A 116,345-nucleotide genomic window follows, 5' to 3' on the forward strand; every position below is an offset into this window, starting at 1 on the left:
ACAAAACCCTAAGGCTACAGCCTTTCCGTTTTTTCGAATTTTGGGGGTCAAAAAATCGATGAAAAATCCGGTTTTCGGTGGGTTTTCGTGGGAATATTCCAGTTTCAATCCGGTTTTGACCGGTTTCTGCCCCCTACCGAACCTCCAAACCCGTTCAAACCGGTTTTTAAAATCGAAAATTTTGACCCGATTTTTGAAAAAACCCTAAGGCTACAGCCTTTCCGTTTTTTCGAATTTTGGGGGTCAAAAAATCGATAAAAAAATCGGTTTTCAGTGGGTTTTCGTGGGAATATTCCAGTTTCAATCCGGTTTTGACCGGTTTCTGCCCCCTACCGAATCTCCAGACCCGTTCAAACCGGTTTTTAAAATCGAAAATTTTGACCCGATTTTTGACAAAACCCTAAGGCTACAGCCTTTCCGTTTTTTCGAATTTTGGGGGTCAAAAAATCGATGAAAAATCCGGTTTTCGGTAGGTTTTCGCCGGAATATTCCAGTTTCAATCCGGTTTTGACCGGTTTCTGCCTCCTACCGAACCTCCAAACCGGATCAAACCGATATTTAAAATCGAAAATTTTGACCCGATTTTTGACAAAACCCTAAGGCTATAGCCTTTACGTTTTTTCGAATTTTGGGGGTCAAAAAATCGATGAAAAAAACCGGTTTTCAGTGGGTTTTCGTGGGAATATTCCAGTTTCAATCCGGTTTTGACCGGTTTCTGCCCCCCTACCGAACCTCCAAACCCGTTCAAACCGGTTTTTAAAATCGAAAATTTTGACCCGATTTTTGACAAAACCCTAAGGCTACAGCCTTTCCGTTTTTTCGAATTTTGGGGGTCAAAAAATCGATAAAAAAATCGGTTTTCAGTGGGTTTTCGTGGGAATATTCCAGTTTCAATCCGGTTTTGACCGGTTTCTGCCCCCTACCGAATCTCCAGACCCGTTCAAACCGGTTTTTAAAATCGAAAATTTTGACCCGATTTTTGAAAAAACCCTAAGGCTACAGCCTTTCCGTTTTTTCGAATTTTGGGGGTCAAAAAATCGATGAAAAATCCGGTTTTCGGTAGGTTTTCGCCGGAATATTCCAGTTTCAATCCGGTTTTGACCGGTTTCTGCCTCCTACCGAACCTCCAAACCGGATCAAACCGATATTTAAAATCGAAAATTTTGACCCGATTTTTGACAAAACCCTAAGGCTATAGCCTTTACGTTTTTTCGAATTTTGGGGGTCAAAAAATCGATGAAAAAAACCGGTTTTCAGTGGGTTTTCGTGGGAATATTCCAGTTTCAATCCGGTTTTGACCGGTTTCTGCCCCCTACCGAACCTCCAAACCCGTTCAAACCGGTTTTTAAAATCGAAAATTTTGACCCGATTTTTGAAAAAACCCTAAGGCTACAGCCTTTCCGTTTTTTCGAATTTTGGGGGTCAAAAAATCGATAAAAAAATCGGTTTTCAGTGGGTTTTCGTGGGAATATTCCAGTTTCAATCCGGTTTTGACCGGTTTCTGCCCCCTACCGAATCTCCAGACCCGTTCAAACCGGTTTTTAAAATCGAAAATTTTGACCCGATTTTTGACAAAACCCTAAGGCTACAGCCTTTCCGTTTTTTCGAATTTTGGGGGTCAAAAAATCGATGAAAAATCCGGTTTTAGGTAGGTTTTCGTGGGAATATTCCAGTTTCAATCCGGTTTTGACCGGTTTCTGCCTCCTACCGAACATCCAAACCGGATCAAACCGATATTTAAAATCGAAAATTTTGACCCGATTTTTGACAAAACCCTAAGGCTATAGCCTTTCCGTTTTTTCGAATTTTGGGGGTCAAAAAATCGATGAAAAATTCGGTTTTCGGTGGGTTTTCGTGGGAATATTCCAGTTTCAATCCGGTTTTGACCGGTTTCTGCCTCCTACCGAACATCCAAACCCGTTCAAACCGATATTTAAAATCGAAAATTTTGACCCGATTTTTGACAAAACCCTAAGGCTATTGCCTTTCCGTTTTTTCGAATTTTGGGGGTCAAAAAATCGATGAAAAATCCGGTTTTCGGTGGGTTTTCGTGGGAATATTCCAGTTTCAATCCGGTTTTGACCGGTTTCTGCCTCCTACCGAACATCCAAACCGGTTCAAACCGATATTTAAAATCGAAAATTTTTACCCGATTTTTGACAAAACCCTAAGGCTATAGCCTTTCCGTTTTTCCGAATTTTGGGGGTCAAAAAATCGATAAAAAAACCGGTTTTCAGTGGGTTTTCGTGGGAATATTCCAGTTTCAATCCGGTTTTGACCGGTTTCTGCCCCCTACCGAATCTCCAAACCCGTTCAAACCGGTTTTTAAAATCGAAAATTTTGACCCGATTTTTGACAAAACCCTAAGGCTATAGCCTTTCCGTTTTTTCGAATTTTGGGGGTCAAAAAATCGATGAAAAATTCGGTTTTCGGTGGGTTTTCGTGGGAATATTCCAGTTTCAATCCGGTTTTGACCGGTTTCTGCCTCCTACCGAACATCCAAACCGGTTCAAACCGATATTTAAAATCGAAAATTTTTACCCGATTTTTGACAAAACCCTAAGGCTAAAGCCTTTCCGTTTTTTTGAATTTTGGGGGTCAAAAAATCGATGAAAAATCCGGTTTTCGGTGGGTTTTCGTGGGAATATTCCAGTTTCAATCCGGTTTTGACCGGTTTCTGCCTCCTACCGAACATCCAAACCGGATCAAACCGATATTTAAAATCGAAAATTTTGACCCGATTTTTGACAAAACCCTAAGGCTATAGCCTTTCCGTTTTTTCGAATTTTGGGGGTCAAAAAATCGATGAAAAATCCGGTTTTCGGTGGGTTTTCGTGGGAATATTCCAGTTTCAATCCGGTTTTGACCGGTTTCTGCCCCCTACCGAACCTCCAAACCCGTTCAAACCGGTTTTTAAAATCGAAAATTTTGACCCGATTTTTGAAAAAACCCTAAGGCTACAGCCTTTCCGTTTTTTCGAATTTTGGGGGTCAAAAAATCGATAAAAAAATCGGTTTTCAGTGGGTTTTCGTGGGAATATTCCAGTTTCAATCCGGTTTTGACCGGTTTCTGCCCCCTACCGAATCTCCAGACCCGTTCAAACCGGTTTTTAAAATCGAAAATTTTGACCCGATTTTTGAAAAAACCCTAAGGCTATAGCCTTTCCGTTTTTTCGAATTTTGGGGGTCAAAAAATCGATGAAAAATCCGGTTTTCGGTGGGTTTTCGTGGGAATATTCCAGTTTCAATCCGGTTTTGACCGGTTTCTGCTTCCTACCGAACCTCCAAACCCGTTCAAACCAGTTTTTAAGATCGAAAATTTTGACCCGATTTTTGACAAAACCCTAAGGCTACAGCCTTTCCGTTTTTTCGAATTTTGGGGGTCAAAAAATCGATGAAAAATCCGGTTTTGGTGTGTTTTCGTGGGAATATTCCAGTTTCAATCCGGTTTTGACCGGTTTCTGCCTCCTACCGAACATCCAAACCGGATCAAACCGATATTCAAAATCGAAAATTTTGACCCGATTTTTGACAAAACACTAAGGCTAAAGCCTTTCCGTTTTTTCGAATTTTGGGGGTCAAAAAATCGATGAAAAATCCGGTTTTCGGTGGGTTTTCGTGGGAATATTCCAGTTTCAATCCGGTTTTGACCGGTTTCTGCCTCCTACCGAACATCCAAACCGGTTCAAACCGATATTTAAAATCGAAAATTTTGACCCGATTTTTGAAAAAACCCTAAGGCTACAGCCTTTCCGTTTTTTCGAATTTTGGGGGTCAAAAAATCGATAAAAAAACCGGTTTTCGGTGGGTTTTCGTGGGAATATTCCAGTTTCAATCCGGTTTTGACCGGTTTCTGCCCCCTACCGAATCTCCAAACCCGTTCAAACCGGTTTTTAAAATCGAAAATTTTGACCCGATTTTTGACAAAACCCTAAGGCTATAGCCTTTCCGTTTTTTCGAATTTTGGGGGTCAAAAAATCGATGAAAAATCCGGTTTTGGTGGGTTTTCGTGGGAATATTCCAGTTTCAATCCGGTTTTGACCGGTTTCTGCCTCCTACCGAACATCCAAACCGGATCAAACCGATATTCAAAATCGAAAATTTTGACCCGATTTTTGAAAAAACCCTATGGCTACAGCCTTTCCGTTTTTTCGAATTTTGGGGGTCAAAAATCGATAAAAAAACCGGTTTTCAGTGGGTTTTCGTGGGAATATTCCAGTTTCAATCCGGTTTTGACCGGTTTCTGCCTCCTACCGAACCTCCAAACCCGTTCAAACCGGTTTTCAAAATCGAAAATTTTGACCCGATTTTTGAAAAAACCCTAAGGCTACAGCCTTTCCGTTTTTTCGAATTTTGGGGGTCAAAAAATCGATGAAAAATCCGGTTTTCGGTAGGTTTTCGCCGGAATATTCCAGTTTCAATCCGGTTTTGACCGGTTTCTGCCTCCTACCGAACATCCAAACCGGATCAAACCGATATTTAAAATCGAAAATTTTGACCCGATTTTTGACAAAACCCTAAGGCTATAGCCTTTACGTTTTTTCGAATTTTGGGGGTCAAAAAATCGATGAAAAAACCGGTTTTCAGTGGGTTTTCGTGGGAATATTCCAGTTTCAATCCGGTTTTGACCGGTTTCTGACCCCTACCGAATCTCCAAACCGGTTCAAACCGGTTTTTAAAATCGAAAATTTTGACCCGATTTTTGACAAAACCCTATGGCTACAGCCTTTCCGTTTTTTCGAATTTTGGGGGTCAAAAAATCGATAAAAAAACCGGTTTTCAGTGGGTTTTCGTGGGAATATTCCAGTTTCAATCCGGTTTTGACCGGTTTCTGCCTCCTACCGAACCTCCAAACCCGTTCAAACCGGTTTTCAAAATCGAAAATTTTGACCCGATTTTTGAAAAAACCCTAAGGCTACAGCCTTTCCGTTTTTTCGAATTTTGGGGGTCAAAAAATCGATGAAAATCCGGTTTTCGGTAGGTTTTCGCCGGAATATTCCAGTTTCAATCCGGTTTTGACCGGTTTCTGCCTCCTACCGAACATCCAAACCGGATCAAACCGATATTTAAAATCGAAAATTTTGACCCGATTTTTGACAAAACCCTAAGGCTATAGCCTTTACGTTTTTTCGAATTTTGGGGGTCAAAAAATCGATGAAAAAACCGGTTTTCAGTGGGTTTTCGTGGGAATATTCCAGTTTCAATCCGGTTTTGACCGGTTTCTGACCCCTACCGAATCTCCAAACCGGTTCAAACCGGTTTTTAAAATCGAAAATTTTTACCCGATTTTTGACAAAACCCTAAGGCTATAGCCTTTCCGTTTTTTCGAATTTTGGGGGTCAAAAAATCGATGAAAAATTCGGTTTTCGGTGGGTTTTCGTGGGAATATTCCAGTTTCAATCCGGTTTTGACCGGTTTCTGCCTCCTACCGAACATCCAAACCGGTTCAAACCGATATTTAAAATCGAAAATTTTGACCCGATTTTTGACAAAACCCTAAGGCTATAGCCTTTCCGTTTTTTCGAATTTTGGGGGTCAAAAAATCGATGAAAAATCCGGTTTTGGTGGGTTTTCGTGGGAATATTCCAGTTTCAATCCGGTTTTGACCGGTTTCTGCCTCCTACCGAACCTCCAAACCGGATCAAACCGATATTCAAAATCGAAAATTTTGACCCGATTTTTGAAAAAACCCTGTGGCTACAGCCTTTCCGTTTTTTCGAATTTTGGGGGTCAAAAAATCGATAAAAAAACCGGTTTTCAGTGGGTTTTCGTGGGAATATTCCAGTTTCAATCCGGTTTTGACCGGTTTCTGCCTCCTACCGAACCTCCAAACCCGTTCAAACCGGTTTTCAAAATCGAAAATTTTGACCCGATTTTTGAAAAAACCCTAAGGCTACAGCCTTTCCGTTTTTTCGAATTTTGGAGGTCAAAAAATCGATGAAAAATCCGGTTTTCGGTAGGTTTTCGCCGGAATATTCCAGTTTCAATCCGGTTTTGACCGGTTTCTGCCTCCTACCGAACATCCAAACCGGATCAAACCGATATTTAAAATCGAAAATTTTGACCCGATTTTTGACAAAACCCTAAGGCTATAGCCTTTACGTTTTTTCGAATTTTGGGGGTCAAAAAATCGATGAAAAAACCGGTTTTCAGTGGGTTTTCGTGGGAATATTCCAGTTTCAATCCGGTTTTGACCGGTTTCTGACCCCTACCGAATCTCCAAACCGGATCAAACCGGTTTTTAAAATCGAAAATTTTGACCCGATTTTTGACAAAACCCTATGGCTACAGCCTTTCCGTTTTTTCGAATTTTGGGGGTCAAAAAATCGATAAAAAAACCGGTTTTCAGTGGGTTTTCGTGGGAATATTCCAGTTTCAATCCGGTTTTGACCGGTTTCTGCCTCCTACCGAACCTCCAAACCCGTTCAAACCGGTTTTCAAAATCGAAAATTTTGACCCGATTTTTGAAAAAACCCTAAGGCTACAGCCTTTCCGTTTTTTCGAATTTTGGGGGTCAAAAAATCGATGAAAAATCCGGTTTTCGGTAGGTTTTCGCCGGAATATTCCAGTTTCAATCCGGTTTTGACCGGTTTCTGCCTCCTACCGAACATCCAAACCGGATCAAACCGATATTTAAAATCGAAAATTTTGACCCGATTTTTGACAAAACCCTAAGGCTATAGCCTTTACGTTTTTTCGAATTTTGGGGGTCAAAAAATCGATGAAAAAACCGGTTTTCAGTGGGTTTTCGTGGGAATATTCCAGTTTCAATCCGGTTTTGACCGGTTTCTGACCCCTACCGAATCTCCAAACCGGTTCAAACCGGTTTTTAAAATCGAAAATTTTTACCCGATTTTTGACAAAACCCTAAGGCTATAGCCTTTCCGTTTTTTCGAATTTTGGGGGTCAAAAAATCGATGAAAAATTCGGTTTTCGGTGGGTTTTCGTGGGAATATTCCAGTTTCAATCCGGTTTTGACCGGTTTCTGCCTCCTACCGAACCTCCAAACCCGTTCAAACCGGTTTTCAAAATCGAAAATTTTGACCCGATTTTTGAAAAAACCCTAAGGCTACAGCCTTTCCGTTTTTTCGAATTTTGGAGGTCAAAAAATCGATGAAAAATCCGGTTTTCGGTAGGTTTTCGCCGGAATATTCCAGTTTCAATCCGGTTTTGACCGGTTTCTGCCTCCTACCGAACATCCAAACCGGATCAAACCGATATTTAAAATCGAAAATTTTGACCCGATTTTTGACAAAACCCTAAGGCTATAGCCTTTACGTTTTTTCGAATTTTGGGGGTCAAAAAATCGATGAAAAAACCGGTTTTCAGTGGGTTTTCGTGGGAATATTCCAGTTTCAATCCGGTTTTGACCGGTTTCTGACCCCTACCGAACCTCCAAACCCGTTCAAACCGGTTTTCAAAATCGAAAATTTTGACCCGATTTTTGAAAAAACCCTAAGGCTACAGCCTTTCCGTTTTTTCGAATTTTGGAGGTCAAAAAATCGATGAAAAATCCGGTTTTCGGTAGGTTTTCGCCGGAATATTCCAGTTTCAATCCGGTTTTGACCGGTTTCTGCCTCCTACCGAACATCCAAACCGGATCAAACCGATATTTAAAATCGAAAATTTTGACCCGATTTTTGACAAAACCCTAAGGCTATAGCCTTTCCGTTTTTTCGATTTTTGGGGGTCAAAAAATCGATGAAAAATTCGGTTTTCGGTGGGTTTTCGTGGGAATATTCCAGTTTCAATCCGGTTTTGACCGGTTTCTGCCTCCTACCGAACCTCCAAACCCGTTCAAACCGGTTTTCAAAATCGAAAATTTTGACCCGATTTTTGAAAAAACCCTAAGGCTACAGCCTTTCCGTTTTTTCGAATTTTGGAGGTCAAAAAATCGATGAAAAATCCGGTTTTCGGTAGGTTTTCGCCGGAATATTCCAGTTTCAATCCGGTTTTGACCGGTTTCTGCCTCCTACCGAACATCCAAACCGGATCAAACCGATATTTAAAATCGAAAATTTTGACCCGATTTTTGACAAAACCCTAAGGCTATAGCCTTTACGTTTTTTCGAATTTTGGGGGTCAAAAAATCGATGAAAAAACCGGTTTTCAGTGGGTTTTCGTGGGAATATTCCAGTTTCAATCCGGTTTTGACCGGTTTCTGACCCCTACCGAATCTCCAAACCGGATCAAACCGGTTTTTAAAATCGAAAATTTTGACCCGATTTTTGACAAAACCCTATGGCTACAGCCTTTCCGTTTTTTCGAATTTTGGGGGTCAAAAAATCGATAAAAAAACCGGTTTTCAGTGGGTTTTCGTGGGAATATTCCAGTTTCAATCCGGTTTTGACCGGTTTCTGCCTCCTACCGAACCTCCAAACCCGTTCAAACCGGTTTTCAAAATCGAAAATTTTGACCCGATTTTTGAAAAAACCCTAAGGCTACAGCCTTTCCGTTTTTTCGAATTTTGGGGGTCAAAAAATCGATGAAAAATCCGGTTTTCGGTAGGTTTTCGCCGGAATATTCCAGTTTCAATCCGGTTTTGACCGGTTTCTGCCTCCTACCGAACATCCAAACCGGATCAAACCGATATTTAAAATCGAAAATTTTGACCCGATTTTTGACAAAACCCTAAGGCTATAGCCTTTACGTTTTTTCGAATTTTGGGGGTCAAAAAATCGATGAAAAAACCGGTTTTCAGTGGGTTTTCGTGGGAATATTCCAGTTTCAATCCGGTTTTGACCGGTTTCTGACCCCTACCGAATCTCCAAACCGGTTCAAACCGGTTTTTAAAATCGAAAATTTTTACCCGATTTTTGACAAAACCCTAAGGCTATAGCCTTTCCGTTTTTTCGAATTTTGGGGGTCAAAAAATCGATGAAAAATTCGGTTTTCGGTGGGTTTTCGTGGGAATATTCCAGTTTCAATCCGGTTTTGACCGGTTTCTGCCTCCTACCGAACCTCCAAACCCGTTCAAACCGGTTTTCAAAATCGAAAATTTTGACCCGATTTTTGAAAAAACCCTAAGGCTACAGCCTTTCCGTTTTTTCGAATTTTGGAGGTCAAAAAATCGATGAAAAATCCGGTTTTCGGTAGGTTTTCGCCGGAATATTCCAGTTTCAATCCGGTTTTGACCGGTTTCTGCCTCCTACCGAACATCCAAACCGGATCAAACCGATATTTAAAATCGAAAATTTTGACCCGATTTTTGAAAAAACCCTAAGGCTACAGCCTTTCCGTTTTTTCGAATTTTGGGGGTCAAAAAATCGATGAAAAATCCGGTTTTCGGTAGGTTTTCGCCGGAATATTCCAGTTTCAATCCGGTTTTGACCGGTTTCTGCCTCCTACCGAACATCCAAACCGGATCAAACCGATATTTAAAATCGAAAATTTTGACCCGATTTTTGACAAAACCCTAAGGCTATAGCCTTTACGTTTTTTCGAATTTTGGGGGTCAAAAAATCGATGAAAAAACCGGTTTTCAGTGGGTTTTCGTGGGAATATTCCAGTTTCAATCCGGTTTTGACCGGTTTCTGACCCCTACCGAATCTCCAAACCGGTTCAAACCGGTTTTTAAAATCGAAAATTTTTACCCGATTTTTGACAAAACCCTAAGGCTATAGCCTTTCCGTTTTTTCGAATTTTGGGGGTCAAAAAATCGATGAAAAATCCGGTTTTCGGTGGGTTTTCGTGGGAATATTCCAGTTTCAATCCGGTTTTGACCGGTTTCTGCCCCCTACCGAACATCCAAACCGGATCAAACCGACATTTAAAATCGAAAATTTTGACCCGATTTTTGACAAAACCCTAAGGCTATAGCCTTTACGTTTTTTTGAATTTTGGGGGTCAAAAAATCGATGAAAAATCCGGTTTTCGGTGGGTTTTCGTGGGAATATTCCAGTTTCAATCCGGTTTTGACCGGTTTCTGCCCCCTACCGAATCTCCAAACCCGTTCAAACCGATATTTAAAATCGAAAATTTTGACCCGATTTTTGACAAAACCCTCAGGCTATAACCTTATATATGGTCGGAAACGAATTTTTATATTCTTGACCATAACCTCGTTACGAATTTCGAAACAAATTTTGGACATATCTTTTGACTACTAGATGTCAGTAGAGGATTGCAAATAAAAAATGTTTCGAAATTTGTTTCGAAATTTTAAATGTCGTAAATTATACACTTGGGGTTTCTAAGTACAAATTCACACTGCATCAATTTTATGTGAATAAATGCATAGCGAAATTCCCACAATATTAAGCGTAGTTTCACCAATCAATTTCCAGTAACAAATTTGTTTCCAGTAACAAATTCGTTTCAAGTAACAAATTTGTTTCAAGTTTTTGAACGCTGCAGTAATATGCCACAAGGTGCAACAATATTTCAAGTTTTCAACGCCCGAGTGAAGGCATAACTTCTTGTAACAAATTCGTTTCAAGTAATAAATTTGTTTCCGGTAACAAATTCGTTTCAAGTAACAAATTTGTTTCGAGTTTTTGTATGCTGAAGTAATAATCCACAAGGTGCAACAATATTTCAAGTTTTCAACGTTTGGATGAAGGCATAACTTCTTGTAACAAATTCGTTTCCAGTAACAAATTCGTTTCAAGTAACAAATTTGTTTCGAGTTTTGTACGCTGCAGTAAAAATCCACAAGGTGCAACAATATTTCAAGTTTATAACGTTTGGGTGAAGGCATAACTACTTGTAACAAATTCGTTTCAAGTAACAAATTTGTTTCCGGTAACAAATTCGTTTCAAGTAACAAATTTGTTTCCAGTTTTTGTATGCTGAAGTAATAATCCACAAGGGGCAACAATATTTCAAGTTTTCAACGTTTGGATGAAGGCATAACTTCTTGTAACAAATTCGTTTCCAGTAACAAATTTGTTTCCGGTAACAAATTCGTTTCAAGTAACAAATTTGTTTCGAGTTTTTGTATGCTGAAGTAATAATCCACAAGGTGCAACAATATTTCAAGTTTTCAACGTTTGGATGAAGGCATAACTTCTTGTAACAAATTCGTTTCCAGTAACAAATTCGTTTCAAGTAACAAATTTGTTTCGAGTTTTTGTACGCTGCAGTAAAAATCCACAAGGTGCAACAATATTTCAAGTTTATAACGTTTGGGTGAAGGCATAACTTCTTGTAACAAATTCGTTTCCAGTAACAAATTCGTTTCAAGTAACAAATTCGTTTCAAGTAACAAATTTGTTTCCGGTAACAAATTCGTTTCAAGTAACAAATTTGTTTCCAGTTTTTGTATGCTGCAGTAATAATCCACAAGGTGCAACAATATTTCAAGGTTTCAACGCCCGAGTGAAGGCATAACTTCTTGTAACAAATTCGTTTCAAGTAACAAATTCGTTTCAAGTAACAAATTTGTTTCCGGTAACAAATTCGTTTCAAGTAACAAATTTGTTTCCAGTTTTTGTATGCTGCAGTAATAATCCACAAGGTGCAACAATATTTCAAGTTTTCAACGCCCGAGTGAAGGCATAACTTCTTGCAACAAATTCGTTTCCAGTAACAAATTCGTTTCCGGTAACAAATTCGTTTCAAGTAACAAATTCGTTTCAAGTAACAAATTCGTTTCAAGTAACAAATTTGTTTCCGGTAACAAATTCGTTTCAAGTAACAAATTTGTTTCCAGTTTTTGTATGCTGCAGTAATAATCCACAAGGTGCAACAATATTTCAAGTTTTCAACGCCCGAGTGAAGGCATAACTTCTTGTAACAAATTCGTTTCAAGTAACAAATTCGTTTCCAGTAACAAATTTGTTTCCGGTAACAAATTCGTTTCAAGTAACAAATTTGTTTCAAGTTTTTGTATGCTGCAGTAATAATCCACAAGGTGCAACAATATTTCAAGTTTTCAACGCCCGAGTGAAGGCATAACTTCTTGTAACAAATTCGTTTCCAGTAACAAATTCGTTTCAAGTAACAAATTTGTTTCCAGTTTTTGTACGCTGCAGTAAAAATCCACAAGGTGCAACAATATTTCAAGTTTTTAACGTTTGGGTGAAGGCATAACTTCTTGTAACAAATTCGTTTCCAGTAACAAATTCGTTTCAAGTAACAAATTCGTTTCCAGTAACAAATTTGTTTCCGGTAACAAATTCGTTTCAAGTAACAAATTTGTTTCCAGTTTTTGTATGCTGCAATAATAATCCACAAGGTGCAACAATATTTCAAGTTTTCAACGCCCGAGTGAAGGCATAACTTCTTGTAACAAATTCGTTTCCAGTAACAAATTCGTTTCCGGTAACAAATTCGTTTCAACTAACAAATTTGTTTCCGGTAACAAATTCGTTTCAAGTAACAAATTTGTTTCCAGTTTTTGTATGCTGCAGTAAAAATCCACAAGGTGCAACAATATTTCAAGTTTTTAACGTTTGGGTGAAGGCATAACTTCTTGTAACAAATTCGTTTCCAATAACAAATTCGTTTCAAGTAACAAATTCGTTTCAAGTAACAAATTTGTTTCCGGTAACAAATTCGTTTCAAGTAACAAATTTGTTTCCAGTTTTTGTATGCTGCAGTAATAATCCACAAGGTGCAACAATATTTCAAGTTTTCAACGCCCGAGTGAAGGCATAACTTCTTGTAACAAATTCGTTTCCAGTAACAAATTCGTTTCAAGTAACAAATTCGTTTCAAGTAACAAATTTGTTTCCGGTAACAAATTCGTTTCAAGTAACAAATTTGTTTCCGGTAACAAATTCGTTTCAAGTAACAAATTTGTTTCCAGTTTTTGTATGCTGCAGTAATAATCCACAAGGTGCAACAATATTTCAAGTTTTCAACGCCCGAGTGAAGGCATAACTTCTTGTAACAAATTCGTTTCAAGTAACAAATTCGTTTCCAGTAACAAATTTGTTTCCGGTAACAAATTCGTTTCAAGTAACAAATTTGTTTCCAGTTTTTGTATGCTGCAGTAATAATCCACAAGGTGCAACAATATTTCATGTTTTCAACGCCCGAGTGAAGGCATAACTTCTTGTAACAAATTCGTTTCCAGTAACAAATTCGTTTCCGGTAACAAATTCGTTTCAAGTAACAAATTCGTTTCAAGTAACAAATTCGTTTCAAGTAACAAATTTGTTTCCGGTAACAAATTTCTTTCAAGTAACAAATTTGTTTCCAGTTTTTATATGCTGCAGTAATAATCCACAAGATGCAACAATATTTCAAGTTTTCAACGCCCGAGTGAAGGCATAACTTCTTGTAACAAATTCGTTTCAAGTAACAAATTCGTTTCCAGTAACAAATTTGTTTCCGGTAACAAATTCGTTTCAAGTAACAAATTTGTTTCCAGTTTTTGTACGCTGCAGTAAAAATCCACAAGGTGCAACAATATTTCAAGTTTTTAACGTTTGGGTGAAGGCATAACTTCTTGTAACAAATTCGTTTCCAGTAACAAATTCGTTTCAAGTAACAAATTCGTTTCCAGTAACAAATTTGTTTCCGGTAACAAATTCGTTTCAAGTAACAAATTTGTTTCCAGTTTTTGTATGCTGCAATAATAATCCACAAGGTGCAACAATATTTCAAGTTTTCAACGCCCGAGTGAAGGCATAACTTCTTGTAACAAATTCGTTTCCAGTAACAAATTCGTTTCCGGTAACAAATTCGTTTCAACTAACAAATTTGTTTCCGGTAACAAATTCGTTTCAAGTAACAAATTTGTTTCCAGTTTTTGTATGCTGCAGTAAAAATCAACAAGGTGCAACAATATTTCAAGTTTTTAACGTTTGGGTGAAGGCATAACTTCTTGTAACAAATTCGTTTCCAATAACAAATTCGTTTCAAGTAACAAATTCGTTTCAAGTAACAAATTTGTTTCCGGTAACAAATTCGTTTCAAGTAACAAATTTGTTTCCAGTTTTTGTATGCTGCAGTAATAATCCACAAGGTGCAACAATATTTCAAGTTTTCAACGCCCGAGTGAAGGCATAACTTCTTGTAACAAATTCGTTTCAAGTAACAAATTCGTTTCCAGTAACAAATTTGTTTCCGGTAACAAATTCGTTTCAAGTAACAAATTTGTTTCCAGTTTTTGTATGCTGCAGTAATAATCCACAAGGTGCAACAATATTTCAAGTTTTCAACGCCCGATTGAAGGCATAACTTCTTGTAACAAATTCGTTTCCAGTAACAAATTCGTTTCCGGTAACAAATTCGTTTCAACTAACAAATTTGTTTCCGGTAACAAATTCGTTTCAAGTAACAAATTTGTTTCCAGTTTTTGTATGCTGCAGTAATAATCCACAAGGTGCAACAATATTTCAAGTTTTCAACGCCCGAGTGAAGGCATAACTTCTTGTAACAAATTCGTTTCCAGTAACAAATTCGTTTCCGGTAACAAATTCGTTTCAAGTACCAAATTTGTTTCGAGTTTTTGTACGGTGCAGTAACAAACCACAAGGTGCAACAATATTTCAAGTTTTCAACGCCCGAGTGAAGGCATAACTTCTTGTAACAAATTCGTTTCAAGTAACAAATTCGTTTCCGGTAACAAATTCGTTTCAAGTACCAAATTTGTTTCGAGTTTTTGTATGCTGCAGTAATAATCCACAAGGTGCAACAATATTTCAAGCTTTCAACGCCCGAGTGAAGGCATAACTACTTGTAACAAATTCGTTTCCAGTAACAAATTCGTTTCAAGTAACAAATTCGTTTCAAGTTTTTGTATGCTGCAGTAATAATCCACAAGGTGCAATAATATTTCAAGTTTTCAACGCTCGAGTGAAGGCATAACTTCTTGTAACAAATTCGTTTCAAGTAACAAATTTGTTTCCAGTAACAAATTTGTTTCGAGTTTTTGTACGCTGCAGTAATAATCCACAAGGTGCAACAATATTTCAAGATTTCAGCCCCGAGTGAAGGCATAACTACTTGTAACAAATTCGTTTCAAGTAACAAATTCGTTTCAAGTAACAAGTTCGTTTCAAGTAACAAATTCGTTTCAAGTAACAAGTTCGTTTCAAGTAACAAATTTGTTTCGAGTTTTTGTACGGTGCAGTAACAAACCACAAGGTGCAACAATATTTCAAGTTTTCAACGCCCGAGTGAAGGCATATCTTCTTGTAACAAATTCGTTTCAAGTAACAAATTCGTTTCCGGTAACAAATTCGTTTCAAGTACCAAATTTGTTTCGAGTTTTTGTATGCTGCAGTAATAATCCACAAGGTGCAACAATATTTCAAGCTTTCAACGCCCGAGTGAAGGCATAACTACTTGTAACAAATTCGTTTCCAGTAACAAATTCGTTTCCAGTAACAAATTCGTTTCAAGTAACAAATTCGTTTCAAGTTTTTGTACGCTGCAGTAATAATCCACAAGGTGCAACAATATTTCAAGTTTTCAACACCCGAGTGAAGGCATAACTTCTTGTAACACTTTCGTTTCCAGTAACAAATTTGTTTCGAGTTTTTGTACGCTGCAGTAATAATCCACAAGGTGCAACAATATTTCAAGTTTTCAACACCCGAGTGAAGGCATAACTTCTTGTAACACTTTCGTTTCCAGTTACAAATTTGTTTCCAGTTTTTGTACGCTGCAGTAATAATCCACAAGGTGCAACAATATTTCAAGATTTCAGCCCCGAGTGAAGGCATAACTACTTGTAACAAATTCGTTTCAAGTAACAAGTTCGTTTCAAGTAACAAATTTGTTTCGAGTTTTTGTACGCTGCAGTAATAATCCACAAGGTACAATAATATTTCAAGTTTTCAACGCTCGAGTGAAGGCATAACTTCTTGTAACAAATTCGTTAGTTTCATGTTGTGTTAACGGTGCGTTTTTAATTGGTAAATTGGAATGTCACGACAGTTTGCACTAGTTGGCATAGTCTGAGGAAGGACAGAATTCAACACAGAAGAAGTGCTTTAAAAGTTGTGTGCCGATCCTTGGGCCATAAACATGATTTGATACAATATGTAGCAGTTTTGGTATTTGATAACTGACTCTGGCCCTATCGGAACAAAAAATATAAAATCCGCCAAATTTCCAACGCCTGTGTGACATAAAAGGCTTTGTGACGTCACGATACCTTGTTGCATCAATAACAACACAATGACCATTTTGAATTTTAATAATATCACGCAGTGCTGCGATCAAAACACTTTGTGTCAGATATGAAATTAACAACGCAAAAAGATGGAACAGCAAATTGTAATACTACTGCAATCAGTTCAAACTCAGTTTTACTATTTCAAAGCAAAATCATCATTCAAACTGGAAAACTTAAAATAAAACACGTAAAAGACTGTAGTCCTAATTTGGTCCGTGAAAACTATTTAACTTTATCTTATTTCATTTGTGTTTGGGAGACAGTAAAGTATAAAATAAGCGACCAAATTTTATTGCGCGAGCGGTCAAACTTTAAAAATACTTACGATGTACGCTTGTTATTTCTGTTTTACTGATCAGAACAAGCTGAAACTTTGCAAGTTCTATCTGACTGCAGTACCAAGTGGGCTCGTGAAAACCGTTTCATTTTATCTTAATTCGTTTGTGTTTGGGAGACAGTAAAGTATAAAATAAGCGACCAAATTCTAATGCGCGAGCGGTCATGACTCGAAAATACTTACGATGTGCGCTTGTTAATTCTGTTTTACTGATCAGAACAAGCTGAAACTTTGCAAGTTCTATCTGACTGCAGTACCAAGTGGGCTCGTGAAAACCGTTTCATTTTATCTTAATTCGTTTGTGTTTGGGAGACAGTAAAGTATAAAATAAGCGACCAAATTCTAATGCGCTAGCGGTCATGACTCGAAAATACTTACGATGTGCGCTTGTTAATTCTGGTTTACTGATCAGAACAAGCTGAAACTTTGCAAGTTCTATCTGACTGCAGTACCAAGTGGGCTCGTGAAAACCGTTTCATTTTATCTTAATTCGTTTGTGTTTGGGAGACAGTAAAGTATAAAATAAGCGACCAAATTATAATGCGCTAGCGGTCATGACTCGAAAATACTTACGATGTGCGCTTGTTAATTCTGTTTTACTGATCAGAACAAGCTGAAACTTTGCAAGTTCTATCTGACTGCAGTACCAAGTGGGCTCGTAAAAACCGTTTCATTTTATCTCAATTCGTTTGTGTTTGGGAGACAGTAAAGTATAAAATAAGCGACCAAATTCTAATGCGCTAGCGGTCATGACTCGAAAATACTTACGATGTGCGCTTGTTAATTCTGTTTTACTGATCAGAACAAGCTGAAACTTTGCAAGTTCTATCTGACTGCAGTACCAAGTGGGCTCGTAAAAACCGTTTCATTTTATCTCAATTCGTTTGTGTTTGGGAGACAGTAAAGTATAAAATAAGCGACCAAATTCTAATGCGCTAGCGGTCATGACTCGAAAATACTTACGATGTGCGCTTGTTAATTCTGTTTTACTGATCAGAACAAGCTGAAACTTTGCAAGTTCTATCTGACTGCAGTACCAAGTGGGCTCGTGAAAACCGTTTAATTTTATCTTGATTCGTTTGTGTTTGGGAGACAATAAGGTATAAAATAAGCGACCGAATTCCATTGCGCGAGCGGTCATGACTCGAAAATACTTACGATGTGCGCTTGTTAATTCTGTTTTACTGATCAGAACAAGCTGAAACTTTGCAAGTTCTATCTGACTGCAGTACCAAGTGGGATCGTGAAAACCGTTTCATTTTATCTTAATTCGTTTGTGTTTGGGAGACAGTAAAGTATAAAATAAGCGACCGAATTCCATTGCGCGAGCGGTCAAACTTTAAAAATACTTACGATGTGCGCTTGTTAATTCTGTTTTACTGATCAGAACAAGCTGAAACTTTGCAAGTTCTATCTGACTGCAGTACCAAGTGGGCTCGTGAAAACCGTTTCATTTTATCTTAATTCGTTTGTGTTTGGGAGACAGTAAAGTATAAAATAAGCGACCAAATTCTAATGCGCTAGCGGTCATGACTCGAAAATACTTACGATGTGCGCTTGTTAATTCTGTTTTACTGATCAGAACAAGCTGAAACTTTGCAAGTTCTATCTGACTGCAGTACCAAGTGGGCTCGTGAAAACCGTTTAATTTCATCTTGATTCGTTTGTGTTTGGAAGACAATAAGGTATAAAATAAGCGACCGAATTCCATTGCGCGAGCGGTCATGACTCGAAAATACTTACGATGTGCGCTTGTTAATTCTGTTTTACTGATCAGAACAAGCTGAAACTTTGCAAGTTCTATCTGACTGCAGTACCAAGTGGGATCGTGAAAGCCGTTTCATTTTATCTTAATTCGTTTGTGTTTGGGAGACAGTAAAGTATAAAATAAGCGACCGAATTCTATTGCGCGAGCGGTCAAACTTTAAAAATACTTACGATGTGCGCTTGTTAATTCTGTTTTACTGATCAGAACAAGCTGAAACTTTGCAAGTTCTATCTGACTGCAGTACCAAGTGGGCTCGTGAAAACCGTTTCATTTTATCTTAATTCGTTTGTGTTTGGGAGACAGTAAAGTATAAAATAAGCGACCAAATTCTAATGCGCTAGCGGTCATGACTCGAAAATACTTACGATGTGCGCTTGTTAATTCTGTTTTACTGATCAGAACAAGCTGAAACTTTGCAAGTTCTATCTGACTGCAGTACCAAGTGGGCTCGTGAAAACCGTTTCATTTTATCTTGATTCGTTTGTGTTTGGAAGACAATAAGGTATAAAATAAGCGACCGAATTCCATTGCGCTAGCGGTCATGACTCGAAAATACTTACGATGTGCACTTGTTAATTCTGTTTTACTGATCAGAACAAGCTGAAACTTTGCAAGTTCTATCTGACTGCAGTACCAAGTGGGCTCGTGAAAACCGTTTAATTTTATCTTGATTCGTTTGTGTTTGGAAGACAATAAGGTATAAAATAAGCGACCGAATTCCATTGCGCGAGCGGTCATGACTCGAAAATACTTACGATGTGCGCTTGTTAATTCTGTTTTACTGATCAGAACAAGCTGAAACTTTGCAAGTTCTATCTGACTGCAGTACCAAGTGGGCTCGTGAAAACCGTTTCATTTTATCTTGATTCGTTTGTGTTTGGGAGACAGTAAAGTATAAAATAAGCGACCGAATTCTATTGCGCGAGCGGTCAAACTTTAAAAATACTTACGATGTGCGCTTGTTAATTCTGTTTTACTGATCAGAACAAGCTGAAACTTTGCAAGTTCTATCTGACTGCAGTACCAAGTGGGCTCGTGAAAACCGTTTAATTTTATCTTGATTCGTTTGTGTTTGGAAGACAATAAGGTATAAAATAAGCGACCGAATTCCATTGCGCGAGCGGTCATGACTCGAAAATACTTACGATGTGCGCTTGTTAATTCTGTTTTACTGATCAGAACAAGCTGAAACTTTGCAAGTTCTATCTGACTGCAGTACCAAGTGGGCTCGTGAAAACCGTTTCATTTTATCTTAATTCGTTTGTGTTTGGGAGACAGTAAAGTATAAAATAAGCGACCGAATTCTATTGCGCGAGCGGTCAAACTTTAAAAATACTTACGATGTGCGCTTGTTAATTCTGTTTTACTGATCAGAACAAGCTGAAACTTTGCAAGTTCTATCTGACTGCAGTACCAAGTGGGCTCGTGAAAACCGTTTCATTTTATCTTAATTCGTTTGTGTTTGGGAGACAGTAAAGTATAAAATAAGCGACCAAATTCTAATGCGCTAGCGGTCATGACTCGAAAATACTTACGATGTGCGCTTGTTAATTCTGTTTTACTGATCAGAACAAGCTGAAACTTTGCAAGTTCTATCTGACTGCAGTACCAAGTGGGCTCGTGAAAACCGTTTAATTTTATCTTGATTCGTTTGTGTTTGGAAGACAATAAGGTATAAAATAAGCGACCGAATTCCATTGCGCGAGCGGTCATGACTCGAAAATACTTACGATGTGCGCTTGTTAATTCTGTTTTACTGATCAGAACAAGCTGAAACTTTGCAAGTTCTATCTGACTGCAGTACCAAGTGGGCTCGTGAAAACCGTTTCATTTTATCTTAATTCGTTTGTGTTTGGGAGACAGTAAAGTATAAAATAAGCGACCGAATTCTATTGCGCGAGCGGTCAAACTTTAAAAATACTTACGATGTGCGCTTGTTAATTCTGTTTTACTGATCAGAACAAGCTGAAACTTTGCAAGTTCTATCTGACTGCAGTACCAAGTGGGCTCGTGAAAACCGTTTCATTTTATCTTGATTCGTTTGTGTTTGGAAGACAATAAGGTATAAAATAAGCGACCGAATTCCATTGCGCTAGCGGTCATGACTCGAAAATACTTACGATGTGCGCTTGTTAATTCTGTTTTACTGATCAGAACAAGCTGAAACTTTGCAAGTTCTATCTGACTGCAGTACCAAGTGGGCTCGTGAAAACCGTTTAATTTTATCTTGATTCGTTTGTGTTTGGAAGACAATAAGGTATAAAATAAGCGACCGAATTCCATTGCGCGAGCGGTCATGACTCGAAAATACTTACGATGTGCGCTTGTTAATTCTGTTTTACTGATCAGAACAAGCTGAAACTTTGCAAGTTCAATCTGACTGCAGTACCAAGTGGGCTCGTGAAAACCGTTTCATTTTATCTTAATTCGTTTGTGTTTGGGAGACAGTAAAGTATAAAATAAGCGACCGAATTCTATTGCGCGAGCGGTCAAACTTTAAAAATACTTACGATGTGCGCTTGTTAATTCTGTTTTACTGATCAGAACAAGCTGAAACTTTGCAAGTTCTATCTGACTGCAGTACCAAGTGGGCTCGTGAAAACCGTTTCATTTTATCTTGATTCGTTTGTGTTTGGAAGACAATAAGGTATAAAATAAGCGACCGAATTCCATTGCGCGAGCGGTCATGACTCGAAAATACTTACGATGTGCGCTTGTTAATTCTGTTTTACTGATCAGAACAAGCTGAAACTTTGCAAGTTCTATCTGACTGCAGTACCAAGTGGGCTCGTGAAAACCGTTTAATTTTATCTTGATTCGTTTGTGTTTGGAAGACAATAAGGTATAAAATAAGCGACCGAATTCCATTGCGCGAGCGGTCATGACTCGAAAATACTTACGATGTGCGCTTGTTAATTCTGTTTTACTGATCAGAACAAGCTGAAACTTTGCAAGTTCTATCTGACTGCAGTACCAAGTGGGCTCGTGAAAACCGTTTAATTTTATCTTAATTCGTTTGTGTTTGGGAGACAGTAAAGTATAAAATAAGCGACCGAATTATATTGCGCGAGCGGTCAAACTTTAAAAATACTTACGATGTGCGCTTGTTAATTCTGTTTTACTGATCAGAACAAGCTGAAACTTTGCAAGTTCTATCTGACTGCAGTACCAAGTGGGCTCGTGAAAACCGTTTCATTTTATCTTAATTCGTTTGTGTTTGGGAGACAGTAAGGTATAAAATAAGCGACCAAATTCTAATGCGCGAGCGGTCATGACTCGAAAATACTTACGATGTGCGCTTGTTAATTCTGTTTTACTGATCAGAACAAGCTGAAACTTTGCAAGTTCTATCTGACTGCAGTACCAAGTGGGCTCGTGAAAACCGTTTCATTTTATCTTAATTCGTTTGTGTTTGGGAGACAGTAAAGTATAAAATAAGCGACCAAATTCTAATGCGCTAGCGGTCATGACTCGAAAATACTTACGATGTGCGCTTGTTAATTCTGTTTTACTGATCAGAACAAGCTGAAACTTTGCAAGTTCTATCTGACTGCAGTACCAAGTGGGCTCGTGAAAACCGTTTCATTTTATCTTAATTCGTTTGTGTTTGGGAGACAGTAAAGTATAAAATAAGCGACCAAATTCTAATGCGCTAGCGGTCATGACTCGAAAATACTTACGATGTGCGCTTGTTAATTCTGTTTTACTGATCAGAACAAGCTGAAACTTTGCAAGTTCAATCTGACTGCAGTACCAAGTGGGCTCGTGAAAACCGTTTCATTTTATCTTAATTCGTTTGTGTTTGGGAGACAATAAGGTATAAAATAAGCGACCGAATTCCATTGCGCGAGCGGTCATGACTCGAAAATACTTACGATGTGCGCTTGTTAATTCTGTTTTACTGATCAGAACAAGCTGAAACTTTGCAAGTTCAATCTGACTGCAGTACCAAGTGGGCTCGTGAAAACCGTTTCATTTTATCTTAATTCGTTTGTGTTTGGGAGACAGTAAAGTATAAAATAAGCGACCGAATTCTATTGCGCGAGCGGTCAAACTTTAAAAATACTTACGATGTGCGCTTGTTAATTCTATTTTACTGACCAGAACAAGCTAAAACTTTGCAAGTTCTATCTGACTGCAGTACCAAGTGGGCTCGTGAAAACCGTTTCATTTTATCTTAATTCGTTTGTGTTTGGGAGACAGTAAAGTATAAAATAAGCGACCGAATTCTATTGCGCGAGCGGTCAAACTTTAAAAATACTTACGATGTGCGCTTGTTAATTCTGTTTTACTGATCAGAACAAGCTGAAACTTTGCATGTTCAATCTGACTGCAGTACCAAGTGGGCTCGTGAAAACCGTTTATTTTTATCTTGATTCGTTTGTGTTTGGGAGACAATAAGGTATAAAATAAGCGACCAAATTCTATTGCGCGAGCGGTCATGACTCTGTTATTTCTGAACTCGGTATAATATGGTGTGACTCTTTTTGACGGTGATATGTTTAAAATTTTGCCATGTGCTTGTGATAAATGTAATGTGCTTTCTGTTTCTGGTTCGGCCTGTCGTTTTGCGCGGTCAGACACATAAAACAAATTGAGAGATTGAGAAAAAAGTCAATTGTAATAAATTGTAACTGAAAGTTAGTCGTGATATCAGTTAATTTTGCTTTTTTAGCCTCCTCTTGTATTGGTAGCTTTTTGGCATTTTGGATTCTGCATCTACACGTGCGTTACGTAAAAGAAAAAAAACAACGATTGATGTATATTTTATATCCGACTCCATCTCTAATTATTCCTACGCAAGATATAAACTTTTTTGATACATTTTTAAATTTGTGGATGCAATTGGTTAATATTATAATGTCTCATGGTCGAATTTGAATGCGGTTTTGTAAGATTTTGGATTACCTGAATTATCAGTACGAGTGAAAGCGTATGTGCTAAACGTCGGTGAGGTGAGATTGCTATCTGAGAAGAAAGGTCGAGTAAGTAACCATTAGTGTCTAACATTATGAATGAATATGAAAGAGCTAGAGTCGAAGAAGACAGGTGAATGCTACATTTTAATAGCTGTTTTTGTTCACTTTCCTGTAACACATATCTGATTTAGTTCTGACTCAACGTTGACATCAGACTCCGAATTGAGAGGAAAAAGAGGAAGGTGACTTGTGCTTTTACTGCTTTGTATTCATTCTATGGCATACAGCAGGGGTGGGCAACCTTTGTTACTGTAGGGCCAATTATAAATGTCAAAATTGGATCGAGGGCCGCACATGTGCATCACACAAAGTGATTTTGCTTTGTTTCTTACCAAATATGCTTAACTACAAGTATAATTCGCATTTGATTCTAGCCAAATTTTGCCAGATTGCAGAAAACTAGCATCAGGCGCATTAATCAGCTCAAAAAAAGACATTGTTGTAAACTGTGGTTTTTTTACATGACAGGAAAAGGCCAAAAATCACCAGTGACAGTAGCGTTTCTGAGAGGTATGTAAGCAATATACAAATGCACAAAGCGTTAATGTGTGAACATGTTGAAATATTTGTTCATTAGTGCTGGTTCAAGTTCTTGTAGTTCCACTGAAGAGAGTAGTAAAGAATCTGATAGTGAAGGGTATGTTGATGACATAGTAAATTTGTTTCTCCTCTTAAACTTAACATGCATTTAGGAAAAGTAGTTTGCTGGAAACTATTGCACAACAAAGAAAACTTCGTCAAAAGTAAGTAGTCATATCAGAATGGAATTATGTGCGAAATAATTTAATTGTTAGAATCATTTGCCTAGCTAAATGAATCATGTATTAATTTATTTGATTGTTTAACTAATGGGTGTTATGTGTTGCAGAAAACATTCCTTCTCAACAAGTGCATCCTCAAGTTCTTCAAGTGGATTGTAAGTGACAGGCTGAAATAATACAAGTGTATACAAAACAAAAACCCCTAATGGTAAAAAGTAACTTTGCCATACATTTTTATGAATGATTAATCTTTTTCTTTCTTAATTTTCGTAAGTTATACTAGGTATAGTACAACTTATCACTGGTGGGGTTAAATAGATCTTTCCAGAGTGATTCCTGAACTTTTTAAGCATGTGTCTGATTTACAAACTACTTTATCATTCCGCAGGTTATGTTGCAGGATAACATGACAAAAGTTGTCCAAAACGCTAGTTTGCAACAAAAAATAGATTTTTAATGTTGTCATGCCTGCTTGCAATCTGTTATTAACCCAGAGAATGTTTGTAGTTTTTAAATTGGAAATCTCTTGCGGAGCACTAGTGTGCCAGGGGACACAGTTTAAGAATCACTGCTTTGCAGGTTGACTTGCATAAGTGATTGTTAGCAAAACAAATATATTCATAAATATATGCTAGACTTGTCTCTGTATCTAACTGGAAACAAATGTGCAATATGTGATTTTTTGTCATGCAGGTCCTGCTCACCAATAGGCTATAAAAGGTATGTGGATTTTTTCCCCATAAACTTTGTACATTATGATATGACTTTGCAACAAACTGATTTCAGGAGAAAAAGGCATTGTCCATTTTGCTTCAAGCAGTATGTAAATGTTACACACCATCGAAAAAAACATCCCGAAGTAAATCAAGAACTATTTTTTTATGACAGCTTTTCGAAAAAAAGTAGAACTGGAAGTTACCAAAATTTTAGGGGATTCATTTGCTACTTGTGTGGTAGAGGTATATATGGCTTGAAAAGTCATATGGCTAGAATTCACCCTGAGGTCACACTTCCGCTAAGTGTTGCAGAACAACGTTCAATACCAAAAATATTAGAACTTAACGACATATTAGAATGCTACAAAGAGGAAATTGTCCATGTGGGATTTGGTAAAAGAAATGAATGCTGCAAAGAATCAGCTACTACATATTGCAGACAGATCAGAGCCTTGTTGGACAACGATTTGGAGAACTTAAGATTTCCAGATAAAATTTACAAAAAATTAACAATCAAGGCAAACTGCAGTGGAAGAGACAGCACAAGATACACTTACCTTGCTACTTTTCAAAATTTTTTGCAGTATGTCCAGATATACTATAGCAAGATTTATAAAAGGGATGTCAGAAAATTGATTATTCTTGTGAGTCAATGGATGGCAAGGCAAAGAAGCAAAAAAGAAAAACGAGAATGCATAGTGAAGGCGAATGCAACCAAAAATTTAAAAGATTGCCAGTTTCCAGGTAGTGCAGTTGTTGAATATGAGAAACAAGAAACTGCACAAAAGGCAAATTTACTAAGGAAATCTGAGCCTGGTAGTTTGACAAAAGAAGATACATCATTGATAGTATCTGATTTATTTCTAAAAATAATTTGCAAGCAAGGATGCAGATCATGTGTGCTAACAGGCATGACTCACTCAGAACTTCGCGATGCTGGAGAAACAGAGAACAAAAACTTTTCAATCATGGTTTCAGATCAAAAGGAAAAGAAACGGCAGGGGTGCATTGTACTATCTCACAGTGAACTACAAGAGTTAAAGTGCACCTCTGTTCATTTGTGGAAATATCTAGGCCTAACACCTTCAGCAGAGGATAAAGTATTTCCATCATTAAAAGTGCAAAATCAGGCAATTAAAATGCAAGCTTCGGAATTTAATAAGCTTTACAAACAAATAAGTTTGTTTTGTTTTAACAAAGAAGTAACAGTTACTGACACTAGGAAATTAATTACAAAAAAGGTCAGTAAAGCCCCCAAAACAGTTCAAGCAGCTGTGGCAAGAGCTGAAGGACATTCAGTTGAAGTGGCAGAAAGGTTTTACAACATCACTGACCCGGGAGAGCTAGTGGAAGATGCAAGACAAGCATTAAAATTGTTGTCAGAAAGTAAGTAGTAAGGATTCAACTTTTCTATTAAAGCATATGTTTTATACCAAGCTGACAACTAAATTTTACAATTATCAGTAAGTGTGTAAAAAGTTTGTTGATAAACATACAGAAACGTTTTATAACAAAACATACTAATAACAGTTTTATTTGGCAAAAAAACTTCTTTTGTGAAGCGATATTGTGCCCTTTTAACAGTTGTAATTTTGGTAATTAGTAACTACAAGTAAAGGGGTATTTTTATGATGTCATTTTGGTCAGATGTAAGCTCTGGAGGTTCTGCTGATGCTGATACTATGAAGACTGGAGGACCTGCTGATGTTGATACTATGAAGGCTGGAGGACCTGCTGATGCTGACACTATGAAGGCTGGAGGACCTGCTGATGCTGACACTATGAAGGCTGGAGGACTTGCTGATGCTGACACTATGAAGGCTGGAGGACCTGCTGATGCTGACACTATGAAGGCTGGAGGACCTGCTGATGCTGACACTATGAAGGCTGGAGGACCTTCTGATGCTGAAAAAATGATGAGCAGGGGGGCGACTCATGCTGACCATGCAAAGGCTACAGGTAAGAACATCAAATTAAGAAAAAAGCCAACATCATAAAACATTTAACCACAAATTAAAAATATTTGCAGATTCAATTCGTGTCAAATTCCTTGATGACCAGGAGATTGTGGATATTAACAACATAAAGGACATTCGTTCAAAGCACAAAAAGAGACTGAAGAATTTGCATCAAATTGTGCTGGGCGATGAAATAAAAGCCAGATGGGCTGATGGATTGTTTTATCCAGCAGTTCGAATCCAAAAATGTAATGTTTACACTTGTATTTTATTAAATCAATGCTAAGAATATGGTTTGTATACCAGCCAAATATTTACAATACTGTACATGCATTTTTAGGGTCAAGGTGTGTTGAAGTAGGTCATCGTTTATGGTAAAGGGTAATTAAACTATCATAATTTCATTTGTTTGGGTGAAACTTTGCTGATGCAACATCTTATGGGGTGTTAAGGTATTTCAAGGATTGGTCATTATACTATTGGCTGCTATCAACACTTTTTTCCTGCCCGCTACCATCTTAACTGACTTCGGTACTCATCACATCAAACACACACATACAAAAAAAGATTTTGCATTAAAGCTTGCATGTTTTATTACTTGTCTGTGGAACTATGCATTTACATAGAAACATAAAATATATAGTAGGCCGGCCAAATACAACTGGTTTGATTGAATGTATTTAAACCACTTGTCAAACTGTAACATACCTTTATTTTTAGATTCACCAACCAAAGCATATGAATCTGATTCAGAAATCAAGAAAAAGAAATCAAGAAAAAGTCTGTTTTAGTTACTATACAGCAGTATAGTACTGCATGGTATTGTTCTTTTGTTTTTATATTCGTTAATAAATAATACAAAAAATGCAAATGACACAGACCTGATTTTAAATTGCCAAGACACTTGTGTTGAAATGAGATGAGTTTATTTTGGTAAAAGGTGACCAGCAGCAAAAACATTTCTTAAAAAACACAATACAAGGCTATTTGCTATTGTAAACGTCGTGCAGAAAGTACTTAAATGTAAGTAACAAATGTAAGCTATTGCCAGGCATAATATCAAGTTTGTAGAGCAATTTGCCAGAAGAGCTCTACAACTTGGTAAGTAACAAATTTTCTACGAAGTGGAAACAAATTTGTTTCGAAAATTATTTTCACGAAATTTCCCATTTTTGAGCTCTTTATCGACATCGAGCGAAAGCAAAATTTTCTGAGCAAAAATTCGTTTCGAGTTTACGGAAACAAATTTTTGTTTGGCAGATTTTTTTGGCAAATTTGTTTCGAAAATTTGCTTCGAAAACGAATTTCGAAACAAATTTGGCCAAAAAAATTGTTTCCGAAACAAAATTCGTGATTTCGAAACGAATTTGGCCATTTCGAAACGAAAACGGAAACGAAAATTCGTTTCAAATGCAAAAATGTATGTAATGGTCAACCTGACCATACCCTTTCCGTTTTTTCGAATTTTGGGGGTCAAAAAATCGATGAAAAATCCGGTTTTCGGTGGGTTTTCGTGGGAATATTCCAGTTTCAATCCGGTTTTGACCGGTTTCTGCCTCCTATCGATGAAAAATCCGGTTTTCGGTGGGTTTTCGTGGGAATATTCCAGTTTCAATCCGGTTTTGACCGGTTTCTGCCCCCTACCGAATCTCCAAACCCGTTCAAACCGGTTTTTAAAATCGAAAATTTTGACCCGATTTTTGAAAAAACCCTAAGGCTATAACCTTTCCGTTTTTTCGAATTTTTGGGGTCAAAAAATCGATGAAAAATCCGGTTTTGGTGGGTTTTCGTGGGAATATTCCAGTTTCAATCCGGTTTTGACCGGTTTCTGCCTCCTACCGAACATCCAAACCGGATCAAACCGATATTTAAAATCGAAAATTTTGACCCGATTTTTGACAAAACCCTAAGGCTTTTCGGTAGGTTTTCGTGGGAATATTCCAGTTTCAATCCGGTTTTGACCGGTTTCTGCCTCCTACCGAACATCCAAACCCGTTCAAACCGGTTTTTAAAATCGAAAATTTTTACCCGATTTTTGAAAAAACCCTAAGGCTATAGCCTTTCCGTTTTTTCGAATTTTGGGGGTCAAAAAATCGATGAAAAATCCGGTTTTGGTGGGTTTTCGTGGGAATATTCCAGTTTCAATCCGGTTTTGACCGGTTTCTGCCTCCTACCGAACATCCAAACCGGATCAAACCGATATTCAAAATCGAAAATTTTGACCCGATTTTTGAAAAAACCCTATGGCTACAGCCTTTCCGTTTTTTCGAATTTTGGGGGTCAAAAAATCGATAAAAAAACCGGTTTTCAGTGGGTTTTCGTGGGAATATTCCAGTTTCAATCCGGTTTTGACCGGTTTCTGCCTCCTACCGAACCTCCAAACCCGTTCAAACCGGTTTTCAAAATCGAAAATTTTGACCCGATTTTTGAAAAAACCCTAAGGCTACAACCTTTCCGTTTTTTCGAATTTTGGGGGTCAAAAAATCGATGAAAAATTCGGTTTTCGGTAGGTTTTCGCCGGAATATTCCAGTTTCAATCCGGTTTTGACCGGTTTCTGCCTCCTACCGAACATCCAAACCGGATCAAACCGATATTTAAAATCGAAAATTTTGACCCGATTTTTGACAAAACCCTAAGGCTATAGCCTTTACGTTTTTTCGAATTTTGGGGGTCAAAAAATCGATAAAAAAACCGGTTTTCAGTGGGTTTTCGTGGGAATATTCCAGTTTCAATCCGGTTTTGACCGGTTTCTGCCTCCTACCGAACCTCCAAACCCGTTCAAACCGGTTTTCAAAATCGAAAATTTTTACCCGATTTTTGAAAAAACCCTAAGGCTACAGCCTTTCCGTTTTTTCGAATTTTGGGGGTCAAAAAATCGATGAAAAATCCGGTTTTCGGTAGGTTTTTGCCGGAATATTCCAGTTTCAATCCGGTTTTGACCGGTTTCTGCCTCCTACCGAACATCCAAACCGGATCAAACCGATATTTAAAATCGAAAATTTTGACCCGATTTTTGACAAAACCCTAAGGCTATAGCCTTTACGTTTTTTCGAATTTTGGGGGTCAAAAAATCGATGAAAAAACCGGTTTTCAGTGGGTTTTCGTGGGAATATTCCAGTTTCAATCCGGTTTTGACCGGTTTCTGCCTCCTACCGAACCTCCAAACCCGTTCAAACCGGTTTTCAAAATCGAAAATTTTGACCCGATTTTTGAAAAAACCCTAAGGCTACAGCCTTTCCGTTTTTTCGAATTTTGGGGGTCAAAAAATCGATGAAAAATCCGGTTTTCGGTAGGTTTTCGCCGGAATATTCCAGTTTCAATCCGGTTTTGACCGGTTTCTGCCTCCTACCGAACATCCAAACCGGATCAAACCGATATTTAAAATCGAAAATTTTGACCCGATTTTTGACAAAACCCTAAGGCTATAGCCTTTACGTTTTTTCGAATTTTGGGGGTCAAAAAATCGATGAAAAAACCGGTTTTCAGTGGGTTTTCGTGGGAATATTCCAGTTTCAATCCGGTTTTGACCGGTTTCTGACCCCTACCGAATCTCCAACCCGGTTCAAACCGGTTTTTAAAATCGAAAATTTTGACCCGATTTTTGACAAAACCCTAAGGCTATAGCCTTTCCGTTTTTTCGAATTTTGGGGGTCAAAAAATCGATAAAAAATCCGGTTTTCGGTGGGTTTTCGTGGGAATATTCCAGTTTCAATCCGGTTTTGACCGGTTTCTGCCCCCTACCGAACATCCAAACCGGATCAAACCGCCATTTAAAATCGAAAATTTTGACCCGATTTTTGACAAAACCCTAAGGCTATAGCCTTTACGTTTTTTCGAATTTTGGGGGTCAAAAAATCGATGAAAAATCCGGTTTTCGGTGGGTTTTCGTGGGAATATTCCAGTTTCAATCCGGTTTTGACCGGTTTCTGCCCCCTACCGAATCTCCAAACCCGTTCAAACCGATATTTAAAATCGAAAATTTTGACCCGATTTTTGACAAAACCCTCAGGCTATAACCTTTCCGTTTTTTCGAATTTTGGGGGTCAAAAAATCGATGAAAAATCGGGATTTCGGTGGGTTTTCGTGGGAATATTCCAGTTTCAATCCGGTTTTGACCGGTTTCTGCCTCCTATCGATGAAAAATCCGGTTTTCGGTGGGTTTTCGTGGGAATATTCCAGTTTCAATCCGGTTTTGACCGGTTTCTGCCCCCTACCGAATCTCCAAACCCGTTCAAACCGGTTTTTAAAATCGAAAATTTTGACCCGATTTTTGAAAAAACCCTAAGGCTATAACCTTTCCGTTTTTTCGAATTTTGGGGGTCAAAAAATCGATGAAAAATCCGGTTTTGGTGGGTTTTCGTGGGAATATTCCAGTTTCAATCCGGTTTTGACCGGTTTCTGCCTCCTACCGAACATCCAAACCGGATCAAACCGATATTTAAAATCGAAAATTTTGACCCGATTTTTGACAAAACCCTAAGGCTTTTCGGTAGGTTTTCGTGGGAATATTCCAGTTTCAATCCGGTTTTGACCGGTTTCTGCCTCCTACCGAACCTCCAAACCCGTTCAAACCGGTTTTTAAAATCGAAAATTTTTACCCGATTTTTGAAAAAACCCTAAGGCTACAGCCTTTCCGTTTTTTCGAATTTTGGGGGTCAAAAAATCGATGAAAAATCCGGTTTTCGGTAGGTTTTCGTGGGAATATTCCAGTTTCAATCCGGTTTTGACCGGTTTCTGCCTCCTACCGAACATCCAAACCGGATCAAACCGATATTTAAAATCACATTATTATTTTTCTGGTAGAGAACAATAAAACAATCCACCTACAAACAAAAAGACCCAAATCACGCAGAAATGTATCGTAAACAAGTCGAACATCCGCCGAATATCAAGTTTTTCATCCAGCAGTCTAGCGCGGCTGACGGAAAAGTTAAATCTGATTTAACTTTGCCGTCAGCCGCTTCAACCGAGAAAATCACGTCGTCACGGCAAGTCGCTGTCTTGTGTGAATACCCCGTCGCTTGCCGTCGAACGCAAAAACGCGTCGCTATCCGCCAACCGCGTCTGGTGTGAATCTTGCTTAAGGCTATAGCCTTTCCGTTTTTTCGAATTTTGGGGGTCAAAAAATCGATGAAAAAATCGGTTTTCGGTGGGTTTTCGTGGGAATATTCCAGTTTCAATCCGGTTTTGACCGGTTTCTGCCCCCTACCGAATCTCCAAACCCGTTCAAACCGGTTTTTAAAATCGAAAATTTTGACCCGATTTTTGAAAAAACCCTAAGGCTATAACCTTTCCGTTTTTTCGAATTTTGGGGGTCAAAAAATCGATGAAAAATCCGGTTTTCGGTGGGTTTTCGTGGGAATATTCCAGTTTCAATCCGGTTTTGACCGGTTTCTGCCTCCTACCGAACATCCAAACCGGATCAAACCGATATTTAAAATCGAAAATTTTGACCCGATTTTTGACAAAACCCTAAGGCTACAGCCTTTCCGTTTTTTCGAATTTTGGGGGTCAAAAAATCGATGAAAAATCCGGTTTTCGGTGGGTTTTCGTGGGAATATTCCAGTTTCAATCCGGTTTTGATCGGTTTCTGCCCCCTACCGAATCTCCAAACCCGTTCAAACCGGTTTTTAAAATCGAAAATTTTTACCCGATTTTTGACAAAACCCTAAGGCTACAGCCTTTCCGTTTTTTCGAATTTTGGGGGTCAAAAAATCGATGAAAAATCCGGTTGTCGGTGGGTTTTCGTGGGAATATTCCAGTTTCAATCCGGTTTTGACCGGTTTCTGCCTCCTACCGAACATCCAAACAGGATCAAACCGATATTTAAAATCGAAAATTTTGACCCGATTTTTGACAAAACCCTCAGGCTATAGCCTTTCCGTTTTTTCGAATTTTGGGGGTCAAAAAATCGATGAAAAATTCGGTTTTCGGTGGGTTTTCGTGGGAATATTCCAGTTTCAATCCGGTTTTGACCGGTTTCTGCCTCCTACCGAACATCCAAACCGGATCAAACCGATATTTAAAATCGAAAATTTTGACCCGATTTTTGACAAAACCCTAAGGCTACAGCCTTTCCGTTTTTTCGAATTTTGGGGGTCAAAAAATCGATGAAAAATTCGGTTTTCGGTGGGTTTTCGTGGGAATATTCCAGTTTCAATCCGGTTTTGACCGGTTTCTGCCTCCTACCGAACATCCAAACCGGATCAAACCGATATTTAAAATCGAAAATTTTGACCCGATTTTTGACAAAACCCTAAGGCTATAAGCCTTTCCGTTTTTTCGAATTTTGGGGGTCAAAAAATCGATGAAAAATTCGGTTTTCGGTGGGTTTTCGTGGGAATATTCCAGTTTCAATCCGGTTTTGACCGGTTTCTGCCTCCTACCGAACATCCAAACCGGATCAAACCGATCTTTAAAATCGAAAATTTTGACCCGATTTTTGACAAAACCCTAAGGCTACAGCCTTTCCGTTTTTTCGAATTTTGGGGGTCAAAAAATCGATGAAAAATTCGGTTTTCGGTGGGTTTTCGTGGGAATATTCCAGTTTCAATCCGGTTTTGACCGGTTTCTGCCTCCTACCGAACATCCAAACCGGATCAAACCGATATTTAAAATCGAAAATTTTGACCCGATTTTTGACAAAACCCTAAGGCTATAACCTTTCCGTTTTTTCGAATTTTGGGGGTCAAAAAATCGATGAAAAATCCGGTTTTGGTGGGTTTTCGTGGGAATATTCCAGTTTCAATCCGGTTTTGACCGGTTCCTGCCTCCTACCGAACATCCAAACCGGATCAAACCGATATTTAAAATCGAAAATTTTGACCCGATTTTTGACAAAACCCTAAGGCTATGGCCTTTCCGTTTTTTCGAATTTTGGGGGTCAAAAAATCGATGAAAAATCCGGTTTTCGGTGGGTTTTCGTGGGAATATTCCAGTTTCAATCCGGTTTTGACCGGTTTCTGCCCCCTACCGAACCTCCAAACCGGTTCAAACCGGTTTTTAAAATCGAAAATTTTGACCCGATTTTTGACAAAACCCTAAGGCTATAGCCTTTCCGTTTTTTCGAATTTTGGGGGTCAAAAAATCGATAAAAAAAACGGTTTTCAGTGGGTTTTCGTGGGAATATTCCAGTTTCAATCCGGTTTTGACCGGTTTCTGCCTCCTACCGAATCTCCAAACCGGTTCAAACCGGTTTTTAAAATCGAAAATTTTGACCCGATTTTTGACAAAACCCTAAGGCTATAGCCTTTCCGTTTTTTCGAATTTTGGGGGTCAAAAAATCGATGAAAAATCCGGTTTTCGGTGGGTTTTCGTGGGAATATTCCAGTTTCAATCCGGTTTTGACCGGTTTCTGCCCCCTACCGAACCTCCAAACCGGTTCAAACCGGTTTTTAAAATCGAAAAGTTTGACCCGATTTTTGAAAAAACCCTCAGGCTACAGCCTTTCCGTTTTTTCGAATTTTGGGGGTCAAAAAATCGATGAAAAATCCGGTTTTCGGTAGGTTTTCGCCGGAATAATCCAGTTTCAATCCGGTTTTGACCGGTTTCTGCCTCCTACCGAACATCCAAACCGGATCAAACCGATATTTAAAATCGAAAATTTTGACCCGATTTTTGACAAAACCCTAAGTCTACAGCCTTTCCGTTTTTTCGAATTTTGGGGGTCAAAAAATCGATGAAAAATCAGGTTGTCGGTGGGTTTTCGTGGGAATATTCCAGTTTCAATCCGGTTTTGATCGGTTTCTGCCCCCTACCGAATCTCCAAACCGGTTCAAACCGGTTTTTAAAATCGAAAATTTTGACCCGATTTTTGACAAAACCCTAAGGCTATAGCCTTTCCGTTTTTTCGAATTTTGGGGGTCAAAAAATCGATGAAAAATCCGGTTTTCGGTGGGTTTTCGCCGGAATATTCCAGTTTCAATCCGGTTTTGACCGGTTTCTGCCCCCTACCGAATCTCCAAACCCGTTCAAACCGATATTTAAAATCGAAAATTTTGACCCGATTTTTGACAAAACCCTAAGGCTAAAGCCTTTCCGTTTTTTCGAATTTTGGGGGTCAAAAAATCGATGAAAAATCCGGTTGTCGGTGGGTTTTCGTGGGAATATTCCAGTTTCAATCCGGTTTTGACCGGTTTCTGCCTCCTACCGAATCTCCAAACCGGATCAAACCGATATTTAAAATCGAAAATTTTGACCCGATTTTTGACAAAACCCTAAGGCTATAGCCTTTCCGTTTTTTCGAATTTTGGGGGTCAAAAAATCGATGAAAAATCCGGTTTTCGGTGGGTTTTCGTGGGAATATTCCAGTTTCAATCCGGTTTTGACCGGTTTCTGCCTCCTACCGAACCTCCAAACCGGTTCAAACCGGTTTTTAAAATCGAAAATTTTGACCCGATTTTTGACAAAACCCTAAGGCTATGGCCTTTCCGTTTTTTCGAATTTTGGGGGTCAAAAAATCGATGAAAAATCCGGTTTTCGGTAGGTTTTCGTGGGAATATTCCAGTTTCAATCCGGTTTTGACCGGTTTCTGCCTCCTACCGAACATCCAAACACGTTCAAACCGGTTTTTAAAATCGAAAATTTTGACCCGATTTTTGAAAAAACCCTAAGGCTACAGCCTTTCCGTTTTTTCGAATTTTGGGGGTCAAAAAATCGATGAAAAATCCGGTTTTGGTGGGTTTTCGTGGGAATATTCCAGTTTCAATCCGGTTTTGACCGGTTTCTGCCTCCTACCGAACATCCAAACAGGATCAAACCGATATTTAAAATCGAAAATTTTTACCCGATTTTTGACAAAACCCTAAGGCTACAGCCTTTCCGTTTTTTCGAATTTTGGGGGTCAAAAAATCGATAAAAAATCCGGTTTTCGGTAGGTTTTCGTGGGAATATTCCAGTTTCAATCCGGTTTTGACCGGTTTCTGCCTCCTACCGAACATCCAAACCGGATCAAACCGATATTTAAAATCGAAAATTTTGACCCGATTTTTGACAAAACCCTAAGGCTATAGCCTTTCCGTTTTTTCGAATTTTGGGGGTCAAAAAATCGATGAAAAATCCGGTTTTCGGTGGGTTTTCGCCGGAATATTCCAGTTTCAATCCGGTTTTGACCGGTTTCTGCCCCCTACCGAATCTCCAAACCCGTTCAAACCGATATTTAAAATCGAAAATTTTGACCCGATTTTTGACAAAACCCTAAGGCTATAACCTTTCCGTTTTTTCGAATTTTGGGGGTCAAAAAATCGATGAAAAATCCGGTTTTGGTGGGTTTTCGTGGGAATATTCCAGTTTCAATCCGGTTTTGACCGGTTCCTGCCTCCTACCGAACATCCAAACCGGATCAAACCGATATTTAAAATCGAAAATTTTGACCCGATTTTTGACAAAACCCTAAGGCTATGGCCTTTCCGTTTTTTCGAATTTTGGGGGTCAAAAAATCGATGAAAAATCCGGTTTTCGGTGGGTTTTCGTGGGAATATTCCAGTTTCAATCCGGTTTTGACCGGTTTCTGCCCCCTACCGAACCTCCAAACCGGTTCAAACCGGTTTTTAAAATCGAAAATTTTGACCCGATTTTTGACAAAACCCTAAGGCTATAGCCTTTCCGTTTTTTCGAATTTTGGGGGTCAAAAAATCGATGAAAAATCCGGTTTTCGGTGGGTTTTCGCCGGAATATTCCAGTTTCAATCCGGTTTTGACCGGTTTCTGCCCCCTACCGAATCTCCAAACCCGTTCAAACCGATATTTAAAATCGAAAATTTTGACCCGATTTTTGACAAAACCCTAAGGCTAAAGCCTTTCCGTTTTTTCGAATTTTGGGGGTCAAAAAATCGATGAAAAATCCGGTTTTCGGTGGGTTTTCGTGGGAATATTCCAGTTTCAATCCGGTTTTGACCGGTTTCTGCCTCCTACCGAATCTCCAAACCGGATCAAACCGATATTTAAAATCGAAAATTTTGACCCGATTTTTGACAAAACCCTAAGGCTATAGCCTTTCCGTTTTTTCGAATTTTGGGGGTCAAAAAATCGATGAAAAATCCGGTTTTCGGTGGGTTTTCGTGGGAATATTCCAGTTTCAATCCGGTTTTGACCGGTTTCTGCCTCCTACCGAACCTCCAAACCGGTTCAAACCGGTTTTTAAAATCGAAAATTTTGACCCGATTTTTGACAAAACCCTAAGGCTACAGCCTTTCCGTTTTTTCGAATTTTGGGGGTCAAAAAATCGATGAAAAATCCGGTTTTCGGTAGGTTTTCGTGGGAATATTCCAGTTTCAATCCGGTTTTGACCGGTTTCTGCCTCCTACCGAACCTCCAAACACGTTCAAACCGGTTTTTAAAATCGAAAATTTTGACCCGATTTTTGAAAAAACCCTAAGGCTACAGCCTTTCCGTTTTTTCGAATTTTGGGGGTCAAAAAATCGATGAAAAATCCGGTTTTGGTGGGTTTTCGTGGGAATATTCCAGTTTCAATCCGGTTTTGACCGGTTTCTGCCTCCTACCGAACATCCAAACAGGATCAAACCGATATTTAAAATCGAAAATTTTTACCCGATTTTTGACAAAACCCTAAGGCTACAGCCTTTCCGTTTTTTCGAATTTTGGGGGTCAAAAAATCGATAAAAAATCCGGTTTTCGGTGGGTTTTCGTGGGAATATTCCAGTTTCAATCCGGTTTTGACCGGTTTCTGCCTCCTACCGAACATCCAAACCGGATCAAACCGATATTTAAAATCGAAAATTTTGACCCGATTTTTGACAAAACCTTAAGGCTATAGCCTTTCCGTTTTTCGAATTTTGGGGGTCAAAAAATCGATGAAAAATCCGGTTTTCGGTAGGTTTTCGTGGGAATATTCCAGTTTCAATCCGACTTGGTCCACGGTCGATCTCCCACGTCTGAATCCTGCCTGTTCCGGAGGGAGCGATGGGTCAATGACGTGTTCGACGCGGAAGTAGATAAGACGCTCGAATATCTTAAAGGGGGTGCAAAGCAAAGATATGGGACGGTAGCTCTTCACATCGCTAACAGGTTTGTTCGGTTTAGGGATTGCGACAACTAGGGTTCTTCTCCAGATCTTGGGGATGTGTAGGTGACGCAAACAGGAAGACATGTATCCTCTTGGCCATGACTTCAGGGTAGAGTATAAGCTCTGGGCAGACAGAATCAGGGCCAGGAGCTTTTGCTGGCTTTGTGTGCTTAAGGGCTGCGGCGAACTCCTCCGGTGTAAAGTCACCAGAGATACTTTGGTCGCTAGGTGTTGGCAGCCTCCAGAGGTTGGACACTTCTCGGCGCACGAGTCTCAATGACTCGCGGTCCTTCTCTCTAAAAATCCCGTTTTTCACGAGTTGTGATGCGATTTTGTTTGCAGAAACGGGACATGTATGAGAGGTGCGTCTTGTCCTGCCAGTTAGATTATTTAGCGTACTCCACGCTATGCGGCTGGAGTGCGAGAAGTCGATGCTGTTGATTGCCTCCTGCCAACGCTGCCGTTTCCTTTCTCCAAGTCTGTCAAGCAGTACTGTAGCTGTCCTGTCAGACTCGGGGCCCGGTGGAGACTGGAGGAAAGCGTTGTAGAGATTCTCGCATTCATCGTCCCAGCATGGTTTGTAGTTGTTTCGACGACCACGTGGTATGGATTTCTTTGCCGCTGTTGTAAGGATGCTGCAGAAATTTTGTTACGCCTTGTCCACCTGAGTGGTATTTGGCAAGGGGAGCCGGCATGTGAATTTGTTGGTCAGAAGACGGAAGAGTCTCCAGTTAGCTTTGCGGAAGTTCCAACGCTTCATCGGTGCGCTCGGGACTGAAGTAACGAGTTTGAGCATCGATATCAGCGAGGGACGATGTTGTGACCGAGGGAACTTTCCAAGTACTCGTCTTTCAGGAAGCTGGCTATCAACGCCTACACTCGCAAACGCCAGGTCGGGGTTGGTATCGGTGTTCCATCGACCGGAGTGAAAGCTGTCTGGTCCCTTCGGATCAAAAAGCAGGGTGAGCGAGTTGTTCGTCGCCCAATCAGCTAAGGTGTTTCCGTCTGGTGAGTTGGTGTTGTAACCCCAATCCTCATGCTGGCAGTTGAAATCACCGGCATATAGGCAGGGTGGGTCGAACACTGGTATCGACGTTGGTGTAAGCCGCGAGGGCGGAGGCTTGTACACATTCACGATCTTTACATCCGCGACGTCTACGCGCATCCACTCAGTCTCAGAGTCGTTCGAAGATTGATCAACGAGATTCCAACTACACCCGTTGTTGACAAATGTGGCAAGGCCATGTTTACGGTGTGAGATTGAGCCAGCTAGTGTAAAATTGGGAATCACTAGCTTGTCTGTTGTTAGGCAGTGGGTCTCCTGAAGCAGGATGACGAGGGCTTTGGTAGTGTATGCCAGCTGCTCGATGACAGTGAGTTTGCTGTTGGTAAGTCCTTCGACGTTCAGTTGCAGTATTCTGGGTCGGAAGGTGACAAGCGAAGTGCTGCCAACTTTCCTTACAGACCGCTTCTGAACGCCTGCACGAGAGAGTGCCCGTGTAGTGCAGGTTCGGTTTCGCCTTTGGTATTTATCCATCAGCTACTTACGGTGACGCCACGTGAAGGCACCTGTCTTGTCACTATTTTACTTAAACATGTCTATGCTATTAGTTTGATTTATACTAGACTTTTCTTCAGTCAAACAATTAATTTTCGCATCAAAAACTATCGTACCATCTAATCTATCACATTGCTGTTATAAAAATGTTTACGGTGTATTAACTTGTAGTCATTATATTAGAGCTAGGTGATCTAGGGCAGTGCTCTTCAACCTTTTTTGGTTTGGTGAACCCTTAAAGTTGTTGTAACGAACTCGTGTCCATCAAATATTTAGTTTCAATGCTAATCCTCGCATTCAATACGCGTGTTGGTGATCTTTATCTGTTGAAATTTATTCTCACTACGACTTTGGTTTTTCACATTTGAAGTTTGCATGCGAATTGTATCCCTTTTCCTCTCTTTGATTTTGATTGATATCTTAGCTCCTATGTTTCCAAAACTAACAAACACATTTAATCTCCCACAAACTGAACATGATAATGAAACCTTACTAATCAATGCACAATAATCAAATCATCAAAATTCTCATTCATGTATTCATTTTTCGCGACAACAACAATGCAAAAGAATATTGAACAGATGTTGGTGGATGTTACGTCATAAAGTAGACATAAACATGTTCGTCAGAGGAAAGCGCCCCTAAAATTTAAACATACTTGTTTTGCACATACACAGTGAAACAGTATTTCAGCTAAGAATCAAATTGTCATTTCTTACTGTGTTAAAATGCGCTGTGAGGTGACAAAGTTTGGCAAACTTCCAAGAAGCAAAGCACAACGAACGGCAATTGATTGGAGTAAGATAGCATCAAAGGGCAGGAATGTAAAAAAAAATTCGTTTTGTTGCGTTTCAAGAATCATTAATAGCAGCTTTTACGTATTAAACTAGACTTTACTTTTGATGGCATAAGTAATAGCTTAATCAAACAAACATGTCAGACGCCTCTAGCGGAAGAAAACAACAAACGACCATAACTGGTACATATGTACATAAAACATAACTGTCAACAATAAGCAACTGTTTTGGGTACGTATTAAAGAAAAAACAGCTTTATAGCGCCTCTGGTTGAATATGGTAATAGCACAACACACAACACAAAATATGTACACGAAGCATAGCGCTTTGGCTTAATGTTGCAACTTTGCAGTGAAATGTAAATATGTAGACGGCGCAGACTTTAGTTTGTCGTTTGCCTTGCCGCGATAGACGGACATAAACGAACAAGTCAAATACTGCCAAACTTGTGTTGCGAGTTTGACAACAAATTGCATGAAAGTAAAAAACAGCCAAAGGAATGAGGCAAGGTTTAGTTTATGAAGTAAGAGAGAATGAGTGCAAAAGCACAAACAGCAATGTTGTGAGTAAAATTCATCGGTTTATAATCGGAAAACTATGACTAAAACATCATCACAGTCCATTTAAAGCATGTTACGATGCATGGAATATCGCGTAGAAGCAAATTGCTTTTGTTGAATAAACCTTCTCGATTATAACATGACGCTGTGTTGGTGTGTGCGTGTTTTCGTGTAAGACAATAATATTGCCCTGCATCGTTCTGTCAAAAGTACTTGGGGGGAAGGGGCAACAACAGTTCCTGAACAAGAGCTCAACCAGGCGGTGGAATCGCATGACGTCAGAATGCGATTTACCCCAGAATGGAACCCAGCTTGACGTCTAGTTGTTTACGTCAGTGTGGCGTGTGAAGTTGCAATGGCAACATGGAGTGTTGACATCTGACGGAATGTGGTGGCGTCATCTTCTGGGCGGCACCAAATAAATTCGTTGTGCGACGTTACGTCAGTGTGATGATGAGATGATGTTATGCGACAGGTGTCATCATCTGACCGAACGTCATAACGTCATCGACGATGATGTCGGGGAGAACTCCCGTGCTGAAGGCAGCCGTGCGTTGGACACCAATGAAGTGAGGACGACGTCTGAAATATAGAAAATCAGTTAAACTTCAACTAAAAAAAGCAATTTAATCTAAATTTTAGTTAAGTCGTGCAATTTCATTCATTGGTTTTGGATACAAAATCCATTAGAGTTTGAAGTAAAGTCACCTTTTTTTGTGGTTGAAATCATTCGGTCGCCGTCGTTTGCTGGAACGTGGTGTGACGTAACTCTTCGTTAAAGCATCTGAAAAACAAATTAGAAATTTAATTTTGCTTTGTGTTGAAGGGGAATAAAACTGTACGGACCAAAATTTCGCCATACTTACGTTGGATTTTTCGAGTGACAGTTTTATTTTTGTTTGGTTATTCCTCTTTTTGCAATATTAAAATGTTAATTAGTAAAGCTGTGGAATTATAAAACCAAAATTTCTACACTGTTTAAACCTAAAAAGCTGAAAAACAAAAACAGTTTGGTAAACCTGCAAAAAAGAAGGTTAATCTTTAAATAATTAACTGGTATATTTTCTAGATAAGTATAAGTTACTAAACAAAAGACGGTAAGTTCTAAATATCAAAACACACCAGAAAATGTATTAAAGCCCCTAAACACCTGTAGACAAAAACAGGCTTGGTTCAGCCTGCAAAAGAAAATAATTATTGTTTGGAAATTAAAACTCTACTTTTTCCAACACCCACAGAACAGAAGTTATTAACGAACCCCTAATCTGAAAAACAAAACAAGGTTCAAAATCCTAAAACCTGAAAAACAAAACAAAGTGTTGTCAATTTAAATATTTCAAAAAACCTTCCGGAACCTGAAAAACAAAATGATTTGTTAATCCTGCTGAAAATAATGTGAAAATCTGAAAAACAAAACAAGAGTTTCAAACCTGTAAAAAATGTTTCCTGCAGAAACAACGTAAGGGTTAAGAAATACAAATGTTAAATATACCTGAAATCGTATATTGCATGGCATGGTTTCAAAAGTTTTTTGTTTTAAAAGTATTTTTACATTTTTCAATTTCCTTTTTTAAAACGCCAATATTTTCACCGAACAGCTGAAAAACAAAAACAAAATCAATATCAGTTTTCAACAATAAACTGGATCAACAACAAGAAACTTACGATTTAGCAAGTAGACTTGGAATTGGACAACAGCAAACCCGACTTCTGCCACAACTAAACTTTTTTAACGCTTGACGATGGCGGTCCGCATGGTTAGAGCAAGCGACGAGGGATAAAAAAAACACAATAACATCAAAAAGGACCTGTCGGCTGATGTAAAAAGGCACAACACCCCCCAAGAACTGGTCTACTTCAAAAGAAATCAAAGGATAGAAAAAGTGGACTCCGCACACAGTATTGTTGATGAAAGAGGGAAAACGACAGAGAAATATAACACTTTCGTTTACAGGTTATAATAGTTATATAATTAACTTTTGATGTGAAACCAGAGTCTGTGAATTTGGTAACGAATCGGTTGTTTGTCTGCTTCGTTCGATAAGAATCTAAAAAAAACGTCGGAACCGCCATCGTCCCTACGCGCGCGATGTAAAAGTACACAAACTAGCCTCAACTACCTGCCCTGCATACAACCGTCGCAAATTAGCCTAGAAAAGTAGAAGGTGAGTCTGTCGTGTTTTACAACCACTCAATTGTCACTGCCCCATAATGACTGGGTGGCCGGGTCAAGCAGAAATACGGAACTGAAGTAAATGATAAGTTAGTTGGCCTAAATCCACAAATAAAAAATGGGTTTAACCAGCAACATGGGAAATTTGGGGCATTTGATCAAGCGAGATTTTTAGCATAAAAATTATATTGTGATTAACATTAATATTGTGATTAATTGGAGTTATTACATCGCATGCTTGATAACCAATTCGCGGCTTCTTTTTAGAAAAGAATACCTTGAGCCGGATGTACAAGGATAAAACAAGCTGGTCAAAGCCCGATAAAAAATCCACAAGGTCCCTAACTTTACAGTTAGCATAAGCGCAGAAATTTGTTTAAAAGGGGACAGTAACGTTTTAAGTCGTATAACTCAACAACGTGTTACTGTCCCTTGCCCTCCGAGTCCCCCCCGCAAGGACCCAAGTGTTTTAGGCAAACGCAAGGCTGGGGAAAAAATTAACAACAGTTTGCGCCCTACCAGGGTGGATCACGAAACTTTTCGGGCTATATGCAAAGCCGGTCTCCTCTGGCTTTCGAGCCAAAGCCTTCATTGGAAATAGCGGTGTCCCTACTCGGTGTCGTCTGCACCGCGGCCAATGCAATGCAGTGGAGGCCATGCCCAGGCCGTGTTTCTATGCGCACCCTATTTTAGCTAAAGCCATTTAGCAACGCGCCACACCTAACTAGAAATCGATCTAAGCTAGAGTCCCTACGTGGCGCGCGAATCCCAAACGTACCCCACCTATGTTAACTATAACCTACCCCTAGTTAACGAGTGCCACTCTAATTGTAGCCCTAGCGCCAACTTGCTGACATAGTAGCACTCATACCGACTTGGGCCGTTCTTTGACCGAAGAAGACTTCCTTTACGGGTCCTCTTCGAACAAAGAATAGGTCACTCAACCCTAGCGCCAGTTAACCTAAGTTAGGCCTAACAATTCCGCAATCCCGGTTGACCCACGACAGACTCCTATTTGTTTACATACAAGTAAAATATTTGAAGTTGCTTGACGATGGTGGAAGAGAACGTTGAGCAGAAGCACATCTGATTCTGCAAGTAAAACAACACATTACGTAACGCGTAACAGACTGCGCTGTGCAAGTTGTAATAATAGATCTAGGCCGACAAGTCTGAAACTACACAACGCGTTGCAGATTTTACAAGCCACGCTGATTTAAAAAACGCGCCCGCTTGTGTGACGTCACAAGGCCCAAAGCACGATGCGTTGCAATAACGGCATCGTGTGAACGTACAACGTTACAACCTTAGAATGCCAGTTAGTCAAGTTGTCATATTAAACCACTATAAGGTTATTTACAACAAATAAATACGGCAAAGAAATGTTTTAGTTATGGGTTGAATGCCCGCATACACTACAATATTGTTGAAGCTGTTCCTATTGTGTAGCATAGTTAAACACAAAACTTTGATTTACCTTGTAACTGCTTGATGATTCCACCTCCGCACACTGCAAACACCACGAGACAAATGACTTGGAATGGAATGACTTTGGCACGCCAAAAACTCACTGTGCGCTGATTGGCTGCGCCCACTCAAGCGTGTCAAGTTCTGATGATGTGGCGCGAGAAAAAAAATGGGAAGTAAAATGTTCTGTGATTAATTTTAAAGAGAAAACAATCAATATATGTTCCACTGTAGGTTGTGTTTAAAGTTTAATTAATCGTATATTAGAGCTGGTATATAAATCACAGTTAGCTACATAAACTAATAACTTTTCAAGAAACAAGCTATCAATAACCTTTAAACTCTGACCCTGCGTTGTTTCGAAGAATATTTTCAAACGCATGTGACATGACCTTCGACCTCTTAAACCAGTTTATAAACATTACACCTCCATTTGTTATTTCAACCATTTTTTTCATGTAAATATGTCGTATGCGCGGTTTTAAGAAGAAATATATTGAGTAGAATAAAATAACAGTCACTTAATCAAAATGTGTATAATACAGTAACGCGTGGCCCGGAGCAATGGGACGTAAACAAATAGTAATATCACTGTTGATGAGCGTTTGAATATCAAAGCCTGTCGCTTTTTACGTCGATTCGGGCCGTTACATCCTTTATTACACTTAAGAACAGATTTGTGTGTAGTGGTTCAATAGTAATAGGCCTAAATATAATAATTGTAGTTCGAGAAAAAGGATGCATTCCTTGCCAATTGTCAACTCAGGCAGCCAGCAATGAAGCAAGGCTTAAAAAGATGCGTAACACAGAGTTGGATTGGATATTATTGAGCACGTGTGTTGCTGGTTGAAAGTTGACGGTAGCTGTCTCAGCAAAATCTCCACGGCACCAAAGGTCAGAGAATTTCAAAAGAGGGATCTGTTATAACCATGGTTGCCATCGACAAGGACTCCAAATAAGGACAACCGAAAAAGTAGATTTTCATACGAAACGAAACAAACGTTTTTGAACAAATCATTGCATTTATACGAGCCATGATATGACACATGCCATGCATTTTTTTGCCAAAAACAATCTGTTCCAGCAACTCTTGTTCGTAGAAAATACTTCGAGCATGCTCAGGTTTAGGTTTCGTTTTTCTTGCAAAACGAATTTGACTTACAATTGTTAAAATTAAGAAAAAATAATTCAAAAACAGGGATTTTTTTAGAAATATACGGAGATTTATTTATTTCGGTTTAAACCGATATGGAGGTTCGGTAGAAGGCAGAAACCGGCTAGAACCAGTTTGAAACTGAAATATTCCGACGAAAAGCCACCTAAAACCGGAATTTTTATCGATTTTTTGACCCCCGAAAATTCAAAAATCGGCCAAAAATCGTTTGCTTCCGATTCCGGTTTAAACCGGTTTAGAGGTTCGATAGGAGTCAGAAACCGACTATAGAACCAGTTTGAAACTGGAATATTCCGGTGAAAGGCCACCTAAAACCGGATTTTTCTTTGATTTTTGACCCTCCGAAATCGAAAAAAGGGAAAAGCTATAGCTTTAGGGTTATTTCAAAAATCGAGTCAAAAGTTTGGGTTTTCAATTCCGGTTTGAACCGGTTTGGAGGTTCGGTAGGAAGCAGAAACCGGCAGAACCAGTTTGAAATTGAAATATATACATATATTTTAGTCGGTTTCTGCCTCCTACCAAACCTCTAAACCGGTTTAACCGGAATCGGAAACAAAAGATTTTGACCCGATTTTTGAAAAAAAACGTAAGGCTATAGCTTTTCCCATTTTTGCGGGTTTGGGGGTTCAAAAAATCGAAAAAAAAAACGGTTTTGGGTGGGTTTTCGCCTGATTACTCCTGTTTCAAACTGGTTCTAAAAATCAATCACTAACCTTTTATGCAACATAATTTTATCCGATACCATGATACTTGTTTGGCAAAGTTACTGGACTTTTTTGCACTATTTCTTATTTAACGAAAAATGAAAAAAGAATAGTCGATTTGAAGCCTATGATAATCACGCATTATTGACAACTCAGCAACCGACATTTTGTTTCATACAGTAGAGGAGAATAAAAAATATGTCAAAAAAACACAAAAACGTTGTCGTCGGTTGAAATCTTTACCAATCACATGATTCAACTTTCACCAAACTCATTATATACGTGAAATTGTTTGTGCAACGTTAACGACATAAGCGCAGCATGTTGTAGTTTTCCGAGAAGTCGACTACGCAGGGAGCTCCTAAGTTTCGGCTTTGAGTCATTAGATTCTCCTCCGTAGCATCTTTGCCAGCAGCTCGACTGGGTCTCGCGGGCGGATTTTTTGCGAGTAATTTAGCGCCATTCTCGGCCTTGTTTATGAATACTTTAAACTAGTGATGCACCGAAGTTTCGGTTGGCCGAAACATTTCGGCCGAATACGCTGTTTTTCGATGTTTCGGTTTCGGCCCGAACTTTTTTTGAAAATTCGGCCGAAACCGAACTTTTTGATTGCATGGAATTAATGCCTAAACTATCATTTTCGCCTGTTCGAAACGTAATAAATTACCTAATTGTTGTGTTTGTAAAATACAAAACATTGTCTACAAAATATTCCAAGTTTAGTAAAACTTCCGCATTGTGAAAGGGATTTTGATTTATTATAATTCACTTCACTCGCATCAACGACACAAGGTTCAGTTGAAAACATCCATAGGAATGGGGATTTTAGGTTCGGCCTGATTCGGCCGAAATTATTCGGCCTCGTGGCCGAATATTCGGTTTCGGCCCGAACCTTTTTAGGCGGGTTCGGTGCATCACTACTTTAAACCGAAGTACTTTCGGCATCACTGTCACTCAAGTTCGATCTCGCCAGTGAACTGGTCTTTAGATTTCCGTTTGCCAGCACAGTTTGTTGCATGAGAGTCATAGACGGAGGGGGCGGCGCCAAATCGGAAAGCTCGCTGTCACTCAAAGTCTCTCGTCCAATCAGGTTCGACTCGTCAGCGCTAACTTGCGACTGTAACGTTCCTCCACAGCTCATAGATTTATCGAACCTCACGTCCATGGGCGGAGGGAAGTTCGTCACGACTGGTGACGTAGCACCAAGTGACGTCATGTTGCCAGTCGACCGTGACGCTTGCAGACACGCTTCGTCGTACATGGGAGCTTCACTGTAAGTCTCAGATAAGTTGAGAGCGTAGGAATGCCTGTTGCGTCCTAAGGAGTAGGAAGACGGATGAGAGCAAAGTGGAGGTGGAGGAGACGAAGACCGAGTCCGTGAGAAGATATCTTCTAGACTCTTCGGCGCTCCCTGACAGGAACCGGATCCGTTTTCAAAACGTTCGATTCGACGCAGGTGTTGCGGGTACCCGGATCGGCCGCAACACGATCCGGCGTCTGACCCGGAAGTTGTAGATCCCACTCGGTTTGCTAGCACCACCCCGCGGATTTGCTGCCCGTTGAATTTTACTCTTCGAAGTTTTTCGTTGTCAAAACGCGTCATAGATTTGCTGACGTCACCGTTGCACTTGTCGGAAAGCACGTGACCTGCAGTGGGACTTTCGCTCATCGCACTACGTCGCTTGTTATGTTCACAACCGTTGGCGCAATCGAACACTCCCGTTTCCGTTGTGGTGTTTTCAGAACTTTTCCATGTTCCATACCTGCGGGAAAGATATTTACAAAAATCAGTTTGATATGCTAAATTATTGCACTTTATAATAATAAACCGAGTTTGAAAAATTTACTTTAATGTAATTTGATTAAGAAAATTGTTTGAAAAAGTGTCCCAAATTTTACGCTATTATTTCCTAATTACTAGATGCATGGAAAATAAAGTAGTCCGACCTAAAACCAAAAGGTTGGATTAGTGTCCCAAGTTACGATATCGTTTCGACCTGTATTGACTCATCAGTGCCACTGGTTACAGATTATTGGAGTCACATTTCAGCACTTTGTCGGAAGACACATGCTGATAAAGTCATGCCGTTCTGCGCGATTTTACAACTGGGCATAAGTCACAGATAAACACAAATTGCAATCAAATATGAATTGAAAACTGCCACTTACTGAAATTGTCTGTCACAGTCATGTCCAGTGCAACTACTCTGTACGTCTTCGTCTGTCCTGCCATCCACGTCACGGGGAACAATCGCGTTGCCATTAGCGACGAACCTACCTCCGTCTTGGTGATGTTCATTGCCATTGACCGAAGTGAACCTCAAACGGTTGGTATGAATCAGCCTCATTTGAATTAATTTTGTGACCTGGGTAAAATAATGCATTTGAATTTATTTTTATTTTTTCAGATTTGTAGGAACTGACTTAGCCGGTTTCTGATGTATATCTAAAACCACAAAGTTTGCCTTTCTGTGTAAAGTCTTGAAAGAAGCGTTCCACTTTGGTTAAGCCAATTTTGCTTGTCGGAAAAGTGGGTTTTTTGGACACGAGGGTGATATACATTTTGTTTTGCCGAATAAAACATAAGAAGCAATTTTACGCCTACTGGTTTTATATGTGATCCGATTTATTAATCACAACATCAAAGATCGTTTGAGCTTGTAGGAATTGCCTACATGTGCATTTATGTCTTGGAGTTTGAATACTTAGTAGGCCTACGCCTGAAACACTAGGTCAATCACATTGAGTTTGGTGTATTTTTTGGTAAATAAGTAATCATGCAGCCCATGTATATTAACTGTGAAAATACTTATGAAAATACTATCGCTTTTTTATGTAAGTTACCAAACAAAAATGGCCTTAAACGAAAAAAACACCTTAGTTTACCTGGATTTAAATTCCTTGTGTTCATATTAATGCAAATAAACGCACAAAACGTTTGTGTAAATATGTTTGCAAATAGGGAAAAAATGATGGTTATAAACTTACCTTCATTCCGAGACCGATTAAATTTTTGCCAATGAAAATTGAAGAAGTTGAAGCAAAGTTGTGGCGAAACAGCAGCACAAGTCGTATTACGCTTGATCCCACGTTCACAACACACAGACTCCCCACCAAGTAAATCAACATCTTGGGAGGATGAACTTCATCTCCATCTTTGCACATCTCGGCCAGCGAGAGGGGAGGCAGAATGATAAGAACGATATAGCAGTAAAAATAGATGAAACCCTCCACCAAGTATGGGAGCTCGCCTTGATCCGCTTCCCACATGGAAGACTGAAGATCCAGGATGTCTAGAAGATCCACCACGACCCAGAAAGCTCGCATCTTGACTTCCTCCAGCTCCCGGAAGCTAGTAACGTTCTTCAGGTGGTCTGCTCCTACTAGAAGAAGATAGAGTCCTCCTATGAAGATGGCTTGAAAGAGGGTCAACATCTTCTTTGCAGATAAGGAGTATTCGCAATCGTTGTAAATAAGATTGTCAAGTTGGATGTTGGGATCAACTTCCTTTACTTGAACAAGATTTTCCTCTCGTTCTCCGGTTACCATGGTTTCAACCATGTTTTCATTTGTGTTTGCTTTTAGTGGAGCATTGTTAATGATAAATCCGAGTGAAGAGCAATCTTTGCGTACGCTCTCCAGGATAAAGTACATCTTAATGTCGAGGACAAAGATAAAAAGGAACCACTCGACCATAGAACACCCGCGTTTAGTTGTTCGAACTTCAGTTCCAACCCAGAGAGCAACGTACCTAAAACAGTAAGCGGATTTAGTAAATCGTTAGCCAACATTTTTTTATATCTGTACAGCTAATTAGTCTGTTAAGGCCCATTGTTTTTTTAATAAAGGACTTTGGTCTTATCCGATTTTAAAATTTACACGTACTCACAACGTTTCACACAGTTTGGGGCCTGTGTGTCCTGTACTATACTTGTTTAGTTGTAGGGAATAGTTTATATATTGGCCTTAATATTATACTAGCGGTTAACATATTTCTTGTCGATGCATTTTTTTTATTTTCTTGCCAAGTGAAAGCCTCATGCACAAAAATAACCTACTAAACGGCCATAAAACGCATTTCATAGTCTGCTTGGACAAATGCATCGGATTTGCTGTTATGCTGGACAGCAACTTGTGTTACAACAGACTTAAATATATCGATCCATTGGAGGTCTTGCAATGCGACTTGTGGTTAGAAACAAAACATAACCCAAGTTAATGTGCAAATACATTATACCACCGATGGTTCGAATCCCACTGCAGGTGGTCTTTTTCACCTTTAAAAAGTACTTGCATCAAGCCTGTTAAACGTCAAGCCGTATGCATATGTAATGCTATCGGAATTGAACAAAATTCCCCAGGAAAAGCATTGGAACATTTGTATGACACATGGGCGTAAAAAAGCGTCCCTGAAGGCATTTCACCTTTTTAACATGCGTAAGTCTGGCATGAAATGGATTGCTTAGTGCTAAAGCATTAGGGAAGAAAACAAATTGTCACGCCACGTCGGAACGGGAAACGCTGGTTGCTTAATTATTTATCAGACGTGTGCGTTCCTAGTAACAGAAAATTTCCGGCGCAATGACAACTCAATATCTAAACAACAGCTGTTTTAACGAACGTACATTGTAAACTTTAACATGGAGGTTTAAGACATGTTGATCTTCTGGTATTTACCAATATAAAGTTTAAAAAGCAACCCCGCTGGACTTTTAGAAATAAGAAAATGATCGCGTTTTGTATACTTTGTATGTTTCTTGGTGGCGTAACCAGACAATAAAAAAACAATAATTTCTTAAAATTTATGTGCATTTTAATCTCTTTAAAGCTTTGTATTTATTAAACAAAAACTGCCCGATTTAGCCAGCAAATTACTTCAATTGTTTGTTTTATTACTTATCTTTAATAGGAAAAAATCCTATCAAAAGTTTGTAGAGCCATACGCTAAATTACAAAGTTTGTTTCATTATAGCTCATTTCAACTTTTAAGTTTTGTACTATGTTGAAACTGCTGTGGGTACAAAGCGCTTCCTGTAGCAAGACCTAGCCTAGATGGATAATATAGGCCCAATTTCCATAGACTACAGAAAGGGTTTGTGATGTTTTTGAATGGAAAAGATTTCATAATTGTTTTGGAGAAAATTAGTTTGGTTATATTGAACCGTCTCACGAAATTTTATGAGATCAGCGAACCGGTTAGCATTACTGTTTACTGTCAATGGACTTTTTGCAACAACACCGGCTAAAAAATGTGACTTTTGTGATAGAACCGGCTGACAAACAAATTGAGTCCCACCAGTGCGTTCAGGTAAATACGAACATACAGATAGCTGCCTAGAATCTGTCCCACTTACCTCAAAACCAGAAGCAGACACACATCTCCGATGAGGAGCATCACAAACACTCCAGTCTTTCTACTTCCGTAATTCTGTTCGACCAAGTAACCATCCAAAACTCCCATTCCGGTCATGATGATCATCGTTGTCATGACGATGTGGATCTTACTGGTGAGCGGTCGCTCCTCGTGCACTGGAAAATCAACGTTGCAGGTCAATGACGTTATTAACCTGACGTCACAAAGGAATGTGCAACGCGATTTTCGAAATTCACACAGACTGAATTTTAATTTAACAAGACGACATTTTTGCTTAAAATATGTGACGTCATCGGTTTGACATACGTTACGTCATCGGTGTGACGTGTTTATCGGATTGTTTACGCATATGAAAGCGTCATCGTGTATTTAGGTGTGACATACTTGACTGGTATGGCGTACATGTCTGTTCTACTATTAAACTCTTGTGACGTCATTAACAGGAAGTTCGTGACGTATTACTGACGCGAATAAAATAAATTCCATCGCGTTTGCGCGCGCGCGGCTTTTGCGTGCGAAAGCATTTCCATGTTGCGTTTTCGCGGCAAGATCAATAGACTATTTCGCTTCGACGCCTTGCATAAGCCACCAGCTATAGCCCGTTGTCAATGCAATTTCGATCCGGTGTATATGCCTGTCAAATATTCGCCGACGTTCTGCGCAATAAATTATGGATACAATATATAATGACGATGGAAAACAGAGGGTGACAATAACTGCAAAATCGCCGTTGTTTATTAATGTGAAAAACTGAATTTGAAGGACGCAGCAGATATATGTAAACAAAAAACGTACATGTCCTGTACCGTAATAATTGAATGCAAAATTATAATAACAAGCGAGTTTTTACCTAAGTCAAATTTAGCCTTGCACTCAAATTAACACGAAACAGGTTCATTACAATGATATTAGTAACACGTATTCACACAATAGAAACGTACAGGTACATTACACTTACATTGATGGTGGTCCATTTTCAGTGTATTCAAAGCAGCCGTCGTAATATCTTCATTCATTTATTGGCTATCGCTAGTGACTCTATATAAATACAAAGCAATTAATATCAGCACAAGCCAGAACAAGGTCCCGAAGAGTTTAGAGCAGTGGTTCTCAGGGTGTGGTACGCATACCACTAGCGATACTCCGGGGCTTTTTAGTGGTACGCGTGCAGCTTTCTGTTGAACCTAATTAAAGTCAGTTTAAAAATTTTATCTCAACTGACCCAACCGATCAGCCCTGATTTGGGGGTAAAACTCGTGTTTTAAGCATTTTCTGAAATTGCTAACTGTGCTTGTTTCAAAAATATGCTGCCCAGGTCGATTTAATAGACTTATGTCGTGGTCTAACCATTAAAACAGGGTTTAGGTGGTATACGCAGCGATAGAAAAAGTAGTCCGGTGGTACGCGATCCATAAAAGGTTGAGAACCACTGGTTTAGAGCAAAATAATTGACATTGCTCTGTAGTACGTGGGACCTTGCCTCGTTTAGTGTATTGTAAGTGATTGTAGCTATTGATTTCTTCCATCGACCGGTCAAACTCAATTCTATCATTGCACAGGCAGCGCGCGCAACCGCTAGTAGAATACATTGGATGTTTCTTCAATGTATGGTTTACTACATTTCAGCAGTTTTACTACATTTCAGCAAACCGGTTTTGCACTGTTATTATTGTATTTTTCTTTTTCTATTTACAACTTTTAATGGAACTGGCTATAATTCTTGGTACCTTATCTTTTAGTTGGACAAATTTGGGGTTTACCACAGTTTCAAAAATACATTTTTTTCTTTTTTAGTGTTTTTCAAACTGTTTACAAAATTAGTTGTTTATTGTTATTATTATTCGCAAGCTGGTACGTTAGTTTTAATAATTATTTCAATACTTTAGTCGACATTTTCATCGACAACTGACACTGCTTAGAAAAACTTTGTTGTCGTGAGAATAACATTTCTACAGCGCTTAGGGGCTGATGTTTCAACCTAGATTTGTATTACCTTGCATAAAAACAGGGCTGATACAACTCAAACTCAAAACTTCCACAGTTATGCCTCATAAACAATAACTTTGCGTGTAGTAAGTAAACCTGTAGTTGTTCCTGCTACTCTTTTTCGTATTTCCCAAGCTCAAAGTGCCTTTTGCAGCTAAAACTGGCGCGTGTCATCTTGCCTACATAAGTGCAAATTAAATAAATGCTGAATGGATGCAACAACTTCATTTCAAGCCATAGCAGTCGACAGTTTAATTAAACAATTCACACCTTTAACCTCAACACCCTTAGCAGTAGCTCTTTAAAACTCAACCTAGGGCCGTTGATTCACCTTTGTGACACGCTCTCCCAGAATTCATCAATGCCTTTCTCGACTAAAGCGAAAAACTAATTTATGAGTTGGTCCCTAGGGGTGAGTGACCGTCGGACGCGGACACGTAAACGCAGCCGGGCTATAGAGTCCCCTTTGGCTTGTGTTTTCGTCGTGGCCCTGGAGTCAACCACGAGATCTCTCTGACAGGAAAAAGATTGTCCGGCTTCAAATTAATTATCGATTTTCGTTTGCCCCAATTAGTTTTGTGCAAATAAACAAGGATCGCCAGACTGAGCTGCCAGCCTTTGAAAAAAATCCCACCACGGCGGCAACGGTTTAGTAAGGCTGTAGCTTATAGGCAGTGTTGCCATACCGCCCTTACTTTTAAGATTTGTCCTATACTTTGAAGGCTAATGTCTTTGAAAAAATGATGTCCTTGTTTCTGACTTGAGTCCTTATTTGTCTTATTTTCAACAATTACAAATCAAATCCCTGCTACAAGTAAAAGTAAATCTAGACCTGAGCTGTCGTGAGATGCGCGAAGTATTTTCTACGTACAACACGTTGCTGGAACAGATTGTTTCTGGCAAAAAATGCATGGCATGTGTCATATCATAGCTCGTGGTAATGCAAAGATTTGTTCAAAAACGTTTGTTTCGTTTTGTATGAAAATTACAATTTTCGCTTGTCCTTATTTTGCAGTCTATATCGACGTCAACCCTACAATAAATGCCCAGATTTTTGCAAATTTTTGTGTTTTGTTTTAGCGCATCAGGAACGACCCCGTTTTGAATTAGATTTTCAGGCCAAGTTAATCGAATTTATACTGATATAACATTTTCAATTGCGTTGTTAATGTAAGTTAAGGGCTGTTTCTAATTTCCTAAAGACTTTTGTTTGATTAGTAACAATCGCTTGAAAAAGCAATTAAGCACTTAACAAACTACTTCAATCAATGGTTTAATGCTGTCTTCTAATTTATTTTCCAGTTGCAAATCACTATGACATATTTTTTCCAAACAACATTGTACAAGGAATGACTGCCTAATCTACATATCTGCAATGATTGAAAACTGAGTAAAGCCTACATACTTTATATTTGTTTTTTCGACCGTATCAAGCCACCGTGTCTGTGGTAGCCTACAAGGACTTAGATGATCTAATGGGTTTTGTAGCAGCTCGTGAAGCCAGAAACCCGACGTTAAAAACATGTTATCAGGAGAGGGCTCCTTTCTGAAACGTTTAAATGCTGTCATCAATTATAAACGAGCGAGAGGCGGTTTATCTGCTACATAAGATCTTGCCGGGACGAAAACGAGCTGTGATGTTTTCCAGAAAGCCGGTTAACTGACAAAGCACAACAGATCAATGCGATTTGTTACGCGCAAAACGACTGATGCCTCCCGACGCAATGGGTATTACAGTGCCCAAGTCACATTGCGAAAACAAATCTGCACTTATCGCAAGCGTAGCAATTTTCTTTCAAATTTACCGCACAGGACTTAGATTGTTTCACATTGATATATTATCAGATAATAATGCTGGGTAGTTTTAAAATTGCCCAACTATTATTTTGTGAAATATTTCCCGACGTTCAACTCTGAACCAACACTGATACGGCTTAAAAGAAAGTTTTATTTTTCACAGACCTATAATTGCTTCCCGAACCCGGTCCTAACCCTAAAACACAAACCCAAAACCCGGACCGAACCGTTTAATACAAAGTGTTAAGTCAGGTCCAATTTAAACCCTGATTTTGTTAAAGGAAAACAGACAACTTAAGCTCTTTGTCATAAATGTTGATAGAATTCAGTGTTGTAAATGGATCGGGCTTTTCGTGTTCAGGCTTAAGTGTGAATAAAATGGGCTCGTTTGGGATCTGATTTTTCATTTGCCCTCATTTGTGCCGCAATTTTATAATGTTTCGGGCCAAATTCGGGATTGTTTAAAAAAAAAAATTTGACATGTTTACAACTGATATTTTCAACAAGTTAATTCATTTCAGTTTTTACAAAAAAAAATGCACGGCCGCCACTTTATAAACTTTTTTTGTTTTTGTGTGTGTGTCAAACTTAATCAACTGCTGCATTTTTTCGAATTGGTCTCCAGTCAGTTTGTTCAACAAGCTACTGTTTTGCAACATTAAAATAGGTTTCTTGTCAATTTGTTAGTCAACATAAATGTTATTTACGCCGCATAAGTTGTACAAACGAGTTTACAACCTGTGGTGCATTAAATAGCAGTGGTGTGACCCGCGAATTCGTTGGAATTTTATGAGGTGACGTCCACCAACTTTTTCAACGCTGTGCAAGCGAGTGAGTCCTTTTTAGTTTCTAAGCAGATCAACGCACGCGTTGCTATTTTTCTGCAACTAAGCAATACGACTAGAATAGGGTTACCAGACGTCCAGAATTTCCCCATGCTACATAACGAAAGATAACACATGCTTTCGCCTAAGATATTTATTGAAACCGTCAGAAATTTTGCTCCCGCAGATGTGGTAACCCTAGGCTAGAAACACAAATTTTGACCTAATATAAAAGTGTTCGGTGCGATACATACAACTAATGTTATAATAAGGTACCCGCCGTATAATCTACACTTTTTACACTTTTGCCCAGTGATAAAGGTTGTACACCCATGCTGGGGCTAAATAATCATACAAACAAAAATTCGCCAAGTTCTAGTAGCACATAAATATTTATTATACCGACGATAGTAGTTTAAAAAGCATAAAATCAATCAACAGTAGAATAGTACATTTCCGCTAAAAGCTGTATAGAACTAAAAATAACAAAAACTACGAAATATTCAGCAGCAGTGAGATCATTAAACACGATTGATTCATAAAATTGCAAGGTCAAATCGGCAGTGATATTTGCATTTATTTTTTCCCAAATTGTTTCAGTTTAATAGTAGGTGGGGCGGCGGCCTTTCTCACGACATTTTGCGCCGAAGTTGCTCTCTGCTGCTCCTGGTGGATTTTGGCCTGGTTGTTGCGCAAAGCGCCTTCCAGCGTTTGTTTCAAAACCGGGTCGTTCTGCATTGTAACCTAAAGACCATGCAATGGTACATAATCAGTTGATACTTCAAATTAGACCAACTCTTTACTGTGCAATGGATAATGTCATTTACCTTAAAAGGAACCGGATATTTGGGGCCAATCTGCAGCAGTCGTTGGAGGGCGCTCTCGTGCACCTTGTTTATTAACGACAAATTCCCGTTTGCATCTCGACGATCCGAGTCAACGTTCAAACAAGACACGAAAAGCGGAACAAGAGCCTGCACCATCTCGTCGCCTGTGCAATGTAGTATCGCTTTGAAACGTTATACAGCTACTTTAGTGGGGTCACTATTACATTTAGCTGTATACTCGGACATATATACAAAACTCATCTAGAGTCATTTTTAGCGTAAATCTGCATGCAACTCCGTGGTAACCGACTTATCTGGCAACGCTCCGACAAATGTGTAGTTTATGGTTTAACTGCAGCGCGTTCAGTCACGCTCCACCAATTGTGTCATCCACTATTTTGTGCTCCATAACGTTTCAACGTTGCGCAGCTATTTTCGACTTGATGAAATTTTATTGCAGTTGTGTTTATACAATCAACCGAACTCAAAAGTACCTCAGTCATTCATCAAAACCCGTACGATGACGTCATAAATACTCGCTATTTCTACGTTATCGTATGATTAATTTTTAAACTTTGCAGTTTTTTTGCAGGTAAAGAGTTGCAAGTTGGGCAGGGCTTTTCGGGTCAGGTTCGGCATACTTTATTTGAAACGCGTTTAAATGAGGTCTGACTTCACCCATCGGTCGTATTTTCGGGATTTATTTTTAAAAAAACGTAATTTTGAGCTGAGATGAGTATACATTTGCAACTGCGATCAGCCCTGACGCGTTCATGACGACCAGCGATCACGGCATAACCTTTAACGTATGATGGTATGCCAGGCCTATTGCACGCGTTTCAGGCATTTTAATTTGTTAAACATCTTACGATGCACGTCTTCGGTAAGATCCACCAACATTTCCAGCAAGTTCAGACACTCGATGACGACAGCAGCGTCATCTGACGTCACGACGTGATTTGCTAGTGCAAGTTGGGTGGTGAGCAATGGCGCCATCCGGTGGACGAAGGGACGGGAGATTGCGTGGTTTGCAAGTTTGAAGATGGGAGCAAGAAAGGTGGCGCACTTCAGTTTGTCCTGAAAAGATAGTTGTTAATTTATTGTTATTTATTATGGTGCTTTTATGCTACTTTTCTTGGGCATAACTTAAACTGTTTGAAAATAGAATAACTCAAAACTGTTTGAAAATAGAAAACTAGAAACATTGAAAATTACTGCTCTATAAAAGCGGTGATAACTACATTGGAGTGGTGTAGTTTACATTAAAAATGTCTTGATTCTCATTTTGATTTACGTCGTTAGCTTTACAATTAAGCGCAAAAAATGTATACGATGGATTGTTCGTAGTTCATACCTTGGCATTGTCGGATTCAAACGCCTTCTCAAAATAATCGAGCATTGCTACTAGAAGTTTGGGATGCTGACATACACTAGGTGGCGCGGTGAGCAGGAAAAGTGATTGACAGGTGAGAATGGATGACACGTCGGTTTTGCTGTGATCTGTCAATCAAAGAAATAAAAAAATGTCAAACGACCTTTTGTACACAACCCTTTATGTGCATGGCGTTGAAAGCAGTTCACCAACAAGCACCAATTTAAACAAAATACGTTAGATATGAAGGCGAGGGTTCAGTCAAGTATGTTTTTTGAACAGCAGTTAAATAGTCAAATGTAACTTTTTTGTCTGTAGTTTCCAAATATTTATAAAATAGGATTAATACATAAAAAAAACGAAAAACACAAGTGCATTGAACAAGATACAAAACTGTGTGCAGCAAAGGTTTTATGCAACTGATATTTTAAGAGAAAAAATACCAGGTGATAAATTATAAATAAATCCTAACCTTTGGCAAAGTCGAGAATTGAAGACAACGAGCTTCTTAAAAGTGCTTTCCATTCATTTTGATAAACCTCCATCTTGAGAAATGGCGATGTGAGGATCGAACGAAATGCCTGAAAATAATTACTGCAATTAAGTACTGCATGTTAACATGTACCCTCAACCTATACATCCAATATATAAGTATCCGCTATAGCTGTAGAAACTTATGTCAGTAACAGTCTTTGACTACACTATACAATGTATAATGTAAGTCACTACATATTGGAGACGATGTCTATAAATGCTCAAAATTAGACAATTAGTAAGTGACAAAAAGAATTAAAATCCCTCGGTTGAAAGGAAAATCTAGAAAGAGACTAATGAATGAACCGGGCTTGATTCGGGCCTTACTTCACAATCGACCATATTTGTGCTGTAACTTTTCGTTATTTTATGTAACTTTCAGCCTCATTCCGACTTTAGTTTAGAAAAAAACGGTTAAGGGCCTGTAATTTTAGGTTGAATCCAATTTCGGGCGTTCGACTGCATTTTGAATTCCCTTGCGATGTAGCACTGTAAAATGCAGTTACGCAAATCTTTAGCCAAAGCTTTAAATCAGGTCAGGCTCTTTGGCTCGGGTTCGGGCTTCGGGTCAGGTTTAAATCAAACATTTGATTCGGGTCTGACCTAACATTTAGCCATTTTTGAGTCGCTTTTTCACCAACTTTCGGGCCTAATTCTGGCCTTACTTAAAAAAATCGGGTTCCGGTCTTGTAATTTCGGGTTCAAGTCCCAATTTCGATTCTAACTAACTTATGTATTTCACCACATTGGGCGTCAGAGTTGACGTAGGACGTATAAATCACTCACATGTAACGCGGATGATGCGACAACGACCGATGACCTTTGTGACGTAGCATCCGCGTCAAGTGACGTTCCTTCGCGTAGAGCGCCGACGAGCAGATATAGAACAGTGGGAAGAATCGTGAGACTGCCTGAAAAATAAATAAAAAGAAAAAACACAATCATAAAAACTTTATTTTGTCTTTGCCAAAGTTAAAGATTTTTGGTTTTTATCAACAAGGTAATTCGGTTTAGTAAATGGACGAAACATATCATGGATAAGCGATAAAATAAATTTCAAAATTTAACGGTTTTGGCACAGAATGTTAAGTCGGGGTGGATTTTTCGGTAAAACGGGTTTGATTTTCACTCCTGGCCATATTTTAACTTGACACAGTTTAAATTCGGGTTTAAATATCAGGCCCGCTTGCAACTCTGTTTCTGCCCGACCAAATAAACTTTCAAGTGATAGAAAGATTTTTCTTCGATTTTTTTCTCAGCACTTACCACGTGGTGAGCAAAGACATATGACGTCATTCAGCAGAGCAATTGAAGTCGCAACAAGATCGGCTGCCTCCTGAGGAAGCTTCTTATTGGTCAAAATCGAGTCACGTGTCTTGTTTCTGCGAAAAAAAGCTTATGAATAAAAAAAAAAAAAAAAAAAACGCAAGCTAAAAAGTACATACCTACATAGAAATATCATAATAATAAGGATAAATTTTAAAAATAAGAAGGGTAAGGCACGCCAAAATAAAATCTCATTGGACCATCCTATATATTAAGCTATTTAGTGACAAACGCATTAACATACCTGAATGTGGGGTTGATGGTTGGAATTTGTCTCACCAACACACACATGCATATTTCAAGTACAGCGAACACAGTGGATTTGCCTGCTTCGATGGAACCAGATTCGCCACCTTCACCTTCCGCTTGAACTTCGGTAAAATCTGTTGACAAGCGTAAGTGTTAATTAAAACTGGCATTTTTTAGCGAAAAACCAACCTATAAGCCCACAAACAGATTTTGTTTTTGATTTTTTTTGTTTTTGAAGCCCTAAAAATAAAACGGGAAAAACAATGCCCGTTGGGGGTTTGTCAAACAACAGGTGAAAGTTTTATATGTTTAATTCCGGTTTAAACCGTTTTGAAGGTTCGATAGGAGACTAAATCCGGCTAGAACCAGTTTGAAACTGGAATATTTCGGCTAAAAGTATTGGAAGCCTGAGTTGCGAAAAAGGAAAAGACTTTGAGTTTAATAAAAAGCAGGATAAAGGTTTCGTGTTTAATACTTAAATCGGTTGGAGGCTCGGTAGGATGCAGGAAGTTTATTTACCTCCATCTTTAAATAGATGTTCTTTAGCAGCCAGCACAATCTTCTTGACAACTTCCACAACCAACTTTTGCGTTGAGAATGAATCGCGGGTAAGCAGGAGTCGATGAAGAACGTTGAGAACTTCGATTCCAAAAACCTGAAACCGAATAAATCTTGCCATAATTTTGACAAAAAAAAATTAGGAATAAAACGACGAACAGTTTTGTACAGTACTTCTCTTGGATTACAGAAACTCTTACAGGTTTTTAAGAACACAAGTTCAGATTGTTCTTATTCAAATAGAAATAAACTACATAATTAAAAAACATACAAATGTAACAAACAAGTCAATTTAAACTGAACATCAGCCGAACAGATCAACTACTGAACACTAACATAAGGTCAAGGCCTGAGCTGCAACACCTTAAAATGACGCATAAAATATATCACTGATGCATACAATTAAAGGTATGACAACTTAAAGGGTACACACAATGTATTCTAACAGTTTATCCCACACAACGATGAATATCTGCTGTTGTTATGGCTGATTTTCGTATTTTAACAAATGAAAATACGCACTTGATTTTTTCCAACATTCTGTCGAGTCCATTTGGCTGAAAACAAAGCGTTCAGGGAAGATAGGCAAGCTGTTATCACACCGACCGAGTCGGAGATCCGCGGCGAGCACAAAGCTTCCACACAAACCCCTGTGAAAATAAAGTATGACATGTAGTTTAATTTCAACGTATGACATGTAAATGGGAATTTTAAAATTAATGAATATGATCATCGTGCATCAAAATACATAGACAAAAATCTAAATACCGAATATCTGGTATTATTATCCACCGCTTAATCAGTCATGTTTTCAATAGCTTGATTAAGACATACAATGTTTGCATATACAGTGAACCTCGGTTAATCCGGGCCCGTTTTGGATCAAAAAATGTCCAGATTAACCGATGTCGATTAGATCAAGTCTTGCCACATTCAAAATCATTTGTACCTCGAGTTTTGTCCGAATTAGGCGAAGATCCGGATTAACGGAATCCCGTTTGACCGAGGTTTACTGCATGTTGACAATAATGTCATTAATCGATTTACTATATTAATTGATACTTAAGTCTGGCGTACTGTAATTTAAATCCAAAACAAGTAATATTGACTCACATGCAATTTGACAAATTATTGTTCTCATAAACACCATGACAAAAATCTCGTTCTAGAAAACAGTGTCTTCTGTGATTTAACAAACGAACCCATAACGAGATGAAGATTTCTCTCTTTTTTCTCCTCCCTCTCACTCTTCTCATTCTCCTCTTGCTCCTCCGCGAAATCGACATTCGCCATCCACAAGGAGAGGGCGTGAAGTATGTTCGGCCAAGCGTAACTGTAGTGTGACGTCACAGATGAAGCGCTTTCCATCGTAAAGAATGCTCCACCTAAAATATAATTAGGTTTTATAAAATCATTTTTTCATCACCGTTACTGCTATTGTTTTTTTTACAACATGTCTTTCATCCTTATCTGCGTTTTTTGTCCCGCGCCACAGATTTTGCGTTTTTACGCGTTTGCTGCTGCTGTGTGTTTTGACTGTAGTAACAGTAGGTCCAAATTCTACCTTACTGTCAGCAGATTTTATTACTTTTCTTTGTAACTTACGGTTTAACTTGCACACGATTTTTAGCGCTGTTTGTTTTTAGATACTGATGATGCCTATTCCTTAGGTGTAATATATATAAATATATATATATATATATAAACATGAAAAAAAAACGGTGGACGACTTCAAACTTGTCGAACTCGGTCTGTAGGTTTTTTAATGATATAAGTTGGAAACATTACAGGAACAAGTCTACCAGCGCTTATAAACGCCCAGAGGTAAATATGAAATTTTTCTTTGGAAGAGGATTTTTTTTGTGACAAATAACCGGACAATGTAGATGTAAAAACTGACTTACTTGAATAGTAATAATTTGGCAATATGATTTTTTTGCGAATTAGTTATAATAAAACATTTGTTAGAGAAACTTCGTTTGTCAACGAGGTTTAAAATTAGTGGAGATACATTGCCTTCAAGTTTATCTTTAAAATACATTTGTTCAATTTAAACACAGTACCAATTTTTTTGACGCTTGCACCAAAAAGAGTTGTCTAGTTAAAAAGTACACCCCAATTTAAAAACAGTTGTGTCGTGAATTTTATCTTAAAAAACAACAACTGGATTTAAAATCGTTCGACATTTTGTTGACCTACTTCTAAAATACGCGACGTTTCAACCAGCCAACAGCAACGCTTTCACGGGTAACATTGGTCTAGGTTTTATCGAGTCTTCACAATTACCTTGCGCGGGAAGATGGACATGAAATTCCTGCGGAAGTTTCAGAATCGCCTGGTCCTTGAGTGCCTTTTGCCAGTAATCTGCCAACAGCTTCAGATGTGGTTCGACGAGGGTCAGTAAACTTCCGTCGGCCGATGTACTCTCGTCGCCACCAAGTGGCTTGTTTTTCTCATTCTCCACAGCAACAATGTAAACCTAAAACCGTGAAATCCGGTTATATCTTCAGGATCTTTTTACCTCCAACACGGCAAACGTTGATAAATTGAGTTAAATGTAGCAACATGCATCTGGAAACCGCCAAAAAAACTTAAATACTACAAAAAGCCAACAAATACAAACTACAACAAAGTGTTTTTGACTGAGTTACATTCATGACTGACTTTTTCCTGCGTCCAGGGGTAACTTTTATGACCCTGTATTTAAACTATTGTTTGTTGGTTCTATGACTTTATTTGGGATCAACCTTTACAATTCTATTTGAATGAGGGATATAAGTCTACAACCACAGACAAAACGTCTTCTTTGAGCAGGGAAACTGTTTACACATCCATAACGTTCAGTTGTCTATTAGAGTAAAAAAATGAGTTTGTGCAAACTGATGCAAGCAAGGAAAATTGGTCAACAAAAAGCTAGGCAGAAATCTCTTAGTATAATTTTTTATTTCACTAACCTCCGACCAAGCTTTAAGCACAGCAAGTTTTTCCATGGTCGAAGCACTTTCGCTGTAAATTGGTTTCGATGCTGAATCGTTCTGGTTCACCTGGAGATAAATGTGCTAAATTAAAACGCAACATCAAATTATATTGTTGTAAAAAACGTTTAAAAATGTTTAATACCAATGTAGGCCTACCAAACAAGAATATTAACAAGTTATAAGCGTTTAATTTAATATAATCTTAGATCAGTGGTTCTCAACTGGTGGTACATGATTACTTTTTGGTTGGTCCACAGGACATTAATTGTATATGGTGATAAACAAGAAATAGTTTCGTATACTTTATTAAATATTCCATTTATTGTTAGCTATTAGTCGTTTGATATCACTCCTCAAAATTGTGTGTTGAAGGAATATATTTCAAACCAATATGCTTGTTGTGAATGCTTTCTTTATATTTACTTAACAATTAACTGGTCCATGATATTCACATTGATTGATAATAATTGAAACATTTTCAAAGAAACTGATGTGAAGCAACATACCTTGGCCAGACTTGATACGAGTAAGGCGTGAACCCTCTTAAGATCGGAAAGATCGCTCACAACACCACTTGCTATCCAAGCACTACACACTTCACACGCACGAACTGTTACATCGTGAGAATTGTCCGAAAATGCTGGACGAAGTGCTGCGCCAACCTAACACAAGGAAAAATGTATGAGAACATAGTATAGGCAGTAAATCACTGCGAACTGACAACAGATAAAGATGGCCAAATACAAGCATTTGCGACTGTTTGAATTCAAATTTGGTAAAATGCTGATGGTTAGGGCTGGAGTGAGGTTTTGTAATTAAAACAGAAAAAAAAAATGAATAAATTTAGTTCCTAACCCTGTGCCAGTCAGTGTAAATTTAAACCAGAAAGCTTTTCGAAATATGTCTAATTAATGTATTCTAATCTATACCCTATTTACCAATTTAATATACACATCATTTGATCTACATATACAAATGTTTTTGCAAACAAAAACAAATGGGTCCCCACACATGTGTTGATGGGAATTTATTACGTCATAAAAAGTTTCGGCCACAGAAGTTTGCCTGAGGTCTGTTTTATGAGATTGATATTTTTTTGATCGAAAGAATCTTTATGACGTCATTCAACTTACGTTCGCCTGGTATTGTTCCAAAATCACTGAACCGTGAAATTCGGGTTCGGGAACGTCTTTGAAATACTTGATGACGTCCTGCAACAACGACAAGTGACGTTACACACAATGCTTTATGTCGTAACAAACTGCAAACCAACCTGCAGAGCTTCTAGACCGGCCATTCGTAGTTGTGCACTGTTGTCAGTTGCTGCCATGAAAGTCATTCGCACAAGATCAGAGAGATGTAAAACCAAAAAGTCACCTAAAATAAAAAAGCCGATTTTAAAATTCCACGTTTTGGGGGCCTGTGGATGAACCGTTGGGTCATCCGGGGTCAAATTTCTGGAAGATCAAACTTGAATAAGTAACTAACATCTGTGTAAATTTTAATCAGTTTGAAGCACTCAATCTTGACCAAACCAGCATTAGACATAAAAAGAAAAACAATACGGACCAAAACAAGATGCAAAACCAAAAAGTCGCCTGAAGAAATTACAAAAAAAGTTTTAGGGTTTTTTGAGTGAACCGATTTGTCAATTGGGGACAAATGCAACTTTAAATGCCGAAGTATCATGTGCTTAAAATCTGTAAGACATTGAAACCACTTTTTATGAACAAATAATGATAATAGTTCCACAGCGTAAAAACAAAGAGTGACCCATTATTTTGTTTTTTAAAACCTTCGTTCAGTACTGATTAGCATGTAAAAGACCTAATACGAGTTCCATATCCAAATAGGCTTTTGCATTTTTACGAGAGAAAAAACTTTTTTACTGGGTTACCAAAATCATTAAAATAACTGCTTTACGATCAAACTGGTATAACTTGACTGTAGACTTCGGTTTCAAATTATAAAACGGGAAGCAAACTAACCGTTTTTGCCGCCCCTGACGATGTTCCTGGCTGCAGCAAGATCGAAGTGTGCCGGGTTCGAATCCGACTGACGACACATAGCAATGATTCGACGCACTAATTCGACTGCGAACACCCGGGTCGTCCAGCGAGGTGTTATTACGTTCTGCGAGATTATAAATAAGTTTTAGTGTGTGGCACTAAAGCAGGGTTCCTTAACTTGGGAGCACTTGTACTCTCTGGGGCATGAGATGCAAAGCAGAGGGTACGATATACAGTGCTAAAGTTAAAGGTTGTATATTCCACTTTTTGGTCAAAAATAAGGCTGTGTAGATTCATTTAAGGCTTTGTAGATCCAAAAAAGTAAAATTTTAGTATGGTTAAGAATGTTACTTGAAAAATATTTAGACTGCTTTATCACACGGTAGATATAAAGGCTGCTAATTTTGGTTTTACGATTGCTATACAATTTCATTCAGTTCTCAGTACAGTACTAAGAAATGTCATAAAAGCTTGACAACTAAGAACCCACAAAAAAGGTTGAATTACAAAGCACTATTTACTTGTGACCACTTCACTATCACAATTAATATCTTGGTAAAATGATTATTAGGTGCGTAGGACTCAAAAACAAAAAATGGGTTGGATGTACGCTTGGCAACCACTGGTTTGGACATTTAAACTCAATACTTAAAGTCATTACCTTTCCCTTTCCATCCTTGTTTGTTGTAAACGTGTCATCGTCGTTTGTTTTATTTGTCTCATCATCACCTGTTTCTTGTTGTTGGTGTTCGATGGTGTTTAACGCCACACGATCTGTGTGATAATGTAATAGGTGTAAACAATTATTCTGTACTGTGGTACTAGGATTTGATTGGGAGAACGGTTTGATTCGGTATAACGCCGTAAATAGACCTAATGTACTATGAATTTATATGGGTGTGTCGTGATCTCTGGTCTCCAGGAACACTTTACGATTGGTTCCAGTGATGAAGGTGCGTTCATCATAACTGGCCAATGGTCGAAGTCGAACTCGTGTTTCTTACTACATAGCTGACACACGAAGCAGGCAACAGTGCTTGTGATTCAACTATTGGCTGGCTTACTACCAGCATGTGTAGCCCCAGAGAGAGCTACAGGCTACAGCCTCGGAAAAGTTTATATTGTTGGTTCGAATCCCACCACAGGCTAGGTATTTCCAGCCTATGCCGTGTCATATAAAGGAATGCTTGAGGAACCGGCTTGATTCGGAATGACGCCTGCAACAGACCTGAGGCACTATGAGAGACTATTTACCTGATGATGCAGCAAGTGTGGATTTACAGAGGCTCAACCAGAACCCGATGTTATCCAAAGCCAGGTGCTGTAAAATATGACTCAGCGAATCTCGGACGTCTGACGTCAGCTTGGGGTCGATTTCACGATCAAGGAGAAAGAACAAAGCGCCTTCCAAACCTAAAATACAATTTGTTCGAGGTACATTGGTACTTTTAGCATCTACAAATAATATGCTGTGTAGGAATCTTTTATGATATTTGAAAAACCAAATTAAACATAATTTTACGACCGGAAAAGTACGTTCCTTTAACGTGGTTAGCTTGTAAGCAGTAACTATATCAGTTAGATTTAGTTGAAACTGCCTGCAATCGTTCTTCTTAAACCCTGGGCCGTGACCTAAAAGTTGGTTGCTATTTGAATTGATACGGTCATCGATTAAAGTAGTTCACAAAGCATTTCGATAAATGAGTACTGTGTCGTATGTTATGCGTTTTTGACTCAGGAATACTTGCAAAATGGTTAATACTTGACAATGGATCTATGGCATTGCATCACTTCAGGTTTTAAAAATAAAAATGCGTGAAAAATTTGGGTCACCTAAAATTCATCTACTAATTTGCGCTTAGTATTTGGCTCGTCGCGAAAACGAGTTGAAAAGCAATGGCTTATAAGCAGGGTTGCTATACCGTCCTTATTTTTAAGATTCGTCCTTATTAGGGGCAACGTCTTAGAAAAAAATATTGTCCTTTTTTAAAGAAATGTTCTTGTTTTTGACTTGAGTCGACATTTTGTCTTATTTTTAGCATTTCCTAGTCATATCCCTGCTACAAGTAGAAGTAAACCTAGACCTGAGCTGTCATGAGATGCACAGAGTATTTTCTACAAACAAAGAGCTGGAACAGATTGTTTCTGGCAAAAAATGTGGCATGTGATATGTCACGGCTCATTTAAATGCAAAAAAGTTGAAAAACATTTGTTTCATTTCTTATGAAAATTTAGTTGTCCTTATTTTGTGGTCCATGTTGATGGCAACCTTGCTCAGGGACCACGCACAAAATACTTATCCCATCAGTACTCTAGTACAAGCCGTGTCTGGTCCCTAGATCCATCCAGTGGTTGGTAAGAAATATTTCTCACCTGTTTCGCCGATCATCACTCCTCGTTTCACGTCACAAACGTCATGCTTGGTTGCCGATTTGGCGGCAATCTCACACACATCAGCGGCTTCCTTTTGCGACAACTGACGTAAGCATGACACGCTTGCTCGACGAAGAATCAAATGCCAACTTGACAAGCAGCGCTGAACAATGGATAAATTTGTAAATGTTGTGAAAGATGCTGGATGGGTTTCAGTTTTTATAAATTGGATGCATTTGCTTTTTTATGATGGAGGCTTTATGAAACAAGAAGAGTTTTGTCATGCTCAGTTAACAAAAAATACCAGTGACATAATAAAATAAAGTAGTTTTAATAAGAAGCAAAAATATCAGAAACTCTGGATTCCCATTTTCAAAAAGTAAGTATAGCGTATGCCAAACGTTTAAGCAACACTGTAGTGATGGGACGAGTACCCGGTACTCGGTATCGAACGATTTCAGTGGTATCGATACTCGTACTCGGTATCGAAATATTTTCTCTCAGTTTTCGATAACAACCTGCGAGAACGGAAGGCCGATTTCACCATAAGAATACGGGCAACGTTATGCCAATATTTGCTTCGGACAGCACAAAATTGGGAAAAAAATCCGCCGGTTTACGTATATCTTTTTCACTACCACGTGGAGATTACATTTTTCGGCATGTGTGTGTGTGCGCGCCTGTACCCCGACCATGGCAGAATTAGCCAGTGATATACAACTAAGTACAACACTACACTTAAGTACTCGGTAATCGTACTCGGTATCGAAGGTATATACACGTGGTACTCGTACTCGGTATCGGTACTCGCTTCAAAACCTGGTATCGGCCCGTCACTAAGCAACAGTATAGCTGTCCAGGAGTTAAAGTTTAGAAAAATACTGACGAATCCGGTTAATCGCATGCCTAATTTGCACAGTATTTTTATGCAGTTAACCAGACGATTTTCTTTACAAGTGACCACGGTTGCAAATAAACAGATTATGCTGCCAGGTGGATATTGAACTAGTTCTTAGGTTGGTTACCCCACGATTATGCGATTAACCGGTATAAGATTTCGTCTGTATAACTAATTTCCATTACTAAGGCACATAACTACAGCAATCCCAATACTAATTTCATGTTACACTTACCCCTAATCTTGGTACCAAAGTCGACAGTTCGACGTGTCTCGGTGCGAAAAGATGTAATTGTTGTAAACAGGATATGGATTCGGCTTGAACCTGAAGAAAGCAGGTCAAATAAAACTGACATTTGAACTTGGCTGATAATTTGCATTTAAGCTTCATAGTTGCGTGTTGCCATGTTATATTGTGTGGAATACAGTATTTAATTTCCAAAGAGAAGGATTCAAATCTATATGCATTTAAGCGCAAATTACAATTTTGTTGAAAACGGGATTCGAAAAATGCAAGTAATTAATGTAAAGTAATCAAAAAATAAAAATTCTAATATATGGTGACACGAAACAAAGGACATCTTTTTGTCATGCTTTTCGTCATAATAATTTGATGCCCTCGGTAGTTATTCTCACAGTCAAACAGATACGATTGTTCATTAAAAGCTATGTATGACTAGTTGTGTATACAACTAAATCATACATGACCCATTTCTCACCTGTGCATCGGTGTGATGTGACATTATCGCGCAACAAGTGAGGCATGACGAACGTGCTGACGAAATCGATGACGTAGTAACTGAAAAAAGGCAAAAAAGTAACGATTTTTTAAAATTCAAGAACAATTTTACAAAAATCTTTAAAAAAATGTCACAAATTTTTTTATGAAGGAAAATTTCACAGATTTTTTTTTTAACAGATGAAATGTCATTGAAGATTTTGGAACAAAAAGTTCACAAAAATTTATATTTGCAAAAACTCGAACTTACCTTGCAATTCAGGACCAAGAGTGGTAATAAGCGCGCCAAGGCATTTTCCCAGACATCTGTGTACTTGGAAATGGTGGGGCGCCACCTGGAGGAAAAGTGTTAGCACCACTTGTAGCGTGGCATCCACATATGACCGGAACATGGGACCGAATGCGTCGATGATAAGTGACAGCGCGTGAAGAGACCAAACCTGCATAAATAGAAAAGTCCTCAGCATTTCTGGTGTTTTAACCCGAGGGTAATGTTTATCTCATAGCATTTTCGCAAGAGTAGAGCTACTGACATTGTAACACACATTGGATCAAAACTTAAAAGCTGCCGATAGGTGGCGGGAATAGCAGTGGGGTGGGAAAGCTTTTAGACAGGGACAGGGTTAGAATAATCAACGAGGTCCGGACACTTCTGCCAGGAATGCAAATGGAACTTGAGTTGGCCAATTTAGGTGATTAATGGGGATAATAGCGTTCCAACATAAATACACTTAATTGTTCAACTCTAATAGGCTATATGTCAGCAAAAAAAGTTTGTATTCGACACAAAACGTTAATAGTATACAGTATTGAAAAAATGTATATTAATATTATAGTATATTGACGTTAATGTTTCGAAAGTATATTTGCATGCCTACATACGAAACACTTTTTATCTTCGATGTACTAATACAGAAATCGTCCTGATCCACGAGTGCTCAACAGGCGATTCCAGTCACACATATAGACATTAATTAGCTGACAAATTCAGCACACACACACACAAAAAAAAGACAGGGACAGGGTTAGAATCAAGGTTTTGAGGTTACTTTTAATGTTATAAATCATTTCTAAACGTTAAATTAGAAAACCTTAAAAAATCGCCCAAGTCAAAATTTTTTAAATTGGCGCCAGTGTTTATTGGAAAGTTTTGTAAGCTGTTGGTTTTGACGTTAAGAGATTTTCTATTTGCATAGGCATATGTGGCATTACGTTCACGCAAATATCATACAGACGCAGGTTTTTTTTAAGGTTTGGTTTGGGTGACCGCTAAGTAGTTTTAAGAGACCGCAAGTGTTTCAATTAAATACCAAAAAATAGCCAAATCCAAATTTTGGGAAACCGCTGGAGAAATTTGGGGGAACGTTTCGGTCCCCCAAAACACCTTAAAAAAACACTGTACAGACGCCATCTATTCATTTTCACATTAAATTGATTTTCTTAGTAAATGTATCATCATACAGTCGCTTTGACGATTTACCAAATATTCAATAAATAGTGCGTGTCGCGCCTTTTAGCGAAAAAGCTTTCATTAATTTCCCGAAATATAGCTTTATTTTTCACATGACCTTTCGTTGCCACTAACAACGCACGTAACCTTCTCACCTGCACTTCGGGTGAGTTATTGTCCTGGGAAAGAGCCAGTAATATTCCGACACTTGTACGTAAATGTTGACCTGATCCCATCCCACCAACATACCGGTGGAGGCACCCGAGGGCAAGGGAATGCCCCGTACGCGAGATAACATCACGGGCTGTTTTCAACCTGAAAGGTAAGATTTTGTTTTCCATCTTTGTAAATTCCTTTAGGGTAACAACCACAGGATAGACTAAAGTAGCAGTTTTAATATGAATAAAACGCCAATAAAGTAACAAAAATGTGTACATTAAAATCCGCAGTTATGAATTTTCAACAATTTTCTGTCATTTTTGTTAACAAAGCTTTTTTTTAATTTCCAAACAAAATGTGTATGTTATTTAATGGTTGAAAAGCTATTTCATTACTGTATCAGTAACATATATTTATTTTCATGTAACAGCCCTCCACTAAATAGTAAAACAAGATAACAAAACACGTTTCACAAACTTGCCTAATTTAATCGCGTTCTTACTTGTCAAAGCATATCTGTGCAGTCTTTGCAACGAATCCGGCATCATTGGTGACTTGTGCCATCCGACCAACCGCTTCACCAGCTGCACATCTCAGCGTGACGTCAGTGGAGGCTAATGCTGATATGATGAGTTGAGTTGCTGCATTACGAATATCTTCTCCACCTAAACGCCGTTTGTTCTCACCCAGACCTAAAGTTAAACCACGAAAAAGTTCGACCATTCATAGATTCATAGGTGAAACATAAATGAGTGTTAGTTTTCAAATACAAGAGTTTTAAAAGTGGGCTTCTGCCTTCTACCAACCTCCTTAACCAGTTGAAGTTAAAATCGAAAACACAAATTAAAGAAACTCAAAGGCCTTTCGTTTTTTTTTCGGTTTTGGTGGACCAAGAAATACGACATAATTATCGTCACTTTTAAGAGAGTGCATGATTGTTCTTTTGTAATTTAACAGGAGTTTCATCGGGAACAATTATTGCAAACACAATCGTAATAAGTTTCGTTGCAAAAAATAACGAACGAGTAAAAACTGTCATAAACCAGTCAACAGGATAATATGTAACCCATTAGTAAACCTTGGTCGTTTACTTTATTGCACAGCAGTAAGCCTACATCATAGCATAGGCCAGCAGGCGAAACGCCGTAAAAAGGAGACGTTTCTAGCGTACGAATGCTTCAACGCATTCACGCAGCACAAACCTAACCGACGGTGGGATTCGAACCCACGGCACCAGCTCAACTAGATTATAGTCCCACTTAAAACAATGCATCACCTTTGAGAGCACATATAAGTGCAGTGAAAACGTTCATTTGTATAGCTCGGTGCCTCTGCTGATTTTTCTCGGCTTGTTTCGCGCAATCGTCAAAATGCTTTAACATCTGAAGTCTGTGTTTCATCGCCACGTGGGGAAACGCAATACCAAATAAGGCGATTGCGGCGTCGATAACACTGACACCTAGCGGAAGTGGCCCAGGTGCCGATTTGTCCTGAAAAATCGTAAGGTTTAAGATACAGTAACCTCGGTTAATCCGGATCTTCGCCTAATTCGGACAAAACTTGAGGTACAAATGATTTGTTATGCAGTAAGGCTTTAACTAATCGACATCGGTTAATCCGGATCTTCGCCTAATCCGGACAATTTTTGAGGTCCCAACGGGTCCGGATTAACCGAGGTTCACTGTATTTCCAGTTGGTATATTTTACAGTTAAATAAGCAAAGTTATATGAGAGAGACTTATCAACATAATATAGCCATTTTCCACACGTTTTGTTTGTTTCTTACTGTTTGCAAGTTTATGCGAAAATTTGACAAACTTATAAACTTGGACTCCATAATCATGCTTCACAAGGACTATTCTGAAAGATGAACAAGTCATTAATGTGTTTGTGTTAACGTACCAAGGGACACTGTAGATATATGCAGGTTGGATCATGCTCAAGCGAACCTGACCCTGAAGCGCTGTGACCTTGAAGTTGATCCTCGATTAAAGATTGATCCGTGTCCTGAAATTAAATTGGATTTTATAAGTCAACAGCCAATGTATCCAGTTACGTGAAGTAGATTCTGCATGTCTAACTAGTATATTTTGGCCCAAGCAGCGAGCATTAAAACGATACTACGGTTGGTTATTGGAGGTTAAGCAAGTGGTCCTAACGGGCCAGAGTTCAGCCTTCCTATATCTCCTTTATTTTGTCGGCAAAAATGTTCTTATCAGGATAATGTAGAGTGGAAATGCAAAAACGTGGATAAGCAACATGACAGGAACAATTAGTGGTAACACAATCATAATCAGTTTTTGTGCAAAATACCATAGGAGCAAAAACTGTTTATGTCACAAGTCAGAAACTGTGTACGATAAGCTAAATTGGTTTGTTGTAGGCGCTGAATCTATTGTAGAGCAACACACATATATCACTGCGTATGCCAGGCGCATCAGTGAAAATGCAAAAACCTGGATAAATCATACAGCCCAAAAAATTCTTTCTTAGCTTTTCTTTTTTTTTTTCATTGCACGCTTTGCATGATAAAAATTTAAAAATACAAAAAAGTCTGCCGTAGGTAACAAATACAATCAAATAACTTCACCAGCTGTGTTCCGCCCACGCGCATTTGGTTGTGCACAGTTTGAGAGTCACTTGTTTCTTACCCTTAGCCAGGATCCGAGCAGAACACTGTCGTCCTGGTGACAGAGTGAATGGAGGAGTGACGTAGTTGTGTTGGCTGGATTATCTGTCAGAGTAAATTCCGCCACCAACTCTCTCAACAGAGCACTAAAACTCCCTGAAAAGATGACGACAATTAAGTTTTTCGAAAATTTAAAAGCGTCGTTAGAATTGGTCATTTGTTCTATGACTTCAAAATTAATAGTTTCACTTTAATTGTTTTGGAGTTAAAGTTACAAGCATTCATTCAACACAATCAACTGTTGAAAAGTTCCCCAAAACGCAAATTCAGTCTGTCCATACATTGTTATATTACAACTACTGAATGTCGTGAATTTTATAAAATAAACGAATTTAAAAAAAAATACATTGAACTGTTAACAAATATCAAATGACCTACAAAAACGTAACATGGTGTAAGTTAGCAATGGGCTAAATACTACAATTAGGAGGCGTAATTCTGCTGTGCGTCAATCACGAAAAATGAGAAATCTAATAGGTCATTATATTTCCGTGTTTAGGGTGAGGCGGGATTTTAAGGGTCGGATTCAAGGCTGACTTTACACATTTTTGCTAATTTGAGTCGTAATTTCACAACCTTTCGGGCTTGGTTCCAGCTTTGTTACAAAAATATTTTTTGAACCAGGTTTCGAGTTTGAACTTTCTGGGTCGGTTCCCCGATTTCGAGTCCAGTTTAAACTCTGTTATATTTATGTGGTAGTCTTTTGTCTTAAAGTGCCCCAAGAACACCACGCAAATACCAAATAAATCAATAAATTACAGGTTTTACCTTCGTACGAACTTGGTGGCAGGAGTCCAAGAATGTCGTAAAGCCTTAACCTCACCATAGCAGCGCTTGCTTTTAGATGGGGACCGTGCATTGAGATAATGTGGGGAAGCCTAAAAATCAATACAAAATCATTTAACTAGTAAATTACAACCGCTAGATGGCGCAACTTACATAGCCATCATTGCCATGGCACTCTCCAATGGGACCATTAGTTTTCGTGTGATTTCTTCGGTTAATAGTTCGCCACAGTGAGCAACGAAACTTCGCATCGCTGAAAAAAGGGATGTTTAGTTATGGAAGGAATAATTACAACTAAAGACCAGCTTTACGCATACAACTAAAACAATGTATTAAAACTTTGACAAGCCCATTTTACTTAACTTTGTCGAAATTTTGGACAGTTTGGTACAGGTATAGTCTCTTAAACCGAAACACATGTTTTGCATTCGAAATCAATAAGAATTTACACAAAGTGCTTGTCAGCTTAGGTTGACGACTGAGCATAATGGCTGCATTTAAAAACTATTTTAAGAAAAGATTTTGTCGTAAATAAAAACTAATCGTGAATAAATCTATGTTTGTTTAAAAAAATTTTGAAGCAGCATGCATCATCAAAATAATTTTTTTTTGAAAAACAAAGTGACACAGTTTACTTTTAAATTTTAAAGCAAGGCGATTTTAATTCTAAAACATTCCGAAGGCTAGTCAACCCTTGGCTTAGTTGTGAAGTCAAACAAACAAGCAACAGTTAAATGATCATTACTTACCACACAATGCTCCCGATCTGGACTCCAGAGTCAGTTGCCATGTGAACGAGTCTCCTCTCTGTTTCTCCTGCTCCAGTTCTTTCATGGATCTGGGAAATGAGGTCCTCCAGAGTAGGAGCAACTTGGGAAGAAGATGCTTTACAGTGGATGGACCTGTGTGTTAAAACATCACATCAAAATATCTGTTTTTAAATTCACATTTGTTTCGTTTGTAGTTTGTTTGCATAAAGCAGGGGTCACCAAACTACAGCCCACGGGCAGAAATCATTATTAAACTTATCCAGTCTGCAGTGAAAAAAGTTTGGTGACCCCTGGCATAAATGGTATTGTAACATTTTCAATATATTTTATGGCTTTATTCTTGCAAAAGTTGCTTAGTTTTTTCCGCAAAAGTAGGTGAGGCTGTTTTAATGAGTTAGCGATATCCTTGGACAACAAAAAAGTTAAAACTCAAAAATCAATAATCTATCATTGATCGATGAGTGTCTTTTTGTTGCAGAAACAGACCATCTTTTCCACCGATAAAAATTGCAAGAAAGAGAATTTGGTACAACTTTACCTTCAGGTTTTTTTTTAAATGAATATGAAGTATGCACAAATATATATTATTCAGTAATTTTATAACATATTTGTTTGCAATTCACTTGATCAAAAATGTATTCTGTTTTAATGTCATTGTTGGTTTTTGTGTTATTATAGTGGAATTGCATTTCAAGCATAGCTTACCAAGTGTCATCACAGATCCAATAAGCAGCCAGGCACCCTGAGTTCGATATATCGACAGGTGACTGTTCTGACTGACTGAGCGCAGGATTTCTTCAGCAATTGTAAAAACCACCTAAATCACACAGAAACAGTTGTGCAACAAATGAGCATTAAAAGACACATTTCACTGAAGTGTCTAAAATGACAGTACACAAACATCAACATATTGAAATTAGTATCAATTTACACAAAACAGAAGAATTTTGTTGTGAAATATGGCAAAAAAATAAACTTAAAAAATGTCACTGCAAAATTTGGAAATTTTATGTCAGATGATAATGAAAAAACAAAAACAGAAAGGTATTAAATGCAAGAAAAACTTTTTAATTTTTAATCTTACTTTAAGCAAACTTTAAAACACATTTATTTAATTTAAAAGTCCTGTCGACAGTTAATCAATATTATCACCTTTCCTTTGGCCTGAGGAATTCCCATCGGGCATTCCTGAACTGCCCCAAACAGGGCTGCGAGTGCTGCACTGTAACCAGCTACTGCATCCCCTGACGATCTTAATCTTTGTAATCTTAAAAATAAGTACATCAGGTCACAATACCAGGCCAAAAACTGCAGATGTTCAATTTGACCAGCCTTTAAGCTCATGTGGCCTTAATGCCCAGAATTTTAAATACTTGTAACATCAATTTGTTGAGTGTTTTTGTATTTCAAAATGGTTACATAATTTTGTAGACTGATATTTAATTTTTAAGTGTAGTTCTAGAAAATAGATTAGTATATTTATGCAATGCTAGATATTAAAATTGACCTTTAAGGTAAAACACATTGCAGTTTTAGGTTTTGTTACAGACTAATATGCTACAATATACATAATGCTATAATCTCCAACAGTCTCGATTCAGCATCTGAAGTATTTAGTGCCAGGCAAAAAAGTACAATTTTGGAAATGTTTTGGGAATATTCTTGACACTGCCAGAAACACAAGGTACATACTTCTCAATGCACTTGTCAATCAGACTTGTAAGTTGGGATGGGATTGCAACGCTGATACATCGAAGGCACCATGCTGCTGACAGTCTTGCAGAGTGTGATGGAAACAACAGCACACTCAGAACGCAGTCCACCACACCTAAGATGCGCAATTATAAAATGCTGTTTTTCTAACAAAATAAATGTAGAAGCATAGTGTGTTTTTAATGTTATGTATGATATTGGTTAGGGATGCGCCGAGCCGAGCCAGAACCCGAGTACTCGGTACCGAGCATCGCTGGTTTTGCTGCTCGGTGCTCGGCCGAGCAGTTGCACAAACTGACCCGAGCGTTAAATTTGCATATTCATGCCCTGCTGTTACTCTTAACAAACCAGACTACACTAGCTTATATTGTCAATGTCTTAACACCAGCTGCACTAATTACACCCAAAACGCTTAAACAGTGTGCGCTGTTTGGAGCTTACTTGTTATGTAATGATCTTTCTACCTTTGATTCATAATGCCAACAGACTCTAACACAAAATCAAAGGTATTTGTACAGGATTAGACAAGATTAAACTAATCTAAGCTTAGTATTTGCAAAGTTTCAAAAGGATGAAACAAACCTAAGCCAAATGCTCGTAACATTAAGATATCTGATACCAGTATCAATAGCAGTAAATCAAAAACAATCCACTTATTAAAAAACATACTACATACTTTGAACCCCTCACATAAATCATTGTATTTTTGTAATATCACCTAATTTTAATGCCACTCACTATTTTGGGTATCAGTGATAAGAGGTAATGCAGATGTGCCCAGAGATCTCATAAGGCTGCCAATTTCTAGCAGTGCACACACCAGAACATGCTGAATTTGGAAAATCTCTGCTGTCGTTGAACTGTTGGGGTTGTTGCCTTCATTGTTGAATGTATCTATAAAACCATGTGCATTGTTTTCAAAATTAGTCAAAAAAACAATGTTTTTTTTGCTACATTGTAAATTATGACAACATGCATTTGTGGGCCAACCTCACAGGATGAAAATTAGTTTTTAAGGTGGCAAGAGATCTATCCCGAAACTTGTAACTGTGCTTTGTTTATTTCATTTTTACCTTGCTTATTGATAGCATGTTCTTTAACAGCAAAACAACACTATTGAAGTTTTCAACTTTTTTAGTTCAAAGAAAATTACTGTTTTCAATTTAGACAATTGGGATTATATAGGGTAGGGTACAAAATGTTGACAAATGCTGGTACAGATACTTTAAAAATGTTTAAATATGAATAAATTTTTATCCATATACATGTATCAAAATTTTACATTTTGCACTGAATTTACTTGTGTACAACTTGCAACAAGTCAACATTGCAAAAAAACTTTGTCAGATAAAATATAACTAGAGCATTGATGAATTGTTTCTAGCTTGAGTAATGTTTAATAAGAAACCTAACAAAACCTACCAACAGTTGCCATGTGTTTTGTGACAATCTGACAAAGTTGACGAATAGCAGCTTGTTGTTGGGATTCACCCAATATTGCACCAAGTGTCGACTGAAGTATAAATGAGACACAACGTCTGGAGTATACAGCTTCTACATGTGTTGAAGTTGCCTGTATGACAAGCACACGGTCCATGTGTCACAATAACAGTTCGTTCACAATTTTTTTATAAAAGAGGTGTTTGGAGGGACAGTAACAGCTGTTTTGCAGGTCAAACATTAAGTCTAACCCAAAGTGCGTAACAACAGAATAAATTTAAATCAAGTCCAAAAATTCCCAATTTTACTCTAAATTGGACTGATTTTTTTCTTGTGTAAGACAAGCAGATGCAAGAATGTATGAAAAATACTTTAAAAAATGCATTCGAACTACTTATCCTAAACACCACAACCCTTAACTCTTAAAACAAATACATTTATGTGGTTAAAACAGGCAGAATTGGGCATCAAGCACACCAACCTGACAACACTGCTAAACAGAGTCTTAACAAAAAACTTACAAAACTTAGAAGCCAGAGGCTGGCATAAAAAACACATTATTTAGAAGATATTTAAACAATTACTATTGTCATCATCAGTACTGGAAAGTGTTCCCACATGACAAGCAGTATATTTAAATCAACACCAATCTAAACTCATATTTAGTTATTGCAGTTAGTGTTCACAGTCAAAATTAGTACCTTTGGCTGTGCAACAATATCTAAAACTTTGTTTAAAAACACAGATAGATGTCTTTCCAGCCACTCTGTTCCTAGTTCTCTGACAAACTCCACATAAGCCTCAGTAATTCCAATGCGAATGTTTCTTACTGATCCAGCTGTAAATAAAATGAAACATTTACATACATATTACTGGCAACTTACCAATAACAAAATGGGGGTGGGGGAATAATTGACAATCATATGAAAAATTCAGTTATTTTACTGTAAGTAATATATATCATAGAAATTAACTCTTTTCTGGTCTATACAGTAAAAACCAGTTGTAGTCCATTATACTATACCTTATACAACCTTTTATGCAACCAAAAAGTGTTTAATTACTTGATGAACCCTTTAATAGATCTCTCGCCCCACCACTTGATCCTGCATTTAGAAATCCATTGGCAAGAGCAGTTAGTGCTTCATCTAATGATGGTTTTCTTCCTTTGGTTACTGTAAAATTTAAATTATATGCGATAAAATCAAAAGTTGGCAAAAACAGATTGTAAAAGCAATGCTGCGCTGATGAGGTCTTAATAGGTTGTGTGCACTGTCTACTGCTAAAAACAAGGTTCTTTTTAAAACAGAAATAAACTTAAGGCATTGTAAAACAGTTTGTATTGATTTGTACATGTGGTTCTGTTAATGCACTATGGGAAAATGCAAAGAGTATTTGATTTACTCAGATAGCTTTAAATGTTTTGTATAAAGCAAGTAAGAAAAAATTTAGACTTGTAGACGAAATATGGTTCATAGCAAAGCTAATAAACATTACCATGCAACTGCAAAAAAGCTATATTTTTAAAGTGTTTCAAAGACTTACCTGCAGGTTTAGCTCTTTGTGTGCCTGCGACTAAAGTACCTAGCAACCTGGCAACAGCACATCTAGTTTCATAAGTGCTACCATCCAGTGACCTCACACACTGTTGAATCAGGGACTCGAACTCATTGGTGTAAACAAATGAAGATTCCTTCACAAGCTCTTCGAGACACTATAATATAAAACCCAAGTTTAACGACTTAGCAATGCAGGTTCAATGCATACTGGTTAATTATGTAATCCATTTAATTGCATAAGGGTTGTAAATCCAACCAGCAGCCATTTGTTCTTCTGCTTGGTTGCATAGTTCAGTTAATTGTGTAAAATAGCTTGGCAACTTGGTTATGCTATGACCTGTAGTGATGGGACGATACCAGGTTTTGAAGCGAGTACCGATACCGTGTACGATTACAGAGTACTTAAGTGTAGTGTTGTACTTAGTTGTATATCACTGGCTAATTTATCTGCCATGGCCGGGGTACAGGCGCGCACTCACACATGGCGAAAAATGTAATCTCCACATGATAGCGAAAAAAATATACGTAAACTGGCGGAACTTTTTTCCAATTTTGTGCTGTCCGAAACAAATATTGGCACAAAGTTGCCTGTATTCTTATGGTGGAAATCGACCTTCGGTACTCAAATGTTGGTTTCGAAAACTGAGACAAAATATTTCAAAACTGAGTACGAGTATCGATACCACTGAAATCATTCGATACCGAATACTGAGTACCGGGTACTCGTCCCATCATTAATGACTTGTTGTCTGTACTAGCAACAATGTTACTGTTTTAGTTGATGTGTGATGCACAATAGCACAACAACGATTTCTGAGAAAAAACTAACAAAAATTAGATAATAAAGTCCAAAAGGGCACAGTAACATTTTACTGGGATTAAGTTTTGTTTAACAGTTCATTTGTGCAGCAGACTTGTTAGCATTAGTCATACTATTTTTTTGACTTTGGTGCCAGATTAATGTAGCTAAACACTGCAAATGTGGTGACTGTATTGTTTGCACATTCACGTCATCAGCTTAATCACCAATGTAAACATTCTGATTCGTAGTATATATTTGTTGAAACATGTTTAACAGATTTGCTCAAATAATTCAAAAGTTTGTGTCTTTTAAGCAATTTAGTTTTGTGCATGTCACAAATAATTGGGACTAATTTTCTATGCAACTGTTTACTTATTTGCTTCAGCCTAATGGAAACTAGTGTGTGCAACATTGAATGTGCAAATTGGGACCATACAACTTAGATTTTCATGTGAGCTGAGATTGTGTTAGCAATTCAATGTGCAAACATGGAGTTGAAAGCAGAGGATCAACTCCCATTAATCCCATGCCAGATATATATTGATTACCTTTAGAGTATTTGATCACAATTAAAGTATTTTAATTTTAAGACCAAGACAAACTGGAAAAAGGTTCACCTGAGCGGCTGATGTTCTCACAGCCATTGAGCGATCAATTAAAGCCACTTTCGCAGCTTTGTAGATGTCTCTATGGCACATAGTGGCTGATGCTCCAAGACCAATCATAAGCGATTTCAGAGCTATCATGGTCTCTGATCTCGTCTGTGACTCTGCATTACGCAGTCCTTTCACAAACACTTGTACTGATTCAGGAAACAAACCTCCAAGCTGCAAAAATGAACCTTACTTTGTTAATATATGCTGTTGTATTAATTTGCTATACACAAATATGAGGCTGTGCTCACCATTCGTCCATTGTTTTCGTATAGCACTCCTGCACAGACTATGGCAGATCTGAAAGAGAAATAGTTCAGTGTTAAAACTTAGGAAAGAATTTCTGTTACATTAATGGTAAAAAATGTACCAAACCATGGAAGTTTGTCGTTTCAATCACACCTATTTTACATCAAAAATTTAAACAAAAAATTTTCGGTTTTGAGTTAAACTATAACCCAATAACCTTAACATTTTTATCAATTGTAAATGTTTTTTTCTAGGGTCGAAATTACATGTTAAGGTCTAATAACTAAACATAATTTTTAAGACATAGAACAGCACTTACAGACGAATAGACAGAAAGCTTGGGGAGTCATCCTTGTTGCGAACAATATCGTTGCATTTGTTCACCGTTTCATAAATCGTAAAACTGTCTCCAACTTTGTACAGTGCTGACAAGCATTGGCCAATCAGAGTCCTAGTCGGAGGGCCAGGACCAGCAGCTATTTGAGCATTTAGCTGCAAAACCAGCTTTCCTTGCTTTTCCTTGATGTCAGACTGCAAACATAGAACAAATTGTCAGTAGGAAAACATAATGGCCTATAAGTAGTGGCTGGCATAGTAAATGCAGTAGTCCAGTGTGTGCATTTTTATGGTTTGTTATTTGTTACCACACTGTGGAAACAATGCAATGTGTTGGTTCATATGAGGAACACACCATAATTTTTTTACTATAACTATCACTACTATCAACCATAGATGGAAATTTGTGTAGATTGTACATTTGTTATCTTGCAGAGAAGTCCACACATAAATATGGCCAAATGGTTAGCACAACCTGCTTGTGTTCACAAGGTTGTGAGTTCTATTTCTGTCTCGGCCACTTGTCTTTCCTGAGCAAAAAACTTTCACCTGGTGGGAGGCAGCATTGCTTTCACCCGGTGGGAGCCAATGGGCTGCATCAAATTATGTCAACAACACCCAAAATTAAAGGAATCAAACAAAAAATGATTCGACCGACTTCCAAGAAAAATTGGCAGCTTCACAACAGACTTTTTTGTGAGTATAACACAGTCAGCTTGTTTTAAGGATAAGAATCAAACAAACAATAATGCCTGAATTACGTAAATGGCCTGTCCCTGTGGCAACAATTGCATACACTCCAGTTTTGATACAAATAACTTTGAATAAAGTTTAATTGGCATGTTGCACATTTTAGGAATAGCAATCTTACTTTTTGTGAAGCTTTCAGAACTTTCAACAGAAATCGCAGCCATTCATAAATAAATATATCCCGTTTATTTTCAGCCACAGTTTTTAATGCTTCCTCATTGAGGAGCAAACCATGGGCAAGTTCCATCATTCAGAAACAGATTAAGTTCAGTTTTAAAAAACTTTGTTATGATATAAGATTAACAGAATATCATCAGATGCAAAGTCACATCTGAAAATAGCATACTAGAACTTTAAAAGATATAAAAAGCTGTTTCGTTCTGTCCTGTTTTATATTGAAGCTCTACTCTGTGGTTTAGGGCAGACGAAATACGTATTTCTGGTGATTTACATGTTACACAAAATTATAGGCTTTCCTTTCCAATTTCCATTGCCGGCTCCCAAATCATTCATAATTTCCAAATCAACAGTGTTACCATTGAAGAATTTCATGAAACGTAGACACAAGTAATGATAATTGTTATTTTAACAGTATTAGTTTTATTATTAATAGACATTTTATCCATACACTTTTTATGACTGAGCATGTTTGCATACTGTTGGGACAAAATACAAGTTGGAATTTTTTTTTTTTAGCAAACACTGGCCGTTCACGCTTTTCCGACCGTCATGCATGAACAAACTTGCAACAACACAAACGCAAATGTCCAAAGATGAATGTTGAAAAATGAAATGTCGACTTGAATTTTAAGGTAAGCGTTTCTCTGGCTGTTTAATCTTATCATAATAACAATGCAAAATAAGTAAATGTTAAAGTTGGAAGTCAATGAAGTTAAAAACATATTTTTCTCAATACGTCAGGCCGCGCCCATGTCTAGACAATAGACATGTCATTCATTTTGTATTTGGCTGGTTTTGGAATTTTAACTTTATTACAGTTCGGCATGTAGGGTTGAAACACATATGTAGCTAAAAGTTTTGTGTAGTATTTTTCACAGGTAATTTTATTTTCCATGAACACCAAATTGCCAAGTGCTCGAAATATGCAGAGTTTTATATTTTAGGGTTTACTGTATTATAAAATATTTTATTTTGGCAGATTTTTCTTTTATCATGGGTCGCGAGAAACAGGACAAATGTTGTGCCTTTGAATTTCCTGATATTCCTACACCATGGCTTCTATTTATTGAGTTTGCCTTTACTTTTGGAACAACCATAGTTTATTTTGCAGACATTGTAACAGACTTTATCACTTTGCGTAAGTTTTTATTCTTTACTCTTCAGAATATTTATGAATTTTAAATATCTTTTTGCCAATATTTATTTAGGCGTATACTGGATTAACGGCTGGTATTATGCCTTTGGAATTTCTTTGTCGTTCATTATCTTGCCATCAATACTTTTGGCTGTTTTGGAATATCGGTTTTTAAAGAAGACTCATGGCAAAAAGTTTACCTGGAAAACAATTATATTTCGTACAATTCTCAACATTCCATTACAGTTGACTCTAATTTGGTATCACTGCAGATTGTCATACACATTTTTTAGCAACTGGCTTGATCATGTCAGGTTAGTCTTCTTTTGTTAACTATTCATTTTTTGAAATTCAATGCTTTAACTATTTTTCTGTTTTTATAAATATTAATATTGACCCAATATTTGTACCGTTTTTTGTTAAATTACATCTTTAATATTTAGGGGTGTAACGAAGAAACGAAAAACGCCATCACAGTGGTATGACCCTACAACACTAGAAAGATCCCGAGGTGCCTCTTTGTCAAGTTTAAATGAACTTGAATATTATCACAGAACAGGAACAGATAATAATGAGGTTTGTTTTTGAATATCCAATTGTGGCATAGAATACGCTATTTTTAGTAAATTTGGTTGCTGACAAAAATATTATGTGTAAAATGTTATTATAGTTGTAAGTAGTAACTTGATGATATTATGAGACCATATTTTATCTCCCAATTGAAGAATATATTAAGTTTTATATATATCCAAGCTATGGCGTTTGTTGTCATGTATATGTTTTTGTCTAAACTGATTGCCTAACATGTCTCATATATGTTCAAACAATATCAATTTCAAATCACATGAAAAGCATACCTCAAAAAGCGCACTGATTTTCGCTGTTTTATACAGTTTTAAACAGTTTTCTATGTGAAAAACTGTTTTAACATCCACCATGTATGAAATCATTTTCTATTTTCAGGATTCAAATCTACATGGCAGTGCTGCAGTTTTTCCACCAGCCAATATGTCTTTAAGTATGCATTCGTTGGCTGCTATTGATGGTGCAGAAGGAGATAAGGAAAAAAGCAGCTGGTGGCAGAGACTGACAAGGGAACAGTGGTTGTCGCATTTAAACACAATGAAATTGTCCGAGAGCATGTTAGAATCACTTCCACAGGTATATACGTTTTAACCAACTTCAGTAACAATGTACTTCTGTTTTCTTTCTCTGTGTGGTCCGCAAATAGGCTACTACAAAAGCACTTTCTGTTGCTTAACAATATCATAATTAGGAACCTGATAGGCAGATGCGAAAGAATGTAAACTTAACATTTGTTTCTACCTCTATCATTGCCAGTGGTTTACATTTTGCCTTTTACTACGTTTAGAGTATATATATCATGCACACTCATGTCCAGTCAAAATACTGAATGGTATTAACTAGTGATGTACCGAACAGTTTTAAAAATACCGAACTTATTTGGTGCATGAAATTATTAACTAAACTTTTAAAATCGCAAATTTTAAACATCATACCTTAACTATTTTGTTGCATCTAAAGAGTAAAGACACTAACCACATTGTCTGCAATATATTAGAAGTTAAGTGAAACTTACGCATTGTGAAAGTGATTTTGGAGTGTCATAAACAAGTTAACTTTCATCAACAAATGTTTAGTTAAAAACAATTGTCAAAACAGGGTTTTTAAGTTTGGCCTGATGTGGCTGAATTATTCGGCTCGAACCTTTTTGAGCAGTTTCAGTGCATTACTGGTACCAACCAATTAACTGGAAAATAACCAAAAACAAAAAAACATTTTTAAACATATCACAAACATTTTTTTATTAGCTGCTGATCAATTTGTATCTGATCGCTTACTACAAAGAAGCCATAGCCATCCAGTACTTATCTGCAGTTTTGTCTTACTTATCCTTATGTGGTGGAGTTGTAAGATACGACAAGACACGAAAAGACAATGAGGCAGATCAGTGGATGGTTGACAGGACTCTGCTTCATTCACGCGCATCTCATACAAGACTGGAATGGCCACAAATACTTTTTGTTACAGTATGTATTTGTGAACAACTATTTTTCTGGTTTATAAATAAGGGTTTACAAGAAATTTTTCCTGCTTTTCAAGAGCCCGTTTTCAAGTAACTTATTGGTATGATTAATTTAAGGCACCAAACCATATATTTTGTCTAGCAGCTACTTATGGGACAATACCAGGTTTTGAAGCGAGTACTGATACTGAGTACGAGTACCACATTTATATACCTTCGATACCAAGTACTGAGTACTTAAGTACAGTGTTGTACTTAGTTGTATATCACTGGCTAATTTATCTGTCATGGCCGGGGTACAGGCGCACACACAAACATGCAGAAAAATGTTATCTCCACATGATAGCAAGAAATATATACATACCTGGTGGAACGTTTTCCAGATTTTGTGCTGTCCGAAGCAAATATTGGCAAAAAGTTGTCCGTAGTCTTATGACATAAATGTAAACTGGCCTTATTTTTTTTTGAACGTTGGTTTTGAAAACTGAGGTGAAATATTTCGATACCGAGTATCGGGTAATCGTCCCATCACTAGTATAAACCATAGTCTGCCAGGCCTTTTGAAAGAAATGTTTTGTGACTGTATTATCAAATGGGTCAAACCATTTTTGTAAGCCCAACTTTGAATTATTTGAGAAACTGTTTACTTGTGTAAGTTGTAAATTTTGTTATTGTTTTATTGCAGCTCTACAAAGGAAGCTTTCTGGCAGCAAGAATTTTAGCTTTTGTATTTTTTACCCTTTTTTATTCTTGGTACATTCTAATCCCTATCTTGATCCACTGGGGAGTAATATTGTGCTACTTTGTGTATCGGTGGTATCCAGACTTCAGTAAGGTAAGTCATCAAAAGTATTTAAAAATGTTTAAAGTTTTGTTACTGCTTTACTCAATGCAAAACAAATATCTAAAGCAGGGGTCTTCAACCTTTTTGACTCAATCGCCCCCTTTCCAAGGCACTGGCTCCTGATCGCCCCCCTATGAGATGTTATTTGTTTTAAATTTCTGCCTTTTGAGCAGATGTGGGCGGTTAGATTCATCTAGCACCGCGAAAGCTTCAGTCAACACCTAATTTAATTGCTACTACAACATGCGAGGTCCATTTCACACAATTTAAACGCATCTGAGAACAATTTGTTACATCATAGACCAAACAATATTAGGATTATGCGCAAACAATCGCTTTCTTTTGTTGACAACAATAGGGCATTACAGGGTAGAGGTGAATCTTAAATGATGCAAATACTTTGCGGTTTGAGAAGCGCTTGTAGGCCCATAGGTAGTGTAAAAGCGAAAAAAGTTTGAGGTAAAGTTTGTTACCAGTGTATTTAAAAGTATGGCCTGTCACCATACATAGCCACAATAAAGTGGCCCCTGTGGCTAATTAAATGCCTAACCTTGGTTTCGAGATCACCAAAAGTACAAACAAATATTCAAATAGCAGCATGTTTAATCTGATGTGTCCATTGTCCCTGGTGTTTGTTTGCAAGACGATGTTTGCAAATTATATTTGCTTGTAAGTCAAAGTTAGCTGAGTCTCACAGTTATGGTACATATTTATACAATCAGTAATGTTGAAATCGCCCACTTTTGAAGGCAAATCGCCCCCCCAACTTCCAAAATTGTCACCATCACCCCCTCGGTAGACGAAATCGCCCACGTTGAAGAACCCTGATCTAAAGCAACAAATCATGAAATAAAAGTAAAGATAGACAACAAAAGTGGTATTTCACTAAAACAGCATGGGAGCATCTCCATCAGTGGTTCTTAATCTGTGGGTAATTACCCCCAAAGGGGTAATTTGACATTTCAGAGGGGCTACTTACTTGACCAAGCATTAAAACAATTTTGATTCCAAATCATTATTACTTTGTGTGAGGTCACAATAGCACAGGAAAATAGCAAAAAAGGTTTACAAAATATAAACTAGGAAAAAAAATGTTAAAAGTCAATATTTTTCCTTTTCAGGTAACACGCCAGCTCCAGCAAGCAGACTACAAGTACAGAGCGTATCTATTTTTAAGCCACGACTTTTTGTCAGTGTTCCACGCAAGTCTAATGGCAATTTTCATCCATGTTCGTCCCTACTACCATGCTTTCATCGACCAACCTTACTGCTTTATGTTCTGGTACGTTTTTACCTAAGTTTATGCCTTGCTAGACTTGCACATAGCGACTAAATATAAAAGTCTGTTAGCCTAAATAATATGGACTAAATATTTGTCTGTTTCACACTATAGTGCGCCGGGCCTGAGGCGTCATGCCGAATCAACAAGTTAACCAAGCATTCCTTAATGACAGAAACATGCTAGAAAAACTTATCCTGCGGTGGGATTCGAACCTACGACAGGAGCCTTTCCGGTACTCGCGCTCTACCAACTGAGCAACACAGACTTAAAGTCGAATCACAAAGCTAACAGCTAATTTTGCAAGTAGTTCTATTCGCATTGCTAGACCCAGAAAAATAGCGCACTTGGTATGACGTCTTGCAATCGTTTACCTTCGACATTTCGACATCCAAAATGTTCTAACGGTGTCGTCATTGCAGACACGACAGGGTGTAACATATTCCGCGCTGAACCTTAAAATTAAACCAGCATGTTAATTTGCAGGTATTACGTGGTGTACGTGACAGAAAACATTGCTCTCTTTCTATTACCTGGAATCATTTTGTCGCTGCAAGGAAAAGATGACAGTCTCAATTATTACCAGTAAGAAACGAAAAAGTTTTTGGGAAAAAATATAACTAAAAACACATGTTAATGATCAAAATCATCGAAAAAGGATCCTCTAATTTTATCGTGGTAATATCTTCGTTAGGCTTGAAACTGAAAGCTTGTACGAAACTTTTTGCACTAAGGGCTAACCGCTTTACAGAAACATTTTGATATGAAATGATGATTAAGGATAGGATTTACGCAAATTTTGCTAAATGTATACGACACGTACAGTTACTATATACGATAAAGTAATGACAATGAACTATTACAAGCGTTTTTTTTACGTACAACTTTTTCTTCCAACACAGATATTACATTCTTATGGCAACCGATTTATTTCTGAATGCCGCTGGATGCGCCCTCTGTACAATATATTACCTGGCAGTCCATAAGATGCGAGCCTTCACTGCACACGCATATCCTACAGCTTCAAACATGCTTTGTTGTTGTTGTGGATCCCGGCAGCAGGATATAGACGATGATGAAGATTATTGGCTGCCTGTTAGAAGTGGTTGGACGGTTTGCAAGCAAGCTGAAACTAGTGAGATCTTTTTTCTCACTAAAGATCAGCTTAAGTCGTTTCACCAGGTTAGTATTGTAGCTGTTGGAGCAGTGGTTCTTAAACTTGTTTTTTTGAGCAACTTAATGACACAAAAGGCTGACACCAAAAGAAATTCCTTTGTTTGGATGGTTGATACTGTTTATGGTAGCAAATAAGATCTAAATGAGGTTCTAGTGTTTTTTTTATTTTTTGAAAGCCCCAATTAGACCAAATAGTTAAATTTACCAACGGGAAAAACGACACAAATATTATATATGGCTAAGTGTAAAATTATGCCCGAATTAAACTCGTTTTATTTAACCTTGAAAAGCCCAGCCCAACGGCAATTCTGGTTTTGTTATCCAAATTGGCCGCGCCTGGCCCAGCCACAACATTGAATCGATGTGGTGTATCATAACACAGTGCTCTTCAACCTTTTTTCCCGTTGTATACCTTTTACAATTTTTAAGCAACTTTGTATACCCTACACATAGCAATTTATAAATGTGACAGTCTACCAATAGGTGCCTGGTCGCGTGAATTATTGTTATACAAGGCCATGAGTAGACAACCTGGGGCCGTGAACATGTAAACTGAAATATTTAGATTTGCGAAACTAGTTTGAGGGGCTGGAATAATATTAACAGCCCAGAAGCCGCATGTTTGAGACTTTTTGTAAAAGACTTTTTTTGCGAAAACAGGCATCATTAGCGTCACAATTTAGATGGTGACGTTATAAACAGTAAAGTCTGATCCCTAGACTGTTTTACGTAACAAGCTAGAAATTAAATTGGCTATCAGGCACTGTTAATAAGGATTTACGATGCGGCCGTTACAGCGGAAATATCACTGCAACAAAATAAAGAGAAGTTTATAAACACTTATTTTTCTGTTGAAACCTTCAACTTGAAAAGTGATCAAACTTATTAAACATATTTTATTTCCCAGACCTACAACACTGTAGTGCGTAAAGATCGTCTAAAAGGCCGAGCTGTGGAATGTTTCATTGATGACAGATGTAAGATCTTCTACGCTCCAAGATCGAAGATGAAACCAATGAAAGACCGAGGATATTATCCGGATACTCTTCCGCGTCCATCGCTCCGAAAACTCAAGGATCCTGCTCCAGCTCATAACGACCTCATCCCCGAGGAGGAAGTCATTTTTCTGGAGGAGCACGATCCCCCTGAGCCCAGGTCCTCCAGGAGTGAAAGTCCAGAAAGAAACGTGGCTTTTAATGTAGAGGAAATGTCTCCTGAAACTGCTGACGTCCATCGAGCCCCTGAAGAGCCTGCTGTAGTGAAACGACCAGTACCAAAAGCTCGTACTTCTATAAAGAAAGTAAGGCCACAGTTGGCAGGTGAAACAAGTCAAACTCCATTAGTTAACAACGCTGACAGTGGGACAAATCCTATATCAGAAGAGGCTGAACTTCCTGATGTTAGCACGGAGCGAGAATACGAAACGCCGCGACAATTGGAGGATGATATTGCTCCTAAGAGGCCAACACGGAGCAAAGATTCATCTCGTAAGTCCTCCGGGAAGAGTAACCGCAATCCAACATTCATGAGGAAGAAAGATGAAGATGATTTAAAGCAAACGCCGCCCATAATTCATTCCCCTCATGTAGAGAAAGATGCCAGTCGCAAACCACAAGAGGACGACCAAAAATTTACCAAAACGCCTGATAAAAGAAACAGGAGCAACAGACGTATGGTATCGGAGCCTAGGGATGACAGGCTGTCTTCTAAGAGGACTGGAGCCAACAGAGAAGGCCCTAATGTTCCAAATATTACTCCTGCAAGAAGCGACAGTAGTGGTACACCCAGATCAAGTGATAAGGATCCGTATTCCTCCAGAAGTTCGGGAAGTAGGAAGGCAGTTGATTCTTATGATTCAAGGGCTGCTCCCTCTAGTGGTGAAAGAGGAGATGAAACGCGCTCTTCTTTGTCATGGCCTGAAGACAGAAGGAAGGAGCCTTACATCCCGAGTAATCCACCTAATACTAAGAGTCCTCGCATCCAGGATGATGATAAAATATATGAGGAATCAGGAAATAATGAAGACATCACTAATGAACTGCCTGGCTGGCAACAAACGTGGATTTAAAGGGAATTATGTTCATATTGGTGGTATATTCAGGTTTTATTATGGTCCCATGGTAAAATGCCTGTTGCGAAAGGTCATTATTCCATTAGATACTTTTATTATTATGTGGTACCTTGAGGAACCAGACTACAATGCTGGCCTGGAAGTTGGTTAATCATCTGGATTTCAGGATGATGTTTAGGTTTTGTGGCAAATATTGTTTACTATACGCCTTATCTTTATAAACCTCCTTTAAATTTGTTCAGTTTGGTAACGTTTTGAGAGTGTATGAAAAATTGTGTTTCAAAATGCAAGAGCCATATTTACTCTGTGTGTTCTTTTATATCTTTTATCCAATCGTTATCACCATATTCAATCGGTGCTATGTCGTTCATAGACAATCAATCAATTTGTAACATTTTTGAACTTTTTTTAAACTTTTTTATGATCAATCACAAAAGCGACCTTTTCTGAGAAGCGAAACCAATTTTCTGGGAAGCATTTCGACACGCGCGTCATCTGAATCTAAAAAAATATCGCCGTACTAACTTTTCCACCTCGCCTGGCGCAGGAGTATGCAAATGAAGCCACGATCACACAGCAGGTCATTCGCGTATAAACACATTTGCATACAAGTTTGTGGCCGTTAGATGGCGCCACAGGTAGCTCGAGAGAAATTGTTGTTGTTGGCGCTGGATTCTTGTGGCGTGAGAAAGGGTCATTTTCGCGGCGATGTAATGTTTTTCCACTTGGCAGTGCGCATATAAGACTCATTTTGATCCATGAATTTCGGTATAATGATGCTTTTTGCTTTGCTACTCTTTTACTACGTCATATGGTTTGCTGAGTTGCTTGGATTTCATTAAGTGAATGTCCGAAGTATTTTTATTTTTACGCATTGTGATTTGCAAATTTTGATTTTGAACAATTGACCCTTTGTGACCCACCGACACCCCTACAAGCCCCCTAAGGAAGAGGTGCTTAAACGGGGTTAAATACACCCTAACCCTTTCAAGGGAAAATTAAATTAAGCATTATTTTTGTGAATGTAAGATTGGAAAAGAAAAAAAATTGAAAGCCTGTGCCTTAATTAAGGTGATTTTATCGAAAGCTGTGATGACCAATTGGCTCTGTACGTTTGGTTTTAGACATGTTATACTTACAATGCAAAATGCTTTGTGCGTTTTTATACACCTTTTTTACTTTCGTCTTCCTATAATCTGCATCAAATCTTTATACTTGCCACTTACTATTCATATGTAGCAGTATTGTTGCAAGTTGATTGACCAATTTCAAGTGCTTGTTGTCCGTGCGATTTTTCATATGATCCAATTTCGTTGGTGCTTTTTCTATTTTATATACTCTTTTGTGAGGACTGATGGTACACAATTTTTGAAATATATTCTTATCAATGGTTATTTTGACTGCTCTAGCCTATACGGTCAATGTCTTGTCACCAGCTGCACTGATGATACCTTGGAGATAGAAACAGTGTGCACAGTTTTTAGCTTAATGACTCAGAAGCGTATATGCAGACCAGCAATCATGACACACTGGTTTATAAATCAAAGTACGCTGGGCCCGTTCAAGTCGTTATACCGAATCAAGATGTTTTCTCATTCCCATATAACAAGGCACAGGATAAAAAAATCTAGCCTGTGGTGGGATTCGAACCCATATAAGCTGAAGAGTTTTCCATTTCTTTTCTGATGAAAGCATCCAGAACAGACTAGAGTTGTATAGGGGCCCGTGCCAAGTACACGTCAAACTCGAAAACTTGATTAAAATAGGCCTAAAACTGATTTATCTATGTACAAATAGGATAAACATGTGATCTAGTGTGAAGTCAGGCCCGATTCAAGTTCGTTTCGTTCAAGCTACAGCCCGAACCCGACCTACTGTCAACTTTGTAACAAACACCATTAATGTAATGATCAGTTCATTCCGTCTTGCATGCGCCAAGCGTGGCTGAGGTCATTTTGACGACGTAATGTATTCGAAACCGGACACGGTATTCCCCAAAACAAGATGGTCTAGGTCGGCGTCATTGCTCACTGTGGGTAAAACCCTTCGAAGAAAAGTAATTCAGATCCAAAAACTTATGCAAAGTGCAGAAATAGATTGTAAACACGTATGCAGCCCAAAGTTGAACCTACCATAAGCATAGAACACTCAAACTTCACAACATCACAAACAATTGAAATGGTGTTCGTTAAAAGCAGAGTTTTAAGGGTTTGAAATTGGGGCCCGAATCGGAATTTTTATTAAACAAGGCCAGATTTATACACAAAAGTTGGTAAATTTGTGCCACACAAATGAGGTCAAGTCCAAACTTGCCCCGAAATACCAGACCTGACTTACATTTTTGGTAAAATACACATACAAAGGAAATAATACAACTTTCCGGCATAACATTTTAAACCATTTTGTTGCACCAAATGCGTTGAAAAGTCTTATTTAAAGTAAGCATCTATTATGTTATATTGTAAAGCATTTTAATTTGCAGCGGGGTTCTCAATGTTTTTCACCCCATCTCATTCCACGTCTCCAAAACAGAAATCATTTTTATCCACAAATGCAATCTACAACTTTGTATGACCAAAAGGTATTCTGTACCAATCTTGTTCTAAGTTACAAAACGCCAAAAAAGATTGGCAGTAGCCTACCACCCTGGTTGAGAAGCTATTATTTACAAAAAAACGTTGACGGGTTTGAGTACTTGGGGTTTAGACATTATCAAGGGTATGACTCGTATCATGTAAAATACGAATCGTGTCCGTTATCAAACCTATTTAGTGCTTAGTTGTTGGAAGACGATTAACGGGGTTCATTCATCAATCGATGATTTTATGTTATTAGCATACGAGTTTTTCTACTAAGTGGGTTTCACACCATGTTTTTTAAGTTAAAGCCCTTAATTGCACAGTAGCTATTAGGAAGTTGAGACTGTGGTAGTCATATGTTTGCGGCGTGTTGTGTTTTGCTGAGTCAGCACAAAAGTTTAGTATATTTAGCAATATTGTTTAAGTAGGTTGGAGTGTTTAGTACATGTGATGTTAAAGCTATTCCATCAAGACTTTTTCTGTGCGTATCTGAGCTAATATGAAGCGAATTTGGGCGCGCGCTTTTTGAGGCAGTTTGTAATATCCTATAAATTTCCGTTTAGATTGCGGTATTCGACACAGGTTTTTGATTGAAGTGTGTTCATCTAGTATTGCAAATATCTTCACTAAACTTTGATCTGCTTTACAATAAGCCACCAACCGTTTGTCACATAAGTGCCCCCAAAACGAATAACGATACAAAATATTGTGATACTATTGGTTAAAATTAGAGAAGACCAAAGTGCTGTTTTAAGACAGTCTTTAACCTAACGTCAATCTTTACCAGTATGTTACTCCAATCAGAGTTGTTAGATGCCTGAAATCGGCGCCCTAACCCGGCCCGAACCCGTACAAATAAGTACAACACTCTAACGAGTTTTTTTTAATGAATATCAAGCCTGTACTAGGCCCAAGAGTTGGTGAAATTTACGACACAAATGATGTGTGAAGTCAGACCCGAATCAAGCCTGGTTTTACTCAAACTTAAACCCGAACCCGACCCTCAGACTCTAATAAATACGTTTTCCGAGTACAAAAAACGGGGTCGTCCAAGTTTGGTAGGATATCGTTTATTAGTTTTTCTTACAGTTTACACTCAACAATTTTCAAAACTTTATAAGTTATAAACTAATACATAGTAGATATTGTTCCAAAGAACTGTCTTTCTTTGTATTTATTGAGCATTACAACACATCTTAGACAAGGATTCCAGGAAAAGAAAATGACCTTTTAGAAGCAATCCAAGGGTATGGCGCAAACAAGCCTAACTTGTAGTGTAGATGAGAATTAACTTGCGGAGGGTTGAGAAAGAGTCACTTCCGGCGAAAACAGGCGCTCTGCCATCTGCCTTGTGATTCCGAAGTCTAACGTCGCGAAAACAAGCCACAAACAGATGGAAATTCCAATGCGACTTTTTCAACGAGCGGTTTTCGATTCCTGTACCAAGTAAAGCGTTTAAATCCATCAAACTATGGAGCATGTTCGTAGTTTTAATTCCAACATAAAATGAGCAAAATAAAACAAGTTTATTATTATTATTATTATTCATTACAGAATAAGCGTTGGTTGATATTTTTGCTTAAAATATAATTCCAGTAGGCAATAACTTATTGTGCATTTAAATCGGTATCACAAGTTCATTGTTAAAGAAAACGTAAGATCTTTAAACGGGACAAAAGATATATTTGACCACCTGTGCAAGTCAGTACAAAAGAACAACCTGTACACTCCTGTCCAGACGAAAGTCTGATTTTGCAAATCCACAGCAACCCCTCAAAATGTACATATATGTGCTACAGTGTTAGTATTAATAATGAAGCTTTTGAAATCCAACACTTTTGTGCTGATCAGATGACGCACTCTAGTTGTCATAGCAATTTTTCAGAATTGGCATATGAAATAATCAGTACCGAATGAACATCAGACAGACTGTTCGGAAAAAAGGACATTAAGCGGAGGGTACTTGGTTTCTTTTTCATGTTTTGTGTTCTACTTTAACATAGCACCAGTAGGTATATACCATAATCTTCGCATGGTTGATTTATGCAGAAACGTTTACAACAAAGATTTTTAGTATTTGTACAGGTTTGGTCCAGCAATTGTAATGTACAGATCAATAGCACAACTGTATGTGGTGTTTCTTCTTGATATAATTTTGACGAAAGTATATTTGACAAATAGTAGAGGTTAGTTTTGTTGCAATCAACTTTAACACAATTAGTTAACCAATAAATCGCAAAACACGCAATGACAGAGCAAAAGAACGGCAGTTTTTAAGGCAACAATCTTTGTCATCAAGCACATTTTTTTCAGGGTTCACACGGCAAGATTAAATGGGTACTGCTTTATTAAATCAGTTGAGCACATACGGCCAGAGAAACATCTGTTTACGTTTAAGGCGCAAACAAGACGTTAAAGAGGCGGCCGAATCCGAAGGCTTTCACTGATACGCAAGCTGGATGTTTTTCTGCCTGGCCGCCTTCCTCTATAACCCTAATATTGCCCCTCGAGTGCCGGCGCACAGACTGGCAAAACGGGCAGGCGTCGCTGAGAGCTGCAAGAGATAGTTGGTCTCGGCTTAGCGAGGTAGAGGCGGGCGCTCTGAACGGAAAGGCAAGTGTCATATGATTTACGCCGTGTTCAGGTCTTTGTTGTAACGAGGAAAGGTGTTTGAGATGTGTATAGAGCAAGGTACGATTGATAGCATACACCGAGCGGAAGTCAGGGCACACCGGCAGGTTAAAAAAGCAAGTTGTGTGCTTATCGATTTCAAATTTACCCATGCAGTGTTTGACAGTAGAGTCAATGTTCAGTTTATAGAAACAATGCGCCGTGGTCTTTAACATTTACCTTGTAAGTAAAATGGAAAGGTATAGCATTGTCCTGTGAGGAAGACTGATGAGATTTAAATGGCAAAAGCGTTGAGGTTTTTGCATACACAGTGTCTACAGCAGGAAGGAAAATGATTACACAGCTTAATTGGAAGCTACACAGAATAGAACAAAATAGCAACTTTGCACCAAAGACCCTTTTAGCCGTTTGATAGTTTTTTTTAAGTTAAAGGTAATATATTTGCAGCATTAGGAACGCGTCAAACACGCAAAGTTTGGAGCCTAAATTCGGTCGGTAAACGGTATTTGGTTGCTTGTCATTAACGATATACCGTCACTGCTGCGCATCTTTTTATCTGTCTTTTTTACGAGACGCTTGTTTCGCACCTTTTTTATCAATCTTTATGTGACCCAAGTAGTTATAAACGGGTGTAACTGATGTGGCCCCTCATATCACTGAAGAAGCCATGAGCATTTGCTGAATCGTTTAAATAATAAAGCATGTCGCTTTCTACGTCTGTTTGGGCCGTTATAATCGTCATTAAACTCATGATCAGATCCGTGTATAGTGTTACAGTTTTACCCTTTTTAGTTTTAAAATTTGACTAAAAACATGATTAAAAAATTTCAAAAACGCAACAGACTCAAAAGCTATTCAGATTTTTTTCTGGATGCGAAAACTAATCGTAGGCTATTTACAGAATAGACTGGTTTTTTTTACTGTAATCAGTTCATCAGCTTCTGGCAAAAGAAAGGCGGCTCCAAATATAGGGCTGGGTATGTACACAAGTCGTGTTACCGGTTACAGAAACGACGTAAAGGCGTGGAGCAAGCGGTTCTATTAGCTCGTGTTTAGTAGTCGTGTGATTCGTAGCTCTTTCAGTTTTGTTTCACTCACGCCTATTACTGATTCAAGGTGGCCCAGTGATTAATTGCACAGTTGGCTGGGGGCTTTCCTTTTTGCCTTCAGGGCAGGTATGAAGCGCATATTAAATGCAAATCACAAGGCATGTACCCCGTCTGACTGAATCTGAATACAGCTTGTATGTCTACGGCTTGTATATGCCTAATCATTATTCACTATTGCATATTTTGCGCATGTTTTTCAATATTTACCGATGTGCTTAAATTGTGGTCCAACTTTCCGGCTATAAAACAATATGCACACCGTTCCTGGCGTCTAGGAGTCCCCGAAAACGGCTGTAACATTTAAATGCACAGCTTAATCTGGTTTCATTTCTGCATTTCAGCTTCATAGGTTTAAAAAACTTTGTGGCGCCCAATTGCTTGAAGGTCAAGACTACATACTGGTATCTGGTAAGTTATCTATTACATTTTATAACAGTTCTTGGCATTTTGTGCCAAATTAGCATTGTTTACTGCGATTGAATATTATAATTAATCTCCACTACAATTTTGTACAGCACAAGTCCTTGTCTGTTGTGAGATACCTACAATTTTTTACAATTTTCTTTTTAATACTGAACCAATGTCTAGCCTTTTTTGTGACTGCACTATGAAGGTTTCAAACAGTTTATGGCCTATTGTTTTAATGGGTTAACTAATTATGTGTATTTTTAAAATATTGTAACGAATTTTTACAATTTTGAATGCTATTTCGTGTTTATTAACATCAATCTACGACTTTTGTGTAATTTTGTTTGCGTGTTGTGACCATTCCATACATGTTTCTAATAATTCCGGGTCTATTGTGCAAAATTTACAAATTTTACCATCTAAAAACTGTAACCAATATTTAGAATGAATAATACAATTCTTTGCCTATTGTGATCAATCCATACAGCTTTTGGTTTTGGCAAATTGTTTCAAATCTACAACTTTTTACAGTTTTTAAATATTGCAAGCAATCTCTACATCATTGTTACAATGTCTTTAGCAGCATAGTAATGTGTTGTACTTGCGTCATAGCAACACATGATCCAGGAATAAAATGGCCGGTCATGCCTTAGCACGAGTTCGACACTGATTCATAATTTCAGGCGAATTTGCTTAGTAAACCACAACAAACTATAGTCGCGTTCCGCCCGTTTTCAGTTAAAAATAAAATCGACTTGCTGGACCCAAGTTACACTAAACTTGCAATAGGGTTCGATTTTAAGCAACCATTTTGTGCCAACTAAAACAAATTAGAACATAAATGCATTCGGTTCCAAGCCTTTCTGTTAAGAATATGTGATAATGTTTAGATATAGGTTTAGTATTCATTGCGCATGCGCTATACGCATCAATAAATATATAGACGTACGCTTTATGCGTAAGATGTTTTCCATAATGTATACAGGTGCTTAGGAACATTTTAACTGGAATTTTGGCTTTTTACTGGAATTTCAAATTTGCTTTGTCATTGCAGCGTCGCGGTTTCGAAGGAAGGAATCGAGAGATCGCGCGTTTGAAGAAACATTCTTTTTCTCAGGAAATGTAAGTCATTTGTAACATGCTTCCCGAAGACACTTTTTGGTTTTGCCAAGCGCTCTGTTTTGCGATACAAACAGAAATTTCGATGCCTAATGCCCGTTGAGTGATGAAACATAGCTTCCGTATTACGCAGGACAGGAGTAAGAAATGAGCCAAGAAATAATCGCGCTGTTTTCCACAAAAGCATTACTCAACGCGTATGCGACGAGAATCCACAAACGAGTTGAACAAGTGTATTAAGCTCAGTTTAAAATTGCAAAACTCGTACACTACTTGATTTCAGGATTCTTTTTTTAAAGATTTTTCCCCAAAGAATTACATATTCATGAGTAATTTAAGCAAAAAGATAACTGCCATAAAGAATACATTATGCAGACGTTTCAGCAAGCACTGTTGTCACCATCAGTGCAAGTTGTCAATCGAGTTATAGAACACGGTATATAAAACACTTAGGGAAAAAGGTGAATGCACGGTTCCTAAACATATTAAAAGTCTTCAAACTGTGCAAAACTATTCAAAATTTGAATATATTTGCAAAACATAAACACATGTGTACGCTTAGAAACGCCCCTAAGTGTAGCAGGCGAGAAAATGCTGCCCAAAAAATTCACAACAAATCTTACAAATAAAGAAACCAAAAAAACGCTGTTACCAACATTATAAGTCACTTCACCGGAAGCTGTATACCATCGTCCGGGCCTTGTCCACTTTTTGGACCCAAAACTCTATGACGACCTGGCGCCCGCGGCCTGGAGTCATCCCTCGACCCGGCCTGTGATTGGCTGCTTTATTGCTGCCCTTTAGTTGCTTCGAAAATTTGTTTTGATTTTTGGGTTACGGATAGACAATTTCCGTTGGCTCATCAGATGAATCATGTTTATTTTTATTAGGGGGCTTTGTTGTTGGCTGCAAACGCGCTTGATTGGGGCATTGGGTTGCAAAGTTCTGCTAATCAATCAAAATTTAGGTTTCTGTAATTTAGTTAATACTTGTATATTTTTCTCAGTAAGTGCATTTTATTCTACGGTAAAACGGCAGTTTTTTTTCGGTGGTTTCTTTTCCTGTCCCCGCCGTCTTTCCCTAACACTGGCATTTAGTTTATAGGTCCCCTCAACTCGTCCCACCAACATTGCCCCCAGTCGTGTTTACCCACAATGCGACGATCTCACTTTCTTGTGAGCCCCAGTCACATAACAGCTTATAAAACGGTGTAACTGCAGCGCGTTCAACCATTATCCACTAATTGTGACTTTCACTTTTTTGCGCGCCATAACGTTTTAATGTTGCGCAGCTATTTCCAGCTAGGTGATTGTTTTAGTGCTATTGTGTCGCTATGTGTTCATTCACCAAACAAAATAAACCCATTTCATCTCAAGGCCTCAGAAAGTCTTGCAAAATCTTTACCCAGAAAAAGGGATGTTATCGATGTTATTCATTATTCACTTTCCCTCGAGGTTATATGCAAATAAGTCACGTGACCATGCCGTATGGTTTCATCCAATGAGCCCCTTACATTCCCTTGTGCGCCTTCTACCAAAAACTTTACAGCGCTATCCTGATTCATTTCCGTTTCGACGCAGCCAAATTAATCTCCGTTCTGAGTTTTGCAGTCATAGTCTGCTGTTGGTTAACTTAAGAAAAATGCCAAAATTTTGAACCATATTTCAGCGTTGTGTCGCCATTCCTTTATACTACTGCTTGTACTACGAGTGGATTACGCAAATCTTAAGATTTGCAAGTGAATTTAATGCAATCTCAAACGAGTTAAAGTATCGCATCACGGATGAAACTGCGTGGAGTTGGGTTATGTTGCTATTATAAATTTTTCATGTGCCTGGATTATGTTTTCCTTTTTCCTGGGTTCTTATGTGTCTTTTTCATGTGTCATACGCACAAGCACCCCCTGTCCACGCCGTGATAAATGTCATTGGACTAATTATTACACACTTTATGCTGAACTTTGTTTAATGTGCATATTTTTGTCCGCTAAGAACGCAATAGCACAAGCGGGTAATTCAAAGGGACATTTGGTTTAAACTCAGAGAAAGCCATTTTTCCCTAATTGTATTTATTTCCAGTGATTTGGATGTAGTGTTGTTCACGAGATGCGCCAAGTTTGCAGTTTCCACTTTAGGGCATAAAAGCAAAACGCAGTGACTCGATTGACTAGTTGTGTTGCTATGGAAACAGATTTTCCGCCCCGATGGCTGTTGGTGCATTGCAGGAAGTGACGTTTATAGGGGGGAGGATTTCGAAAGTTTTACGCTCAACATCATAAACAACTTCTTGTCAGGCCTTTAATATAGTCTGAACCATGTTATCGAGTAATACACTTATATAGTATATCATATGTGAAACTTGGCTTGCGAAAGATGCATGATCGAAGTGGGCATTCCATAACCTATATAAGCAGTATATAGGATCTCGATTACAACGCAGAAACGTTCTTCTTTGCCACCTGTACGCATTATTTAAAACAACCTTTTGTCCACATCATAATTACATGGCGTGGAGTTGTAATTCCGGCCGGTTTTCGGTTTTGCTTCTGGCTGGGTTGGAGTTTAGGTTTAAATAAAACTGCAGCTTTGATTCGGGCCTGACTTTAAACTAGGGCTCATTTGTGCCGCAATTTTACCAACTTTCTGTCCTGTTAGGGTTTCGGGTTTATACATTTGATTGGACAAAGTGTGTAACGCATATCTAAATCTTAACAATCGACTATAGGTGGACGCCACTGTCCATAAGTTTAGAAACCTCGGGTCGGACTACAAACAAAAACTTGGAACTGGAAATTTCAATAAATGGGGAAATCAAAAGCAGATTTCGAAACCTAACATGCGCTGAGTTGGACATCAAATTTATTAAATGGGTTGGTCTCTTTGTAACCACCAAACTCCGTATCACATTACTAAGAGGCAACGTAAAACTTGATTAAAGTATAATTCCACAACGCATTGATACAAGTACTCGACTGCCAGTGTAGCAAGACATGGTCACAAGGCCGTATTCAAATTTTTACTCGACTTGGCACAACCTTCATATAGAAGTGTTAAAAGTATTGCAAGTTTTGCTTAAATCATCTCTAGATAGCACTTTAAGAGGTAGTGACTTTTTGGCAAGTTTTTGCCCCCGACATCCTTGGTGACGTAGCTCGACAGATTGTCGTTACGTTGGCGGGTTTTTTAAGGTTTCGTAGAAATTAGGGTTTTGACATTTAATCGCCAGTCACGAATTTCTTACTTCTCGGAGATTTGAGTTACGTAAAAAAAATGCCCGGTAACACAATAAGGTAACGTTGAAGCCATGAAAAAATACCCCGAGCGAGAAGCATTGTAGTTTTTTTCCACAAAATTCCATGAAAACGATAAAAGTTTTCAAAAATTGCCAAATTTATGATAACAATGGTTTTAACGAAACGTTTCATAAGGTAACCATACTGAATGTAGTTTAAACAGCAAAATTAGGTATAATTAAGCTATATCCTATGACTTCGTGTCTATACAAAATTTGCCAATGGCCACAAAAAAATAAAGTGCTTGTTTTCTCATTGCAAATGTGCAAGTAACGGCTTTACAATTTTAAGATATTAAATTTAGTCAAAATCAATAAATACCAACGTTTCCCAAAAAAGCCTAACCGTGGAGGACAAATTTATAGGACTTTCGTTTAGTAAACTGTTAAAAAACGCTTCTCAAAAACTCTTAAACCATCTACGAATAAAATTAAATGCAATATTTTCCAAGTGCAAAATGTTTTCGTACCAACATCGGCAATTCTAAAGTCGTGACCGTTAGCAATCGATAAAACAGCATAATCGTGTATTCGGGATAATGATTAAAGAAGATTGATGCCAAGCATAGGCGGTTTCATTCATAGAAACACGCAAAAGCCAGTGACACGAGCCACGTGTTGAGCGTGCCCGGTGATGCTCAACATGAATTTTCGACATGAAGGCGTGTACTTAAACATCGCTGCTGTCAGCCGTCTGCCTGTTTGACGGTCACTGGTGTTCGCATTTGCGCCCCCTACCGATGAGAGACACCTGACGTTTAAGGCAGCCCTGTGTGGCCAGGTCTTCCAAGAATTTTGCGGATGTCCTACTATTGTTGCATTGTACGCGTCTAAATATCGCTTCCGGTGTGAAACGGCGATAATTTGACCGGCTTTTTCAGTTGGTAATCCCGTCAAAAAAGCATCTATTCATGGCATAGGGAACCCGATCTTTTTCAGGGGAATTATGTTGTATTGCAGCGATGGTGATTTTTTTGCGGCAAACAGCAGCTTTGCCCTCGTTGCTATGGGATCGTTGCCAAGATGGTTGCCCTTGTCTAATTATATTAACTTATGAGAGCTATGACCAATCAGGATTATAGCATTGAAAAAGCATCGCTAAACGCGTACCGCTCTACAGCACAATAAACATTGTAGCTTTGCGCCGAAAGACCTTGTGAACAGACTTTAAAATATCAACAGAATGCGCAATCACTGTGCGAGGTTAACGGAATCCTGCTGTTTTCAATAAGTTGTGAATCTGTCAACATAACGGAAACTGCAAACAAATGTCCGATACGGATTCCTCAAAACAGAAAACGAACCGACTGTTTTGGTTTAGCGAATTCGGCGCAGTAATCAAGCGATTTTTCAGCCGAACTGACAGCATCGGCGGAGTGATGAACTGCAAGCGTGACCTGTTGTGTTGTTACTAACTAACGGGCGCTTGTTGTCGTTTTTTTGCACCCAGGGGCCGCTGCAAAAAGCCGAACTCGAATTGCCGTGTTTATAAAAAAGGCCTCTGCGTATGTTTTGCCACTCGGATGTGCATCTTCCGTTCAAGCTCCTCTCTAGAAGCAATAGAGGATGTTTCGTGTGTTTTCGGGAGAGCCGCGCTTCTCCTTAGCCTTTCTCTTTCTTTCTCCGCACCCAGGAGGGGTAGTTTTGGAGGGTGACAATCTGGAGACGTCTTGGGTCTTGATAAATCGCGGAACCTTCATTGCCGCGTGCATAAGCAGATAAATTGCCCCCAGCACACGCTCCACTGTATAATAAAACTTGTCAGCAACCGCTATTAGTGGTGGCAGAATAATTGACTTTGTGTACTGAGTGGTTTATAAAAACACCTTGCAATCTTTTTGATCCGTGTGTGTTATTAAATTAGTGCTTGTATCCTTTTTTTATTTCTTTGGTCCCTTGTTATACAATTCGTTTGAAAACGTAACGTTTGTTTACTTATAACATGATCTAACAGAAATTTTGTATTGCAAAAAGGCTGTGGGGTTTGTATAACGTGCACCAAATTTTACAAAACGTCCTGAGTTGCTTTCATTCAAAGTCTTGGTAAATCATTACAATCGTTTTTTAGGGAAGAAACTGGGCCACATTGTCTACGGCCCAGAAACAGACTTAAAAAAAACTGAACAGGATTCGTCCCCGGGAGCGTCCTGGGTTCGAACCCGCTGAGAAAAAAAATACTTTTCTTCTAAAGCAAATATACAAATGACATCTTAAATACGTTATGTTTAACTTTTAGCGCATTTTAGGCTCTTTTTTACAATCTAACTGGCCAAGAATACCAGGCGTGATTTTCAATTATTTTATCTTCCTGAATTCAAGCATGAATCCCGATGCATGCCAATTGGCAACGCGGCTAAATATAGACTTAACATTACTGCGGGACAAGATTGAAGTAATTTTTAGCGACCGATTACTGGAACACGTATTTGTCATGAAGTTCGCCTTGCGTTGTGCGTCATGCCTTAATCGTTATTCAGCATTTCTGAGTAGCGGTGCGCGCAATTTCGCCGAACAATTTGTCTGCCATGTGTTCAGGGAGACAAGCTAATGGTTCTAAAGGACAGGACCCGCAAATTTTCGCCGCAACAGACAACCGACGCAACACTAAACGTCCGATTTAACTGGAAATTATAACTTGATTCTTGTTATTTTTTGGCAAAAAATCAAATCGTTGCCTCACAAAGCAAAATCACTTGCCTAGTAGTATTTTTTTTCTACGATGGTGGCTGTAAGTAGTAAGTTAGTATTTTTTCTACAAACGGACCCGTTTGGACCAAAATTGTCAGTATTAGGCAATGTTCCTGATTAGGCAAAGATTAACCCTGTGGTTCTTAACCTTTTTGGTGTGGTTTCCCACTAAAGTCAACCACCAACTTCGAATTTCCCCCTGTGTTATTTTTATACTGATGTTTTGTGCCCTACGTTAACAAAAAAATTATCCTTTTAATGAAATAATTTTGTGAAGCAATTTGGTCTGGAACTCCAAAGGTATACTGCAATCTTATTTAGTTTAAATAGTGCTTCTGTGAGAGACTAAAGTTTTTGGAATATTGAAGAGTCTCCTCTACTTGCAATAGTCATTTATTGCATCACAATCAACAAAGGAAAGGCTTTTATTCGCACACAGCAAAGTCATTGACACTTTAGTCTTGTCTGTGATGTAACAAACGGCCTTTGGATTTGTATGTGTCTTGTAAGCCTTGCTGAAAATAATCTTACATGATTTTTTGCGGAAAAAATATTAGTAAAGTAACTTTCAACGATTAATTCAAAGCCGAGTTCCACCCTCGGGCCCGAGTTTGGTCACCTGACTTAGATAATTTCCCTCTGAAAACATTAAATTTCCCACCGGTTAAGAACCACTGGTTAACCGATGTCGTTCAGTTCAAGCCTTGTCACATTACGAATCATTTGTAGCTCGTTTCTTGTCTGAGTTTTGTCTGATTAAGGCGAAAATCCGGATTAACCGAGGTTTATTGTATTATACTTTTTACGTCTCTGCGCCATCATATTTTCCTATTTGCTCAGAACCCTTCTCTCCCCCTAATGGTGGCATTCCAAATTTGGACTTTTGAGGTTAAATCTGTTAAATTAAAAATGCGCCCATATCACCTTTGAGTCATAGACATTATTCATCGTTTGATCAACAGTAAAAGATCAATCCAGCAATGACGACATCGTCTATAACCACAACGACCACGATTATTTAAGGACAAAATTCGTTTGCCCCCGGTTGCACGACTCAAAAAAATGATAGAGCATAAGTCAGAAAAAACTTCGCGTTTTGGCGGCGACTGGGTCCATCTATTTTCTGCATTGGCTTCACACGCCCATGTCTTCGCAGTCCCGAAGACCACTAAGTGGAAAAGTCATTGGAAGGTCAGTGTGCTGTGGGAGGAGGCCAGCAGCTTGGTCCCGCAATGATGTATGCTTGACAGGGCGCGTGATTTGTCAAATAGAATTGCGAGAGCCAGACAGATTGCCTCGCGAGTGGCCCAATTTTCTACGAAAGCCTCCTCGTAAAGTAATTCAGCGGAAATGGACTGTTGCAAGCTCGGTATCAGATAATTTTTTTGTAATTGCAATTCGTATATAAGGCGAAAAAGGGGATTACTGTTACTGCGAAATTACAGAAAAATTAGTTTCTAATCGTCGATTTCGCCTTGTCTGGCCTCCAAAAGGTCATTAAATGTGCCCTTTATTTAGAGCGCCCTCGTTTAACTAGTGTTAGTATAAGTACAAAACAAGATTCAAGGCCTATGCACACGAGCCGTTTGTGAAAAATATCTAAGTTGTCGTCATATGAGACCGATATCTCATGACAAATGAGTCGATGCGGACTTTCAACATAAACACAACAATTAAACAATAAAATGTTAAAAACAACGCAATTAAAGAATAATACGACCATATTGTGATTATAACTAACCCGAAATGGCGAAAAAGTTATATTTTCGTTTTGCGTTTTACTCGTTGATCATTGCTACATGCGAAAGGAGCGCTGTGAGTGACTAAAGGGCAAAAGGCGCTTTAAAGGTCTCTCAATGCTTTATTTAAAAGAGTAAACTATGGACAAGCAACTTGTATTGAAATGTGTGGCGTGTGGCATTTTCGAAACTCGCAAAGATCACTAACTCACTCCACTAGATGGGGCCATAACGCCTCCGTTTTGATCACATTTTGTTCGTATCAAAGTCTAAACTATCAGCAAAGCGCACACTATACATTATACTGGTATACGTATGGGTTTGTGTACTGTAAGCGAGTGTTTCAAACATTGACAGCACATGCTTTGAAATAAAAAATAAACGCTTCATTAGCGCGCACTAATGCAAGTTGCATTTGACATTAGCCGGAAAACTAGACCTCTGGAATGACAACAAAAAATGCAAGTCACCGTTGCGGCTTTGGGCCAGAAGTAGATTGCGTTGCCAGTCAACGAGCGTTCGCGTGACAAAAGGTCGATTAATAGCGATCGATAGTTCGCCAATTTGCATCGAATGCCCAAACAGAGACGCGAAACGATGCGGGACCTTTCACCGCATCGAAAGGTCAAGCGATTATTGGAAGACCGAATGACGTCACGCCTTGCTAGCTTCGCGGAAACTTACGCCCCTCGCCAACCAATCACGAACTGTCAATACATTTTAAACCTAAAAACAGCTTCCGTCAGTGGGCGCTGTGGAGCTTTCCACGCTTGGAGGGTTTGGCTATAGGCGTCAACAACACTTTTGTTTTGCAATCAACTCGCAAACGGCTTTTCGACCTTCAAAGGGCGTGTCTGGGATGATTGCACCACGGTTTTGATGTTATTGAAAATCTATGCAGGGTTAATACAAAAGTTTGTGCGTAAATTGATCATTGTTCGCTAACGAGCTTGCGCAACGGAAATACGCACGAATCAGACCACGAGCTCGGCCAAAGCGGATGTAAACAAGGTCGGAAAAAGTCCGCGCAAAACCAACGGAGGGGGATATTAAATAAGTTTCCACGACAAGAAAATTCGTTGAAAGCAAACAGCGGCATTTGATTTTAATTTGCCGGTCGTGGCATTGCTCACCCCAAAGGCAAAGCTTCCACATAATTTCAAGCCGGCAAACGATTGATTTCGTTAACGTTTTTCTTCATTGTATTGAAGCCTATTTCGAACTCTATCGGACATCTGATGATTTTTAATTGTTTGGATCCAATCAAAACAACACTCGATTGATTGAACTCAATAGCATATAACGTGGTCGTGCAGTTTATAATCTATAATCTAAACATTTGAATCTGGTACGACATCGCCATACTAGACTCAACTCCTTACGTTATTCGCATTTGTAACTTAGGTAAAGCTTTACTGCAAAACTGTACAACAACGGACGCTGTGTTTGTTATCAATGCCCAAGCATATGATCACATATTGCTCCTGGCTCTAAACACCTCGGTGCTGTGTCTTGCAATTATCTCCAAGCCGCAAAGTTAGGGCACAACGCCCAAACATGGTGTCGATGAGGGCCTCGCCTTAACGGTCTTCCACGAAAAGGCGATAACCAGCGAAGAGACGGTTGCATCCCAAAGCAAACGGCCCAAAACTCGATTAACCGCAGTTTTCTACACGTTCGCACAGCCCCGAGGGTGTCTGGTGATACTTCATGATAGCGTGTATTGGCTGTTAAGTAGAAACCCTTTCTCGGAAGAATTAGACAACAGACGCGGTGACTTGATGAATTTTTCTCCGTCGAATTCGGTGTTGTAATGCGACCCAGTGCCAGTATCGAATGGTTCTTAAAACTTAATTTTGGCTAATATGCCCAATTTTGGAAGCTTAAGTCTTACTTGTGATGACCTTGTTTTAAGAGTTTATTGTGACTGTCTGTTTAAACCGATAAGAGTGGATATAATCCAAGGTCTGTAGGGATTGTCATAAGGTGTATAGGTCATACAGATCAGCAGTTTAAAAGATATAAAAAAACATAAATTGTTTGCCAGGACAACATATTGCAAAATTACACTCACAAAAAAGATGTTTTTGTAAGCACACTGTTATAGCTAAAAAAGATAACGGTCTTAAAACGTTACACTATGTAAAATACCTACAGCAAAAAGCTAATGAAAAATGGATCTTTATAACGGCATTAAGAGGTAAAGCAAGTAATAGAGAGAAATTTTCTTTTTTTTTCATTAACTTTTGATATTGGAACAAACGCACGTACACAAATCGATGATGGTATCTTATAAAAAAAAACATCAGCATCTTGCCGACCGCGCCTGGCCCATCTCAAACAACACTTCCAAGAAAAAATGTTTTCCGCGTAAAACGCTCGATGCTTGTCTCCCGGCCTGATGCGTTGATGATTGCTGACCTCAAGGTTCAGTGACGAGAAACAGACTATAACCTCACAAAGAATCCAATTTTCATCGCCTTTGCAATGCACATGTGATAAATCTGCATTGTGTGGGTATACAACTTGTCCTGTGTGTTATGAAAGTGTGTCTACAAGTTATAAAACATACCTCCCGCTGTGTGGAATCTCCAAGAGAAAATATATACAAGTAAAAGGAATGAACTCTTTTACAGTACTCCTATTGTAAAGAACAATTCAACTCCTAATCGCCTTTTTGAAATCACAAACTATGGCTGGATGGAATTGGAAACTAGTTGGATTAAAGAGCATTGTATTTCACGTTTAAAAACAATGTAGGCTTTAATTAGGTGTTTGCAAAACGCCACGAAAACATACTTAAGCCTGTCGAAGGCCAAATGTATGTATAAGATGGGGTAATCAAACAAAACCATGCTTGAATTTAGTTTCCGAACGGGCCGGTAAAATTGCTATTATCACAAGTTAGATAAGAGCCTGAAACCAATGCTGTTGTTTGTTTTGCATATCTTGGGGTCCTTTGAGGACACATACAGGTGCCCTTCGAGAGAAGGTGAACCCAGTGTTGTTGGTTATCCATCACTATACACATCCTCCCCGAAACCACTACGCTCTTACCGTTACTAAAACAGTTGCCTTCCTAACTAATACCTGCACGGCCAGATTGGAAAAATCCCCAAATGGCAAAAACAATAGCTCTTTGACTGCTCAATAATCGAGCCCAATCCCCGTTGAATAAGGAAGTAGAAGACGCTGTACACACCAGTATGTAGCCAAAGGATGACAATACATTTTGATAGGGGGTCTTTTTTAGTTTTCTACATAGCTCTATTGAAGGGAATTTGGCGCTCTAACATTTGTCGGTTAAGTTTTTTCTTCTATTGTTTACACACGGACCCGCGCACGCAAAGAAAAATCCCAAACGTTTGTTTGAAGATTGAGGCTTCACTTCTGTTTTCCGTGTATTGTATGTTGTCGCTAAAAACGTGGTTCAAAGGGGTTTGTTGGCTTGCGACAGGAACTTGGGCAAAACAGTTAATATACAAAATCGTGATGGTTCTGCTTTCTGGTCAAAACAACAAGTGAAAAACTTTGGTTGATGTTAATTTTGCCCATACGCGCTCCTGCTATCATGGGCTTTAAGCAAAACCATGGTAAAAAGTGCATAAAACACATATTTTCCTGTTAACATGCTACGGTTTGATAGAGTTTGTTATTGGGGACTATATAGCAAAGCTATGACAAAAAGTGGATAAAAACACACATTCTCCTGTGTATATGCATCGACGCTAGCCCATCCTTTAAGCTAAAGTATACACCAAACCGAAACCGGGTTCAACAACCTTAAATCTGACGCAATGTGCTGTTTTCAAAAATTTTGCGTCGAGAAACCAATTTCAGAAATTCCTTTTTCCGCTCGAAAGCTCAAATTCGCTTGAAATCGACCACCGTAAACCCGAAGCGACTATTTCAAGCCCCGTAACCGTGCGTCGTGTGTAAGAAGTATTTTCGTGTGTTAAGTGATCACCTTTTAACGTTAGGAAAGGAATCCACTTATAGCACGTTTCACGCAACGGCTAATGTTTCTTGCCAACATAAAACCTGCGGTTAGTAACGTCACGAACGACGTATATGGTTACGTCGCGCTAACAGGGCCGTCCGTTTGTGGCGTAACAATCTCCAATGTTTGCTGTCCAGTTTTAAGTTTAGGTTTAAATTCGGATGCCAGAAAAGTAAAACCGGACCCCAAAATTAAAACCTTGTTTGCGAATTTCTAATTTTAACTAGAATGAGGCTTTCTCCCCTTTGACGAAATGTTACGGGTGATTCAGAAAACTTACGCCGGAAATACGTTGTCAAATACCTGGCCTTTAGTTTTTTGGTTTCGTTATTAATCCCACCTACTCATTTTGTTGTTTAGAATGTCGCGAATAACAGGGACACCAGTTTCCCGTCTGTGTCTAAAACACAACAGCTGATTGGTCGAAACATCTCTTAGCGACCGCTTGACGTCAATTAACCAGACCGTATTTTGTTCGAGACAAAGTGACAAAAATTTTTAGGTCGTAAAAAAACGAATCGCTCATTAGGTAATTTCCATACCTTGCCGTAAAAAAATCTGTACTAAGGGATTTTTGTTAAAAATTATGTGACGCTAAAACAATTGTGTTTGATTTTATTCCCATATTATAGAGTTTTATCACATATAGTACGTAAGGTTTTAAAAGTTAGGTGCCACCAAAAAGGCTCGAAGCTGAATTATACAAACTCAGCAATGCAATAGAAAGCTTTGCAGCCATTAAATGATGGATTCAAAATCATTAAAAGATCAAGTCATTCATAACATTGAATCATAAAGCATAAGATAGATTGTAGTCTTCATCCAACAAGCAACGACTTGGGATATTCTAGTTTGAAGTATACAGTATTGCATGAAATGGTGGCATAGAAAATTCTGCGGGCAACGGAACCTTTTTCTGATTGGCTGTTGGTTGCTATAGGCAATCCTCTCCCATTGACGTCAATGCTTTTAAACGAGCAAAAAGCACAAACAAGTTTCTGTTTGGCATTCCGGGTCTGTGTCTTATCTCAAATCGACGAGCAAGCGTTTGATCAACGGCAAAATCTTCTAACACATTGCATATGTTTCTTGCATTAGGAGAAAATGCTTGAAATCGGTTTCCGCTAATGCTCTCTGGTTCCAGTCGTTATAAGCCACTTTTCTTAATCGGATTTTGGTGGTCTCAAATCGCGGTTTGACAATTTTAATTTACTATGTTTCCAGGCCGAATGTTTGTTAAACTTGCGCTTACGGGACCTTAAGTAGTGTAGAGTATCAACTTTAAAACCGTTTTTATTAGATATCGTAAAATCCGCTATCGGTAATATCGTTTGTATATTTCACAAAATAATCCTGATAATGTATATAATGTTGACTGTGTGTATAAGGCTTATGTTGTATAGCCAATTTGCATTTTACTTTTTGATTTTTCTTTGAAGATAAATCGCATTGCAAATAGGATGAACTAATTAAACCCTTCACTCCAAACCTGAATTACAAATTTAAACTTAATCCTTATGAGCATAAGCAAAAATTAGTTGAAAAAAACGGCAAATTACTTCTCGTCAAGGTCAATTACTTGTGGTGTTGTTACATTATACAAAAGCTTCAAAACCGCGCTTCCGTTATAATCAGTGATCCTAAAAATGCAAGGCACGAATCAAATTAACATTCCTACAAATTATCACGTTAGCTCTAAAAAACACAATCTACGTAATGCACACAGGAAATGGAACCACCAACCGAAAAAACAAAGACCCACAAAAAACACCTAATTGAAACGTTGGGTGAATATAATTACCCCCTTTAACCCGGAACGATCCCCAAACTGACCAAAACGGCATACTGTTTTGACGATAAATGTTTACGGATGTGCAAATGCATTTGCGTCACTGACCACGTTGTTGAATGCCTATCGAAGCGTTTGCGTTTTAGTTTGGCAATGTATTCTGTCTACGTCAGCGGCCGGACTTGTAAAGGTCATCCGACGAAACCAATGCGATTCTGCCTCAAGTTACGCATGCGCCGACGTGCACAAACAAGCATAAAAGCTATAAGCTGACATTTTTAACCCGACAATTATATACGGTTCTGTGCTTTTTTTGCAGACTTGGCAAAAAGACCCGTGCGCAAGTTTAAACCGCTAAAACTGTTTTAAACCCTAATATGACGCATTAGTAGAAGACACTTGCAAGAAAATTAGAGGGGGTTAAAGGTTAGGAATCTAAATTACCAATATAGGATTTGCACCCTTTGGACCAATAATAATAATCGGCCAAAATGATTTTTAGGTGCCCGTTTTAACAGTACTATGTGTGCAACAAAGAATTTGTCAACTTGTTTAATTAGTGGCGAACAAAAGTCTTCTTTTTTGTGACACTTTTTGTACGGTGTTCAAATTCGCATAAACAATCTATTAAACATCGTTTCAAAATCAGCGCAAGGATATTTCCACGAAAAAAACAATCATCAATATACACACTTCCACCGTATGATGTGCGTGTACATCGAAACCGACAACTCCATATAAGTAAGTTTTAAAATGTCATTAAATCGAGTCGCTTTACCAATGTTGACTTGTTTGCAACGATAAAGTTTATCGCAAACCGCCACAAACTGACTTAGCATCTCAACAACCTGATGTCAGTTTATAATAATAGAACATTGCGTGAGTTTAAGCCGAAAATCAAATTCCGGTTGATTTTAGCCTCAAGCTATTTTCTCACTTTGTGCTTTAACTGCGCTGATGATATCTATAATTTGCCTTCGGGGGGAGAAAAGAGCGTTGTATTTACCAAACCCAAGGCACGTCAGGGAACAGTGATCCCGAAAATGCACCCTTTTTACCCAAGTTGAAAGGCGGGGTACGAATTGGGCTGCGGCAACGCTGCACCCATGCATGAAATAAGTATAGGAATGTCTAGTTTGAAGTGGGGTGAGCTTAAAACCTGCTCGCCTGATTTAATTTCGCTCACTGCAACTTGCATTGCTGTCAACGGTCGCACGCGAATCAACGAGTAACGCGTTTAAGGGATATATCTTACAATACTGAGAAGGGTAAGTTTTTATTGCTTCCGTTTGTAACGGAATATCGTGTTTTGAGGCATGAGACAATAGAATAGTACCTTGGTGCTGATGTAAGGTCCGTTCCCGACTAAGGTCGAATTTCGGGTTTTCCAGTGAGTCTAAAAGTCCATGTTGTAAGAAACAACATCTTGTCTTTGTTAAGCTCGAATAAGGAAGTTTGTGGATGGTTTTAGCCCCAAAGGGTTTCGATGTGTTTGTTCACAAAACGTGAGAACCGTTTCTTTGTTACTTTTACGTAGGCAGCTTAAAAACTGAAACTTGGACAAACGAACGGTTATATCTATGCAAAGACCATGACGTAGGCTTGAATTCAGAAACAGATTTTTAGGAAACTGTATAAATCGTTTTGTGAATTTCTTTTAAAAATGATCACCATTGAATGTTTTTTTCAGATCTGTAATGGTGTTACAAGTTTTAAATACTTCGTTGGGTCGAATCAAGGCTTTTAAGACATTAATTTTAGAGAATTGTCTAAATCGTTTTGTGCATTTCGTTTGAAAATGATCAACATTGAGTGCGTTTTTCTAAGATCTGTAAATGGTGTAAATACTTCGTTGGGTCAAACCAAGGTTTTAAGACATTTAATTTGTTGAAACCTTTATTTTTTTGTATTAGCGATATTGTGCGCTTGTTATAGGTTTACCCCATCGCATGTGTCAGTTTCGTTTGGCAGCCCCTTCATTTAGGTTTTGTTGACATCAAGAGCAAATCGCCAAGTCGGTAGCAAATTTTTTTATTAGTTTTGGAGCGAAACCGGAACTGGTCATCACTAGCCTTCATTTGTCATAGAACAATACGTCCTTTGTTACGTCAGGCGACGGATAAACGACTTCCGTTGCTGCAGTAACCCTCAGCCCCCCTCCCTCCCCAGTCTGAAAGCAAACAATCAATTTGAGGATGTTTCTTTATGCAGGAAGGGTTAAATGATTGAGTATAACCACGTAATCGAGTCTAGTACGGGGGATTTTTGCTAGTAGCGTTGTCCCAAGCCCTGATGTCGTTAATTTCTCGCTATTTAGAAGACATTGGTTGATGGTAGGTCGTGCTATGCATGGCCTTCGGCTAGGAAGTCTAATAGTATTTAATGGGTGGGAGTTTTTGTTATTATCAGCATAGAGTACCCGCCATTGGGCGTTTCCTGTATTCGCATAAATGGTCTGGCAATTTTTTGTGAGCCGGTAGCATGACGTTGCGCAATCAATCACGTGTTTATTGTTGTTTATGGGGGGTTCTGCCAGGGGTCTGTGTACATACGTAGCTTCCGTTGAGCTATTCGAAAATTCGATAATATATTGCCGGAACCAATACGCCGCCATAAATTGCGAAACGCACGAATAATATTATTCTTGTCTGTCAAATCTAGTGAAGCGAAATATCGACATCTATACGCGTTGAAAGTATTCGTCAGCAGCCACTATAGTTGCAATGTAAACTGAAAAGTTGAACGGCGATGCGGTTGTTTATTTTCTTAAGGTTCGTTTGCATATTAGTTTTATTGGCGCCCCAAGGTGCGTTTGAAATAAGCCTAACGGGAAAAAGTTGGATCTTGATAATCAGGTTGTCTTGCGATTAACCATTTTTTGTGATCTACTGATGAATTTGAATAAGTGGACTGTATTTTTAATTTGGGTGCAATTGAAATTTGACCGTTTAATTTGAATTTTTCGATTTGCAAATTTCGGTTTGTGAGGCTACACATAAAATTTATGACAA

The 116,345-nt window shown here is 38.4% G+C and overlaps 4 protein-coding genes and 1 long non-coding RNA gene across 8 annotated transcripts; 2 read left to right on the forward strand and 3 right to left on the reverse strand.

The window, feature by feature from the left end:
- Positions 1 to 22,602: 22,602 nt before the first annotated feature.
- Positions 22,603 to 27,464, forward strand: LOC145238951 (uncharacterized). Of its 4 annotated transcripts, XM_080102262.1 has the most exons (11): positions 22,605 to 23,228; positions 23,290 to 23,340; positions 23,627 to 23,668; positions 23,736 to 23,795; positions 23,851 to 23,901; positions 24,027 to 24,074; positions 24,613 to 24,639; positions 24,706 to 26,021; positions 26,283 to 26,594; positions 26,665 to 26,841; positions 27,314 to 27,464. In XM_080102262.1, the coding sequence occupies exons 1-11, from the start codon at positions 23,191 to 23,193 to the stop codon at positions 27,382 to 27,384; spliced, it is 2,193 nt and encodes a 730-aa protein (XP_079958388.1). In that variant the 5' UTR covers positions 22,605 to 23,190; the 3' UTR covers positions 27,385 to 27,464. The 4 variants fall into 4 exon arrangements, with proteins under 4 accessions (XP_079958380.1, XP_079958396.1, XP_079958388.1 ...); XM_080102246.1 differs by having other exon boundaries at positions 24,613 to 26,021; XM_080102254.1 differs by lacking the exon at positions 23,736 to 23,795 and having other exon boundaries at positions 22,603 to 23,228; positions 24,613 to 26,021.
- Positions 27,465 to 39,694: 12,230 nt separating this feature from the next.
- Positions 39,695 to 44,245, reverse strand: LOC145209064 (uncharacterized). The gene is made up of 4 exons (XR_013854997.1): positions 44,182 to 44,245; positions 41,398 to 43,796; positions 41,240 to 41,315; positions 39,695 to 41,113 (listed from the first exon to the last, which is right to left on the reverse strand). It is a non-coding gene; the product is annotated as an uncharacterized LOC145209064 (long non-coding RNA).
- A 2,540-nt stretch (positions 44,246 to 46,785) lies between these two features.
- Positions 46,786 to 53,751, reverse strand: LOC145207073 (uncharacterized). Its single transcript, XM_080078572.1, has 6 exons — positions 53,417 to 53,751; positions 52,382 to 52,461; positions 51,404 to 51,578; positions 49,038 to 49,800; positions 48,219 to 48,415; positions 46,786 to 47,812 (listed from the first exon to the last, which is right to left on the reverse strand). The coding sequence occupies exons 2-6, from the start codon at positions 52,437 to 52,439 to the stop codon at positions 46,972 to 46,974; spliced, it is 2,034 nt and encodes a 677-aa protein (XP_079934698.1). The 5' UTR covers positions 52,440 to 52,461; positions 53,417 to 53,751; the 3' UTR covers positions 46,786 to 46,971.
- Positions 53,752 to 56,403: 2,652 nt separating this feature from the next.
- On the reverse strand, positions 56,404 to 83,601 carry LOC145213854 (HEAT repeat-containing protein 5B-like). The gene is made up of 43 exons (XM_080082266.1): positions 83,371 to 83,601; positions 82,483 to 82,694; positions 82,166 to 82,214; positions 81,879 to 82,088; positions 80,446 to 80,614; positions 79,965 to 80,075; positions 79,602 to 79,738; positions 78,883 to 79,033; positions 78,199 to 78,354; positions 77,440 to 77,575; positions 76,900 to 77,014; positions 76,453 to 76,564; positions 75,727 to 75,879; positions 75,131 to 75,230; positions 74,960 to 75,069; positions 74,154 to 74,287; positions 73,405 to 73,509; positions 72,779 to 72,992; positions 72,005 to 72,194; positions 71,499 to 71,658; positions 70,144 to 70,333; positions 69,874 to 69,953; positions 69,390 to 69,479; positions 68,257 to 68,419; positions 67,138 to 67,296; positions 66,545 to 66,657; positions 65,863 to 66,007; positions 65,148 to 65,251; positions 65,008 to 65,085; positions 64,381 to 64,536; positions 63,851 to 63,940; positions 63,183 to 63,375; positions 62,099 to 62,281; positions 61,419 to 61,546; positions 60,858 to 60,993; positions 60,334 to 60,472; positions 60,030 to 60,145; positions 59,550 to 59,674; positions 58,702 to 58,810; positions 58,212 to 58,357; positions 57,727 to 57,934; positions 56,858 to 57,021; positions 56,404 to 56,774 (listed from the first exon to the last, which is right to left on the reverse strand). Exons 1-43 carry the CDS (start codon positions 83,497 to 83,499, stop codon positions 56,607 to 56,609), a joined length of 6,036 nt encoding a protein of 2,011 aa, XP_079938392.1. The 5' UTR covers positions 83,500 to 83,601; the 3' UTR covers positions 56,404 to 56,606.
- A 368-nt stretch (positions 83,602 to 83,969) lies between these two features.
- Positions 83,970 to 93,375, forward strand: LOC145213865 (uncharacterized). The gene is made up of 11 exons (XM_080082277.1): positions 83,970 to 84,061; positions 84,409 to 84,567; positions 84,638 to 84,878; positions 85,008 to 85,140; positions 85,528 to 85,725; positions 86,397 to 86,615; positions 87,297 to 87,446; positions 88,577 to 88,737; positions 89,221 to 89,319; positions 89,637 to 89,916; positions 90,818 to 93,375. The coding sequence occupies exons 2-11, from the start codon at positions 84,423 to 84,425 to the stop codon at positions 91,976 to 91,978; spliced, it is 2,787 nt and encodes a 928-aa protein (XP_079938403.1). The 5' UTR covers positions 83,970 to 84,061; positions 84,409 to 84,422; the 3' UTR covers positions 91,979 to 93,375.
- Positions 93,376 to 116,345: the final 22,970 nt, after the last annotated feature.

Source organism: Phallusia mammillata, chromosome 1 (genome assembly GCF_965637545.1).
Source record: "Phallusia mammillata chromosome 1, kaPhaMamm4.hap1.1, whole genome shotgun sequence".
Taxonomy (NCBI): Eukaryota; Metazoa; Chordata; class Ascidiacea; order Phlebobranchia; family Ascidiidae; genus Phallusia; species Phallusia mammillata.

What these genes read in the sequence shown, in the direction of transcription:
- LOC145207073 (XM_080078572.1), bottom strand. Translation starts at nt 52,439, where the DNA reads ATGAATGAAGATATTACGACGGCTGCTTTGAATACACTGAAAATGGAC. An exon ending in GAAAATGGACCACCATCAAT is followed by an intron (nt 51,579 to 52,381) that starts GTAAGTGTAATG and finishes TTGATTTTCCAG; the next exon opens with TGCACGAGGAGCGACCGCTC. An exon ending in GACTGTGACAGACAATTTCA is followed by an intron (nt 47,813 to 48,218) that starts GTAAGTGGCAGT and finishes TCTTTCCCGCAG; the next exon opens with GTATGGAACATGGAAAAGTT.
- LOC145238951 (XM_080102246.1), top strand. Translation starts at nt 23,191, where the DNA reads ATGAATGAATATGAAAGAGCTAGAGTCGAAGAAGACAG. An exon ending in GCTAGAGTCGAAGAAGACAG is followed by an intron (nt 23,229 to 23,289) that starts GTGAATGCTACA and finishes TATCTGATTTAG; the next exon opens with TTCTGACTCAACGTTGACAT. An exon ending in GACAGTAGCGTTTCTGAGAG is followed by an intron (nt 23,669 to 23,735) that starts GTATGTAAGCAA and finishes TTTGTTCATTAG; the next exon opens with TGCTGGTTCAAGTTCTTGTA.
- LOC145213854 (XM_080082266.1), bottom strand. Translation starts at nt 83,499, where the DNA reads ATGATGGAACTTGCCCATGGTTTGCTCCTCAATGAGGAAGCATTAAAA. An exon ending in ATATTGTTGCACAGCCAAAG is followed by an intron (nt 79,034 to 79,601) that starts GTACTAATTTTG and finishes CTTGTCATACAG; the next exon opens with GCAACTTCAACACATGTAGA. An exon ending in TGTCCATCTTCCCGCGCAAG is followed by an intron (nt 62,282 to 63,182) that starts GTAATTGTGAAG and finishes ATTATATTTTAG; the next exon opens with GTGGAGCATTCTTTACGATG.
- LOC145213865 (XM_080082277.1), top strand. Translation starts at nt 84,423, where the DNA reads ATGGGTCGCGAGAAACAGGACAAATGTTGTGCCTTTGAATTTCCTGAT. An exon ending in AACTGGCTTGATCATGTCAG is followed by an intron (nt 84,879 to 85,007) that starts GTTAGTCTTCTT and finishes TTTAATATTTAG; the next exon opens with GGGTGTAACGAAGAAACGAA. An exon ending in TGTTAGAATCACTTCCACAG is followed by an intron (nt 85,726 to 86,396) that starts GTATATACGTTT and finishes TTTTTTTATTAG; the next exon opens with CTGCTGATCAATTTGTATCT.